The 144,179-nt window shown below is 33.9% G+C and overlaps 2 protein-coding genes and 5 long non-coding RNA genes across 7 annotated transcripts; 3 read left to right on the forward strand and 4 right to left on the reverse strand.

Annotated features, from left to right (window-relative positions):
* The first annotated feature begins 14,095 nt into the window (after positions 1-14,095).
* On the forward strand, positions 14,096-15,191 carry LOC123257644. The gene is made up of 2 exons (XR_006507769.1): positions 14,096-14,290; positions 14,671-15,191. It is a non-coding gene; the product is annotated as an uncharacterized LOC123257644 (long non-coding RNA).
* A 1,824-nt stretch (positions 15,192-17,015) lies between these two features.
* On the forward strand, positions 17,016-19,671 carry LOC123257623 (piggyBac transposable element-derived protein 1-like). The gene is made up of 3 exons (XM_044717374.1): positions 17,016-17,210; positions 17,591-18,604; positions 18,842-19,671. Exons 2-3 carry the CDS (start codon positions 18,081-18,083, stop codon positions 19,386-19,388), a joined length of 1,071 nt encoding a protein of 356 aa, XP_044573309.1. The 5' UTR covers positions 17,016-17,210; positions 17,591-18,080; the 3' UTR covers positions 19,389-19,671.
* Positions 19,672-21,848: 2,177 nt separating this feature from the next.
* Positions 21,849-24,708, reverse strand: LOC116655302. The gene is made up of 3 exons (XR_004310433.1): positions 24,658-24,708; positions 22,035-22,110; positions 21,849-21,981 (listed from the first exon to the last, which is right to left on the reverse strand). It is a non-coding gene; the product is annotated as an uncharacterized LOC116655302 (long non-coding RNA).
* An 8,594-nt stretch (positions 24,709-33,302) lies between these two features.
* On the reverse strand, positions 33,303-36,162 carry LOC123257575. The gene is made up of 3 exons (XR_006507695.1): positions 36,112-36,162; positions 33,489-33,564; positions 33,303-33,435 (listed from the first exon to the last, which is right to left on the reverse strand). It is a non-coding gene; the product is annotated as an uncharacterized LOC123257575 (long non-coding RNA).
* An 8,592-nt stretch (positions 36,163-44,754) lies between these two features.
* On the reverse strand, positions 44,755-47,597 carry LOC116655301. Its single transcript, XR_004310432.1, has 3 exons — positions 47,547-47,597; positions 44,941-45,016; positions 44,755-44,887 (listed from the first exon to the last, which is right to left on the reverse strand). It is a non-coding gene; the product is annotated as an uncharacterized LOC116655301 (long non-coding RNA).
* Positions 47,598-58,432: 10,835 nt separating this feature from the next.
* On the forward strand, positions 58,433-59,487 carry LOC123257583. Its single transcript, XM_044717320.1, has 4 exons — positions 58,433-58,756; positions 58,817-58,858; positions 58,926-59,074; positions 59,130-59,487. The coding sequence occupies exons 1-4, from the start codon at positions 58,675-58,677 to the stop codon at positions 59,334-59,336; spliced, it is 480 nt and encodes a 159-aa protein (XP_044573255.1). The 5' UTR covers positions 58,433-58,674; the 3' UTR covers positions 59,337-59,487.
* A 553-nt stretch (positions 59,488-60,040) lies between these two features.
* LOC123257632 lies at positions 60,041-65,502 on the reverse strand. The gene is made up of 3 exons (XR_006507748.1): positions 65,429-65,502; positions 62,795-62,847; positions 60,041-60,374 (listed from the first exon to the last, which is right to left on the reverse strand). It is a non-coding gene; the product is annotated as an uncharacterized LOC123257632 (long non-coding RNA).
* Positions 65,503-144,179: the final 78,677 nt, after the last annotated feature.

Here is a 144,179-nt window from a genome sequence, read left to right on the forward strand (position 1 = left end):
AAAATCTTCTCGGATTTTGTGCTCTTTCTTCGGAAATTTTCCGACACTGAACATATCGAACACCCAACGTTAATTGTTCGATCCCACTGACATCGGTGGTTTCATCAGCAGTTATTGTGAAACATTTTGATTCATTGACGCGCTTTACTATATCCTGGGTGATGATTTCTCCTGCAGCTTCGATAACCTCATTTTGAATGCGGTCGCTCAGATAAGTTGCATTGGCACCTGCTGTTTTCAAATGTTCCTGCAAAACCATGTCTCCACTTTCTATAGCAAAACGAAGAAGAGCTCTCAAATTTCCATCATTCTCTACTGGCATATCCTTCGATAATCGGCCCCGATCCCGATGTCCTCGAAGTGCTAGTCCTTGTCTTCCACATAGTAAAATGGTGCGATGATGGGTTTCAATTTCTGTCTGTTTTCTTGTTGGACAAGTTTTTTGCCCAGGTCAATTGCGTTCTTTATGTCTGTTTTCTTATTTTCATGTATCATTTTAAAATTCTGCGCATCTTCATGCGCATCTTTGTGATACTCTCTGGATTGATGGTCTCTGAATTTTGCTAAAGCTTTTTTCCAATCTCGGAAAGCGCTTCGAACCAACATATCAACGTTTTCATGGTTTCCTTTACCGATGTTTTTTTGCACAAATAATAAGCAGAGTCGACAATAAGCTCCATCTTCAACAGTTGAATAAGCCAACCAGGGGAATGCTCGCAGTCAAGAAAGTTGAAACTTAAGATTTCTGATACCCGATGATGGGAATTTGAAAGAAACATCTGGTGTCCACACATTCACGAGGAGCTCGTACTTTTCATTATCGTCTAATTGTCTTCTACAAAACTTTTCAACGTCGTTAGGTGGACCCTACAAATAATAAAAATCAATTGAAAAATTGCTTCGCAATTTCTCCCGAAAGTTCTTTTGCGAAGCAGGAGAACTTTTAGATGATTATTTTTGCACATTCTATGATTTTTATTCATATTCTTCTTGTTACAACATCATTCCATATTCATTTTATTTTGTTAAATATCAATTTAAATGTTTTCTTTATTTTTATCCCCGTTGTTTTTTTATTCGGTATTGATTTTAGATTTATCAATTTCATTTATTACGTTCATTTAACTGCAACCCTCAAAAGTGAATAATTAACGCTGGGGTGTTTCGAATGTACAAATTATTAATATGCTTTATTCTCACTCTTTCTGCTACTCCATCGCTCTGTGCGTGACGTGCTGGATCTAAAGAATCTGAATCCTCTAATCTTGGTCATTTCGCAGTGTTTTTCATGGCCTTTTCATTTTCATTTTGAACTTGTTATTTGCAATATTAGGGTCCAAAATTGGCGCATTTTTTGGTTTGAAAAATGTTGTCTTTGCATTAGACATTTTTGTTGGGCAGGTCGTAAATAAACGTCACACTATTTTATCGGTTATCAATATGTCAATATATGTCAAAACACTTGCCCAAATATTTAAAAATGTGTTGGATGCCCTAATTAAGGACATAAAAAATAAGGGATATGAGCCGGATTTGGAAGAATTCCAAAAACAAGTTATCTATGTTTGTAAGAAGCTTGCATAATTTTGGCAAATCGTCCAGCGGAAACAAGGAATATTTTTGAAAAAATATTCTGATTGGCTTGAGTGCAAAGAAATTATTATTTTAAAATGCAGTTCGCCACCAAAAGTTTCTAATTTATATCGTGGACGTCCAAAGAAGGATTTCACTGAGATTTCAAATAGGTCGAAACGCCGACGCATAGCAGAGGTTGCGGTTCGAGATGAGTCTGCTGCATCTCTTTTACGGATGTCTGATTTCCAAGGGAATAAATCAATTTCCGAAATAAGTATTGAAGAAGTTTTAGCTGTTTTCATGGAATGCCAACTTACGAAACACCAATATTTAGTGCTATGTATATTCATTAACTCAAAATTATCATTTTCATTGTTGCCCAGCTATGACCAAGTTTAGTGTGCTAAAAGAAAAAGCTATCCGGATAATATTACAGTCAGCGATTCTCAAGCAGAAGTTGAGCTTCAAAGCTTATTAAATCACACTGCTGAACGCATATTGGAACTTCAAAAAGAGGTTATCTACGATATAAATGATGACCATTTGATTTTATTTGGAAAATGGGGATTCGATGGAAGCACTGGTCATGCTGAATATAAACAGACAAGGATGGATAGCGACTTAGAAGACAGCAATATTTTTGTTACATCATATGTGCCCCTTAGAATGGTTACAAAATCGGACCATTCCAAGATTATTTGGAAGAATCCAAGGCCATCTTCGACTCGATATTGCAGACCAATCCGGTTCCAATTTAAAAAGGAGACGACTCAGCTTTGCCTAGATGAAGAAGCGTATTTTGAACACAAGATTGTAACCTTAAAACTAGCAAAGTTGAAATACAAAATCGAAAAAGAAATATCGATCATTCCTTGCAACTTACCATGGTTGATGGTAAAGTTTGTAATGCATTAAGTGAAACAACATCTACAAACTGCTACATATGTAATGCCAAGCTAACAGAAATGAACAACCTAGAAGTTTGTTAAACAAAAGAAGTTAATGAGGAGCGATTTGAGTTTGGACTGTCACCGCTTCATGCGTATATTCGATTTTTTGAATATTTTCTTCATGTATCGTACAGATTGGACGAAAAAGTGTGGCAAATTCGATCCCAAGAGGCTAAAGATAAGATTTCATTGAGAAAAAAATGTATTCAAGATGAGTTCAGGGCTAAAATGGGTCTATTAGTAGATCAACGTAGAACTGGAGGAAGCGGTACATCTAATGATGGCAACACAGCCAGAAAATTCTTCAGTAATCCTGAAATATCTGCCGAGATAACTGGAATTGATAAGAATTTAATAATTCGAGTCGCAACTTTGTTGCAAGCGCTATCTTCGGGCTACAAAATAAATTCAGCAAAATTTGGCGACTATGCTCTAGAAACCGCAAAGCAGCTGATTGATAACTCCCCCATTGGTTCATAAAGTTTTACTTCATGCTCCAAACCATTCTTTATTATCGATTGGAGAGCTTTCTGAGGAAGCCGCTGAGGCAAGAATTAAAGATATTAAAAAATTTCGATTGCAGCATACGCGCAAAATTTCACGAGTCGCTTCAAATACAGATTTATTTAACAGATTGCTTTTAAGCTCTGACCCATTTATTAGTGGGAAAGAAAAATTTTTTATATCCAAAAATCACCGTTACTAGAGACAACCATTTCCTTACTAAATGAAACAATTTAACAATTTGTACGAGTTTATGATTTCGTAATATTGTTAGTTTTCTACTTAAATATATTATTATTGTTTTGTTATCATAACTTTTTTTATGAGGTTGGCGTGGGAGTGGAGTTGAGAAATCACTCCAATATTTTTCCAACTTATCACTCCAACTTATAGTAAAAATATAAGCCTAATCTGACAAGTGCTTTTATGACTGCTCTCTCATGAAAGCGTTACCACTGATGCAATCGTTCCTATGGAAGCTATAGGATATAGTGGTACGATCTGGTAAATATTTTTATAGTATATTCATAATATCTCTAGATTTTTGGTGAAAGTTTCAAAGCTATAGCACACCTAGAAGTATTTATGGCCGCGGCTCCACACAAGCCCGACCACTGTGCATTACCAGCGGCCAAACTCATGGAAATGCGAGAGAAACTGGGACTACACAAACATACAGATATCTAAATGAACGTCGATTCTGTAAATTGATTTTATTTTAACTTTAAGTTAACTTTAACTTAACATCAATAAGTCCTTGAATATTACTTTAAATATTAGACACTGAAGTCGTCATGTAAATTATAAATTTAACGGTTAGGAATATGAATATTACTTTGTAAACTAATTAGTTAATAATTGATCTGTTCGGGTTTTTTCTGGGTTTTTCCCGGTACCTTTGCTGCAAATGCTGGATCAGATTGCACCCCAGAATCCACACCAACCACATTAGAATAAGTATTATATTAATGAATTATTATTTGAAAACTTATGGATGTTATTTTTGAAAGGGGCGTGTTGGAATACCCCTAATCAACTATCAAAAATACCATTTATCGATATATATAGATTTAAGCTTTTTCTAATACTGAACGTCTGGTCACTCTGAAGTGCCATCGCTCTCTTCCTCTTGTTGCTTGATTAAATGTACTTGTGGTGTGGTGTTGAGCCGAAAAGAATAAAGTGAGCAAATTAATATATAAAAGATCTTGTGTCTTTCATATTTAATATAAAACGGTTAATATTCATCTAAATATTTCAATAAATATTATAAGTATTTATTTTTATAATAAAAAAAATATATACATATATATATTAGAATTAGAATTAATATGCATAAGTTAAATTTTTTGTATACGGTGTATTGCTGGTGGTAATGATTATTTCTTGTAATTATTTATAAAATTTAAAAAAAAATTTAATTTAATTATGTTCAAATTTTTTTTCAGTGTAATGTTTTTTTCGGGTCTTTCTTGCATCTCTCCATTAAATTTTTTTTGTCGATGCGCGCAATTTTCTCATTACCTCCTCACACCGCACATATTTATATTTTCAATAAGTTATAATATCCCAGAAGTACCAATCCCCCACGATTCACCCTGGATCCCCCCGGATCACCCCGGAACCCAACCGGAAAGCTAGAACAAGCGGCTCGGAATTTTGTACTGAAATTTTTGAAAATGTCCTCTCGGCCCGGAATTCGATTTCAGGCATGAATCAGGTCAGAAACCGCCCGGATTTCGAATCCGGATTCCGGCGTGAAAATTGTCTCGAAATCGCCCCTGATTCAGACCTGAATTTCAGAGCGGAATCAGCCCCGAAAAGAAAGCATGAATCAGCCATGAAAAAGAAGAAAAAAAAGAAAGAAAAAAAAAAATAAATTTAATATTATTCAATAAATTATTTTTAATACATACTGATTACTGTGTTAAAAATATTTGGAAACGCCCTTAATGATTCATTCACTCCGTCAATATTAAAGTCCACCAAAATCTGTTCGGAAAAAATTAGTTTTAAGCTTTGGGACAATTTGTTCCTGCCCAATAATGACTTTATTGCTTGAATCTACAAGATTCGAAAACAATAAATCTTAAAAAACAGGAAAGTAACGCTAACTTCGGATGGAGCCGAATTTGATTTTCCTTGCAGATAGGTAGCAGCTTATTTAATTATATATATATCGGATCGTATATACTTGGCCGATCTTTATTTATTCTTTATAGGGTCGGAGATGTCTCCATCACTGCGTTGCACACTTTTGACCAGAATTATAATACCCTCTGCATGGGTATAAAAACAAAAATGATGAGTTTCCATTAAAAGGAAACTTTCTTTCTTACATAGGCATGTACAGTCAGCGCCACAAAAAAAGCCGCACTTTGAAGGCTTACGAATTTTTACCTTTCAGGTCCTGTGGTTTCATTATATGATTGTGGATTCGCCCGATTTTTTTTTTAACAAGTTAACTGATGGTATGTTAATAAAAGTGTATACCAATTTTTATTTTAATTTTGTTTTTAATATTAAAAAAATGTTGTTTTTTGGGTTGACCCTAGTTTTAACGACTTATCACTATTATGGCAAACTTAAGGAAAAAATTCATAAAAGTTATAATAATGAAAAAATTCAACGAAAACTATTTTTTTTCAATTGAACACCTTGTTAACTATAAAAAAAAATTTAAATCTAGGCAATTTAACAATAGACATATTTTTTAATTTAGCTTAATACTTAGTAATTCCACCTTTGGCCCTAATTACAGCTTTTACCCTCTCGATCATAAAATCGTAAATGGAACACAAATATTCCTTCGTTATATCGTGTATTCCAACTTTTTCTATAATTTGATTTAGCTCTTCCATAGTTTTGGGCTTTTGCTTTCTTATTTTGGCACCCATATAGACCCAAAAATTCTGGATTGGATTAAGGTCTGGGCTGTTTCCTGGCCAATCTAAGGACTTCATGCCCAATTTCTCCATCAAATTTGTTATCTTTAGATAGAAAAATGTTAAATTTAACTAAATAAGTTGTTTTGATAACAATCGGACACTGAATAACTCAGAGATCGCGCTCGATAGCATGGTGCAGAATCATCCTGAAAAATGGGTTTTTCATCTTCTTCACTTATGGACTCAATGCTAGGCACAACTCCACTTAAAATTATTTCTTTGTATTTTTCTGCATTGACCATACCCTGAACCATTAAAATTGATTCAGATTTATATTTGGATATGCATCCCCCTACCATAACATACGGTGAATGCTTTACTGTAGCTATGCAGCAATTTGCAGAATAACGTTCCCCACGTTTACGGCGCACCTTGAGGATTCCATCAGATCCAATGAGATTAAATTTGGACTCATCTGAAAATAGTACTCTTGACCAATCAGAAGCAGTCCAATTTTCCTTGTCCTTGGCCCAGTTTAGACCATTTTTTTTCATTCGCGGATTCAAAAGTGGCTGTTTTGCAGGTGATCCTGCAAGCATTCCCGTAGAGTTAAGTCGACGTTGAACAGTTCGCTCCGAAATATCTTTTGAAAACTGTTCATGTACCTCAGATCTTATCTGCACTGCAGTTTTAAAACGATCCTGCAGGCTCGTTCTCATAATAAAGCGATCTTCACGTGGCGTGGTGCATTTTTTTTCACCTGTTCCTTTTTTCCTTTTTACTTCAGCTATCTAACGATATTTTTTTAAAAAACGACGCACTGAGCTTTCATTGAAATGTGTTTCAGCCGCTATTTGCCGATTTGACACATTTTGTTCAGCCAATAAAATAATTTTTTCTTTATCGCGATCAGTGAACAGCTTTTGCTTCGGCATGATTTTATAGGTGTCTTTACAAAAAAAATTCTACCAAAAGCAACTTAAGCAACAGCGCTCTTCAAATGACAAAATTATGTCGAAAATAGTCAAGGGAAACCCCCCTAAAAAAATAAGGCCCAGAGAATAAAATTTAGGAGAGGAGATAAAATTTAAGTGCGGCTTTTTTTGTGGCGCTGACTGTATGTTTCCTTCCTTAATCGCCCGTTCCAAATTAAAGAGTTCCAGGTCCCCTGGAACTGGAAAAGTTTGGCCTATGTTGATGCCTTTAGTTTCCCCTTTGAGGAAAACCCCAAGGAGAGCTGTCAATTTCGCCACTTGCTCTGTATTGGCCTTTAATTGTTCGGTAAGCTTTTTATTGCTCTCCTCCAACGAGGAGCGCAAAAGGCTCACCTCTGCCTTGAGGTTTGCTACTTCATCGCCCTTATCCTCTTTTGGTGCCGCTACTTTCCAATAATTCTATTGCGTGGGGTAAAATAAATTTAAAAAAAAAGAAAGGAAAGCTAACTTTGGGCGGATCCGAAGTTTATATACCCTTGCAGTTATTAACTATATATATATCAGATCGTATATAGTTGGCCGATCTTTACTGCGATCTTTCACTGCGTTGCACATTTTTGACCAAAATTATAATACCCTCTTCAAGGGTATAAATAAACATAAATATTCTTAATTATTATTATTTTATATTTGTTTACCGTCCATGTTGAAAACAACTTTCCTCAATTTTTTTGGGGGTTGGTCCGACATTCTAAAAAAAAGGTTTTTTTTATAGGTTTTGGCAATTAAATTAATCTGTATTGATATTTTGCTGCCTGTGGTCTTTCATGTGTTGGTGTCGATTGTGTGAGGTGATTCCTTATGGTAACCTGCTAATTATTTCTTAATCTATTTATTTGATGAGTTTTGATTTATTTATTTTGTTTTGAATACGCAAATGTTTTTTTTTTTTGGCCTTCGAACCATGGTAGGTGAATCTTCCTAGATACCCAAAGCGCCATCGGTAAGGGCATGCCCGATTCGTATTAGAAAATACGCCTAAATACGACTAAACACCTCCGTATTCAAAAAAAAATATGTATATAAAAAAAAAACCGAATGCTAAGTAAAACCTATGAATAATGCAAATATGGTGCTAGAACCAATTCGCCCTTATATGGCATCGCTACAGCTTTTCTTTGAAAATTTGAAACATTAAATCTTTCCTCTTTTGATGCCATATCAAAACTTCCTAAGCAAATACCTAAAGCTAAAGAAGTTACAGGGCTATCATAAAAGCTCCTAATATTTATCATCCTTCTACCTAAAATGAAAATTCCTTCTGTATCTGCTTCAAATCCATCTACCTCAATCGGGATGTTATCTAAAACAAAACAAAAACAATCTGGTCTTTTATTCCTAAGTGTGCATCCCTTTAATTTCAATAAATGACCAATAAGCTTTATATCCTCATCTTCCACACAGATTTTTCTATCCTTAACTACCTTCCTATAAATTTGCGGTAAAATATCTGTTGGCTTTCGGACAAATTTTTTTAAAGTGTGCAAATAATTTTCAAAAGAATAAGACGATCCTAAAACCGGATCTCCGATTTGTTTTATGGTGTCTTTTACATGAAGCAAGCCGTGAACATTGTGGGAGACACTGCTTTCTCCAAAAATTATAGGAAAATTAGCAACAAACAGATCCAGCATCCGTTGAGCCGTTTCCAAGTTGGAATCTCGCTGGACGTGAGATGAAAGCATCCTGTATGAAAAGTGCAACAAAAGGAATAAATAATACTGGTCACCATTAACTGTATCTTTAAGAGATACAATGCCAGTGTACTAAAGAAATTTCCGAAATTCTGTGGCTTTCCAATGTGGAAATTCATTCAATGTTCTCGGCTTGGGTGCAAACTCTCCTGGAACATGACTGTGCATTGATTCTTGAACTTCTGATATTATTTTTTATTCAATTTTGAAACTATATATTATTTTTCTAATTTATTATTATTAATTCTATTCAAAAATTTTCGCATGACGCCTAATTCAATAAGGTGCATGCAATCCAAAGGGACTTTTGTTACCATCAAGACCCCCAGTTTTTCAAAAACGGACTGAAAAGCTAAATATTCTACTTTATGATGGTGACGGTATGTCCTGTCACGAAAATTTTCATCTGTAATCAATTCACCACGTTCAGTGCTGAATGTCAATACAGAATCTATTTTTTGGATGCATTTGCTACAGCTGTGACTGGACGTATGTCCAGGAGTACCAGTAAGAAATGCCCTAGCAGGTGCATCCCAAACGATTGCTCTAATATTTATAAAAATTTGTTTATTTGAAATGGTTAAACCATTTTTAATAATCTCGGACAACTCAGACACAAAATTAGACAAAAATTCTTCGCAATTAAGGGGCTTATTATGACCATTAAAAACTCCAATTGGCAATACGGGACGGGTGGAAATATTATTAATTCTAATTAAAACAGGCCATAGTTGCGCCCTAGGACTTTTAAAAAGAGGAAGTCCGTCAATATTTAAATCAATGCTCAGACAATCAGGTAATCGGGGATAAACTGATAATTTACTTAATTGTTTGGATAATCCGATATGCAAGTAGGAGCCGCCCGCTACTTTACTAATATCGGGTTTTCCGAACAATTAAATTTATAAAAGGGCTTAACATTCATCTTATGAGAATTCAGAATCTCAATAAGATCTATATCACATTATCTTGTTGGCTTATGCTTTAAATACCAATCTTTTAATTGATTATTTAAATCACAACCACCATGATCGTGTCCACCTAAGCTACCAATGTCTACTACATTATCTCCTATTTCTTGTTGACCTATTATTGGCTCCAAAGGAACCCTATTGCCTCTTGCACTTGGTTCTAAATCTGCGCCCTCATTTCCTATTATACTGTGACTTAGAGCCTCCCTCTCTTTTTCCTAACAGACGACGCATTTGTTTGGAGCCAACTTTTTTATTATTATTACTCATATTTTTAAAACAAAAAGTTTACAAAAATCCCTAAACATTTGCGTATTTTATTTTTTTTATTTATTTTTGTATATTTTATTTTTTTTTTATATATTGTTATTAATATTGTTGGAATACCCCTATTCAATTATCAAAAATACCATTTATCGATATATGTATATAGATTTAAGCTAATTCTAATACTGAACGTCTGCTCACTCTGAAGTGCCATCGCTATCTTCCTCTTGTTGCTTGATCAAATGTTCATGTGGTGCGGTGTTGAGCCGAAAATAATGATGTGAATATAAAAGATCTTGTGTTTTTCATATTTAACATAAAACGGTCTATTGATCTCAATATTTCAATAGGTTATGGGCCCAGACCATGCCTAATAGAATTTAAATTAATACGCGGTTTTTTTTGTATATATGTACATACATATATGCCGTTGCAGATTCTTGTGAAATTCATTTTTCTGCAAAGTCTCTATACCATTACAACGTGTGGTGAAATTAGTTTTGATTTTATATTTTGAAATTCTTGTGTGCGTACATATGTATAGGTGATACAAGTAATGGAGAAATTGAAACAAAACATAAAAGCGTTTAACGGAGATCAGAACTCCGTATGGAAGTTTCGAGTTCGCTCATTGCGTGCAAAAATAGATATTCTTAGAGTTGTAGATGAGGAAAAGCCTGATAGTGAGGATGCCAATTGGGTCAATGATAATAGAAGTGCAAAAAGTGTGCTCATTGAGCACTTAAGTGATTCATTCTTTCGCATCTAGGGACGTCACAGCTCGTCACAGCATGCCACGAAGCGTGGTGTCGTATGATTGCAGAATGATTATGAAATACACTGGAGGATGTGCTGTATTCCGAGGAGGCTGCTGGAAATCTCATATCGGTCAAACGGCTATAAGAGGCTGGTTTGACAACCCAGTTTGACAGTGATGGTATCACCATATCGAAGAATGGAATGACAATCATAAAGAATTCAGGTATGTTAAAAAACGTACCAATTATTAAATTGCAAGCGTTCATTGTTTGTAAAGAATCCAACAATTATAGATTATGAAATGAGAGGTTTGGGCAGATTAGCAATGATAAACTATTAGAAATAAAGAAGAACAATTTATTCAATGATACAAGCCTTATTAATAGTTTAAGTTATCAGAGGAAATTTGTGAACCTTGTTTGAGCGGAAAACAAGCTAGGCTTTCGTTTAACCAATTTAAGGATAAAAGACATATTACGCGACCCCTGTTTATAATACATTCTGACGTGTGTGGACCTATCACCAGTTTCTTTAGATGAGAAGAACTATGAATCCAATATGATTAATTCTAGAGCCTTCAAATAGGAAATTTTCCCGAATGATAGTAAGGAAAATAATAGCTTCCCGAATGATAGTACGGAAAATGAGAATATCCTGAATGAGAGTAAGGAAAGTGAAAATATCCTGAATGATAGTACGGAAAATGAGAATATCCTGAATGATAGTACGGAAAGTGAAAATATCCTGAATGAAAGTAAGGGATGTGAATAAGAGAAATTTCCTAATGAAAGTAGGAAAAGAAAGCAAGTTGATCCTCTAAATGAAAATAAAAGACATATTGATGGCATTGACAACAATAGGAATGGTGCTGTAACAAATAAAAGAAGTGAAAGGTTATAGAAAAACTGCCTTTCACTTCATCAACTTATATGTTGATGATGTGGTCATAGCTACACACAATACAAATAGGATGAATAACTTTAAAAAATATTTAATGGAAAAGTTTAGAATGACTGACTTGAAAGAAGTACGACATTTCATAGGCATAAGAGTAGAAATATGCGAAGATAAAATTTTGTTGAGTCAATCTGTCTACATTAAGGGATTTATAGATAAACTTAATATGAGTAATTGTAATCCGGTAAATACCCCTCTATTATCTAAACTAAATTATGATGCGCTTAACTCAGATGAAAGCTGTAGCGCACCATGTCGAAAATTTTATTGAATGCCTAATGTACGTAATGCTATGTACACGACCCGACTTGACTACTGCAGTAAATATCTTGATAAATTGTTCTTCTTTATTTCTAATAGTTTATCATTGCTAATGTGCCTCTCATTTCATAATCTATAATTGTTGGATTCCTTACAAACAATGTATGCTTGCAATTTAATAATAGCAGTAAAAATAATTCAGAGCTATGGCTCTGAATGGTTAAAAAGGGTCCTCAGATATTTGAAGGGTACCATTGATTTGGGGGAAGGTTACTGGGGCACAACAGGTTATCTATTTAATATGTTCGAACCAAATTTAATTTGTTGGAATACAAAAAGGCAAAACTCAGTAGCAGCCTCATCAACTGAAGCTGAGTATATGGCTCTGTATGAAGCCGTAAGAGAGGCTGAAGTCCCCTTTAAATAGTGTCCATATTAGAATTGTAATACCAATTTAAATTTATGAGGACAACCAAGGTTGTATAAGCATAGCAAATAACCCATCATGTCACAAGGGAACAAAACATATTGATATTAAATATCATTTTGTAAGAGAGCGAGTTGAATCTAATGAAATTTGTCTTGAGTATATTTCGACAGATAATCAAATAGCAGATGTCTTCACCAAGCCATTACACAGTGGTCGCTGCCATAGGCCAAAAATAAGAAAATTGATTTTGAGTTATTCTAGCGAAAACCGGTTTTACTATTAGCTAATTGTCCAAAGTTTATGATGCAAAATAGTCTGCTTGGATTTTCTAACGGGACTTTCTAAAAATAGAATGACAAAAGCGAACTTATATTAATGCACTTTCAATTTGTCCGCAGTGGAGTACACACGCCAAATTAACTTGCCCAAAGATCTAGAAATGTGTTGGATGCCCTAATTAAGGACATAAAAAATAAGGGATATGAGCCGGATTTGGAAGAATCCCAAAAACAAGTTATCTATGTTTGTAAGAAGCTTGCATAATTTTGGCAAATCGTCCAGCGGAAACAAGGAATATTTTTGAAAAAATATTCTGAATGGCTTGAGTGCAAAGAAATTATTATTTTAAAATGCAGTTCGCCACCAAAAGTTTCTAATTTATATCGTGGACGTCCAAAGAAGGATTTCACTGAGATTTTAAATAGGACGAAACGCCGACGCATAGCAGAGGTTGCGGTTCGAGATGAGTCTGCTGCATCTCTTTTACGGATGTCTGATTTCCAAGGGAATAAATCAATTTCCGAAATAAGTATTGAAGAAGTTTTAGCTGTTTTCATGGAATGCCAACTTACGAAACACCAATATTTAGTGCTACGTATATTCATTAACTCAAAATTATCATTTTCATTGTTGCCCAGCTATGACCAAGTTTTGTGTGCTAAAAGAAAAGCTATCCGGATAATATTACAGTCAGCGATTCTCAAGCAGAAGTTGAGCTTCAAAGCTTATTAAATCACACTGCTGAACGCATATTGGAACTTCAAAAAGAGGTTATCTACGATATAAATGATGACCATTTGATTTTATTTGGAAAATGGGGATTCGATGGAAGCACTGGTCATGCTGAATATAAACAGACGATGATGGATAGCGACTTAGCAGACAGCAATATGTTTGTTACATCATATGTGCCCCTTAGAATGGTTACAAAATCGGACCATTCCAAGATTATTTGGAAGAATCCAAGGCCATCTTCGACTCGATATTGCAGACCAATCCGGTTCCAATTTAAAAAGGAGACGACTCAGCTTTGCCTAGATGAAGAAGCGTATTTTGAACACAAGATTGTAACCTTAAAACTAGCAAAGTTGAAATACAAAATCGAAAAAGAAATATCGATCATTCCTTGCAACTTACCATGGTTGATGGTAAAGTTTGTAATGCATTAAGTGAAACAACATCTACAAACTGCTACATATGTAATGCCAAGCTAACAGAAATGAACAACCTAGAAGTTTGTTAAACAAAAGAAGTTAATGAGGAGCGATTTGAGTTTGGACTGTCACCGCTTCATGCGTATATTCGATTTTTTGAATATTTTCTTCATGTATCGTACAGATTGGACGAAAAAGTGTGGCAAATTCGATCCCAAGAGGCTAAAGATAAGATTTCATTGAGAAAAAAATGTATTCAAGATGAGTTCAGGGCTAAAATGGGTCTATTAGTAGATCAACGTAGAACTGGAGGAAGCGGTACATCTAATGATGGCAACACAGCCAGAAAATTCTTCAGTAATCCTGAAATATCTGCCGAGATAACTGGAATTGATAAGAATTTAACCCTTTATATGGCCGTGATGCATATCTGCAACATACCGTTTGAATTCAACTATTTCATAGTGTTTATAAAGAAAGTGACATGTGTTAGTGTGATGTCATAATGCAACAAGGCTTTTTTTTATTAGTATGACCTGATCCCACTCTACCATGAGTTTTGACAACATAAGTTTACTTTTCCCGCCAATTTTGTGAAACAAGCACGTGAGCTCCGTTCCAAACTTTCAATTACAAATATTTCTTAAAATACAACTTATTTGTTTAAACAAAACTGCACAATTGAAAAGGTATTTATGTTTATAATGCATGTGCAGCCGAGTTTTTATGTTATGGTTTATGTGTTACGTGAAAATAGTGAGTATCGTTGTGTTGCAGATATACATCAAACTGCTTTTCAGAGATAATTTGTGCAGTCTCAGTTTTGATGTATATATGCAACATTTATTTGTTTGTGATGTTATGTTTTATGTGTTTTTATATACAATTATTTGGTATTTATTGTCTTTGTCGTCTGTGTTATATGTTCATCTATGGAACCAAAGTTATGTTATGTTTCAAATGGTATATACTATTGTATTACATAGGAATAATGTCAGAAAAAGGATTAACGCCTTCGCAAATAGAAAGTTTTTTTAATAGCGTGGATAGCGAGGATGATCTCGACTTTTCTGCTGATGACGAAAGCGATTACTATCCCAATAAAGAAGATTTTGAGACCTCAGATGACGAAGTTTTGGAAAATCAAGTTGAACTCCCTACCGACTTGAATGTTCCAAGCAAGGATGTCAACGATGTTGCGACTTCTAGCAAAAAGGACCTAAGAAGGAATTTGCTATGGAGACAACGCAGTTTGATTTTGAATGAGAACCAACTTCAGCTGCTCACGAGCACTGCGTTACCTCCGGAACTAATGGAGCTGTCCCAGCCTATTCAATTTTTTTCGTATCTATTTCCTAAAAAAGTTTTTGAGAATATTTCGAATGAAACTAACCTTTACATTCATCAAAAGAGCCAAACGCAAATATTACTTTTACTCCTTTGGATATTCAACAGTTTGTTGGAATTGTGTTGTATATGTCCATTTCACGACTTCCAAAATGTGCCCTTTACTGGTCTGCAAGTATTGGAATACCGACAATTCAAAACATTATGTCACAAAAAACATTTGAAACAATCAGACGTCACATTCATTTCAACAACAATGATAATAATCTGCCTTTGACTGATTCCCGTCATGATCGGCTTTTCAAAATACGACCACTTATTCAGGAAATTAATAACAATTTTGGAAAAGTACCTAAGGAACAGTTTTTGTGTGTCGACGAACAGATTTGTTCAACAAAAGCAAGATCACATATGAAACGGTACAATCCTAACAAGCCTCATAAATGGGGATATAAAATATATATAAAAACAACGGGACTTTCTAAAAATAGAATGACAAAAGCGAACTTATATTAATGCACTTTCAATTTGTCCGCAGTGGAGTACACACGCCAAATTAACTTGCCCAAAGATCTAGAAATGTGTTGGATGCCCTAATTAAGGACATAAAAAATAAGGGATATGAGCCGGATTTGGAAGAATCCCAAAAACAAGTTATCTATGTTTGTAAGAAGCTTGCATAATTTTGGCAAATCGTCCAGCGGAAACAAGGAATATTTTTGAAAAAATATTCTGAATGGCTTGAGTGCAAAGAAATTATTATTTTAAAATGCAGTTCGCCACCAAAAGTTTCTAATTTATATCGTGGACGTCCAAAGAAGGATTTCACTGAGATTTTAAATAGGACGAAACGCCGACGCATAGCAGAGGTTGCGGTTCGAGATGAGTCTGCTGCATCTCTTTTACGGATGTCTGATTTCCAAGGGAATAAATCAATTTCCGAAATAAGTATTGAAGAAGTTTTAGCTGTTTTCATGGAATGCCAACTTACGAAACACCAATATTTAGTGCTACGTATATTCATTAACTCAAAATTATCATTTTCATTGTTGCCCAGCTATGACCAAGTTTTGTGTGCTAAAAGAAAAGCTATCCGGATAATATTACAGTCAGCGATTCTCAAGCAGAAGTTGAGCTTCAAAGCTTATTAAATCACACTGCTGAACGCATATTGGAACTTCAAAAAGAGGTTATCTACGATATAAATGATGACCATTTGATTTTATTTGGAAAATGGGGATTCGATGGAAGCACTGGTCATGCTGAATATAAACAGACGATGATGGATAGCGACTTAGCAGACAGCAATATGTTTGTTACATCATATGTGCCCCTTAGAATGGTTACAAAATCGGACCATTCCAAGATTATTTGGAAGAATCCAAGGCCATCTTCGACTCGATATTGCAGACCAATCCGGTTCCAATTTAAAAAGGAGACGACTCAGCTTTGCCTAGATGAAGAAGCGTATTTTGAACACAAGATTGTAACCTTAAAACTAGCAAAGTTGAAATACAAAATCGAAAAAGAAATATCGATCATTCCTTGCAACTTACCATGGTTGATGGTAAAGTTTGTAATGCATTAAGTGAAACAACATCTACAAACTGCTACATATGTAATGCCAAGCTAACAGAAATGAACAACCTAGAAGTTTGTTAAACAAAAGAAGTTAATGAGGAGCGATTTGAGTTTGGACTGTCACCGCTTCATGCGTATATTCGATTTTTTGAATATTTTCTTCATGTATGGTACAGATTGGACGAAAAAGTGTGGCAAATTCGATCCCAAGAGGCTAAAGATAAGATTTCATTGAGAAAAAAATGTATTCAAGATGAGTTCAGGGCTAAAATGGGTCTATTAGTAGATCAACGTAGAACTGGAGGAAGCGGTACATCTAATGATGGCAACACAGCCAGAAAATTCTTCAGTAATCCTGAAATATCTGCCGAGATAACTGGAATTGATAAGAATTTAACCCTTTATATGGCCGTGATGCATATCTGCAACATACCGTTTGAATTCAACTATTTCATAGTGTTTATAAAGAAAGTGACATGTGTTAGTGTGATGTCATAATGCAACAAGGCTTTTTTTTATTAGTATGACCTGATCCCACTCTACCATGAGTTTTGACAACATAAGTTTACTTTTCCCGCCAATTTTGTGAAACAAGCACGTGAGCTCCGTTCCAAACTTTCAATTACAAATATTTCTTAAAATACAACTTATTTGTTTAAACAAAACTGCACAATTGAAAAGGTATTTATGTTTATAATGCATGTGCAGCCGAGTTTTTATGTTATGGTTTATGTGTTACGTGAAAATAGTGAGTATCGTTGTGTTGCAGATATACATCAAACTGCTTTTCAGAGATAATTTGTGCAGTCTCAGTTTTGATGTATATATGCAACATTTATTTGTTTGTGATGTTATGTTTTATGTGTTTTTATATACAATTATTTGGTATTTATTGTCTTTGTCGTCTGTGTTATATGTTCATCTATGGAACCAAAGTTATGTTATGTTTCAAATGGTATATACTATTGTATTACATAGGAATAATGTCAGAAAAAGGATTAACGCCTTCGCAAATAGAAAGTTTTTTTAATAGCGTGGATAGCGAGGATGATCTCGACTTTTCTGCTGATGACGAAAGCGATTACTATCCCAATAAAGAAGATTTTGAGACCTCAGATGACGAAGTTTTGGAAAATCAAGTTGAACTCCCTACCGACTTGAATGTTCCAAGCAAGGATGTCAACGATGTTGCGACTTCTAGCAAAAAGGACCTAAGAAGGAATTTGCTATGGAGACAACGCAGTTTGATTTTGAATGAGAACCAACTTCAGCTGCTCACGAGCACTGCGTTACCTCCGGAACTAATGGAGCTGTCCCAGCCTATTCAATTTTTTTCGTATCTATTTCCTAAAAAAGTTTTTGAGAATATTTCGAATGAAACTAACCTTTACATTCATCAAAAGAGCCAAACGCAAATATTACTTTTACTCCTTTGGATATTCAACAGTTTGTTGGAATTGTGTTGTATATGTCCATTTCACGACTTCCAAAATGTGCCCTTTACTGGTCTGCAAGTATTGGAATACCGACAATTCAAAACATTATGTCACAAAAAACATTTGAAACAATCAGACGTCACATTCATTTCAACAACAATGATAATAATCTGCCTTTGACTGATTCCCGTCATGATCGGCTTTTCAAAATACGACCACTTATTCAGGAAATTAATAACAATTTTGGAAAAGTACCTAAGGAACAGTTTTTGTGTGTCGACGAACAGATTTGTTCAACAAAAGCAAGATCACATATGAAACGGTACAATCCTAACAAGCCTCATAAATGGGGATATAAAATATATGTTTTAAGCGGTAATTCGGGCTTCTGCTATAAATTCGAGATTGATTCTGGCAATGAAAACGTAGTACTACTTAACGAGCCAGATCTAGGAGCAGCATCAAATTGTGTTGTAAGATTGGCCAGAGAAGTCCCCAGGCATCAGAATTTTCGCCTATATTTTGACAATTATTTTAATTCATTACCTCTTTTAAAGTATTTGGCGGAAAGCGGGATCTTAGCGTTGGGTACAATTCGAAAGAACAGAATCCCTAATTTCGAATCCATGGAGAATATTCACCTAAAGAAAAATCCTCGCGGCACGTCTGTGGAGTATGTCGCTGATTTTGGTGGAGTAGACATATCTTGCACCTCATGGGTGGATAATAAAATAGTTTCATTGGCATCGAACTACGCTGGAATAGTTCCCACAGACACTGCCCGCCGATTCAACAAGGCCAAAAAGGAATATATACAAATTGACCGTCCTTTCGCTGTAGCACAATACAACAGTTATATGGGAGGCGTTGATCTGATCGACAGTATAATCGGAAGATATAAAATTTTATTGAGAAGCAAACGTTGGCAAGTCAGAATCTTTTATCATTTACTGGACCTTACAATCAGCAACGCTTGGTTGTTGTATAAACGTGTTATGAAGGCAAATGGATATCCTGGAAAAGTTTTAAGTTCATCAGACTTTCGGCTTGATATCGCAGAAGTGCTAACAAAAGTTAACACTAAATCAAAATTGGGTAAACGAAGTTCCGTCATTGAAAATGAATTGCAGCTAAAGAAGCAGAGAGGTCCAACTCAGCATGTACCAAACCAAATGGTACGACAGGATCAGGTTGGACATTGGCCAATTTGGGCAGACAAAAGAATAAGATGCAAGTTTCCAAACTGTGCAGGATATTCTCAAGTCATGTGCAACAAATGTGGAGTAGCTTTATGCTTCAATAAAAGAAATAATTGTTTCACCAATTTTCACTTAAATTAAACAGTAATTTAAGCGCCTTATAGCAAATATTATAATAAAATTTACGTTTTATCTATGTAAACTGAGCACTGAAACTATTAAATATATTATGAATTCAAATATTTTGTTTAATGCACTAAAAACATTACAAATATATTCATTTATGTTAAATAAATTTTTGGATTATATTAAGTTTAATTTTGAACCCAAGCATATTTGATGTATTTATGCAACATATCCTTTATCCTTAATAAAAGTGTAAAAAATCAAAAATCGGGAAAACGAAAAAAAAGTGTATTTTTTATTTTTAATTATATATCTAAAAACAAAAACCGCATCAAAATCGGAGTTTATGCCATATGAAGGGTTAATAATTCGAGTCGCAACTTTGTTGCAAGCGCTATCTTCGGGCTACAAAATAAATTCAGCAAAATTTGGCGACTATGCTCTAGAAACCGCAAAGCAGCTGATTGATAACTCCCCCATTGGTTCATAAAGTTTTACTTCATGCTCCAAACCATTCTTTATTATCGATTGGAGAGCTTTCTGAGGAAGCCGCTGAGGCAAGAATTAAAGATATTAAAAAATTTCGATTGCAGCATACGCTCAAAATTTCACGAGTCGCTTCAAATACAGATTTATTTAACAGATTGCTTTTAAGCTCTGACCCATTTATTAGTGGGAAAGAAAAATTTCTTATATCCAAAAATCACCGTTACTAGAGACAACCATTTCCTTACTAAATGAAACAATTTAACAATTTGTACGAGTTTATGATTTCGTAATATTGTTCGTTTTCTACTTAAATATATTATTATTGTTTTGTTATCATAACTTTTTTTATGAGGTTGGCGTGGGAGTGGAGTTGAGAAATCACTCCAATATTTTTGTATTCTAGTTCTAAGTTTGTAAATAACTTACAGTAAAAATATAAGCCTAATCTGACAAGTGCTTTTATGACTGCTCTCTCATGAAAGCGTTACCACTGATGCAATCGTTCCTATGGAAGCTATAGGATATAGTGGTACGATCTGGTAAATATTTTTATAGTATATTCATAATATCTCTAGATTTTTGGTGAAAGTTTCAAAGCTATAGCACACCTAGAAGTATTTATGGCCGCGGCTCCACACAAGCCCGACCACTGTGCATTACCAGCGGCCAAACTCATGGAAATGCGAGAGAAACTGGGACTACACAAACATACAGATATCTAAATGAACGTCGATTCTGTAAATTGATTTTATTTTAACTTTAAGTTAACTTTAACTTAACATCAATAAGTCCTTGAATATTACTTTAAATATTAGACACTGAAGTCGTCATGTAAATTATAAATTTAACGGTTAGGAATATGAATATTACTTTGTAAACTAATTAGTTAATAATTGATCTGTTCGGGTTTTTTCTGGGTTTTTCCCGGTACCTTTGCTGCAAATGCTGGATCAGATTGCACCCCAGAATCCACACCAACCACATTAGAATAAGTATTATATTAATGAATTATTATTTGAAAACTTATGGATGTTATTTTTGAAAGGGGCGTGTTGGAATACCCCTAATCAACTATCAAAAATACCATTTATCAATATATATAGATTTAAGCTTTTTCTAATACTGAACGTCTGGTCACTCTGAAGTGCCATCGCTCTCTTCCTCTTGTTGCTTGATTAAATGTACTTGTGGTGTGGTGTTGAGCCGAAAAGAATAAAGTGAGCAAATTAATATATAAAAGATCTTGTGTCTTTCATATTTAATATAAAACGGTTAATATTCATCTAAATATTTCAATAAATATTATAAGTATTTATTTTTATAATAAAAAAAAATATATACATATATATATTAGAATTAGAATTAATATGCATAAGTTAAATTTTTTGTATACGGTGTATTGCTGGTGGTAATGATTATATCTTGTAATTATTTATAAAATTTAAAAAAAAATTTAATTTAATTATGTTCAAATTTTTTTTCAGTGTAATGTTTTTTTCGGGTCTTTCTTGCATCTCTCCATTAAATTTTTTTTGTCGATGCGCGCAATTTTCTCATTACCTCCTCACACCGCACATATTTATATTTTCAATAAGTTATAATATCCCAGAAGTACCAATCCCCCACGATTCACCCTGGATCCCCCCGGATCACCCCGGAACCCAACCGGAAAGCTAGAACAAGCGGCTCGGAATTTTGTACTGAAATTTTTGAAAATGTCCTCTCGGCCCGGAATTCGATTTCAGGCATGAATCAGGTCAGAAACCGCCCGGATTTCGAATCCGGATTCCGGCGTGAAAATTGTCTCGAAATCGCCCCTGATTCAGACCTGAATTTCAGAGCGGAATCAGCCCCGAAAAGAAAGCATGAATCAGCCATGAAAAAGAAGCCTGAATCGGGCATGAAAAATATCGATGAATCACCCATGAAAAACATGGATGAATCCGACCTGATTCCCATTCCCAATTAAAATAACAATGTTATATACCCTTTATCATATAATTTTAGTATTTATTCTTTGTTTTTATATTTTTTTTACTATATATATTTTTAATGCATGATAACGCTAGCCCAAGTGCTTTTTCAGGCGGTTGTGTATCTTCCAGCAACTCGATAGCCTCTATAAAAAAAAATAAATTTAATATTATTCAATAAATTATTTTTAATACATACTGATTACTGTGTTAAAAATATTTGGAAACGCCCTTAATGATTCATTCACTCCGTCAATATTAAAGTCCACCAAAATCTGTTCGGAAAAAATTAGTTTTAAGCTTTGGGACAATTTGTTCCTGCCCAATAATGACTTTATTGCTTGAATCTACAAGATTCGAAAACAATAAATCTTAAAAAACAGGAAAGTAACGCTAACTTCGGATGGAGCCGAATTTGATTTTCCTTGCAGATAGGTAGCAGCTTATTTAATTATATATATATCGGATCGTATATACTTGGCCGATCTTTATTTATTCTTTATAGGGTCGGAGATGTCTCCATCACTGCGTTGCACACTTTTGACCAGAATTATAATACCCTCTGCATGGGTATAAAAACAAAAATGATGAGTTTCCATTAAAAGGAAACTTTCTTTCTTACATAGGCATGTACAGTCAGCGCCACAAAAAAAGCCGCACTTTGAAGGCTTACGAATTTTTACCTTTCAGGTCCTGTGGTTTCATTATATGATTGTGGATTCGCCCGATTTTTTTTTTAACAAGTTAACTGATGGTATGTTAATAAAAGTGTATACCAATTTTTATTTTAATTTTGTTTTTAATATTAAAAAAATGTTGTTTTTTGGGTTGACCCTAGTTTTAACGACTTATCACTATTATGGCAAACTTAAGGAAAAAATTCATAAAAGTTATAATAATGAAAAAATTCAACGAAAACTATTTTTTTTCAATTGAACACCTTGTTAACTATAAAAAAAAATTTAAATCTAGGCAATTTAACAATAGACATATTTTTTAATTTAGCTTAATACTTAGTAATTCCACCTTTGGCCCTAATTACAGCTTTTACCCTCTCGATCATAAAATCGTAAATGGAACACAAATATTCCTTCGTTATATCGTGTATTCCAACTTTTTCTATAATTTATTTAAATTTTATTTAAATATTTAGCTCTTTCATAGTTTTGGGCTTTTGCTTTCTTATTTTGGCACCCATATAGACCCAAAAATTCTGGATTGGATTAAGGTCTGGGCTGTTTCCTGGCCAATCTAAGGACTTCATGCCCAATTTCTCCATCAAATTTGTTATCTTTAGATAGAAAAATGTTAAATTTAACTAAATAAGTTGTTTTGATAACAATCGGACACTGAATAACTCAGAGATCGCGCTCGATAGCATGGTGCAGAATCATCCTGAAAAATGGGTTTTTCATCTTCTTCACTTATGGACTCAATGCTAGGCACAACTCCACTTAAAATTATTTCTTTGTATTTTTCTGCATTGACCATACCCTGAACCATTAAAATTGATTCAGATTTATATTTGGATATGCATCCCCCTACCATAACATACGGTGAATGCTTTACTGTAGCTATGCAGCAATTTGCAGAATAACGTTCCCCACGTTTACGGCGCACCTTGAGGATTCCATCAGATCCAATGAGATTAAATTTGGACTCATCTGAAAATAGTACTCTTGACCAATCAGAAGCAGTCCAATTTTCCTTGTCCTTGGCCCAGTTTAGACCATTTTTTTTCATTCGCGGATTCAAAAGTGGCTGTTTTGCAGGTGATCCTGCAAGCATTCCCGTAGAGTTAAGTCGACGCTGAACAGTTCGCTCCGAAATATCTTTTGAAAACTGTTCATGTACCTCAGATCTTATCTGCACTGCAGTTTTAAAACGATCCTGCAGGCTCGTTCTCATAATAAAGCGATCTTCACGTGGCGTGGTGCATTTTTTTTCACCTGTTCCTTTTTTCCTTTTTACTTCAGCTATCTAACGATATTTTTTTAAAAAACGACGCACTGAGCTTTCATTGAAATGTGTTTCAGCCGCTATTTGCCGATTTGACACATTTTGTTCAGCCAATAAAATAATTTTTTCTTTATCGCGATCAGTGAACAGCTTTTGCTTCGGCATGATTTTATAGGTGTCTTTACAAAAAAAATTCTACCAAAAGCAACTTAAGCAACAGCGCTCTTCAAATGACAAAATTATGTCGAAAATAGTCAAGGGAAACCCCCCTAAAAAAATAAGGCCCAGAGAATAAAATTTAGGAGAGGAGATAAAATTTAAGTGCGGCTTTTTTTGTGGCGCTGACTGTATGTTTCCTTCCTTAATCGCCCGTTCCAAATTAAAGAGTTCCAGGTCCCCTGGAACTGGAAAAGTTTGGCCTATGTTGATGCCTTTAGTTTCCTTTTTGAGGAAAACCCCAAGGAGAGCTGTCAATTTCGCCACTTGCTCTGTATTGGCCTTTAATTGTTCGGTAAGCTTTTTATTGCTCTCCTCCAACGAGGAGCGCAAAAGGCTCACCTCTGCCTTGAGGTTTGCTACTTCATCGCCCTTATCCTCTTTTGGTGCCGCTACTTTCCAATAATTCTATTGCGTGGGGTAAAATAAATTTAAAAAAAAAGAAAGGAAAGCTAACTTTGGGCGGATCCGAAGTTTATATACCCTTGCAGTTATTAACTATATATATATCAGATCGTATATAGTTGGCCGATCTTTACTGCGATCTTTCACTGCGTTGCACATTTTTGACCAAAATTATAATACCCTCTTCAAGGGTATAAATAAACATAAATATTCTTAATTATTATTATTTTATATTTGTTTACCGTCCATGTTGAAAACAACTTTCCTCAATTTTTTTGGGGGTTGGTCCGACATTCTAAAAAAAAGGTTTTTTTTATAGGTTTTGGCAATTAAATTAATCTGTATTGATATTTTGCTGCCTGTGGTCTTTCATGTGTTGGTGTCGATTGTGTGAGGTGATTCCTTATGGTAACCTGCTAATTATTTCTTAATCTATTTATTTGATGAGTTTTGATTTATTTATTTTGTTTTGAATACGCAAATGTTTTTTTTTTTTGGCCTTCGAACCATGGTAGGTGAATCTTCCTAGATACCCAAAGCGCCATCGGTAAGGGCATGCCCGATTCGTATTAGAAAATACGCCTAAATACGACTAAACACCTCCGTATTCAAAAAAAAATATGTATATAAAAAAAAAACCGAATGCTAAGTAAAACCTATGAATAATGCAAATATGGTGCTAGAACCAATTCGCCCTTATATGGCATCGCTACAGCTTTTCTTTGAAAATTTGAAACATTAAATCTTTCCTCTTTTGATGCCATATCAAAACTTCCTAAGCAAATACCTAAAGCTAAAGAAGTTACAGGGCTATCATAAAAGCTCCTAATATTTATCATCCTTCTACCTAAAATGAAAATTCCTTCTGTATCTGCTTCAAATCCATCTACCTCAATCGGGATGTTATCTAAAACAAAACAAAAACAATCTGGTCTTTTATTCCTAAGTGTGCATCCCTTTAATTTCAATAAATGACCAATAAGCTTTATATCCTCATCTTCCACACAGATTTTTCTATCCTTAACTACCTTCCTATAAATTTGCGGTAAAATATCTGTTGGCTTTCGGACAAATTTTTTTAAAGTGTGCAAATAATTTTCAAAAGAATAAGACGATCCTAAAACCGGATCTCCGATTTGTTTTATGGTGTCTTTTACATGAAGCAAGCCGTGAACATTGTGGGAGACACTGCTTTCTCCAAAAATTATAGGAAAATTAGCAACAAACAGATCCAGCATCCGTTGAGCCGTTTCCAAGTTGGAATCTCGCTGGACGTGAGATGAAAGCATCCTGTATGAAAAGTGCAACAAAAGGAATAAATAATACTGGTCACCATTAACTGTATCTTTAAGAGATACAATGCCAGTGTACTAAAGAAATTTCCGAAATTCTGTGGCTTTCCAATGTGGAAATTCATTCAATGTTCTCGGCTTGGGTGCAAACTCTCCTGGAACATGACTGTGCATTGATTCTTGAACTTCTGATATTATTTTTTATTCAATTTTGAAACTATATATTATTTTTCTAATTTATTATTATTAATTCTATTCAAAAATTTTCGCATGACGCCTAATTCAATAAGGTGCATGCAATCCAAAGGGACTTTTGTTACCATCAAGACCCCCAGTTTTTCAAAAACGGACTGAAAAGCTAAATATTCTACTTTATGATGGTGACGGTATGTCCTGTCACGAAAATTTTCATCTGTAATCAATTCACCACGTTCAGTGCTGAATGTCAATACAGAATCTATTTTTTGGATGCATTTGCTACAGCTGTGACTGGACGTATGTCCAGGAGTACCAGTAAGAAATGCCCTAGCAGGTGCATCCCAAACGATTGCTCTAATATTTATAAAAATTTGTTTATTTGAAATGGTTAAACCATTTTTAATAATCTCGGACAACTCAGACACAAAATTAGACAAAAATTCTTCGCAATTAAGGGGCTTATTATGACCATTAAAAACTCCAATTGGCAATACGGGACGGGTGGAAATATTATTAATTCTAATTAAAATAGGCCATAGTTGCGCCCTAGGACTTTTAAAAAGAGGAAGTCCGTCAATATTTAAATCAATGCTCAGACAATCAGGTAATCGGGGATAAACTGATAATTTACTTAATTGTTTGGATAATCCGATATGCAAGTAGGAACCGCCCGCTACTTTACTAATATCGGGTTTTTCCGAACAATTAAATTTATAAAAGGGCTTAACATTCATCTTATGAGAATTCAGAATCTCAATAAGATCTATAGCACATGATCCTGTTGGCTTATGTTTTAAATACCAATCTTTTAATTGATTATTTAAATCACAACCACCATGATCGTGTCCACCTAAGCTACCAATGTCTACTACATTATCTCCTATTTCTTGTTGACCTATTATTGGCTCCAAAGGAACCCTATTGCCTCTTGCACTTGGTTCTAAATCTGCGCCCTCATTTCCTATTATACTGTGACTTAGAGCCTCCCTCTCTTTTTCCTAACAGACAACGCATTTGTTTGGAGCCAACTTTTTTATTATTATTACTCATATTTTTAAAACAAAAAGTTTACAAAAATCCCTAAACATTTGCGTATTTTATTTTTTTTATTTATTTTTGTATATTTTATTTTTTTTTATATATTGTTATTAATATTGTTGGAATACCCTATTCAATTATCAAAAATACCATTTATCGATATATGTATATAGATTTAAGCTAATTCTAATACTGAACGTCTGCTCACTCTGAAGTGCCATCGCTATCTTCCTCTTGTTGCTTGATCAAATGTTCATGTGGTGCGGTGTTGAGCCGAAAATAATGATGTGAATATAAAAGATCTTGTGTTTTTCATATTTAACATAAAACGGTCTATTGATCTCAATATTTCAATAGGTTATGGGCCCAGACCATGCCTAATAGAATTTAAATTAATACGCGGTTTTTTTTGTATATATGTACATACATATATGCCGTTGCAGATTCTTGTGAAATTCATTTTTCTGCAAAGTCTCTATACCATTACAACGTGTGGTGAAATTAGTTTTGATTTTATATTTTGGAATTCTTGTGTGCGTATGTATAGGTGATACAAGTAATGGAGAAATTGAAACAAAACATAAAAGCGTTTAACGGAGATCAGAACTCCGTATGGAAGTTTCGAGTTCGCTCATTGCGTGCAAAAATAGATATTCTTAGAGTTGTAGATGAGGAAAAGCCTGATAGTGAGGATGCCAATTGGGTCAATGATAATAGAAGTGCAAAAAGTGTGCTCATTGAGCACTTAAGTGATTCATTCTTTCGCATCTAGGGACGTCACAGCTCGTCACAGCATGCCACGAAGCGTGGTGTCGTATGATTGCAGAATGATTATGAAATACACTGGAGGATGTGCTGTATTCCGAGGAGGCTGCTGGAAATCTCATATCGGTCAAACGGCTATAAGAGGCTGGTTTGACAACCCAGTTTGACAGTGATGGTATCACCATATCGAAGAATGGAATGACAATCATAAAGAATTCAGGTATGTTAAAAAACGTACCAATTATTAAATTGCAAGCGTTCATGGTATGTAAAGAATCCAACAATTATAGATTATGAAATGAGAGGTTTGGGCAGATTAGCAATGATAAACTATTAGAAATAAAGAAGAACAATTTATTCAATGATACAAGCCTTATTAATAGTTTGAAGTTATCAGAGGAAATTTGTGAACCTTGTTTGAGCGGAAAACAAGCTAGGCTTTCGTTTAACCAATTTAAGGATAAAAGACATATTACGCGACCCCTGTTTATAATACATTCTGACGTGTGTGGACCTATCACCAGTTTCTTTAGATGAGAAGAACTATGAATCCAATATGATTAATTCTAGAGCCTTCAAATAGGAAATTTTTCCGAATGATAGTAAGGAAAATAATAGCTTCCAGAATGATAGTACGGAAAATGAGAATATCCTGAATGAGAGTAAGGAAAGTGAAAATATCCTGAATGATAGTACGGAAAATGAGAATATCCTGAATGATAGTACGGAAAGTGAAAATATCCTGAATGAAAGTAAGGGATGTGAATAAGAGAAATTTCCTAATGAAAGTAGGAAAAGAAAGCAAGTTGATCCTCTAAATGAAAATAAAAGACATATTGATGGCATTGACAACAATAGGAATGGTGCTGTAACAAATAAAAGAAGTGAAAGGTTATAGAAAAACTGCCTTTCACTTCATCAACTTATATGTTGATGATGTGGTCATAGCTACACACAATACAAATAGGATGAATAACTTTAAAAAATATTTAATGGAAAAGTTTAGAATGACTGACTTGAAAGAAGTACGACATTTCATAGGCATAAGAGTAGAAATATGCGAAGATAAAATTTTGTTGAGTCAATCTGTCTACATTAAGGGATTTATAGATAAACTTAATATGAGTAATTGTAATCCGGTAAATACCCCTCTATTATCTAAACTAAATTATGATGCGCTTAACTCAGATGAAAGCTGTAGCGCACCATGTCGAAAATTTTATTGAATGCCTAATGTACGTAATGCTATGTACACGACCCGACTTGACTACTGCAGTAAATATCTTGATAAATTGTTCTTCTTTATTTCTAATAGTTTATCATTGCTAATGTGCCTCTCATTTCATAATCTATAATTGTTGGATTCCTTACAAACAATGTATGCTTGCAATTTAATAATAGCAGTAAAAATAATTCAGAGCTATGGCTCTGAATGGTTAAAAAGGGTCCTCAGATATTTGAAGGGTACCATTGATTTGGGGGAAGGTTACTGGGGCACAACAGGTTATCTATTTAATATGTTCGAACCAAATTTAATTTGTTGGAATACAAAAAGGCAAAACTCAGTAGCAGCCTCATCAACTGAAGCTGAGTATATGGCTCTGTATGAAGCCGTAAGAGAGGCTGAAGTCCCCTTTAAATAGTGTCCATATTAGAATTGTAATACCAATTTAAATTTATGAGGACAACCAAGGTTGTATAAGCATAGCAAATAACCCATCATGTCACAAGGGAACAAAACATATTGATATTAAATATCATTTTGTAAGAGAGCGAGTTGAATCTAATGAAATTTGTCTTGAGTATATTTCGACAGATAATCAAATAGCAGATGTCTTCACCAAGCCATTACACAGTGGTCGCTGCCATAGGCCAAAAATAAGAAAATTGATTTTGAGTTATTCTAGCGAAAACCGGTTTTACTATTAGCTAATTGTCCAAAGTTTATGATGCAAAATAGTCTGCTTGGATTTTCTAACGGGACTTTCTAAAAATAGAATGACAAAAGCGAACTTATATTAATGCACTTTCAATTTGTCCGCAGTGGAGTACACACGCCAAATTAACTTGCCCAAAGATCTAGAAATGTGTTGGATGCCCTAATTAAGGACATAAAAAATAAGGGATATGAGCCGGATTTGGAAGAATCCCAAAAACAAGTTATCTATGTTTGTAAGAAGCTTGCATAATTTTGGCAAATCGTCCAGCGGAAACAAGGAATATTTTTGAAAAAATATTCTGAATGGCTTGAGTGCAAAGAAATTATTATTTTAAAATGCAGTTCGCCACCAAAAGTTTCTAATTTATATCGTGGACGTCCAAAGAAGGATTTCACTGAGATTTTAAATAGGACGAAACGCCGACGCATAGCAGAGGTTGCGGTTCGAGATGAGTCTGCTGCATCTCTTTTACGGATGTCTGATTTCCAAGGGAATAAATCAATTTCCGAAATAAGTATTGAAGAAGTTTTAGCTGTTTTCATGGAATGCCAACTTACGAAACACCAATATTTAGTGCTACGTATATTCATTAACTCAAAATTATCATTTTCATTGTTGCCCAGCTATGACCAAGTTTTGTGTGCTAAAAGAAAAGCTATCCGGATAATATTACAGTCAGCGATTCTCAAGCAGAAGTTGAGCTTCAAAGCTTATTAAATCACACTGCTGAACGCATATTGGAACTTCAAAAAGAGGTTATCTACGATATAAATGATGACCATTTGATTTTATTTGGAAAATGGGGATTCGATGGAAGCACTGGTCATGCTGAATATAAACAGACGATGATGGATAGCGACTTAGCAGACAGCAATATGTTTGTTACATCATATGTGCCCCTTAGAATGGTTACAAAATCGGACCATTCCAAGATTATTTGGAAGAATCCAAGGCCATCTTCGACTCGATATTGCAGACCAATCCGGTTCCAATTTAAAAAGGAGACGACTCAGCTTTGCCTAGATGAAGAAGCGTATTTTGAACACAAGATTGTAACCTTAAAACTAGCAAAGTTGAAATACAAAATCGAAAAAGAAATATCGATCATTCCTTGCAACTTACCATGGTTGATGGTAAAGTTTGTAATGCATTAAGTGAAACAACATCTACAAACTGCTACATATGTAATGCCAAGCTAACAGAAATGAACAACCTAGAAGTTTGTTAAACAAAAGAAGTTAATGAGGAGCGATTTGAGTTTGGACTGTCACCGCTTCATGCGTATATTCGATTTTTTGAATATTTTCTTCATGTATCGTACAGATTGGACGAAAAAGTGTGGCAAATTCGATCCCAAGAGGCTAAAGATAAGATTTCATTGAGAAAAAAATGTATTCAAGATGAGTTCAGGGCTAAAATGGGTCTATTAGTAGATCAACGTAGAACTGGAGGAAGCGGTACATCTAATGATGGCAACACAGCCAGAAAATTCTTCAGTAATCCTGAAATATCTGCCGAGATAACTGGAATTGATAAGAATTTAATAATTCGAGTCGCAACTTTGTTGCAAGCGCTATCTTCGGGCTACAAAATAAATTCAGCAAAATTTGGCGACTATGCTCTAGAAACCGCAAAGCAGCTGATTGATAACTCCCCCATTGGTTCATAAAGTTTTACTTCATGCTCCAAACCATTCTTTATTATCGATTGGAGAGCTTTCTGAGGAAGCCGCTGAGGCAAGAATTAAAGATATTAAAAAATTTCGATTGCAGCATACGCTCAAAATTTCACGAGTCGCTTCAAATACAGATTTATTTAACAGATTGCTTTTAAGCTCTGACCCATTTATTAGTGGGAAAGAAAAATTTCTTATATCCAAAAATCACCGTTACTAGAGACAACCATTTCCTTACTAAATGAAACAATTTAACAATTTGTACGAGTTTATGATTTCGTAATATTGTTCGTTTTCTACTTAAATATATTATTATTGTTTTGTTATCATAACTTTTTTTATGAGGTTGGCGTGGGAGTGGAGTTGAGAAATCACTCCAATATTTTTGTATTCTAGTTCTAAGTTTGTAAATAACTTACAGTAAAAATATAAGCCTAATCTGACAAGTGCTTTTATGACTGCTCTCTCATGAAAGCGTTACCACTGATGCAATCGTTCCTATGGAAGCTATAGGATATAGTGGTACGATCTGGTAAATATTTTTATAGTATATTCATAATATCTCTAGATTTTTGGTGAAAGTTTCAAAGCTATAGCACACCTAGAAGTATTTATGGCCGCGGCTCCACACAAGCCCGACCACTGTGCATTACCAGCGGCCAAACTCATGGAAATGCGAGAGAAACTGGGACTACACAAACATACAGATATCTAAATGAACGTCGATTCTGTAAATTGATTTTATTTTAACTTTAAGTTAACTTTAACTTAACATCAATAAGTCCTTGAATATTACTTTAAATATTAGACACTGAAGTCGTCATGTAAATTATAAATTTAACGGTTAGGAATATGAATATTACTTTGTAAACTAATTAGTTAATAATTGATCTGTTCGGGTTTTTTCTGGGTTTTTCCCGGTACCTTTGCTGCAAATGCTGGATCAGATTGCACCCCAGAATCCACACCAACCACATTAGAATAAGTATTATATTAATGAATTATTATTTGAAAACTTATGGATGTTATTTTTGAAAGGGGCGTGTTGGAATACCCCTAATCAACTATCAAAAATACCATTTATCAATATATATAGATTTAAGCTTTTTCTAATACTGAACGTCTGGTCACTCTGAAGTGCCATCGCTCTCTTCCTCTTGTTGCTTGATTAAATGTACTTGTGGTGTGGTGTTGAGCCGAAAAGAATAAAGTGAGCAAATTAATATATAAAAGATCTTGTGTCTTTCATATTTAATATAAAACGGTTAATATTCATCTAAATATTTCAATAAATATTATAAGTATTTATTTTTATAATAAAAAAAAATATATACATATATATATTAGAATTAGAATTAATATGCATAAGTTAAATTTTTTGTATACGGTGTATTGCTGGTGGTAATGATTATATCTTGTAATTATTTATAAAATTTAAAAAAAAATTTAATTTAATTATGTTCAAATTTTTTTTCAGTGTAATGTTTTTTTCGGGTCTTTCTTGCATCTCTCCATTAAATTTTTTTTGTCGATGCGCGCAATTTTCTCATTACCTCCTCACACCGCACATATTTATATTTTCAATAAGTTATAATATCCCAGAAGTACCAATCCCCCACGATTCACCCTGGATCCCCCCGGATCACCCCGGAACCCAACCGGAAAGCTAGAACAAGCGGCTCGGAATTTTGTACTGAAATTTTTGAAAATGTCCTCTCGGCCCGGAATTCGATTTCAGGCATGAATCAGGTCAGAAACCGCCCGGATTTCGAATCCGGATTCCGGCGTGAAAATTGTCTCGAAATCGCCCCTGATTCAGACCTGAATTTCAGAGCGGAATCAGCCCCGAAAAGAAAGCATGAATCAGCCATGAAAAAGAAGCCTGAATCGGGCATGAAAAATATCGATGAATCACCCATGAAAAACATGGATGAATCCGACCTGATTCCCATTCCCAATTAAAATAACAATGTTATATACCCTTTATCATATAATTTTAGTATTTATTCTTTGTTTTTATATTTTTTTTACTATATATATTTTTAATGCATGATAACGCTAGCCCAAGTGCTTTTTCAGGCGGTTGTGTATCTTCCAGCAACTCGATAGCCTCTATAAAAAAAAATAAATTTAATATTATTCAATAAATTATTTTTAATACATACTGATTACTGTGTTAAAAATATTTGGAAACGCCCTTAATGATTCATTCACTCCGTCAATATTAAAGTCCACCAAAATCTGTTCGGAAAAAATTAGTTTTAAGCTTTGGGACAATTTGTTCCTGCCCAATAATGACTTTATTGCTTGAATCTACAAGATTCGAAAACAATAAATCTTAAAAAACAGGAAAGTAACGCTAACTTCGGATGGAGCCGAATTTGATTTTCCTTGCAGATAGGTAGCAGCTTATTTAATTATATATATATCGGATCGTATATACTTGGCCGATCTTTATTTATTCTTTATAGGGTCGGAGATGTCTCCATCACTGCGTTGCACACTTTTGACCAGAATTATAATACCCTCTGCATGGGTATAAAAACAAAAATGATGAGTTTCCATTAAAAGGAAACTTTCTTTCTTACATAGGCATGTACAGTCAGCGCCACAAAAAAAGCCGCACTTTGAAGGCTTACGAATTTTTACCTTTCAGGTCCTGTGGTTTCATTATATGATTGTGGATTCGCCCGATTTTTTTTTTAACAAGTTAACTGATGGTATGTTAATAAAAGTGTATACCAATTTTTATTTTAATTTTGTTTTTAATATTAAAAAAATGTTGTTTTTTGGGTTGACCCTAGTTTTAACGACTTATCACTATTATGGCAAACTTAAGGAAAAAATTCATAAAAGTTATAATAATGAAAAAATTCAACGAAAACTATTTTTTTTCAATTGAACACCTTGTTAACTATAAAAAAAAATTTAAATCTAGGCAATTTAACAATAGACATATTTTTTAATTTAGCTTAATACTTAGTAATTCCACCTTTGGCCCTAATTACAGCTTTTACCCTCTCGATCATAAAATCGTAAATGGAACACAAATATTCCTTCGTTATATCGTGTATTCCAACTTTTTCTATAATTTATTTAAATTTTATTTAAATATTTAGCTCTTTCATAGTTTTGGGCTTTTGCTTTTTTATTTTGGCACCCATATAGACCCAAAAATTCTGGATTGGATTAAGGTCTGGGCTGTTTCCTGGCCAATCTAAGGACTTCATGCCCAATTTCTCCATCAAATTTGTTATCTTTAGATAGAAAAATGTTAAATTTAACTAAATAAGTTGTTTTGATAACAATCGGACACTGAATAACTCAGAGATCGCGCTCGATAGCATGGTGCAGAATCATCCTGAAAAATGGGTTTTTCATCTTCTTCACTTATGGACTCAATGCTAGGCACAACTCCACTTAAAATTATTTCTTTGTATTTTTCTGCATTGACCATACCCTGAACCATTAAAATTGATTCAGATTTATATTTGGATATGCATCCCCCTACCATAACATACGGTGAATGCTTTACTGTAGCTATGCAGCAATTTGCAGAATAACGTTCCCCACGTTTACGGCGCACCTTGAGGATTCCATCAGATCCAATGAGATTAAATTTGGACTCATCTGAAAATAGTACTCTTGACCAATCAGAAGCAGTCCAATTTTCCTTGTCCTTGGCCCAGTTTAGACCATTTTTTTTCATTCGCGGATTCAAAAGTGGCTGTTTTGCAGGTGATCCTGCAAGCATTCCCGTAGAGTTAAGTCGACGCTGAACAGTTCGCTCCGAAATATCTTTTGAAAACTGTTCATGTACCTCAGATCTTATCTGCACTGCAGTTTTAAAACGATCCTGCAGGCTCGTTCTCATAATAAAGCGATCTTCACGTGGCGTGGTGCATTTTTTTTCACCTGTTCCTTTTTTCCTTTTTACTTCAGCTATCTAACGATATTTTTTTAAAAAACGACGCACTGAGCTTTCATTGAAATGTGTTTCAGCCGCTATTTGCCGATTTGACACATTTTGTTCAGCCAATAAAATAATTTTTTCTTTATCGCGATCAGTGAACAGCTTTTGCTTCGGCATGATTTTATAGGTGTCTTTACAAAAAAAATTCTACCAAAAGCAACTTAAGCAACAGCGCTCTTCAAATGACAAAATTATGTCGAAAATAGTCAAGGGAAACCCCCCTAAAAAAATAAGGCCCAGAGAATAAAATTTAGGAGAGGAGATAAAATTTAAGTGCGGCTTTTTTTGTGGCGCTGACTGTATGTTTCCTTCCTTAATCGCCCGTTCCAAATTAAAGAGTTCCAGGTCCCCTGGAACTGGAAAAGTTTGGCCTATGTTGATGCCTTTAGTTTCCTTTTTGAGGAAAACCCCAAGGAGAGCTGTCAATTTCGCCACTTGCTCTGTATTGGCCTTTAATTGTTCGGTAAGCTTTTTATTGCTCTCCTCCAACGAGGAGCGCAAAAGGCTCACCTCTGCCTTGAGGTTTGCTACTTCATCGCCCTTATCCTCTTTTGGTGCCGCTACTTTCCAATAATTCTATTGCGTGGGGTAAAATAAATTTAAAAAAAAAGAAAGGAAAGCTAACTTTGGGCGGATCCGAAGTTTATATACCCTTGCAGTTATTAACTATATATATATCAGATCGTATATAGTTGGCCGATCTTTACTGCGATCTTTCACTGCGTTGCACATTTTTGACCAAAATTATAATACCCTCTTCAAGGGTATAAATAAACATAAATATTCTTAATTATTATTATTTTATATTTGTTTACCGTCCATGTTGAAAACAACTTTCCTCAATTTTTTTGGGGGTTGGTCCGACATTCTAAAAAAAAGGTTTTTTTTATAGGTTTTGGCAATTAAATTAATCTGTATTGATATTTTGCTGCCTGTGGTCTTTCATGTGTTGGTGTCGATTGTGTGAGGTGATTCCTTATGGTAACCTGCTAATTATTTCTTAATCTATTTATTTGATGAGTTTTGATTTATTTATTTTGTTTTGAATACGCAAATGTTTTTTTTTTTTGGCCTTCGAACCATGGTAGGTGAATCTTCCTAGATACCCAAAGCGCCATCGGTAAGGGCATGCCCGATTCGTATTAGAAAATACGCCTAAATACGACTAAACACCTCCGTATTCAAAAAAAAATATGTATATAAAAAAAAAACCGAATGCTAAGTAAAACCTATGAATAATGCAAATATGGTGCTAGAACCAATTCGCCCTTATATGGCATCGCTACAGCTTTTCTTTGAAAATTTGAAACATTAAATCTTTCCTCTTTTGATGCCATATCAAAACTTCCTAAGCAAATACCTAAAGCTAAAGAAGTTACAGGGCTATCATAAAAGCTCCTAATATTTATCATCCTTCTACCTAAAATGAAAATTCCTTCTGTATCTGCTTCAAATCCATCTACCTCAATCGGGATGTTATCTAAAACAAAACAAAAACAATCTGGTCTTTTATTCCTAAGTGTGCATCCCTTTAATTTCAATAAATGACCAATAAGCTTTATATCCTCATCTTCCACACAGATTTTTCTATCCTTAACTACCTTCCTATAAATTTGCGGTAAAATATCTGTTGGCTTTCGGACAAATTTTTTTAAAGTGTGCAAATAATTTTCAAAAGAATAAGACGATCCTAAAACCGGATCTCCGATTTGTTTTATGGTGTCTTTTACATGAAGCAAGCCGTGAACATTGTGGGAGACACTGCTTTCTCCAAAAATTATAGGAAAATTAGCAACAAACAGATCCAGCATCCGTTGAGCCGTTTCCAAGTTGGAATCTCGCTGGACGTGAGATGAAAGCATCCTGTATGAAAAGTGCAACAAAAGGAATAAATAATACTGGTCACCATTAACTGTATCTTTAAGAGATACAATGCCAGTGTACTAAAGAAATTTCCGAAATTCTGTGGCTTTCCAATGTGGAAATTCATTCAATGTTCTCGGCTTGGGTGCAAACTCTCCTGGAACATGACTGTGCATTGATTCTTGAACTTCTGATATTATTTTTTATTCAATTTTGAAACTATATATTATTTTTCTAATTTATTATTATTAATTCTATTCAAAAATTTTCGCATGACGCCTAATTCAATAAGGTGCATGCAATCCAAAGGGACTTTTGTTACCATCAAGACCCCCAGTTTTTCAAAAACGGACTGAAAAGCTAAATATTCTACTTTATGATGGTGACGGTATGTCCTGTCACGAAAATTTTCATCTGTAATCAATTCACCACGTTCAGTGCTGAATGTCAATACAGAATCTATTTTTTGGATGCATTTGCTACAGCTGTGACTGGACGTATGTCCAGGAGTACCAGTAAGAAATGCCCTAGCAGGTGCATCCCAAACGATTGCTCTAATATTTATAAAAATTTGTTTATTTGAAATGGTTAAACCATTTTTAATAATCTCGGACAACTCAGACACAAAATTAGACAAAAATTCTTCGCAATTAAGGGGCTTATTATGACCATTAAAAACTCCAATTGGCAATACGGGACGGGTGGAAATATTATTAATTCTAATTAAAATAGGCCATAGTTGCGCCCTAGGACTTTTAAAAAGAGGAAGTCCGTCAATATTTAAATCAATGCTCAGACAATCAGGTAATCGGGGATAAACTGATAATTTACTTAATTGTTTGGATAATCCGATATGCAAGTAGGAACCGCCCGCTACTTTACTAATATCGGGTTTTTCCGAACAATTAAATTTATAAAAGGGCTTAACATTCATCTTATGAGAATTCAGAATCTCAATAAGATCTATAGCACATGATCCTGTTGGCTTATGTTTTAAATACCAATCTTTTAATTGATTATTTAAATCACAACCACCATGATCGTGTCCACCTAAGCTACCAATGTCTACTACATTATCTCCTATTTCTTGTTGACCTATTATTGGCTCCAAAGGAACCCTATTGCCTCTTGCACTTGGTTCTAAATCTGCGCCCTCATTTCCTATTATACTGTGACTTAGAGCCTCCCTCTCTTTTTCCTAACAGACAACGCATTTGTTTGGAGCCAACTTTTTTATTATTATTACTCATATTTTTAAAACAAAAAGTTTACAAAAATCCCTAAACATTTGCGTATTTTATTTTTTTTATTTATTTTTGTATATTTTATTTTTTTTTATATATTGTTATTAATATTGTTGGAATACCCTATTCAATTATCAAAAATACCATTTATCGATATATGTATATAGATTTAAGCTAATTCTAATACTGAACGTCTGCTCACTCTGAAGTGCCATCGCTATCTTCCTCTTGTTGCTTGATCAAATGTTCATGTGGTGCGGTGTTGAGCCGAAAATAATGATGTGAATATAAAAGATCTTGTGTTTTTCATATTTAACATAAAACGGTCTATTGATCTCAATATTTCAATAGGTTATGGGCCCAGACCATGCCTAATAGAATTTAAATTAATACGCGGTTTTTTTTGTATATATGTACATACATATATGCCGTTGCAGATTCTTGTGAAATTCATTTTTCTGCAAAGTCTCTATACCATTACAACGTGTGGTGAAATTAGTTTTGATTTTATATTTTGGAATTCTTGTGTGCGTATGTATAGGTGATACAAGTAATGGAGAAATTGAAACAAAACATAAAAGCGTTTAACGGAGATCAGAACTCCGTATGGAAGTTTCGAGTTCGCTCATTGCGTGCAAAAATAGATATTCTTAGAGTTGTAGATGAGGAAAAGCCTGATAGTGAGGATGCCAATTGGGTCAATGATAATAGAAGTGCAAAAAGTGTGCTCATTGAGCACTTAAGTGATTCATTCTTTCGCATCTAGGGACGTCACAGCTCGTCACAGCATGCCACGAAGCGTGGTGTCGTATGATTGCAGAATGATTATGAAATACACTGGAGGATGTGCTGTATTCCGAGGAGGCTGCTGGAAATCTCATATCGGTCAAACGGCTATAAGAGGCTGGTTTGACAACCCAGTTTGACAGTGATGGTATCACCATATCGAAGAATGGAATGACAATCATAAAGAATTCAGGTATGTTAAAAAACGTACCAATTATTAAATTGCAAGCGTTCATGGTATGTAAAGAATCCAACAATTATAGATTATGAAATGAGAGGTTTGGGCAGATTAGCAATGATAAACTATTAGAAATAAAGAAGAACAATTTATTCAATGATACAAGCCTTATTAATAGTTTGAAGTTATCAGAGGAAATTTGTGAACCTTGTTTGAGCGGAAAACAAGCTAGGCTTTCGTTTAACCAATTTAAGGATAAAAGACATATTACGCGACCCCTGTTTATAATACATTCTGACGTGTGTGGACCTATCACCAGTTTCTTTAGATGAGAAGAACTATGAATCCAATATGATTAATTCTAGAGCCTTCAAATAGGAAATTTTTCCGAATGATAGTAAGGAAAATAATAGCTTCCAGAATGATAGTACGGAAAATGAGAATATCCTGAATGAGAGTAAGGAAAGTGAAAATATCCTGAATGATAGTACGGAAAATGAGAATATCCTGAATGATAGTACGGAAAGTGAAAATATCCTGAATGAAAGTAAGGGATGTGAATAAGAGAAATTTCCTAATGAAAGTAGGAAAAGAAAGCAAGTTGATCCTCTAAATGAAAATAAAAGACATATTGATGGCATTGACAACAATAGGAATGGTGCTGTAACAAATAAAAGAAGTGAAAGGTTATAGAAAAACTGCCTTTCACTTCATCAACTTATATGTTGATGATGTGGTCATAGCTACACACAATACAAATAGGATGAATAACTTTAAAAAATATTTAATGGAAAAGTTTAGAATGACTGACTTGAAAGAAGTACGACATTTCATAGGCATAAGAGTAGAAATATGCGAAGATAAAATTTTGTTGAGTCAATCTGTCTACATTAAGGGATTTATAGATAAACTTAATATGAGTAATTGTAATCCGGTAAATACCCCTCTATTATCTAAACTAAATTATGATGCGCTTAACTCAGATGAAAGCTGTAGCGCACCATGTCGAAAATTTTATTGAATGCCTAATGTACGTAATGCTATGTACACGACCCGACTTGACTACTGCAGTAAATATCTTGATAAATTGTTCTTCTTTATTTCTAATAGTTTATCATTGCTAATGTGCCTCTCATTTCATAATCTATAATTGTTGGATTCCTTACAAACAATGTATGCTTGCAATTTAATAATAGCAGTAAAAATAATTCAGAGCTATGGCTCTGAATGGTTAAAAAGGGTCCTCAGATATTTGAAGGGTACCATTGATTTGGGGGAAGGTTACTGGGGCACAACAGGTTATCTATTTAATATGTTCGAACCAAATTTAATTTGTTGGAATACAAAAAGGCAAAACTCAGTAGCAGCCTCATCAACTGAAGCTGAGTATATGGCTCTGTATGAAGCCGTAAGAGAGGCTGAAGTCCCCTTTAAATAGTGTCCATATTAGAATTGTAATACCAATTTAAATTTATGAGGACAACCAAGGTTGTATAAGCATAGCAAATAACCCATCATGTCACAAGGGAACAAAACATATTGATATTAAATATCATTTTGTAAGAGAGCGAGTTGAATCTAATGAAATTTGTCTTGAGTATATTTCGACAGATAATCAAATAGCAGATGTCTTCACCAAGCCATTACACAGTGGTCGCTGCCATAGGCCAAAAATAAGAAAATTGATTTTGAGTTATTCTAGCGAAAACCGGTTTTACTATTAGCTAATTGTCCAAAGTTTATGATGCAAAATAGTCTGCTTGGATTTTCTAACGGGACTTTCTAAAAATAGAATGACAAAAGCGAACTTATATTAATGCACTTTCAATTTGTCCGCAGTGGAGTACACACGCCAAATTAACTTGCCCAAAGATCTAGAAATGTGTTGGATGCCCTAATTAAGGACATAAAAAATAAGGGATATGAGCCGGATTTGGAAGAATCCCAAAAACAAGTTATCTATGTTTGTAAGAAGCTTGCATAATTTTGGCAAATCGTCCAGCGGAAACAAGGAATATTTTTGAAAAAATATTCTGAATGGCTTGAGTGCAAAGAAATTATTATTTTAAAATGCAGTTCGCCACCAAAAGTTTCTAATTTATATCGTGGACGTCCAAAGAAGGATTTCACTGAGATTTTAAATAGGACGAAACGCCGACGCATAGCAGAGGTTGCGGTTCGAGATGAGTCTGCTGCATCTCTTTTACGGATGTCTGATTTCCAAGGGAATAAATCAATTTCCGAAATAAGTATTGAAGAAGTTTTAGCTGTTTTCATGGAATGCCAACTTACGAAACACCAATATTTAGTGCTACGTATATTCATTAACTCAAAATTATCATTTTCATTGTTGCCCAGCTATGACCAAGTTTTGTGTGCTAAAAGAAAAGCTATCCGGATAATATTACAGTCAGCGATTCTCAAGCAGAAGTTGAGCTTCAAAGCTTATTAAATCACACTGCTGAACGCATATTGGAACTTCAAAAAGAGGTTATCTACGATATAAATGATGACCATTTGATTTTATTTGGAAAATGGGGATTCGATGGAAGCACTGGTCATGCTGAATATAAACAGACGATGATGGATAGCGACTTAGCAGACAGCAATATGTTTGTTACATCATATGTGCCCCTTAGAATGGTTACAAAATCGGACCATTCCAAGATTATTTGGAAGAATCCAAGGCCATCTTCGACTCGATATTGCAGACCAATCCGGTTCCAATTTAAAAAGGAGACGACTCAGCTTTGCCTAGATGAAGAAGCGTATTTTGAACACAAGATTGTAACCTTAAAACTAGCAAAGTTGAAATACAAAATCGAAAAAGAAATATCGATCATTCCTTGCAACTTACCATGGTTGATGGTAAAGTTTGTAATGCATTAAGTGAAACAACATCTACAAACTGCTACATATGTAATGCCAAGCTAACAGAAATGAACAACCTAGAAGTTTGTTAAACAAAAGAAGTTAATGAGGAGCGATTTGAGTTTGGACTGTCACCGCTTCATGCGTATATTCGATTTTTTGAATATTTTCTTCATGTATCGTACAGATTGGACGAAAAAGTGTGGCAAATTCGATCCCAAGAGGCTAAAGATAAGATTTCATTGAGAAAAAAATGTATTCAAGATGAGTTCAGGGCTAAAATGGGTCTATTAGTAGATCAACGTAGAACTGGAGGAAGCGGTACATCTAATGATGGCAACACAGCCAGAAAATTCTTCAGTAATCCTGAAATATCTGCCGAGATAACTGGAATTGATAAGAATTTAATAATTCGAGTCGCAACTTTGTTGCAAGCGCTATCTTCGGGCTACAAAATAAATTCAGCAAAATTTGGCGACTATGCTCTAGAAACCGCAAAGCAGCTGATTGATAACTCCCCCATTGGTTCATAAAGTTTTACTTCATGCTCCAAACCATTCTTTATTATCGATTGGAGAGCTTTCTGAGGAAGCCGCTGAGGCAAGAATTAAAGATATTAAAAAATTTCGATTGCAGCATACGCGCAAAATTTCACGAGTCGCTTCAAATACAGATTTATTTAACAGATTGCTTTTAAGCTCTGACCCATTTATTAGTGGGAAAGAAAAATTTCTTATATCCAAAAATCACCGTTACTAGAGACAACCATTTCCTTACTAAATGAAACAATTTAACAATTTGTACGAGTTTATGATTTCGTAATATTGTTCGTTTTCTACTTAAATATATTATTATTGTTTTGTTATCATAACTTTTTTTATGAGGTTGGCGTGGGAGTGGAGTTGAGAAATCACTCCAATATTTTTGTATTCTAGTTCTAAGTTTGTAAATAACTTACAGTAAAAATATAAGCCTAATCTGACAAGTGCTTTTATGACTGCTCTCTCATGAAAGCGTTACCACTGATGCAATCGTTCCTATGGAAGCTATAGGATATAGTGGTACGATCTGGTAAATATTTTTATAGTATATTCATAATATCTCTAGATTTTTGGTGAAAGTTTCAAAGCTATAGCACACCTAGAAGTATTTATGGCCGCGGCTCCACACAAGCCCGACCACTGTGCATTACCAGCGGCCAAATTCATGGAAATGCGAGAGAAACTGGGACTACACAAACATACAGATATCTAAATGAACGTCGATTCTGTAAATTGATTTTATTTTAACTTTAAGTTAACTTTAACTTAACATCAATAAGTCCTTGAATATTACTTTAAATATTAGACACTGAAGTCGTCATGTAAATTATAAATTTAACGGTTAGGAATATGAATATTACTTTGTAAACTAATTAGTTAATAATTGATCTGTTCGGGTTTTTTCTGGGTTTTCCCGGTACCTTTGCTGCAAATGCTGGATCAGATTGCACCCCAGAATCCACACCAACCACATTAGAATAAGTATTATATTAATGAATTATTATTTGAAAACTTATGGATGTTATTTTTGAAAGGGGCGTGTTGGAATACCCCTAATCAACTATCAAAAATACCATTTATCGATATATATAGATTTAAGCTTTTTCTAATACTGAACGTCTGGTCACTCTGAAGTGCCATCGCTCTCTTCCTCTTGTTGCTTGATTAAATGTACTTGTGGTGTGGTGTTGAGCCGAAAAGAATAAAGTGAGCAAATTAATATATAAAAGATCTTGTGTCTTTCATATTTAATATAAAACGGTTAATATTCATCTAAATATTTCAATAAATATTATAAGTATTTATTTTTATAATAAAAAAAAATATATACATATATATATTAGAATTAGAATTAATATGCATAAGTTAAATTTTTTGTATACGGTGTATTGCTGGTGGTAATGATTATTTCTTGTAATTATTTATAAAATTTAAAAAAAAATTTAATTTAATTATGTTCAAATTTTTTTTCAGTGTAATGTTTTTTTCGGGTCTTTCTTGCATCTCTCCATTAAATTTTTTTTGTCGATGCGCGCAATTTTCTCATTACCTCCTCACACCGCACATATTTATATTTTCAATAAGTTATAATATCCCAGAAGTACCAATCCCCCACGATTCACCCTGGATCCCCCGGATCACCCCGGAACCCAACCGGAAAGCTAGAACAAGCGGCTCGGAATTTTGTACTGAAATTTTTGAAAATGTCCTCTCGGCCCGGAATTCGATTTCAGGCATGAATCAGGTCAGAAACCGCCCGGATTTCGAATCCGGATTCCGGCGTGAAAATTGTCTCGAAATCGCCCCTGATTCAGACCTGAATTTCAGAGCGGAATCAGCCCCGAAAAGAAAGCATGAATCAGCCATGAAAAAGAAGCCTGAATCGGGCATGAAAAATATCGATGAATCACCCATGAAAAACATGGATGAATCCGACCTGATTCCCATTCCCAATTAAAATAACAATGTTATATACCCTTTATCATATAATTTTAGTATTTATTCTTTGTTTTTATATTTTTTTTACTATATATATTTTTAATGCATGATAACGCTAGCCCAAGTGCTTTTTCAGGCGGTTGTGTATCTTCCAGCAACTCGATAGCCTCTATAAAAAAAAATAAATTTAATATTATTCAATAAATTATTTTTAATACATACTGATTACTGTGTTAAAAATATTTGGAAACGCCCTTAATGATTCATTCACTCCGTCAATATTAAAGTCCACCAAAATCTGTTCGGAAAAAATTAGTTTTAAGCTTTGGGACAATTTGTTCCTGCCCAATAATGACTTTATTGCTTGAATCTACAAGATTCGAAAACAATAAATCTTAAAAAACAGGAAAGTAACGCTAACTTCGGATGGAGCCGAATTTGATTTTCCTTGCAGATAGGTAGCAGCTTATTTAATTATATATATATCGGATCGTATATACTTGGCCGATCTTTATTTATTCTTTATAGGGTCGGAGATGTCTCCATCACTGCGTTGCACACTTTTGACCAGAATTATAATACCCTCTGCATGGGTATAAAAACAAAAATGATGAGTTTCCATTAAAAGGAAACTTTCTTTCTTACATAGGCATGTACAGTCAGCGCCACAAAAAAAGCCGCACTTTGAAGGCTTACGAATTTTTACCTTTCAGGTCCTGTGGTTTCATTATATGATTGTGGATTCGCCCGATTTTTTTTTTAACAAGTTAACTGATGGTATGTTAATAAAAGTGTATACCAATTTTTATTTTAATTTTGTTTTTAATATTAAAAAAATGTTGTTTTTTGGGTTGACCCTAGTTTTAACGACTTATCACTATTATGGCAAACTTAAGGAAAAAATTCATAAAAGTTATAATAATGAAAAAATTCAACGAAAACTATTTTTTTTCAATTGAACACCTTGTTAACTATAAAAAAAAATTTAAATCTAGGCAATTTAACAATAGACATATTTTTTAATTTAGCTTAATACTTAGTAATTCCACCTTTGGCCCTAATTACAGCTTTTACCCTCTCGATCATAAAATCGTAAATGGAACACAAATATTCCTTCGTTATATCGTGTATTCCAACTTTTTCTATAATTTGATTTAGCTCTTCCATAGTTTTGGGCTTTTGCTTTCTTATTTTGGCACCCATATAGACCCAAAAATTCTGGATTGGATTAAGGTCTGGGCTGTTTCCTGGCCAATCTAAGGACTTCATGCCCAATTTCTCCATCAAATTTGTTATCTTTAGATAGAAAAATGTTAAATTTAACTAAATAAGTTGTTTTGATAACAATCGGACACTGAATAACTCAGAGATCGCGCTCGATAGCATGGTGCAGAATCATCCTGAAAAATGGGTTTTTCATCTTCTTCACTTATGGACTCAATGCTAGGCACAACTCCACTTAAAATTATTTCTTTGTATTTTTCTGCATTGACCATACCCTGAACCATTAAAATTGATTCAGATTTATATTTGGATATGCATCCCCCTACCATAACATACGGTGAATGCTTTACTGTAGCTATGCAGCAATTTGCAGAATAACGTTCCCCACGTTTACGGCGCACCTTGAGGATTCCATCAGATCCAATGAGATTAAATTTGGACTCATCTGAAAATAGTACTCTTGACCAATCAGAAGCAGTCCAATTTTCCTTGTCCTTGGCCCAGTTTAGACCATTTTTTTTCATTCGCGGATTCAAAAGTGGCTGTTTTGCAGGTGATCCTGCAAGCATTCCCGTAGAGTTAAGTCGACGTTGAACAGTTCGCTCCGAAATATCTTTTGAAAACTGTTCATGTACCTCAGATCTTATCTGCACTGCAGTTTTAAAACGATCCTGCAGGCTCGTTCTCATAATAAAGCGATCTTCACGTGGCGTGGTGCATTTTTTTTCACCTGTTCCTTTTTTCCTTTTTACTTCAGCTATCTAACGATATTTTTTTAAAAAACGACGCACTGAGCTTTCATTGAAATGTGTTTCAGCCGCTATTTGCCGATTTGACACATTTTGTTCAGCCAATAAAATAATTTTTTCTTTATCGCGATCAGTGAACAGCTTTTGCTTCGGCATGATTTTATAGGTGTCTTTACAAAAAAAATTCTACCAAAAGCAACTTAAGCAACAGCGCTCTTCAAATGACAAAATTATGTCGAAAATAGTCAAGGGAAACCCCCCTAAAAAAATAAGGCCCAGAGAATAAAATTTAGGAGAGGAGATAAAATTTAAGTGCGGCGTTTTTTGTGGCGCTGACTGTATGTTTCCTTCCTTAATCGCCCGTTCCAAATTAAAGAGTTCCAGGTCCCCTGGAACTGGAAAAGTTTGGCCTATGTTGATGCCTTTAGTTTCCTTTTTGAGGAAAACCCCAAGGAGAGCTGTCAATTTCGCCACTTGCTCTGTATTGGCCTTTAATTGTTCGGTAAGCTTTTTATTGCTCTCCTCCAACGAGGAGCGCAAAAGGCTCACCTCTGCCTTGAGGTTTGCTACTTCATCGCCCTTATCCTCTTTTGGTGCCGCTACTTTCCAATAATTCTATTGCGTGGGGTAAAATAAATTTAAAAAAAAAGAAAGGAAAGCTAACTTTGGGCGGATCCGACTTTACCCTTGCCCTTGCAGTTATTAACTATATATATATCAGATCGTATATAGTTGGCCGATCTTTACTGCGATCTTTCACTGCGTTGCACATTTTTGACCAAAATTATAATACCCTCTTCAAGGGTATAAATAAACATAAATATTCTTAATTATTATTATTTTATATTTGTTTACCGTCCATGTTGAAAACAACTTTCCTCAATTTTTTTGGGGGTTGGTCCGACATTCTAAAAAAAAGGTTTTTTTTATAGGTTTTGGCAATTAAATTAATCTGTATTGATATTTTGCTGCCTGTGGTCTTTCATGTGTTGGTGTCGATTGTGTGAGGTGATTCCTTATGGTAACCTGCTAATTATTTCTTAATCTATTTATTTGATGAGTTTTGATTTATTTATTTTGTTTTGAATACGCAAATGTTTTTTTTTTTTGGCCTTCGAACCATGGTAGGTGAATCTTCCTAGATACCCAAAGCGCCATCGGTAAGGGCATGCCCGATTCGTATTAGAAAATACGCCTAAATACGACTAAACACCTCCGTATTCAAAAAAAAATATGTATATAAAAAAAAAACCGAATGCTAAGTAAAACCTATGAATAATGCAAATATGGTGCTAGAACCAATTCGCCCTTATATGGCATCGCTACAGCTTTTCTTTGAAAATTTGAAACATTAAATCTTTCCTCTTTTGATGCCATATCAAAACTTCCTAAGCAAATACCTAAAGCTAAAGAAGTTACAGGGCTATCATAAAAGCTCCTAATATTTATCATCCTTCTACCTAAAATGAAAATTCCTTCTGTATCTGCTTCAAATCCATCTACCTCAATCGGGATGTTATCTAAAACAAAACAAAAACAATCTGGTCTTTTATTCCTAAGTGTGCATCCCTTTGATTTCAATAAATGACCAATAAGCTTTATATCCTCATCTTCCACACAGATTTTTCTATCCTTAACTACCTTCCTATAAATTTGCGGTAAAATATCTGTTGGCTTTCGGACAAATTTTTTTAAAGTGTGCAAATAATTTTCAAAAGAATAAGACGATCCTAAAACCGGATCTCCGATTTGTTTTATGGTGTCTTTTACATGAAGCAAGCCGTGAACATTGTGGGAGACACTGCTTTCTCCAAAAATTATAGGAAAATTAGCAACAAACAGATCCAGCATCCGTTGAGCCGTTTCCAAGTTGGAATCTCGCTGGACGTGAGATGAAAGCATCCTGTATGAAAAGTGCAACAAAAGGAATAAATAATACTGGTCACCATTAACTGTATCTTTAAGAGATACAATGCCAGTGTACTAAAGAAATTTCCGAAATTCTGTGGCTTTCCAATGTGGAAATTCATTCAATGTTCTCGGCTTGGGTGCAAACTCTCCTGGAACATGACTGTGCATTGATTCTTGAACTTCTGATATTATTTTTTATTCAATTTTGAAACTATATATTATTTTTCTAATTTATTATTATTAATTCTATTCAAAAATTTTCGCATGACGCCTAATTCAATAAGGTGCATGCAATCCAAAGGGACTTTTGTTACCATCAAGACCCCCAGTTTTTCAAAAACGGACTGAAAAGCTAAATATTCTACTTTATGATGGTGACGGTATGTCCTGTCACGAAAATTTTCATCTGTAATCAATTCACCACGTTCAGTGCTGAATGTCAATACAGAATCTATTTTTTGGATGCATTTGCTACAGCTGTGACTGGACGTATGTCCAGGAGTACCAGTAAGAAATGCCCTAGCAGGTGCATCCCAAACGATTGCTCTAATATTTATAAAAATTTGTTTATTTGAAATGGTTAAACCATTTTTAATAATCTCGGACAACTCAGACACAAAATTAGACAAAAATTCTTCGCAATTAAGGGGCTTATTATGACCATTAAAAACTCCAATTGGCAATACGGGACGGGTGGAAATATTATTAATTCTAATTAAAATAGGCCATAGTTGCGCCCTAGGACTTTTAAAAAGAGGAAGTCCGTCAATATTTAAATCAATGCTCAGACAATCAGGTAATCGGGGATAAACTGATAATTTACTTAATTGTTTGGATAATCCGATATGCAAGTAGGAACCGCCCGCTACTTTACTAATATCGGGTTTTTCCGAACAATTAAATTTATAAAAGGGCTTAACATTCATCTTATGAGAATTCAGAATCTCAATAAGATCTATAGCACATGATCCTGTTGGCTTATGTTTTAAATACCAATCTTTTAATTGATTATTTAAATCACAACCACCATGATCGTGTCCACCTAAGCTACCAATGTCTACTACATTATCTCCTATTTCTTGTTGACCTATTATTGGCTCCAAAGGAACCCTATTGCCTCTTGCACTTGGTTCTAAATCTGCGCCCTCATTTCCTATTATACTGTGACTTAGAGCCTCCCTCTCTTTTTCCTAACAGACGACGCATTTGTTTGGAGCCAACTTTTTTATTATTATTACTCATATTTTTAAAACAAAAAGTTTACAAAAATCCCTAAACATTTGCGTATTTTATTTTTTTTATTTATTTTGTTTATTTTATTTTTTTTTTATATATTGTTATTAATATTGTTGGAATACCCCTATTCAACTATCAAAAATACCATTTATCGATATATGTACATAGATTTAAGCTAATTCTAATACTGAACGTCTGCTCACTCTGAAGTGCCATCGCTATCTTCCTCTTGTTGCTTGATCAAATGTTCATGTGGTGCGGTGTTGAGCCGAAAATAATGATGTGAATATAAAAGATCTTGTGTTTTTCATATTTAACATAAAACGGTCTATTGATCTCAATATTTCAATAGGTTATGGGCCCAGACCATGCCTAATAGAATTTAAATTAATACGCGGTTTTTTTTGTATATATGTACATACATATATGCCGTTGCAGATTCTTGTGAAATTCATTTTTCTGCAAAGTCTCTATACCATTACAACGTGTGGTGAAATTAGTTTTGATTTTATATTTTGAAATTCTTGTGTGCGTGTGTATAGGTGATACAAGTAATGGAGAAATTGAAACAAAACATAAAAGCGTTTAACGGAGATCAGAACTCCGTATGGAAGTTTCGAGTTCGCTCATTGCGTGCAAAAATAGATATTCTTAGAGTTGTAGATGAGGAAAAACCTGATAGTGAGGATGCCAATTGGGTCAATGATAATAGAAGTGCAAAAAGTGTGCTCATTGAGCACTTAAGTGATTCATTCTTTCGCATCTAGGGACGTCACAGCTCGTCACAGCATGCCACGAAGCGTGGTGTCGTATGATTGCAGAATGATTATGAAATACACTGGAGGATGTGCTGTATTCCGAGGAGGCTGCTGGAAATCTCATATCGGTCAAACGGCTATAAGAGGCTGGTTTGACAACCCAGTTTGACAGTGATGGTATCACCATATCGAAGAATGGAATGACAATCATAAAGAATTCAGGTATGTTAAAAAACGTACCAATTATTAAATTGCAAGCGTTCATTGTTTGTAAAGAATCCAACAATTATAGATTATGAAATGAGAGGTTTGGGCAGATTAGCAATGATAAACTATTAGAAATAAAGAAGAACAATTTATTCAATGATACAAGCCTTATTAATAGTTTGAAGTTATCAGAGGAAATTTGTGAACCTTGTTTGAGCGGAAAACAAGCTAGGCTTTCGTTTAACCAATTTAAGGATAAAAGACATATTACGCGACCCCTGTTTATAATACATTCTGACGTGTGTGGACCTATCACCAGTTTCTTTAGATGAGAAGAACTATGAATCCAATATGATTAATTCTAGAGCCTTCAAATAGGAAATTTTCCCGAATGATACTAAGGAAAATAATAGCTTCCCGAATGATAGTACGGAAAATGAGAATATTCTGAATGAGAGTAAGGAAAGTGAAAATATCCTGAATGATAGTACGGAAAATGAGAATATCCTGAATGATAGTACGGAAAGTGAAAATATCCTGAATGAAAGTAAGGGATGTGAATAAGAGAAATTTCCTAATGAAAGTAGGAAAAGAAAGCAAGTTGATCCTCTAAATGAAAATAAAAGACATATTGATGGCATTGACAACAATAGGAATGGTGCTGTAACAAATAAAAGAAGTGAAAGGTTATAGAAAAACTGCCTTTCACTTCATCAACTTATATGTTGATGATGTGGTCATAGCTACACACAATACAAATAGGATGAATAACTTTAAAAAATATTTAATGGAAAAGTTTAGAATGACTGACTTGAAAGAAGTACGACATTTCATAGGCATAAGAGTAGAAATATGCGAAGATAAAATTTTGTTGAGTCAATCTGTCTACATTAAGGGATTTATAGATAAACTTAATATGAGTAATTGTAATCCGGTAAATACCCCTCTATTATCTAAACTAAATTATGATGCGCTTAACTCAGATGAAAGCTGTAGCGCACCATGTCGAAAATTTTATTGAATGCCTAATGTACGTAATGCTATGTACACGACCCGACTTGACTACTGCAGTAAATATCTTGATAAATTGTTCTTCTTTATTTCTAATAGTTTATCATTGCTAATGTGCCCAAACCTCTCATTTCATAATCTATAATTGTTGGATTCCTTACAAACAATGTATGCTTGCAATTTAATAATAGCAGTAAAAATAATTCAGAGCTATGGCTCTGAATGGTTAAAAAGGGTCCTCAGATATTTGAAGGGTACCATTGATTTGGGGGAAGGTTACTGGGGCACAACAGGTTATCTATTTAATATGTTCGAACCAAATTTAATGTGTTGGAATACAAAAAGGCAAAACTCAGTAGCAGCCTCATCAACTGAAGCTGAGTATATGGCTCTGTATGAAGCCGTAAGAGAGGCTGAAGTCCCCTTTAAATAGTGTCCATATTAGAATTGTAATACCAATTTAAATTTATGAGGACAACCAAGGTTGTATAAGCATAGCAAATAACCCATCATGTCACAAGGGAACAAAACATATTGATATTAAATATCATTTTGTAAGAGAGCGAGTTGAATCTAATGAAATTTGTCTTGAGTATATTTCGACAGATAATCAAATAGCAGATGTCTTCACCAAGCCATTACACAGTGGTCGCTGCCATAGGCCAAAAATAAGAAAATTGATTTTGAGTTATTCTAGCGAAAACCGGTTTTACTATTAGCTAATTGTCCAAAGTTTATGATGCAAAATAGTCTGCTTGGATTTTCTAACGGGACTTTCTAAAAATAGAATGACAAAAGCGAACTTATATTAATGCACTTTCAATTTGTCCGCAGTGGAGTACACACGCCAAATTAACTTGCCCAAAGATCTAGAAATGTGTTGGATGCCCTAATTAAGGACATAAAAAATAAGGGATATGAGCCGGATTTGGAAGAATCCCAAAAACAAGTTATCTATGTTTGTAAGAAGCTTGCATAATTTTGGCAAATCGTCCAGCGGAAACAAGGAATATTTTTGAAAAAATATTCTGAATGGCTTGAGTGCAAAGAAATTATTATTTTAAAATGCAGTTCGCCACCAAAAGTTTCTAATTTATATCGTGGACGTCCAAAGAAGGATTTCACTGAGATTTTAAATAGGACGAAACGCCGACGCATAGCAGAGGTTGCGGTTCGAGATGAGTCTGCTGCATCTCTTTTACGGATGTCTGATTTCCAAGGGAATAAATCAATTTCCGAAATAAGTATTGAAGAAGTTTTAGCTGTTTTCATGGAATGCCAACTTACGAAACACCAATATTTAGTGCTACGTATATTCATTAACTCAAAATTATCATTTTCATTGTTGCCCAGCTATGACCAAGTTTTGTGTGCTAAAAGAAAAGCTATCCGGATAATATTACAGTCAGCGATTCTCAAGCAGAAGTTGAGCTTCAAAGCTTATTAAATCACACTGCTGAACGCATATTGGAACTTCAAAAAGAGGTTATCTACGATATAAATGATGACCATTTGATTTTATTTGGAAAATGGGGATTCGATGGAAGCACTGGTCATGCTGAATATAAACAGACGATGATGGATAGCGACTTAGCAGACAGCAATATGTTTGTTACATCATATGTGCCCCTTAGAATGGTTACAAAATCGGACCATTCCAAGATTATTTGGAAGAATCCAAGGCCATCTTCGACTCGATATTGCAGACCAATCCGGTTCCAATTTAAAAAGGAGACGACTCAGCTTTGCCTAGATGAAGAAGCGTATTTTGAACACAAGATTGTAACCTTAAAACTAGCAAAGTTGAAATACAAAATCGAAAAAGAAATATCGATCATTCCTTGCAACTTACCATGGTTGATGGTAAAGTTTGTAATGCATTAAGTGAAACAACATCTACAAACTGCTACATATGTAATGCCAAGCTAACAGAAATGAACAACCTAGAAGTTTGTTAAACAAAAGAAGTTAATGAGGAGCGATTTGAGTTTGGACTGTCACCGCTTCATGCGTATATTCGATTTTTTGAATATTTTCTTCATGTATCGTACAGATTGGACGAAAAAGTGTGGCAAATTCGATCCCAAGAGGCTAAAGATAAGATTTCATTGAGAAAAAAATGTATTCAAGATGAGTTCAGGGCTAAAATGGGTCTATTAGTAGATCAACGTAGAACTGGAGGAAGCGGTACATCTAATGATGGCAACACAGCCAGAAAATTCTTCAGTAATCCTGAAATATCTGCCGAGATAACTGGAATTGATAAGAATTTAATAATTCGAGTCGCAACTTTGTTGCAAGCGCTATCTTCGGGCTACAAAATAAATTCAGCAAAATTTGGCGACTATGCTCTAGAAACCGCAAAGCAGCTGATTGATAACTCCCCCATTGGTTCATAAAGTTTTACTTCATGCTCCAAACCATTCTTTATTATCGATTGGAGAGCTTTCTGAGGAAGCCGCTGAGGCAAGAATTAAAGATATTAAAAAATTTCGATTGCAGCATACGCTCAAAATTTCACGAGTCGCTTCAAATACAGATTTATTTAACAGATTGCTTTTAAGCTCTGACCCATTTATTAGTGGGAAAGAAAAATTTCTTATATCCAAAAATCACCGTTACTAGAGACAACCATTTCCTTACTAAATGAAACAATTTAACAATTTGTACGAGTTTATGATTTCGTAATATTGTTCGTTTTCTACTTAAATATATTATTATTGTTTTGTTATCATAACTTTTTTTATGAGGTTGGCGTGGGAGTGGAGTTGAGAAATCACTCCAATATTTTTGTATTCTAGTTCTAAGTTTGTAAATAACTTACAGTAAAAATATAAGCCTAATCTGACAAGTGCTTTTATGACTGCTCTCTCATGAAAGCGTTACCACTGATGCAATCGTTCCTATGGAAGCTATAGGATATAGTGGTACGATCTGGTAAATATTTTTATAGTATATTCATAATATCTCTAGATTTTTGGTGAAAGTTTCAAAGCTATAGCACACCTAGAAGTATTTATGGCCGCGGCTCCACACAAGCCCGACCACTGTGCATTACCAGCGGCCAAACTCATGGAAATGCGAGAGAAACTGGGACTACACAAACATACAGATATCTAAATGAACGTCGATTCTGTAAATTGATTTTATTTTAACTTTAAGTTAACTTTAACTTAACATCAATAAGTCCTTGAATATTACTTTAAATATTAGACACTGAAGTCGTCATGTAAATTATAAATTTAACGGTTAGGAATATGAATATTACTTTGTAAACTAATTAGTTAATAATTGATCTGTTCGGGTTTTTTCTGGGTTTTTCCCGGTACCTTTGCTGCAAATGCTGGATCAGATTGCACCCCAGAATCCACACCAACCACATTAGAATAAGTATTATATTAATGAATTATTATTTGAAAACTTATGGATGTTATTTTTGAAAGGGGCGTGTTGGAATACCCCTAATCAACTATCAAAAATACCATTTATCGATATATATAGATTTAAGCTTTTTCTAATACTGAACGTCTGGTCACTCTGAAGTGCCATCGCTCTCTTCCTCTTGTTGCTTGATTAAATGTACTTGTGGTGTGGTGTTGAGCCGAAAAGAATAAAGTGAGCAAATTAATATATAAAAGATCTTGTGTCTTTCATATTTAATATAAAACGGTTAATATTCATCTAAATATTTCAATAAATATTATAAGTATTTATTTTTATAATAAAAAAAAATATATACATATATATATTAGAATTAGAATTAATATGCATAAGTTAAATTTTTTGTATACGGTGTATTGCTGGTGGTAATGATTATTTCTTGTAATTATTTATAAAATTTAAAAAAAAATTTAATTTAATTATGTTCAAATTTTTTTTCAGTGTAATGTTTTTTTCGGGTCTTTCTTGCATCTCTCCATTAAATTTTTTTTGTCGATGCGCGCAATTTTCTCATTACCTCCTCACACCGCACATATTTATATTTTCAATAAGTTATAATATCCCAGAAGTACCACCCAGTCGGATTTTATGGAACTACCTGGGACAAGGGTACATCCCTATGTTGCGGACATGTCTGCTAACGTGTCCGACACCTGGACAGAAAAACAGACATGTCTGCTTACGTGTCTGACACCTTGACAGAGTACTGGACGTGTCTGCTTACGTGTCCGATACCCCAAGCTGGAATCTAAGGAAATAATTTCCCTGTTCAAACAAAATTCTTTATTTGCTGTTACATTTGCCTAAGTCCTAGGGAAATTAGAAAATTTTATCTAAGTCCTATGAAAAATACATGAAAATTTTATAAGTCCAAATAAAAATACTTAGAAAATTTTCGGATAAAAAGACTTAGAAAAGTTTTTGCATTATTTGTATGGAAACACTCGAAAACTACTGTTTAAAGATTAATTTTTATTAACATAATGTAGTTTATGTAATTAAAAACTTCTTATAATAATAAAATAACAAAAAAATAAAAATAAAAACAATTCGAAAAACAAAAACATAAAAACGAAATTAAAAAAAAATTAAATAGTTCAAATTAAATACATTTCAACCTTTTTTTGGCGGGATCATAGAAATGTATAATACATTATAATAATTAAATTAAAAAAAAGTGTATTATTGTGTAAAATTGTGTAAGAACAGAAAAAAACGAGAAAAAAAAAATGTGAAAAGCGACAAAATGGTAAGTATATAATAAATAAAAATATTCTTAGTCTAAACATCAGATTAATCCGATATTGTGTGAATAAGTGGTACCAAAACAATTTCATTTTCATTGTTGGTAAGGTGTAGATATTTGAAAGAGATATCACAAACTGAATATGTTTCGACAGTGTTACAAACATCTGCGTCAACTAAAATAATTCCAATAGCAGAACTATCCATTGGCACAGTAAAATAATTTCTTTTGTTCATAAATTGTTGAGACTTTATAAAGCAATTGCCGTCTATAAATTGAAAATCAATGATTTTTAATGGTCGTCCATTTTTCAGGCAGCACACGTTGTCTGGCTTTTTTTTGGGGGGTGTAAAATCTTCAAAATTAAATTTTATTACATTCCCATCCTTATTAAATACAGCTCCTGTTTCTTTAATTCCTACTGCTGGAATTGGCGAGGAGAATTTTTTGGACAGCTGCTCTAATATTTTATTTGGTTTCTTAACGGAGCGTTTGATCTTTTGCAGAAAATTTTCAAATTTATATGCGGTAAAATCTGTTAGATGGCCGATTTCTTTAACACAATCAACTAAATGTAGAACGTTATGAACGTTATATGTTAACGATTCCACAGGATACACATTTGTAAAATATTTGACAAAGTGCTCCAACATTTGTCCTGCAACACGTGTTTGGATTGCGTGTTTTTTGTCTAGCAGTAATCTGTATGCACAAGAAAATGTTAAAAAGTGGTTATAACACTCCTTTGAAATAACATTTTTTAAAAGTACAGGCCCTGTATATACTGCAAATTGTCGAAACTCTATGGCTTTCCATCGTGGAAATTCGTCTAATGATCTAGGTTTGCGACCAAACTCCTTTGGAATGCAATCTTTGAGACTAACTAATTTATCTGATATTACCGATAAATCTTCCTTCGCTATTTTGAATCCACGAGTTCTTCTTTCTATGATATATTTAAGCATTTTTTTGCAGACTCCTAAGTCAAGGAGGTGCATAGGATCAATGGGAAAAGCCGTGATCATGTCTATGTTTAATCTCTCAATTTCTAAATAGGTGTTCTTAAATAAAGGAGAGTGATGTTCAGGGTAAACTCTGTTTCTGAAGTCTTCGTTCGTCATTAATGTACCCACTGTAATGTTAATCCTTCTTCCAACTTGAGTGCATTTCATGCAGCCATGTAAGGCGTTCGTCCCAAGGGTTCCACACATAAAGGCGCGCGCCGGGGCATCGCAGATAAACGAACTAATTTTCAGCTTTATCTGTTTATTTCCAATTAGGATGTGATTTTCCTCTAAATTTTTATATTCGGCTACGAAGTCATGAAGATACTGATTTACATTTGCAGGCTTTGAATTACCTGAATACGATCCTATCATAAATACTTGTGAATTTGGGAGATTTTTTATATATCCCAATATAGGCCAAACACACATTTTTGAACTTTTAAAGAGAGGCAACCCATCAACATTTATATCTAATAGCAATTCATTTTCGTCTCTCAAAATATGTTTCACAGATTCAAGATAGGGCCTAATACCAATGTGGGTGTAAAGTCCTGGAGTAACTGTTCGAATTACAGCCTTCTTATTTTTTGCAGATAACAATCCCTTTTCTGAAGTTGGTACTTGAATATTTTCTGATTTTAATATTTTTAATAACTCTTCCAACTGATACCTTGTTATGTTACAAGTTCTGTACCACTTAGCTAATTTTTTTTTTAATTGCGATGTACTGTTTGTAACAATACATTCGCTTCTATTTATATTCGGAGTACCTATATTTTCTTCAAAAAATTCTTCGTGCGGTTCCTCGTTGGTGTTACTCGATAATTCACTTTCCAATTGCTCTTCCGGTACTGGCCTTGTGAATCGCTGAGCTACACGTCTTAAAGTACGCTTAGAAAATCCGCTCATATTTGTAAAATAAATACAGAATAAATTATATTTTAATAAATTAAGATGCACACTCTTTGCCAGAAATATGAAGACTCAATAAAGTAGCAAAAAAGTTCGCCCTTTTATACTCTTGACGAAGCAGTAAAATGCATTCAACTTTTTTTAGGACGTTTTTTAAAAAATCTTTTTAGCAAACAATCAATCTAGTAGGCTATAATTAGTATATCTATTGACTTTTAAATGAGTTTTAATTGTTCAAAGCATCAGAACATATTATGGAGCGAAAATTTGAAATGGTTTCAAACGAACCCAACCCATGTTGCATGGCATTACAGGCAAGGATTGATGCACTGGAAAGTATGTAAATGGGATACAATTTTCAAACTAATCCTACTAAGTGACTCAATATATTTAGAGATGGAATGGAAAAAGTTTGCAAGAAGCTGGACGAAATGCAAAGTGTGCATAAAAAATGCTATTTAGATACATATACATACATAAATTAAACATTTTTAAACTTTTATAGAAACAAATGCAAATATGAATGCTAAAGTATTAGGCTTCATGAACCAATTATCAAAAAATATGGTGGAGCCTAAGGTGGAGCTACCCATAATGGACGAATTGAACCTTCAATCATTGGACAATAAAATTGGGGAGTCTCCCAATAATTACGTAAGAATTATACATATATGTATATATAAATAATATATATTTTTTTTATTTTCAGCTCCAACTATTTAAGAGGATGCTTATTCCTGGAGGAATTTCAAAAAATCTCGAAAGAATCTTTCATAGATCGCTTATTTTAAAAATGAATTTTAATGGCGAACTTGAAAAAATTTCATTTAGAAGATATAAAAATATATACAACACGTTATATGGAAAGTTCTTTTTGCAGAAATTCTTGCTTTTAGTTGCATCTAATTTATTTTAATCTATAGAAGTAACAAAGTCAGATGGAAGAACGGATGAGGAATTTGAAAAGGAAATTCGGGAAGCATTCCAACGTACCAAAAGGAAGGAGTACAAAGCTACCTATCGCTCCAAAAAAAGGAAATTGGAGGAAGATTAAATTTAATTCTAATTTACATATAATAAACATTTAAATAATCTTTAATTTAATAATTAAATATACTACTTAAATATGGTACATACAAAATATTCAATAAAAAATTTTAAGAAAAAAACATAAACAAAGTCAGAGTTTCATTTATTTTGAATCAAAGACAACAAACCCAAATCCAAAAGCAAAAAGAAATTCAAAAGCAAAAGCAAAATAAAGCAAAAATAAAAGCAAAAGCTAAAAAGCCTATATTTTCCCTAAAATATCCCTAGTTGACAACTCGATACCCATGTCTGCTTTCGTGTCTACTACTCGATACGGACAACCTTGTTCTCTTGGTCCAGTACCTGTCAACTACTAGTAGTGGAATTACCCCGGCCACGTATATATAAATTTCTTACACAGCTGTCTCGTAGTTGGGCACAAGGGTTTGTGTAGGGTAGTTGACATGTCAAATACCTATCCACGTGCCTGTCCGGTACCCTGGCCCGACTGGGCAATCCCCCACGATTCACCCTGGATCCCCCGGATCACCCCGGAACCCAACCGGAAAGCTAGAACAAGCGGCTCGGAATTTTGTACTGAAATTTTTGAAAATGTCCTCTCGGCCCGGAATTCGATTTCAGGCATGAATCAGGTCAGAAACCGCCCGGATTTCGAATCCGGATTCCGGCGTGAAAATTGTCTCGAAATCGCCCCTGATTCAGACCTGAATTTCAGAGCGGAATCAGCCCCGAAAAGAAAGCATGAATCAGCCATGAAAAAGAAGAAAAAAAAGAAAGAAAAAAAAAAATAAATTTAATATTATTCAATAAATTATTTTTAATACATACTGATTACTGTGTTAAAAATATTTGGAAACGCCCTTAATGATTCATTCACTCCGTCAATATTAAAGTCCACCAAAATCTGTTCGGAAAAAATTAGTTTTAAGCTTTGGGACAATTTGTTCCTGCCCAATAATGACTTTATTGCTTGAATCTACAAGATTCGAAAACAATAAATCTTAAAAAACAGGAAAGTAACGCTAACTTCGGATGGAGCCGAATTTGATTTTCCTTGCAGATAGGTAGCAGCTTATTTAATTATATATATATCGGATCGTATATACTTGGCCGATCTTTATTTATTCTTTATAGGGTCGGAGATGTCTCCATCACTGCGTTGCACACTTTTGACCAGAATTATAATACCCTCTGCATGGGTATAAAAACAAAAATGATGAGTTTCCATTAAAAGGAAACTTTCTTTCTTACATAGGCATGTACAGTCAGCGCCACAAAAAAAGCCGCACTTTGAAGGCTTACGAATTTTTACCTTTCAGGTCCTGTGGTTTCATTATATGATTGTGGATTCGCCCGATTTTTTTTTTAACAAGTTAACTGATGGTATGTTAATAAAAGTGTATACCAGTGTTATAATAATGAAAAAATTCAACGAAAACTATTTTTTTTCAATTGAACACCTTGTTAACTATAAAAAAAAATTTAAATCTAGGCAATTTAACAATAGACATATTTTTTAATTTAGCTTAATACTTAGTAATTTCACCTTTGGCCCTAATTACAGCTTTTACCCTCTCGATCATAAAATCGTAAATGGAACACAAATATTCCTTCGTTATATCGTGTATTCCAACTTTTTCTATAATTTGATTTAGCTCTTCCATAGTTTTGGGCTTTTGCTTTCTTATTTTGGCACCCATATAGACCCAAAAATTCTGGATTGGATTAAGGTCTGGGCTGTTTCCTGGCCAATCTAAGGACTTCATGCCCAATTTCTCCATCAAATTTGTTATCTTTAGATAGAAAAATGTTAAATTTAACTAAATAAGTTGTTTTGATAACAATCGGACACTGAATAACTCAGAGATCGCGCTCGATAGCATGGTGCAGAATCATCCTGAAAAATGGGTTTTTCATCTTCTTCACTTATGGACTCAATGCTAGGCACAACTCCACTTAAAATTATTTCTTTGTATTTTTCTGCATTGACCATACCCTGAACCATTAAAATTGATTCAGATTTATATTTGGATATGCATCCCCCTACCATAACATACGGTGAATGCTTTACTGTAGCTATGCAGCAATTTGCAGAATAACGTTCCCCACGTTTACGGCGCACCTTGAGGATTCCATCAGATCCAATGAGATTAAATTTGGACTCATCTGAAAATAGTACTCTTGACCAATCAGAAGCAGTCCAATTTTCCTTGTCCTTGGCCCAGTTTAGACCATTTTTTTTCATTCGCGGATTCAAAAGTGGCTGTTTTGCAGGTGATCCTGCAAGCATTCCCGTAGAGTTAAGTCGACGTTGAACAGTTCGCTCCGAAATATCTTTTGAAAACTGTTCATGTACCTCAGATCTTATCTGCACTGCAGTTTTAAAACGATCCTGCAGGCTCGTTCTCATAATAAAGCGATCTTCACGTGGCGTGGTGCATTTTTTTTCACCTGTTCCTTTTTTCCTTTTTACTTCAGCTATCTAACGATATTTTTTTAAAAAACGACGCACTGAGCTTTCATTGAAATGTGTTTCAGCCGCTATTTGCCGATTTGACACATTTTGTTCAGCCAATAAAATAATTTTTTCTTTATCGCGATCAGTGAACAGCTTTTGCTTCGGCATGATTTTATAGGTGTCTTTACAAAAAAAATTCTACCAAAAGCAACTTAAGCAACAGCGCTCTTCAAATGACAAAATTATGTCGAAAATAGTCAAGGGAAACCCCCCTAAAAAAATAAGGCCCAGAGAATAAAATTTAGGAGAGGAGATAAAATTTAAGTGCGGCTTTTTTTGTGGCGCTGACTGTATGTTTCCTTCCTTAATCGCCCGTTCCAAATTAAAGAGTTCCAGGTCCCCTGGAACTGGAAAAGTTTGGCCTATGTTGATGCCTTTAGTTTCCTTTTTGAGGAAAACCCCAAGGAGAGCTGTCAATTTCGCCACTTGCTCTGTATTGGCCTTTAATTGTTCGGTAAGCTTTTTATTGCTCTCCTCCAACGAGGAGCGCAAAAGGCTCACCTCTGCCTTGAGGTTTGCTACTTCATCGCCCTTATCCTCTTTTGGTGCCGCTACTTTCCAATAATTCTATTGCGTGGGGTAAAATAAATTTAAAAAAAAAGAAAGGAAAGCTAACTTTGAGCGGATCCGAAGTTTATATACCCTTGCAGCTATTAACTATATATATATCAGATCGTATATAGTTGGCCGATCTTTACTGCGATCTTTCACTGCGTTGCACATTTTTGACCAAAATTATAATACCCTCTTCAAGGGTATAAATAAACATAAATATTCTTAATTATTATTATTTTATATTTGTTTACCGTCCATGTTGAAAACAACTTTCCTCAATTTTTTTGGGGGTTGGTCCGACATTCTAAAAAAAAGGTTTTTTTTAATGTTTTGTAATTAAATTAATCTGTATTGATACATTGATACCTTCGAACCATGGTAGGTGAATCTTCCTAGATACCCAAAGCGCCGTCGCTAAGGGCATGCCCGATTCGTATTAGAAAATACGCCTACGGACTAAACACCTCCGTATTCAAAAAAAAAAATTTATATAAAAAAAAACCGAATGCTAAATAAAACCTATGAATAATGCAAATATGGTGCTAGAACCAATTCGCCCTTACATGGCATCGCTACAGCTTTTCTTTGAAAATTTGAAACATTAAATCTTTCCTCTTTCGATGCCATATCAAAACTTCCTAAGCAAATACCTAAAGCTAAAGAAGTTACAGGGCTATCATAAAAGCTCCTAATATTTATCATCCTTCTACCTAAAATGAAAATTCCTTCTGTATCTGCTTCAAATCCATCTACCTCAATCGGGATGTTATCTAAAACAAAACAAAAACAGTCTGGTCTTTTATTCCTAAGTGTGCATCCCTTTAATTTCAATAAATGACCTATAAGCTTTATATCCTCCTCCTGTTGGCTTTCGGACAAATTTTTTTAAAGTGTGCAAATAATTTTCAAAAGAATAAGACGATCCTAAAACCGGATCTCCGATTTGTTTTATGGTGTCTTTTACATGAAGCAAGCCGTGAACATTGTGGGAGACACTGCTTTCTCCAAAAATTATAGGAAAATTAGCAACAAACAGATCCAGCATCCGTTGAGCCGTTTCCAAGTTGGAATCTCGCTGGACGTGAGATGAAAGCATCCTGTATGAACTGTGCAACAAAAGAAATAAATAATACTGGTCATCATTAACTGTATCTTTAAGAGATACAATGCCAGTGTACAAAAGAAATTGCCGAAATTCTGTGGCTTTCCAATGTGGAAATTCATTCAATGTTCTCGGCTTGGGTGCAAACTCTCCTGGAACATGACTGTGCATTGATTCTTGAATTTCTGATATTATTTTTTATTCAATTTTGAAACTATATATTATTTTTCTAATTTATTATTATTAATTCTATTCAAAAATTTTCGCATGACGCCTAATTCAATAAGGTGCATGCAATCCAAAGGGACTTTTGTTACCATCAAGACCCCCAGTTTTTCAAAAACGGACTGAAAAGCTAAATATTCTACTTTATGATGGTGACGGTATGTCCTGTCACGAAAATTTTCATCTGTAATCAATTCACCACGTTCAGTGCTGAATGTCAATACAGAATCTATTTTTTGGGTGCATTTGCTACAGCTGTGACTGGACGTATGTCCAGGAGTACCAGTAAGAAATGCCCTAGCAGGTGCATCCCAAACGATTGCTCTAATATTTATAAAAATTTGTTTATTTGAAATGGTTAAACCATTTTTAATAATCTCGGACAACTCAGACACAAAATTAGACAAAAATTCTTCGCAATTAAGGGGCTTATTATGACCATTAAAAACTCCAATTGGCAATACGGGACGGGTGGAAATATTATTAATTCTAATTAAAATAGGCCATAGTTGCGCCCTAGGACTTTTAAAAAGAGGAAGTCCGTCAATATTTAAATCAATGCTCAGACAATCAGGTAATCGGGGATAAACTGATAATTTACTTAATTGTTTGGATAATCCGATATGCAAGTAGGAACCGCCCGCTACTTTACTAATATCGGGTTTTTCCGAACAATTAAATTTATAAAAGGGCTTAACATTCATCTTATGAGAATTCAGAATCTCAATAAGATCTATAGCACATGATCCTGTTGGCTTATGTTTTAAATACCAATCTTTTAATTGATTATTTAAATCACAACCACCATGATCGTGTCCACCTAAGCTACCAATGTCTACTACATTATCTCCTATTTCTTGTTGACCTATTATTGGCTCCAAAGGAACCCTATTGCCTCTTGCACTTGGCCCTGGTTCTAAATCTACGCCCTCATTTCCTATTATACTATGCCTTACTAACCCTATGCCGACTCAAAAGAGCCTTCCTCTCTTTTCCTAACAGACGACGCATTTGTCTGGAGCCAACTTTTTTATTATTATTACTCATTTTTTTAAAGAAAAGTTTACTAAAATCCCTAAACATTTGCGTATTTTATTTTTTTTTGTGTATTTTATTTTTTTTATTATTTTTATATATATTTTTATTAAAATTATATATATTTATAAATTAAGAAAAAAGAAAAATATTAGAATTATAATTAATATGCATAAGTTAAATTTTTTGTATACGGTAATATGTCTGGTGATAATGATTATTTCGTGTAATTATTTATAAAATTAAAAAAAAAAATTTTAATTAATTATGTTCAAATTTTTTTTCAGTGTAGAGTTTTTTTCGGTACTTGCACCTCTCCATTAAATTTTTTTGTCGATGCACGCAATTTTCTCATTACCTCCACCACACCGCTCATATTTCAATTTTCAATAACTTATAATATTTTATATTATCATTGCAAATAAGCATTGTTCCATTCGATGGGAAAATCGCCGGAATCGCAATCACTTATTTGCAAATGAATTATAACATATTATAATATTATAAAAGCACAAAAACTTACCTGAGATAAATATTAAAATCACTTCCGCACGCTGTCAAATCACAAAGCAAATGCGATGAGAACGGAGGCAAACGTAAAGAGCTCAAAATGAACTGTCGTATACCAGGGTATATCCGACTATAGAAATGCCTCTTATATTACAATAAACGGCACGTAATAAGAAATTAATATTTTGCCGATGCTTACACTAAAAAGATATTATTTATTTACTAAAAAATTAAACTCTTTAACTTACATATATATTTATTGAAATGATATAAAATACATATAAATATTCGCCCAACAGTGTGAAAGGGTATGCAAAAGTCAATACAAAAATACATTTTCCCTCTGATACAAATTTGTTGTCCCTTTTTTTTACATGGCACACTTATTAGTATCGATCTCTATAAAACTTGTCGAAACCAAAAACAAATATTAAGCTTCAAACATCGAACGTCAGCAGAGACCCGACAGAATTTGTTCCCCTCCTTTTTTTCGAAGTTTGAAGGGCAAAACCTTATTGAATTGTTTTTGTTTTTTTGAACGAAATTTACATTCGGGCCGGAAAAGTCGGTGCCTGGAATTTCAGTACTGCTGGGTTTTTCTGCAGGTCTGCTAGGTCTTTGTTCCACCAAGGAACTGTGTGTGTGTGTCTGTAGAGTAAGCTTTGTGGTATTGCAAGGTGTGCAGTTTTCATAATAATTTTGTTGATATGGGCAGTTTCTTTGTTCATGTTGGATGAGGGGGGACATAGGTTATTGTTGTGGGCGTGGGTTGCAAATTTGTCCCAGTTTGCTTGGTTTATTTTAAAATTTGTTGTATTTTTGTATGTTCTGGTGTCGATCGGGAAAAGGGTGATTAGAATTGGGAAGTGATCACTTCCATGGAGGTTGTCTGTTATAGTCCAGTTTGTGCATGGGGTGAGTGAGGGGAAACAGAAGCTAAGATCAATGTTGTGAATGTTTTGTTGGTGACTTGTCATTTAAAGGGGTTAGTCGGGATTGTTTTATGAATTTGGCTACTATGTTACCTCTTGAATTAGAGTTTGTCGATCCCCAATTTTGGTGCCAGCTATTGAAGTCCCCAGTTATCATGACCGTTTCGTTGTTGAAGCTAACTACGTTGTTCAGGTTGTGGCGTGAGAAGGATTTGCTGGGTGAAATGTAGATGGAACAAGTTAAAAGTTTTGTTTTGATTTAATATACACTGCTATTCGTCGTTGATTTTACTTTGCGAGTGTTATATAGATTTGTGGATTAGTAGGGCTACTCCTCCAAATTCTGTTAGATGGGGTGTTTGTTAGTATTACGTAGTTTATCGGTGTAGGTAAGTAGTGAAGATGTATGTGTGTTTCTTGTAGTGAGATGATGTGTGGCGAGTGTGATTTAATGAGTAGTTTTATCAATTGTAGTGTAACAATTGTAAATGTTCAAAACAATCGAAGAATTAGCGGGGCACGCTATAGGATCCGGCTGTGCTCGTCGGCTTTGGGGGTGGTGGTCTTTCTTTTGGCCAGACTCTATTATTGATACACATTTTTATTACTAAAGCTAGAATTGAGCGTGTTTGCGACAAACTAAGAAAACCGGAAGAAATCGGAAGAATAATTCGGAAGAGAAATGACAGACAGACACACAGAGAGACTACTACTAGTTTAGCGAGACACTGATGTTGCTGTGCTTGCGAATTGCCCACCCTACCTACGATCACGGCCGCTAGAGCATCGCTATGGTGATCCCTAATACGCCCTAATAATTTGGGCCAACACCAGCTGAGTTCAGTCAACAAAGAAATTTTTAGCTATTCATGATTTTAATCCTGTTCGTTGCTATGAGATGCATGAGTTTGATGCACAGTTATTTCTACTCATAATGTTAGGATTTTAGTTTAATTAATAATAGTTAACTTTTAGATATCGTATATAATTTAGATATCGACTTAAACTACGAGTAACTGTTTTACTTTCATAATATTCTCATTCGTTTTCGTTAAGTTTTGATTGGTTTAAATTTACTTAGCTATGATTAAAAAGGAAAAATTAATTGAGGTAGGTTTATTCATCCCCCACCAGGGCTTTTGAAATTATAGAATGTCTGACTTTTCCAAATCTGGTGTCAGAAACAGGAATATAAAAGAATAAGGAGTTGATGACTTACAGTTCTTACAATCCTGCGACAAAATATCGATCCTCGTGATGCATCTGTAACTTAGCGTTATGGCTCGTGGCATTGTTGCTATAAATTTTTCAGAATTTAAAAAAAATGTACATGAGCTGCAGTAAAAGATTAGCCTAAACCCATTTGCCTCACTTAAGTTCTTAAAAATTTTACTTCGCTTATAATCAATAACTTTCTTCACTATTTATACAAATTTCTTTGAACTTTACATATTATTTTTAATTTTGCAGAAGGCACTGTTTAAATTGTACAGATTTCAGAGAAATCGGAGTATAACATTTATTCCGATTGAGTTTTTACAATTTTTATATTCAATAATTAACTTTTAATTCAACTAGCCATTCTTTTTACAATATTGTTGGCTTTTTAAATTTTTCAATAAAAGAACTCTCTTCAGCTCAGAAAAAACGACAGCTGTGAGCTGAGAGAGACACACAAAAATAGGGTTAAATCCGTTCTCGGGTCACTGACCCACCCTAACACATGCTTAGCGGCTGATTTCACAGAACTTTCACTAATTTATTTCACTTGTGGCATAGGATGGAAGATTTATTTCCGCGAAGAAATAGGTGTGTGTGTGTGTATTGGTGTGGGGTTCTTGCCCCCTTAGGGCCTTCCTCTTGCTGCTCGCAACTTTTCCCTCACTTTCATTTTCCCCACTAGAATTCGCCACTGGAGATTTGTTGGTTTATGAACGAACAGTCTGAACCACTCGGCAGACTAGCCTTCCTCGATCTAAATAAAATCAAAATATTTCTCTACTAATTGCCACTGTGTAGAGATTTACTTAACTTACACGAAAACTGCCACAACACGGACTTGCCAAATTGGGCTCCCAAAATTTTCCGTCGTCCGTCCGTAAAATTGGCTCCCGTGGCTGCAGTTTATGTCCACCGACTATGACTCCGCTGAATATGCACGTCCTTTTGGTTCCTTGTTCCAAGTCGAAAAGAATTTGGAAATCCGGAACCAAAAAAAAATGTGTGCCGGCAAACGAGAAAAATTTGCAATTGATCAGCTGATCTTGCACCCACGCTTACCAACACACGTAAACGTTAGCAACCGATTAGCTACGTAAGCTTTGTAACTATCGACTACAAAACAATCAGCTTTTGTCAGGTCTCCACCCTTTTGCTCTAATTTGACAAATTTGAATATTTTGGCTAATATATATTACACCGTCTTCGGTCCCCGATACAAAGTATCAGCTGGTTGTAGTTGTTGGAGTATCCCTTTAAATTCCATTGTAGTATTTTTAATGACATATTTGATTGGTTTGTTTGTGTTTGTTTTAAAGTGTTGGTGCTAGTAGGGTTTGTTCTTTGGCTTTTAGGGTTTTAGAGAGATTGGGTTTTACTTTGGTTTGGCTTCTGAGTATGCGGGCGTTAGCTAATGTAGATGGTTTTTGAGAGTCGTAGCTTGTAATTAAGTCCATATCTTCGCCTTCGTCGTATAAATAGTAGGTTAAAGAGGTGCGTTTAGGTAGGTTTTTGGTTTATGTAATTTTGCCGTCTAATTCTTTGAGGAGATCGTCAATAGAATTTGTGCTTGCTTTGATTTCTTTTGCTGGGGTGCTTTGGGGTTGAACTTCAAGTATTTTGGTGGGGCTAGCTGTGTGTGTTGTATTCCTTAGGGTTTGAGAGTAAGAGGATTCCAGAATGGAATTGTGACGAGCGAGGTATATTGAGCGTGCCGTTTTGTGGTCCACCCTTTCAGTGCTTTTGATAGGTATAAGTTCCTGTTCTTTAAGAGCTAATATATACGCAGCACTTGTAGCGCACAGTGGATCCACAGGATGATTGCTACTCATTAGCAATGGCGGTCCACCCCAGGATAGTGGCAGCGTGCAGGCCGCACCGACGCCGCTATGTGGGACCGGCCCGACCCCGTATGTTGGGGCCTCACCGCTCGATGTGGCTAATGGCGGTCCGCTCCAAGATGGCGGCCCCACTGATGGCGCCATTTGCGCTTGGGCCAACTGCGATTGGCGCGCGATCGGCGGTACTCGCATGATTTAAGGCTTAAACCTTCCTCAGCTCGTTCTCCAACGCCGTGATCCTTTCCAGCAGTTGCAACGTGAGTGGCTGGCCCACCTCCGGCTCCGAACTCGCAGCTGTGACAGCAGTACTCCTTGGTTGGGACGCTACTGTAGTCACCGTTGTGGCTGGGCGAGAAATGGCCGCCGCCGTGGTTATATTCACCTGCGGCCGGTTTCCTGCTCCACCACTCGCTTGCTGCTGATCCGCACGCGTTGATATAGGGGTGGCTTCCCCTTTGTTCAGCCGGGAACTCCTCCTGGGTGAATGCTGCATCTCCAAATGGTCCAAATATGGCGCTGCCCCAGCGCTCCAAAATGGCGGACCTGTGCCTTCTGGCCGCTGGCTGCGGCCGCTGATGCTTGGCGCTCCTTGCGCCTCCTGACCGCTGGCTGCGGTCTCCTCAACTGACGCTGGCTGCGTCTCCCTGTCGCTGGCTACGTCTCCCTGTCGCTGGCTGCGTCTCCCTGTCGCTGGCTGCGACTACTCTACTCGTACGGGAATCGCCCTCCGCGCGCTCCTGGCAACTCTTTAGCTGGTCGTCAAGTCGTCCTCCAGCGCAAGTTGCCCTTACAGTCTCCCTAGGACTGCGAATAAAAGATGTTGTTTTGTCTAATGTGGAGTTGCCTTTAAACGGCTCCCCACAAACGTAGGTCCAATGAAAAAAGATGCTTTAAGGGCCTATGGCCGTGGCAGACGGGCGTTTTATTCTGAAATTTCTTAATTAGTTTCACAATACAGAATCTTAATCTAAATCTTATTCTTATTGCAGTGTGCCCTCCTACAATAAACCTTTTTTCAATGATTTAAAAAAAACTCTTTCAGTTATATGCTGGTCTGTCATACAACTACGGGAGTTACAGGCAACACATTGGCAGAAGCCAACCGTTCAGATGGAACCGAACTTCCAGGCGTGATAAGGTAACTTAATGCCACCTTCGTTGCCGCGTTGCAAATTTGTGGTGTTGCCGCTGGTTTTTATCACTTTTAGGCACAATGTGCATTTTGCAGATGTAGTTTTCCTTTCTGTATAAAACTCTTTTGCCGAACTCATTTTTCACCACTTTTGTTTTCACTTTCTGTCTTAAGAGTTACCAAACATAAAATATCGGAAATACCAACTCAACAATATTATTATCGACTATTTTTGCCCAAAAAATATCCCGATAATAATATTTTTCTTAAGAGAAAATATATCGATATATTGATATTTTGATATATTTCCGACATCCCTTCTAGCATCCAAAAGTTTTTTAGTTGCTAATGATGCTGTTTTCAAAGCATAGTCGTGGACAAAGCATAGTGGACAAAGTGAACTGTCACTTTTTAAACAGTGAATTGGAGCTTGATGTCCATAAGTCGCATGTAATTGCATCGTTTGAAGTGCCTTCTAACATAATTGCCAGCTTTCCGGAGGTTTCCTTATACAAGTTCATCATTAGTACATCCCTTACATGTGTTATCTCTTATTTTCCGGGGAACGGCTAACTTCCAATTGTCTATTCCAATCAGCAACATTGGTTCAGCATCCGTATATGATGCGATCGGTAATCTTTGCAGGTGAGTGTATTTTTTAGTTAACTCCTTGATGTCCAGCGTTTGCTTTGGTAATCCTAAATTTTGTACTGTATATATGTTGTTTAACCAATAGGTTCTGTTGGTGCCCATGCTAGAGACTTTTATGTTAAAGCGAACGGATTCGTTCTCCCTTCTTGTCGTTTGATTCGTCCACTGCATGCAGATGGGATCTATAGTACCTTGGATGTTTAACTTTTTGAAGAGTTTTTCGTCTATAAGTGTGACCGATGACCCTTCATCTAGAAATGCAAATGTGTCAATATAGGAGCTATGAGTGTACATTTTGATCGGAACGATACGAAAATATTGTTCCCCTCCGGGTGGATTAGTTCGGTGTGAAGAGACGATGTTAGGGTTCGCATGGCCTTTGTGCTGCAGAGGGTGGTGTCTCGACTCGCATCCTCCGATCCCACACAACTGAGTTGAAAAGCACCTGCGACCATGGATCTTCAAGCATTTGAAGCAAAGCTTGTATTCCCTAACCATTTCCTGCTTCTTTTCGTAAGGGAGCTTTTGGAATGCCTCGCATTCAGTGATAGGATGGAGTGTACTGTTGCAGGCGTTGCAGTGGATGGCTTCCCTTTGCGAAGCGTTGTACTCCGAGTTATCTTTTGCATCCATGCTGTACTGGACGTGGGTGTGTACGTTGCTGGCCCTGGAGTAAATTGACGGCGTCACTGTGGATGCTGCTTCGGCGATTGTATAGAGCCAGTCGCTGAACGACTTAATCAATGCAGCGCTTGAGTCTTTTGGGAGCATAGCCCAGGTCAGTTTGTAATGGCTGGGAAGTTTGTCTACCAACTCTCTCAACAGCAAGGTGTTGTTTAGGTGGTGATTAAGCTGACAAGCCTCCATTTTAGCACAAATATTTCGTACTTCTAAGGCATAATCTATGAGAGTGTCAAGTCGTTCCTTATTGATAAAGATTTTTCACGCCTTTTCAATTAATCTCTCTAGTATCTGATCGGGACGTCCGAAGAACGTCTTGAGCGTGTTTATCACGTCAGGGACCATAACGGGAAGCAGAAGCTTATCTCTTACAAGTTCGAGTGCCTTTCCCTTGAGGCATTTTTGGAGTCGTAGCATATTTTCGACATTTGAAAACCCAGCTACACTGAGGAACGCAGGCCAGTCATCCGGATTGCCGTTGAATGTCGGTAGATCGGGTGACAGTATTTGACGTGCTGACAGCTGGGTACTTGTAGGCCCGAATGGTGTGGTCAGAGCGGCTCCACTTTGCTGAGCTAGTATATTGTACTTTTGTTCGATGTAGCTTTGATCGGCCTGCCGATTTTCCTCTAGCATTTGTAGCATTAAAGTATTGTTTTGTATCAAAATATGTTCATTGGCACGTTCAGCTTGTAAAGAAGTCGGCAGTTCCTTGTGCTGTTTTTTCACAGCCCCGGTCGAGTGTCCCGATGTCGGGGCGATGTTGGAACGGTCTAGCGAAACGGTTCTTTGCGAAGCGGCACTTTGGACAGCGGCTGTGTCGGCGTCAGTCAGCGCGGTTGGGTCAGGTGGCGGTTTACTGCAGGAGACGCACTTCCATCCTTTTGTATTCTGGGTGTTCTCGTCTCGAACGCAGCCAAAGTGGTACCACGTCGTGCAAATATCGCAATGCACCCATATAATGTCTTTGCCGGAACCACTCTTTTTGCATGCACTGCATTCCGTTTGGTTGTATTCACGGGATATCATGGTTATTACTTCTGTTCTTCTTGCTTCTTGTCTTTGTTGTATCTATGCCTGTTTTCAGCCTTATTAGACAAGAAAGAATTCGTTTTTCGCGGTGACTACTCGCTAATATTCAACTTCGACGCCTGTGTGTATGTGGTCCGATGATGCAGCGGAACTTCTTCGTTCATGTATGAATAAATACGTATGCGGCAATAAACCAAAGATCACACACGGGGAGTTTGAGTAAGATTTTTTAAAGGTTGTTGCAGCCCAGGATGTGTTGAAATCAAAACAAATATTAATAGCACGCTTTTAGGACTAATTTAAATGTTTATTTAATCAAAAGTTTACGAGCTTTAAAAAATCTTGTTCGTCTTTCGGCTTCTTCTGTGGCTAACGATTTGAGATGACATTTTCCAATTCGCTTGTTCTGCTACTCACAACTCGTTCGTTATTTTACCATATGTTGTCGTGTGGCGCTAACAAAGATATTTCTCAATAAGTGGAGCTACCACCAAATTATTATTTTTTTTCAAAATTGGCTCAAACGATTTATCATATTCAATCATTGTGGATTGCTCTTGATATGGCGGAACTTTTGATTTACCTCCTGGATTTGGGATAATCCGCGTTTTTAAGATATTTCTCAATAAGTGGAGCTACCACCAAATTATTTTTTTTTCATAATTGGCTCAGACGATTTAACATATTCAATCATTGTTGATTGCTCTTAAGATGGCGCAACTATTAATATACATCCTGGATCTGAGATAATCCGCGTATTTAAGATATTTCTCAATAAGTGGAGCTACTACCAAATTATTTTTTTTTCAAAATTAACTCAAACGATTTAATATATTCAATCATTGTTGAGTGCTCATGAGATGGCGCAACTATTGATATTCCTCCTGGATCTGAAATAATCCGCGTATTTAAGATATTTCTCAATAAGTGGAGCTGCCACCAAATTATTTTTTTTTCAAAATTGGCTCAAACGATTTAACATATTCAATTATTGTGGATTGCTCTTGATATGGCGCAACTATTGATATACCTCCTGGAGCTAGAATAACCCGCTTATTTAAGATATTTCTCAATAAGTGGAGCTACCACCAAATAATTTTTTTTTCTATATTGGCTCAATCGATTTTATTTATTTAATAATTGTAGATTGCTCATGAGATGGCGCAACTATTGATATTTATTTATTTATTTATTATTAAAGATAGAGAAGTTTACAAAACTAGACTAACTTAGTTGGTAAAGCGCTGGCGGCAAGGCCTTCGGCTTTTAAGGTTAATGATATTTAAGTCTATTACATAGTATGATTACATATTGTTTGTTGTATTTAGGCTACTTAGTTGTTAGATTTTATTTATGTACATTTTGAGTATTTTTAAATTTTGTGGTATATGTAGGTTTGAAGTTTTTAAGAAGATTAAGATTTTTTCTAAATTATCAGGGTTGAGTTCGTTAAGGAGATTTAATGGGTTTGTATTTTTGAAGATGGATAGTTTTATAGGGAGGAGTGATGGGCATGAATTAAATAAGTGTAGTATGGTATTGTCGCCTTGGCAGAAGGGGCAAGGTGTGGTTTGGTTTTGGTTAAAGTAGTGCTCGTGTGTCAGTTTAGTGTGTCCTAGTCTGAGGCGTGTTATTTTAATTTGGTCTAGTCTGCTTGATTTGGGATGGAAGGATCTGCCATAACTGTCGATGTTTGATTTGTCTTTGTTGATGTTTTTGTACCATTGATTGCATTGTTCTATGTTTAGTTTATTTCTTGTTAGGAATTCTAGTTTTAAGTGTCTGTTTATGTCTGTTAAATTAATGTTTGGGGTGTAAATAAGGGGCATATTGCATGTCGATTTTGCTGTTTGGTCGGCTAGTTCGTTGCCTGCTATGCCTACATGACCAGGGATCCACAATAGTTTAATTTTTGGGGCTAGTTTTGTAAGGAGTGATCTGATTTTGTTGGAGTAAAAATTGTTGTTGTTTGTGTTTTTTATGGCGTCTATTGCTGAGAGAGAGTCAGAGCAGATCATAAACTTTCCCCTTGTGTTTTTGACTTTGTCGATCGCTACTAATATGGCTATTATTTCTGCGGATAGTACTGATGAGTGTGGGGGTAGGATACCATATTTAATAATATATGTATCTGTTGTGATAGCATATGATATAGTGGAGTTCATTTTTGATCCGTCCGTAAATATGAATTTGTGTTTTTTATGGCTGTCTTTGGTATGTTCGTATAGTTTCCTGTATGTGTCTGGTGGAGTGGTTTGTTTTTTGTGCACTCTAAATGTTGTGTCTATGAGGTTTGGGAGATCCCAAGGTGGCTGGTATTTCTGTAGTTTAACTGGTTCGTAGGGTAGGTTTAGTGCTTGGCAAAGGTTTATTGTGCGGTCTATGATTGATGGGATCTTTTTTGGTTTATTTTGTTTGACAAGTTTGTGTATTGGTGTGTCTTTGGAAAATATAAGGTTTTTTATGAGTTTGGCTGTTTGAAGATCCCGTTTTTGCTCTAATGGGAGGATGTTGGCTTCATATAGCAAGTTATTTATGGGTGTGGTTCGGTAGGCACCAAGTGCTAGACGGATTGCAGTGTTAAATGGTGTTTTTATTTTGTTTAGCACGCTTTTTGGAGCTTGTCCGTATAGAAACAGTCCATATTCCATTTTTGCTATGACTGTTGCTTTCGCGACATGGAGTAGTGTTTGTGTGTTGCAATTGAATTTGAGGTTGGAGAGGCATTTTATAATATTCATTTTTTGGTGTAGTGATGGAAGGAGTGATTTTATGTGTGTGTCCCATTTATATTTACTGTTTATGGTTATCCCTAAGATTTTAAGTGCTGTTACTTGTTGTATTGGTGTATTGCTACAGCTTATGGTGCTAAAGCAGTTGTGCTTTTGGCAAATATGGAGGTGTTGGCATTTAGCTAAGGATAAAGATGCCCCTGAGTATGAGCACCAGCTGTTTATATCATGTAATAAGTTGTCTAGGTTGAAATTAAGGTTTTTATTGTTTTTGAAATTTATAATGAGGAAAAAATCATCGGCATATGCGTTAAATTTAATTTCTCTGTGTAAAGATATTATGTTTGATAGTTTATTGTATGCGATGAGAAATAGGATTACCGATATAGGTGATCCTTGTGGGATACCGTTGGATAATGGGAGTGAGTTTGACATGTGCGCACCGACTTTGACAATTATTTTACGTTTGAGCATGAAATTCTTGACATAATTGATTATTTTAGGGCCTGTTTTCCATTCCTGGAGTTGGTCAATTATAGTGTGCACACCTACTCGATCAAAGGCTCTTGAAAAGTCAAGAGTGACGAGGGAGGTGTGTCTCTTTGACTTCGTTATGAGATGGTCTACGTATAGGAGACTATCCGAAGTCGATTTGCCTTTTTTAAAGCCGAATTGGTTAGTATTTAGGAGATTGTTGTGGGTCACATACCACCATAGTCTTTTCGCTATGATTTTGTCAAGTGTTTTTGCTAGGCAGCAGTTGAGGGAAATGGGTCTGTATGAAGAGATGTTTGTTTTGTCAGTTTTAGGTTTAAGTATGGGTATGACTAAGCTTATTTTGTAGGCTTGAGGTATGTGGCTGTCGAAGATTTGGTTATAGAGGTTTGTTATTCTGTTTTTTGTGGTTAGGGAGCTATTGCGTATCATTTCGTAAGAGATTCTGTTTAATCCTGGAGTGGATCCTTTAAGTGTTTGTAGTGCTGCTATTAATTCAAGATGAGTTATGTTTCCCTCGATATTTTTGGCTGTTGAGGTCGGTGTATAATTGGTTGAGTTGATTTTATATTTGTTATTTCGGAATTCATCAGAGAAGTTTAGGTCGCTTGAGAGATCTGAGAAGTGTTGAGAGAGGGAGTTGGCTATTTTGAGAGTATCTGTTGTTGTTGTGTTGTTATTGGGATTATGTATGGCATGAATTTGTTTGCTTGGGTTAAGCCCGCAGAAACGCCTTATGTTGCTCCATATTTTGGATGAAGGAGTTTCTGGTTGAATGGTGGATGTAAAGGAGTTGGAAGCTTCGCTTTTACTTTTTTTAATTTCGAATTTGTATTTGGCATTTAAGCGTCTGTAATTTATAATACTTGTAAGGTTGATGTTGCGATTAAGTGCTTTCCAAGCTAATTTTTTTTCTTTTTTTAACTGTGCTAGTTTTTTGTTCCACCAAGGAACCGTGTAGGGCTTTGTATTTGTTGAGGTTTGTGGGATGGAAATGTTTGCGCTGTGTAATATAATTTTGTTAAGTTGTGCGGCTTCTTTGTTGACGTTTAATGAAGTGGGGAATAGTTCGTTATTTATGTGTGTGGTATTGCTCCCAGTTGGCTTTTTTTGATATAAAAAATGGTTTTGAAAATTTGTTTATCGTGTTTGGAGGGAATAGGGAGATAACTATCGGGAAATGGTCGCTGCCGTCGAGATCATTAAGTATTTCCCACTTGGCGTGTGGGGCAAGTGTTGCTGAGCAGAGTGAAAGGTCAATATGTGTTGTGTGTTGAGAAATGTGTGGGGGATTTGTCATTTCCCAGCAGTACCAATCGCCCCGGAATCACCCTGGATTCACCCTGGATCCGCCCGGATCACCCCGGAATCCAACCGGAAAGCTAGAACAAGCGGCCCGGAATTTTGTACTGAAATTTTTGAAAATGTCCTCACGGCCCGGAATTCGATTTCAGGCATGAATCAGCCCTGAATCCGCCCGGATTTCGAATCCGGATTCCGGCGTGAAAATTGTCTCGAAATCGCCCCTGATTCAGACCTGAATTTCAGAGCGGAATCAGGCCGGAAAAGAAAGCATGATTCCGCGGTGAAAAAGGTGGCTAAATCAGGTCGCATTCATAACCCAAAATTAAAGAAAAAAATTTCCTCTTACATTCTTCTAATCTGATAATCAATATTTTTTATGTATTCCTTAAAAATTGCTGTTAATTTATGTTTTAAACTAAATTAATATGTTAAATAACATAACATTATTAATATTGAAAACTATATTTAATAATTACTCACCCTGGGATTCGAACCTTAGTGCTTTTGTATACTGGACCGACATGCACGCCTCTAAGCTATCAAGGAATCGCGCGTACTTTGTGACTGACTATAATATACCTCTACAAATTTGCATGTTTAAAACAATCTCAATTATTAAGAGTCCCCGTTTAAAAAAAAGTATTGAATATAAAAGTTTATTTTGAGACTGCGATATTAAAATAAAATGAAAGTAAACAAAAATCAACTCATAATAAAGACTTTTCCGCTTGGAATCGAACCCACGACCTTACGATTAACAGGCAGATACCTTAATCATTGAACCATGGGGTGAGAGTTTTTCGGGCAAAATATTTAGAATGACTAGAAAATATTAGTGATTAATAACTAATATCGAATATGCATAATTTCGAACTCTAGCAGCAGCAGAGGGCCGGCAGAATTAGTTCGCCTACTTTGTTTTGACGTTCGAAGAGCAAACCTTATTGAATTGTTTTTGTTTTTCGATCGAAATTTGACATTCGGGCCGGAAAAGTCGGGGCCAGGAATTTCAGTACTGCTGGGTTAGTAAGATAAGTTGTGTGTTGTCAATGGATTGTTGTATTGTTTTTCCTCGGGAATTAGCTTTTGGGGAACCCCAGGCAGGGTGCCATCCGTTAAAGTCTCCTAGTATCAGTGATGGTGTTTGGTTATTGAACAAAGTGTCTTCAAGGATTTGGTTTGTGAAGGTTCTGTTTGGTGCAATGTATGTTGTCTTTATGAGCATGTTTTTTTTGGATTTTATGTGTATTGCTAGAGCTTCAAGGTCGTTTGGAATGTTTACTATAGAATATTGAATTGACTTGTGTACTAATATCGCTACGCCGCCAAATCTATTGGTGGCTATGTTTGTTAGTAGTGTGTAATTTATTGGAGTTGGTATATTGTTAGTGTATTGTATGTGTGTTTCTTGAAGTGTAATGATGTGCGGAGAGAATTTTTTTATCAGGATAAGGAGATTATTATAGTTATTAGTGTATCCTTGAATGTTCCATAGAATTGTAATTAGTGACATTCTGGAAGAGTTAGAAGTTCTAAGGTTAGACCTTAAAGAATGGGAGATCTGAGGCTTTTAAACCGATTCGCTGTCGCTGTTAGTGGTTTGTTTGTTTTTGTTGGAGGATTTGGCTTTTGATTTAGTTGGTTTGAAGTTAGTACAAAGAGGGTTAGACTTATCTTTAGGGAAAATTTTTAGTTTAAGATCCTTTGTGAGTTGAGATCCGTATGAGGTTGATATTCTGGTGGGGTTCGTGTTGTCCGTTTCCATGGCTTCGGTGTCGTCCTGGTCGTGGTTTTGGAGAATTTTTTCCGGTGCAGGTGTAGTTTTGGTTGGTGCAGATGAGGTTGATGGTGTGTTAGTTTGGTTGTGATCGCAGGATATGGATGTAGTTTGTGCATTAGAAGATGTTGATGCGAGTGTATTTAAAGGTTTTTGGAGCGTATTTGTGGTTGTGGTTTTTGTGAGTGTATTTGCATAAGAGTTTCTTGTTTTGTATCCGTGTCGCTCAAAGTATATACCCAGAGCAGTTCTATGGTCGACTTTTTCGGTGGTTTTTATGGCAGTGAGTTCTTTTTGTTTAAGGAATGTGGGGCAATTGCGGTCCAAAGGGCTGTGTTGGGAGTTTATTTCCGGATTGTTTACGCAATTTATGCATTTTTTTTCGTTTTTGCAGAGTTCTCCTTCGCTGGTGTGTTTTTCGTCTGAGCAGTTTAAACATTTTTCGGTGCTCTTGCATATGGATGCAGGGTGTCCGAAGCGGAGGCACTTCCTGCAACGCAGTGGGAGAGGTATGTAGTTGCGTACGCGAACCGTTTCATAGCCGACACGCAGTATTTCAGGGAGTTGATGGGTTTCGAATGTAATTATTATGAGTCCGGTTTCTATTAGGTTGTTGTTGTTGGGGTTGTTGTTGTGGTTGGTGTTGTTGTTGTTGATGGTGTTGCTGTAGTTGTTGGTGTTGTTGTAGTGGTTGGTGTTGGTGGTATTGATGGTGTTTTGTCTCTTCATTATTTTTTTTACTTCCATTACTTTCTGTGGTTTTAGCTCTCGAAGGATTGTTTCTTCGTCTATATATCTAAGGTCATTACAGTAGATAACTCCTTTTGAAAAATTAAGTGTCTTGTGTTCGGTAGCTGTTATTTCCATATCTGCGATTTTGGTAAGTTTTAGAAGTTTGGTGGCTTGTGTGTTGTTTTTTGTTTTTATCAAAAGACCGCCGTCTCTGGTTTTTTTGACAGATTCAACTCTTCCTCCGCAGGCAAAGTCCACAGATTTCTCGATGATGAAAGGTGAAACGGTTTTAAATGAGGATTCATTTTTACTTTTGATGACAATGAATTTGGGTTCTCCTAGTTGATACGATCTCGTAGTGTACTTAGCTATGTCTGGTGGCTCGTGCATGGTTGTTTTTAAAGGGCTTGCGCCCGAGTGGTAAGAAATGGTGTGTTTTTTGTTGTTGTTTTTTAGGTTTTGTTTTGTGCTTAATATTTGTTTTTCAACTTTTACTGATAAGTTCAATAGGTTTTACGAACGCGCGATCGATGCTGTTCTAATACGACTTGTCTCTTCGGAGGTTGAAGTGGTACTGCAACTATTGATATATAAGTGATATATAGCTCAATAAGTGGAGCTACCACCAAATTATTCTTTTTCAAAATTGGCTCAAACGATTTATCATATTCAATCATTGTGGATTGCTCTTGATATGGCGGAACTTTTGATATACCTCCTGGATTTGGGATAATCCGCGTATTTAAGATATTTCTCAATAAGTGGAGCTGCCACCAAATTATTTTTTTTTCAAAATTGGCTCAAACGATTTAAAATATTCAATCATTGTGGATTGCTCTTGATATGGCGCAACTATTGATATACCTCTTGGATCTAGAATAATCCGCTTATTTAAGATATTTCTCAATAAGTGGAGCTACCACTAAATTAATTTTTTTTCTAAATTGGCTCAATCGATTTTATTTATTTAATAATTGTAGATTGCTCATGAGATGGCGCAACTATTGATATACCTCTTGGATCTGGAATAATCCGCGTATTTAAGATAATTCTCAATAAGTGGAGCTCCCACCAAATAATTTTTTTTTCTATATTGGCCTAATCGATTTTATTTATTTAATAATTGTAGATTGCTCATGAGATGGCGCAACTATTGATATACCTCCTGGATCTAGAATAATTCGCTTATTTAAGATATTTCTCAATAAGTGGAGCTACCACCAAATATTTTTTTTTTCAAAATTGGCTCAAAGGATTTAATATATTTAATTATTGTTGATTGCGCTTGAGATGTCGCAACTATTGATATACCTCCTGGATCTGGGATAATCCACGTATCTAAGATATTGCTTAATAGGTGGAGCCACCACAAAATTATTTTTTTTTCAAAATTGACTCAAACGATTTAATATAGTCAATCATTGTTGATTGCTCATGAGATGGCGCAACTACTGATATACCTCTTGGAACTGGGATAATCCGAATATTTAAGATATTCCTCAATAAGTGGAGCTACCACCAAATTAATTTTTTTTCAAAATTGGCTCAAACGATTTAATATTTTCAATCCTTGTTGATTGCTCTTGAGATGTCGCAACTATGGATATAACTCCTGGATCTGGGATAATCCGTGTATTTAAGATATTTCTTAATAAATGGAGCTGCCACCAAATTATTTTTCTTTCAAAATTGGCTCAAACGATTTAAAATATTCAATCATTGTTGATTGCTCTTGAGATGGCGCAACTATTGATATACCTCCTGGATCTAGAATAATTCGCTTATTTAAGATATTTTTCAATAAGTGGAGCTACCACCAAATATTTTTTTTTTCAAAATTGGCTCAAACGATTTAATATATTCAATTATTGTTGATTGCGCTTGAGATGTCGCATCTATTGATATACCTCCTGGATCTGGGATAATCTACGTATCTAAGATATTGCTTAATAGGTGGAGCCACCACAAAATTATTTTTTTTTCAAAATTGACTCAAACGATTTAATATATTCAATCATTGTTGATTGCTCATGAGATGGCGCAACTATTGATATACCTCTTGGATCTGGGATAATCCGAATATTTAAGATATTTCTCAATAAGTGGAGCTACCACCAAAATAATTTTTTTTCAAAATTGGCTCAAACGATTTAATATTTTCAATCCTTGTTGATTGCTCTTGAGATGTCGCAACTATGGATATAACTCCTGGATCTGGGATAATCCGTGTATTTAAGATATTTCTCAATAAATGGAGCTGCCACCAAATTATTTTTCTTTCAAAATTGGCTCAAACGATTTAAAATATTCAATCATTGTTGATTGCTCTTGAGATGGCGCAACTATTAATATACCTCCTCGATCTGGAATAATCCGCGTATTTAAGATATTTCTCAATAAGTGGAGCTACCTCCAAATTATTATTTTTTTTAAATTGGCTCAATCGATTTTATTTATTTAATAATTGCACGTGATATGGCAAAACTATTGATATACCACCAGGATCTTGGATAATCCACGTATCTAAGACATTGCTTAATAGGTGGAGCCACCACCAAATTAATTTTTTTTCAAAATTGGCTCAAACGATTTAATATATTCAATCCTTGTTGATTGCTCTTGAGATGTCGCAACTATGGATATAACTCCTGGATCTGGGATAATCCGTGTATTTAAGATATTTCTCAATAAATGGAGCTGCCACCAAATTATTTTTCTTTCAAAATTGGCTCAAACGATTTAAAATATTCTATCATTGTTGGTTGCTCTTGAGATGGCGCAACTATTGATATACCTCCTGGATCTAGAATAATTCGCTTATTTAAGATATTTTTCAATAAGTGGAGCTACCACCAAATATTTTTTTTTTCAAAATTGGCTCAAACGATTTAATATATTCAATTATTGTTGATTGCGCTTGAGATGTCGCAACTATTGATATACCTCCTGGATCTGGGATAATCCACGTATCTAAGATATTGCTTAATAGGTGGAGCCACCACAAAATTATTTTTTTTTCAAAATTGACTCAAACGATTTAATATATTCAATCATTGTTGATTGCTCATGAGATGGCGCAACTATTGATATACCTTCTGGATCTGGAATAATCCGCGTATTTAAGATATTTCTCAATAAATGGAGCTGCCACCAAATTATTTTTTTTTCAAAATTGGCTCAAACCATTTAAAATATTCAATCATTGTTGATTGCTCTTGAGATGGCCCAACTATTGATATTCCTCCTGGATCTGGGATAATCCGCGTATTTAAGATATTTCTCAATAAATGGAGCTGCCACCAAATTATTTTTTTTTCAAAATTGACTCAAACAATTTAATATATTCAATCATTGTTGATTGCTCTTGATATGGCGCAAGTATTGAAATACCTCCCGGATCTGGGATAATCCGCGTATTTAAGATATTTCTCAATAAGTGGAGCAACCACCAAATTATTTTTTTTTCAAAATTGGCTCAATCGATGTAACATATTCAATCATTGTGGATTGCTCTTGATATGGCGCTACTATGGATATACCTCCTGGATTTGGGATAATCCGCATACTTGAAATATTTCTCAATAAGTGGAGCTACCACCAAATTAATTTTTTTTTCAAAATTGGCTCAAACGATTTAATATATTCAATCATTGTTGATTGCTCTTGAGATGGCGCAACTATAGATATTCCTCCTGGATCTGGAATAATCCGCGAATTTTAGATATTTCTCAATAAGTGGAGCTACCACTAAATTAATTTTTTTTCTAAATTGGCTCAATCGATTTTATTTATTTAATAATTGTAGATTGCTCATGAGATGGCGCAACTATTGATATACCTCCTGGATCTGGGATAATCCGCGTATTTCTCAATAAGTGGAGCTACCACCAAATTAATTTTTTTTCAAAATTGGCTCAATCGATGTAACATATTCAATCATTGTGGATTGCTCTTGATATGGCGCTACTATGGATATACCTCCTGGATTTTGGATATTCCGCATACTTGAAATATTTCTCAATAAGTGGAGCTACCACTAAATTAATTTTTTTTCTAAATTGGCTCAATCGACTTTATTTATTTAATAATTGTAGATTGCTCATGAGATGGCGCAACTATTGATATACCTACTGGATCTGGGATAATCCACGTATCTAAGACATTGCTTAATAGGTGGAGCCACCACAAAATTATTTTTTTTTCAAAATTGACTCAAACGATTTAATATATTCAATCATTGTTGATTGCTCATGAGACGGCGCAACTATTCATATACCTCCTGGATCTGGAATAATCCGCGTATTTAAAATATATTTTTCAATAAATGGAGCTGCCACCAAATTATTTTTTTTTCAAAATTGACTCAAACGATTTAATTTATTCAATCATTATTGATTGCTCATGAGATGGCGCAACTATTGATATACCTCCTGGATCTGGGATAATCCGCGTATTTAAGATATTGCTTAATAGGTGGAGCCACCACATAATTATTTGATTTTCAAAATTGACTCAAACGATTTAATATATTCAATCATTGTTGATTGCTCACGAGATGGCGCAACTATTGATATACCTCTTGGATTTGGGATAATCCGAATATTTAAGACATTTCTCAATAAGTAGAGCTACCACCAAATTAATTTTTTTTCAAAATTGGCTCAAACGATTTAATATATTCAATCATTGTTGATTGCTCTTGATATGGCGCAAGTATTGAAATACCTCCCGGATCTGGGATAATCCGCGTATTTAAAATATTTCTCAATAAGTGGAGCAACCACCAAATTATTTTTTTTTCAAAATTGGCTCAATCGATGTAACATATTCAATCATTGTGGATTGCTCTTGATATGGCGCTACTATGGATATACCTCCTGGATTTGGGATAATCCGCATACTTGAAATATTTCTCAGTAAGTGGAGCTACCACCAAATTAATTTTTTTTCAAAATTGGCTCAAACGATTTAATAAATACAATCATTGTTGATTGCTCTTGAGATGGCGCAACTATAGATATTCCTCCTGGATCTGGAATAATCCGCGTATCTAAGACATTGCTTAATAGGTGGAGCCACCACAAAATTATTTTTTTTTCAAAATTGACTCAAACGATTAAATATATTCAATCATTGTTGATTGAAGATGCGCTCATAAGATGGCGCAACTATTGATATACCTCCTGGATCTGGAATAATCCGCGTATTTAAGATAATTCTCAATAAGTGGAGCTACCACCAAATAATTTTTTTTTCTATATTGGCTTAATCGATTTTATTTATTTAATAATTGTAGATTGCTCATGAGATGGCGCAACTATTGATATACCTCCTGGATCTGGGATAATCCGCGTATTTCTCAGTAAGTGGAGCTACCACCAAATTAATTTTTTTTCAAAATTGGCTCAATCGATTTTATTTATGTAATAATTGTAGATTGCTCATTAGATGGCGCAACTATTGATATACCTACTGGATCTGGGATAATCCACGTATCTAAGACATTGCTTAATAGGTGGAGCCACCACAAAATTATTTTTTTTTCAAAATTGACTCAAACGATTTAATATATTCAATCATTGTTGATTGCTCATGAGATGGCGCAAGTATTGAAATACCTCCCGGATCTGGGATAATCCGCGTATTTAAGATATTGCTTAATAGGTGGAGCCACCACATAATTATTTGTTTTTCAAAATTGACTCAAACGATTTAATATATTCAATCATTGTTGATTGCTCATAAGATGGCGCAACTATTGATATACCTCCTGGATCTGGAATAATCCGCGTATTTAAGATAATTCTCAATAAGTGGAGCTACCACCAAATAATTTTTTTTTCTATATTGGCTTAATCGATTTTATTTATTTAATAATTGTAGATTGCTGATGAGATGGCGCAAGTATTGAAATACCTCCCGGATCTGGGATAATCCGCGTATTTAAGATATTGCTTAATAGGTGGAGCCACCACATAATTATTTGTTTTTCAAAATTGACTCAAACGATTTAATATATTCAATCATTGTTGATTGCTCACGAGATGGCGCAACTATTGATATACCTCTTGGATTTGGGATAATCCGAATATTTAAGACATTTCTCAATAAGTGGAGCTACCACCAAATTAATTTTTTTTCAAAATTGGCTCAAACGATTTAATAAATACAATCATTGTTGATTGCTCTTGAGATGGCGCAACTATAGATATTCCTCCTGGATCTGGAATAATCCGCGTATCTAAGACATTGCTTAATAGGTGGAGTCACCACAAAATTATTTTTTTTTCAAAATTGACTCAAACGATTAAATATATTCAATCATTGTTGATTGCTCATAAGATGGCCCAATTGATATACCTCCTGGATCTGGAATAATCCGCGTATTTAAGATAATTCTCAATAAGTGGAGCTACCACCAAATAATTTTTTTTTCTATATTGGCTTAATCGATTTTATTTATTTAATAATTGTAGATTGCTGATGAGATGGCGCAACTATTGATATACCTCCTGGATCTGGGATAATCCGCGTATTTCTCAATAAGTGGAGCTACCACCAAATTAATTTTTTTTCAAAATTGGCTCAATCGATGTAACATATTCAATCATTGTGGATTGCTCTTGATATGGCGCTACTATGGATATACCTCCTGGATTTTGGATATTCCGCATACTTGAAATATTTCTCAATAAGTGGAGCTACCACTAAATTAATTTTTTTTCCAAATTGGCTCAATCGATTTTATTTATGTAATAATTGTAGATTGCTCATTAGATGGCGCAACTATTGATATACCTACTGGATTTGGGATAATCCACGTATCTAAGACATTGCTTAATAGGTGGAGCCACCACAAAATTATTTTTTTTTTCAAAATTGACTCAAACGATTTAATATATTCAATCATTGTTGATTGCTCATGAGATGGCGCAAGTATTGAAATACCTCCCGGATCTGCGATAATCCGCGTATTTAAGATATTTCTCAATAAGTGGAGCAACCATCAAATTATTTTTTTTTCAAAATTGGCTCAATCGATGTAACATATTCAATCATTGTGGATTGCTCTTGATATGGCGCTACTATGGATATACCTCCTGGATTTGGGATATTCCGCATACTTGAAATATTTCTCAATAAGTGGAGCTACCACTAAATTAATTTTTTTTCTAAATTGGCTCAATCGATTTTATTTATTTAATAATTGTAGATTGCTCATGAGATGGCGCAACTATTGATATACCTCCTGGATTTTGGATATTCCGCATACTTGAAATATTTCTCAATAAGTGGAGCCACCACAAAATTATTTTTTTTTCAAAATTGACTCAAACGATTTAATATGTTCAATCATTGTTGATTGCTCATGAGATGGCACAAGTATTGAAATACCTCCCGGATCTGGGATAATCCGCGTATTTAAGATATTTCTCAATAAGTGGAGCAACCACCAAATTATTTTTTTTTCAAAATTGGCTCAATCGATGTAACATATTCAATCATTGTGGATTGCTCTTGATATGGCGCTACTATGGATATACCTCATGGATTTGGGATAATCCGCATACTTGAAATATTTCTCAATAAGTGGAGCTACCACTAAATTAATTTTTTTTCTAAATTGGCTCAATCGATTTTATTTATTTAATAATTGTAGATTGTTCATGAGATGATGCAACTATTGATATACCTCCTGGATCTGGGATAATCCACGTATCTAAGACATTGCTTAATAGGTGGAGCCACCACATAATTATTTTTTTTTTCAAAATTGAAATATTCAATTATTGTTGATTGCTCATGACATGGCGCAACTATTGATATACCTCCTGGATCTGGAATAATCCGCGTATTTAAGATAATTCTCAATAAGTGGAGCTACCACCAAATAATTTTTTTTTCTATATTGGCTTAATCGATTTTATTTATTTAATAATTGTAGATTGCTCATGAGATGGCGCAACTATTGATATACCTCCTGGATCTGGAAAAATCCGCGTATTTCTCAATAAGTGGAGCTACCACCAAATTAATTTTTGAAGTGAAACTTTTTATACGACGCCGGAAAATTTTGCGTTAAACGTTTAACGCTCCAGTGGAGGGGGAATAGCGTTGAACGCTTAACGCAACTCGGAAGGAGAAGAGGAAAAGAGAAAGATAGAGTGCGAGAGAGAGAGAGAGTGAATGAGAGTAAGGTATCGCCAGGCGCATGCGCTGCTATGGCTGCTATAATATTAGTGCCTATGCGTGAGTGCATCAAGCGTCCTATGTGTCGAAAATTCTTTTTCTTATTCTTATCTCGTATTTTGTTATTAAAGTGTTTCCCATAATTAATTCGTGTTCTATATAATATTGACGCACTACTTGTAGTATTAGTACAGTGAATAGTGATTCAAACAAACAATAAAATGAGTGACAGTGAAAATACGCATAAAACAGCGGATTCCAGGTTATGTGGTGGTACGTTTCTCTTGAATATTTCAATTTTCCATAACAGATGCACCTTGTGGATCATATCATCTTGAAATTAATATCAATTGGATTGGCAAAAATTTTAATGGTTTGATTTTGAATTGATTTTACAGCGGAAAAAGACAGTGCAGCCGGTGTTTTAAGAGGAGGGAACAGAGCACAATATTATCGTGAATACCGAGCACGAAAGAAAGCAGAACTTGGACTTTGCTTTATAATAAATTTATAAAATGTGAATTGAAGAAAGTGTTGGTCACTCCACCTTATTTTTATCCTTTCCCTCCCGCTATTTTTCTTTTATACGAAATAATATGCATTTTTTGGAATATCGCTAAGAAGTTTCACTTCTTTCGCGCGTAGGGACTCCACGCACACAATTTTTTTTTTCAAAATTGGCTCAAACGATTTAATATATACAATCATTGTTGATTGCTCTTGAGATGGCGCAACTATAGATATTCCTCCTGGATCTGGAATAATCCGCGTATTTAAGATAATTCTCGATAAGTGGAGCTACCACCAAATAATTTTTTTTTCTAAATTGGCTTAATCGATTTTATTTATTTAATAATTGTAGATTGCTCATGAGATGGCGCAACTATTGATATACCTCCTTGATCTGGGATAATCCACGTATCTAAGACATTGCTTAATAGGTGGAGCCACCACATAATTATTTTTTTTTCAAAATTGACTCAAACGATTTAATATATTCAATTATTGTTGATTGCTCATGACATGGCGCAACTATTGATATACCTCCTGGATCTGGAATAATCCGCGTATTTAAGATAATTCTCAATAAGTGGAGCTACCACCAAATAATTTTTTTTTCTATATTGGCTTAATCGATTTTATTTATTTAATAATTGTAGATTGCTCATGAGATGGCGCAACTATTGATATACCTCCTGGATCTGGGATAATCCGCGTATCTAAGACATTGCTTAATAGGTGGAGCCACCACATAATTATTTTTTTTTTCAAAATTGACTCAAACGATTTAATATATTCAATTATTGTTGATTGCTCATGACATGGCGCAACTATTGATATACCTCCTGGATCTGGAATAATCCGCGTATTTAAGATAATTCTCAATAAGTGGAGCTACCACCAAATTATTTTTTTTTTAAATTGGCTCAAACGATTTAATATATTCAATCATTGTTGATTGCTCTTGATATGGCGCAAGTATTGAAATACCTCACGGATCTGGAATAATCCGCGTATTTAAGATATTTCCCAATAAGTGGAGCTACTACCAAATTAATTTATTTTCGAAATCGGCTCAAACGAATTAATATATTCAATCAATGTTGATTGCTCTTGATATGGCTCAACTGTGGATATACCTCCTGGATCTGGGATAATCCACGTATCTAAGACATTGCTTAATAGGTGGAGCCACCACATAATTATTTTTTTTTCAAAATTGACTCAAACGATTTAATATATTCAATTATTGTTGATTGCTCATGACATGGCGCAACTATTGATATACCTCCTGGATCTGGAATAATCCGCGTATTTAAGATAATTCTCAATAAGTGGAGCTACCACCAAATAATTTTTTTTTTTAAATTGGCTTAATCGATTTTATTTATTTAATAATTGTAGATTGCTCATGAGATGGCGCAACTATTGGTATACCTCCTGGATCTGGGATAATCCACGTATCTAAGACATTGCTTAATAGGTGGAGCCACCACATAATTATTTTTTTTTTCAAAATTGACTCAAACGATTTAATGTATTCAATTATTGTTGATTGCTCATGACATGGCGCAACTATTGATATACCTCCTGGATCTGGAATAATCCGCGTATTTAAGATAATTCTCAATAAGTGGAGCTACCACCAAATAATTTTTTTTTCTATATTGGATTAATCGATTTTTATTATTTAATAATTGTAGATTGCTCATGAGATGGCGCAACTATTGATATACCTCCTGGATCTGGGATAATCCGCGTATTTCTCAATAAGTGGAGCTACCACCAAATTAATTTTTTTTCAAAATTGGCTCAAACGATTTAATATATACAATCATTGTTGATTGCTCTTGAGATGGCGCAACTATAGATATTCCTCCTGGATCTGGAATAATCCGCGTATTTAAGATATTTCCCAATAAGTGGAGCTACTACCAAATTAATTTATTTTCGAAATCGGCTCAAACGAATTAATATATTCAATCAATGTTGATTGCTCTTGATATGGCTCAACTGTGGATATAACTCCTGGATCTAGGATAATCCGCGGATTTAAGATATTGCTCAATAGGTGGAGCCACCACATAATTATTTTCTTTTCAAAATTGACTCAAACGATTAAATATATTCAATCATTGTTGATTGCTCATGAGATGGCGTAACTATTGATATACCTCCTGGATCTGGGATAATCCGAATATTTAAGATATTTCTCAATAAGTGGAGCTACCACCAAATTAATTTTTTTTTTCAAAATTGGCTCAAACGATTTAATATATTCAATCATTGTTGATTGCTCTTGATATGGCGCAACTGTGGATATAACTCCTGGATCTGGGATAATCCGCGTATTTAAGATATTTCCCAATAAGTGGAGCTACTACCAAATTAATTTATTTTCGAAATTGGCTCAAACGAATTAATATATTCAATTATTGTTGATTGCGCTTGAGATGGCGCAATTATTGATATACCTCCTGGATCTGGGATAATCCGCGTATTTAAGATATTGCTTAATAGGTGGAGCCACCACATAATTATTTTTTTTTCAAAATTGACTCTAACGATTTAATATATTCAATCATTGTTGATTGCTCATGAGATGGCGCAACTTTTGATATACCTCTTGGATCTGGGATAATCCGAATATTTAAGATATTTCTCATTAAGTGGAGCTACCACCAAATTAATTTTTTTTCAAAATTGGCTCAAACGATTTAATATATTCAATCATTGTAGATTGCTCTTGATATGGCGCAACTATGGATATACCTCCTGGATCTGGGATAATCCGCGTATTTCTCACTTAGTGGAGCTACCACAAAATTATTTTTTTTTCAAAATTGGCTCAAACTATTTAATATATTCAATTATTGTTGACTGCGCTTGAGATGGCGCAATTATTGATATACCTCCTGGATCTGGGATAATCCGCGTATTTAAGATATTGCTTAATAGGTGGAGCCACCACATAATTATTTTTTTTTCAAAATTGACTCTAACGATTTAATATATTCAATCATTGTTGATTGCTCCTGAGATGGCGCAACTTTTGATATACCTCTTGGATCTGGGATAATCCGAATATTTAAGATATTTCTCAATAAGTGGAGCTACCACCAAATTAATTTATTTTCGAAATCGGCTCAAACGAATTAATATATTCAATCAATGTTGATTGCTCTTGATATGGCTCAACTGTGGATATAACTCCTGGATCTAGGATAATCCGAATATTTAAGATATTTCTCAATAAGTGGAGCTACCACCAAATTAATTTTTTTTCAAAATTGGCTCAAACGATTTAATATATTCAATCATTGTTGATTGCTCATGACATGGCGCAACTATTGATATACCTCCTGGATCTGGAATAATCCGCGTATTTAAGATAATTCTCAATAAGTGGAGCTACCACCAAATAATTTTTTTTTCTATATTGGCTTAATCGATTTTATTTATTTAATAATTGTAGATTGCTCACGAGATGGCGCAACTATTGATATACCTCCTGGATCTGGGATAATCCGAATATTTAAGATATTTCTCAATAAGTGGAGCTGCCACCAAATTAATTTTTTTTTCAAAATTGGCTCAAACGATTTAATATATTCAATCATTGTTGATTGCTCATGACATGGCGCAACTATTGATATACCTCCTGGATCTGGAATAATCCGCGTATTTAAGATAATTCTCAATAAGTGGAGCTACCACCAAATAATTTTTTTTTCTACATTGGCTTAATCGATTTTATTTATTTAATAATTGTAGATTGCTCATGAGATGGCGCAACTATTGATATACCTCCTGGATCTGGAATAATCCGCGTATTTCTCAATAAGTGGAGCTACCACCAAATTAATTTTTTTTCAAAATTGGCTCAAACGATTTAATATATACAATCATTGTTGATTGCTCTTGAGATGGCGCAACTATAGATATTCCTCCTGGATCTGGAATAATCCGCGTATTTAAGATAATTCTCGATAAGTGGAGCTACCACCAAATAATTTTTTTTTCTAAATTGGCTTAATCGATTTTATTTATTTTATAATTGTAGATTGCTCATGAGATGGCGCAACTATTGATATACCTCCTGGATCTGGGATAATCCACGTATCTAAGACATTGCTTAATAGGTGGAGCCACCACATAATTATTTTTTTTTCAAAATTGACTCAAACGATTTAATATATTCAATTATTGTTGATTGCTCATGACATGGCGCAACTATTGATATACCTCCGGATCTGGAATAATCCGCGTATTTAAGATAATTCTCAATAAGTGGAGCTACCACCAAATAATTTTTTTTTCTATATTGGCTTAATCGATTTTATTTATTTAATAATTGTAGATTGCTCATGAGATGGCGCAACTATTGATATACCTCCTGGATCTGGGATAATCCGCGTATTTCTCAATAAGTGGAGCTACCACCAAATTATTTTTTTTTTAAATTGGCTCAAACGATTTAATATATTCAATCATTGTTGATTGCGCTTGATATGGCGCAAGTATTGAAATACCTCACGGATCTGGAATAATCCGCGTATTTAAGATATTTCCCAATAAGTGGAGCTACTACCAAATTAATTTATTTTCGAAATCGGCTCAAACGAATTAATATATTCAATCAATGTTGATTGCTCTTGATATGGCTCAACTGTGGATATACCTCCTGGATCTGGGATAATCCACGTATCTAAGACATTGCTTAATAGGTGGAGCCACCACATAATTATTTTTTTTTCAAAATTGACTCAAACGATTTAATATATTCAATTATTGTTGATTGCTCATGACATGGCGCAACTATTGATATACCTCCTGGATCTGGAATAATCCGCGTATTTAAGATAATTCTCAATAAGTGGAGCTACCACCAAATAATTTTTTTTTTATACCCTTGCAGAGGGTATTATAATTTTGGTCAAAAGTGTGCAACGCAGTGAAGGAGACATCTCCGACCCTATAAAGTATATATATTCTTGATCAGGATCACCTCCAGAGTCGATATGAGCATGTCCGTCTGTCCGTCTGTCCGTCTGTCTGTCTGTCTGTTTCTACGCAAACTAGTCTCTCAGTTTTAAAGCTATCGAGTTGAAACTTTGCACACACCCTTCTTTCCTTTGCAGGCAGTATATAAGTCGGAACGGCCGGGATCGGTCGACTATATCCTATAGCTGCCATATAACTGATTGATCGGAAATGCCATAACTTCGTTGTTTTTTAAGATAGAGGGTTGGGACTTTCCACACATGTTATATTTGACCAAAATATCTTATGTACAAAATTTCATAAGGATCGGCCGACTATATCCTATAGCTGTCATAGAACGATCGAAATTGGCATAACTTTGGTGTTTTTTAAGTTAGAAAGATGGGATTTGGTACAGATTCTATTTTGGGAAAAATAATTCAATATGCCAAATTTCATAAGGATCGGCCGACTATATACGATCCGCTACATATCTAATAATATAAGATGCGTGGCGCCACCTAGCGGACTGCGACTGAACTGCAAGGGTATATCAACTTCGGCTCCGCCCGAAGTTAGCTTTCCTTTCTTGTTTAAATTGGCTTAATCGATTTTATTTATTTAATAATTGTAGATTGCTCATGAAATGGCGCAACTATTGATATACCTCCTGGATCTGGGATAATCCGCGTATTTCTCAATAAGTGGAGCTACCACCAAATTAATTTTTTTTTCAAAATTGGCTCAAACGATTTAATATATTCAATCATTGTTGATTGCTCTTGATATGACGCAACTGTGGATATAACTCCTGGATCTGGGATAATCCGCGTATTTAAGATATTTCCCAATAAGTGGAGCTACTACCAAATTAATTTATTTTAGGTGGAGCCACCACATAATTATTTTTTTTTCAAAATTGACTCTAACGATTTAATATATTCAATCATTGTTGATTGCTCTTGATATGGCTCAACTGTGGATATAACTCCTGGATCTAGGATAATCCGAATATTTAAGATATTTCTCAATAAGTGGAGCTACCACCAAATTAATTTTTTTTCAAAATTGGCTCAAACGATTTAATATATTCAATCATTGTTGATTGCTCATGAGATGGCGCAACTATTGATATACCTCCTGGATCTGGGATAATCCGAATATTTAAGATATTTCTCAATAAGTGGAGCTACCACCAAATTAATTTTTTTTTCAAAATTGGCTCAAACGATTTAATATATTCAATCATTGTTGATTGCTCTTGATATGGCGCAACTGTGGATATAACTCCTGGATCTGGGATAATCCGCGTATTTAAGATATTTCCCAATAAGTGGAGCTACTACCAAATTAATTTATTTTCGAAATTGGCTCAAACGAATTAATATATTCAATTATTGTTGATTGCTCATGAGATGGCGTAACTATTGATATACCTCCTGGATCTGGGATAATCCGCGTATTTAAGATATTGCTTAATAGGTGGAGCCACCACAAAATTATTTTTTTTTTTTTCAAAATTGATTCAAACGATTTAATATATTCAATCATTGTTGATTAATCATGAGATGGCGTAACTATTCATATACCTCCCGAATCTGGGATAATCCGCGTATTTAAGATATTTCGCAATAAGTGGAGCAACCACCAAATTATTTTTTTTTTCAAAATTGGCTCAAACGATTTAATATATTCAATCATTGTTGATTGGTCTTGATATGGCGCAACTATGGATATACCTCCATGATCTGGGATAATCCGCATACTCGAGATATTTCTCAGTAAGTGGAGCTACCACCAAATTAACTTTTTTCAAAATTGGCTCAAACGATTTAATATATTCAAATATTGTTGATTGCTCTATATATGGCGTAACTATTTATATACTACCAAGATCTTGGATAATCCGCATAGTCAAGATATTTCTCAATAAGTGGAGCTACCACCAAATTAATATTTTTTCAAAATTGGCTCAAATGATTTAACATATTCAACCATTGTAGATTGCTCTTGATATGGCGCAACTATGGATATACCTCCTGGATCTGGGATAATCCGCGTATTTCTCACTTAGTGGAGCTACCACAAAATTATTTTTTTTTCAAAATTGGCTCAAACGATTTAATATATTCAATTATTGTTTACTGCGCTTGAGATGGCGCAATTATTGATATACCTCCTGGATCTGGGATAATCCGCGTATTTAAGATATTTCTTAATAAGTGGAGCCACCACATAATTATTTTTTTTTCAAATTTGACTCAAACGATTTAATATATTCAATCATTGTTGATTGCTCATGAGATGGTGCAACTATTGATATACCTCTTGGAACTGGGATAATCCGAATATTTAAGATATTCTCAATAAGTGTAGCTACCACCAAATTATTATTTTTTTTTAATTGGCTCAAACGATTTAATATATTCAATCATTGTTGATTGCTCTTGATATGGCGCAAGTATAGAAATACCTCACGGATCTGGAATAATCCGCGTATTTCTCAATAAGTGGAGCTACCACAAAATTAATTTTTTTTCAGAATTTGCTCAAACGATTTAATATATTCAATCATTGTTGATTGGTCATGAGATGGTGCAACTATTGATATACCTCTTGGATCTGGGATAATCCGAGTATTTAAGATATTTCTCAATAAATGGAGCTACCACCAAATTAATTTTTTTTCAAAATTGGCTCAAACGATTTAATATATTCAATCATTGTAGATTGCTCTTGATATGGCGCAACTATGGATATACCTCCTGGATCTGGGATAATCCGCGTTTTTCTCAATAAGTGGAGGTACCACATAATTATTTTTTTTTCAAAATTGACTCAAACGATTTAATATATTCAATTATTGTTGATTGCTCATGATATGGTGCAACTCTTGATATACCTCTTAGATCTGGGATAATCCGAATATTTAAGATATTCTCAATAAGTGGAGCTACCACCAAATTATTTTTGTTTTTAAATTGGCTCAAACGATTTAATATATTCAATCATTGTTGATTGCTCTTGATATGGCGCAAGTATTGAAATACCTCACGGATCTGCAATAATCTGCGTATTTCTCAATAAGTGGAGCTACCACAAAATTATTTTTTTTTCAGAATTGGCTCAAACGATTTAATATATTCAATCATTGTTGATTGCTCATGAGATGGTGCAACTATTGATATACCTCTTGGATCTGGGATAATCCGAGTATTTAAGATATTTCTCAATAAATGGAGTTACCACCAAATAAATTTTTTTTCAAAATTGGCTCAAACGATTTAATATATTCAATCATTGTTGATTGCTCTTGATATGGCGCAACTGTGGATATAACTCCTGGATCTGGGATAATCCGCGTATTTAAGATATTTCCCAATAAGTGGAGCTACTACCAAAATAATTTATTTTCGAAATTGGCTCAAACGATTTAATATATTCAAATATTGTTGATTGCTCTTTATATGTCGTAACTATTGATATACCACCAAGATCTTGGATAATCCGCAAAGACAAGATATTTCTCAATAAGTGGAGCTACCACCAAATTATTTTTTTTTTTCAAAATTGGCTCAAACGATTTAATATATTCAAATATTGTTGATTGCTCTTTATATGTCGTAACTATTGATATACCCCCAAGATCTTGGATAATCCGCAAAGACAAGATATTTCTCAATAAGTGGAGCTACCACCAAATTATTCTTTTTCAAAACTGGCTCAAAGGATTTAATATATTCAATCATTGTTGATTGCTCTTGAGATGGCGCAACTATTGATATAACTCCTGGATCTGGGATAATACGAGTATTTAAGATATTTCTCAATAAGTGGAGCTACCACCAAATTAATTTTTCAAAATTGGCTCAAAAGATTTAATATATTCAATCATTGTTGATTGCTCATGAGATGGCGCAACTATTGATATACCTCTTGGATCTGGGATAATCCGAATATTTAAGATATTTCTCAATAAGTGGAGCTACCACCAAATTAATTTTTTTTCAAAATTGGCTCAAAGGATTTAATATATTCAATCATTGTTGATTGCTCTTGATATGGCGCAAGTATTGAAATACCTCCTGGATCTGGGATAATCCGCGTATTTAAGATATTTCTTAATAAGTGGAGCTACCACAAAATTATTTTTTTTTCAGAATTGGCTCAAACGATTTAATATATTCAATCATTGTTGATTGCTCATGAGATGGTGCATCTATTGATATACCTCTTGGATCTGGGATAATCCGAGTATTTAAGATATTTCTCAATAAATGGAGCTACCACCATTTAATTTTTTTTCAAAATTGGCTCAAACGATTTAATATGTTCAATCATTGTTGATTGCTCATGAGATGGCGCAACTATTGATATACCTCTGGGATCTGGGATAATCCGAGTATTTAAGATATTTCTCAATAAGTGGAGCTACCACCAAATTAATTTTTCAAAATTGGCTCAAACGATTTAATATATTCAATCATTGTTGATTGCTCATGAGATGGCGTAACTATTGATATACCTCCTGGATCTGGGATAATCCGCGTATTTAAGATATTGCTTAATAGGTGGAGCCACCACATAATTATTTTTTTTTCAAAATTGGCTCAAAGGATTTAATATATTCAATCATTGTTGATTGCTCTGGATATGGCGCAAGTATTGAAATACCTCCCGAATCTGGGATAATCCGCGTATTTAAGATATTTCTCAATAAGTGGAGCAACCTCCAAATTATTTTTTTTTCAAAATTGGCTCAAATGATTTAACATATTCAATCATTGTAGATTGCTCTTGATATGGCGCAACTATGGATATACCTCCTGGATCTGGGATAATCCGCGTATTTCTCAATAAGTGGAGCTACCACAAAATTATTTTTTTTTCAAAATTGGCTCAAACGATTTAATATATTCAATTATTGTTGACAGCGCTTGAGATGGCGCAATTATTGATATACCTCCTGGATCTGGGATAATCCGCGTATTTAAGATTTTTCTTAATAAGTGGAGCCACCACATAATTATTTTTTTTTCAAAATTGACTCAAACAATTTAATATATTCAATCATTGTTGATTGCTCATGAGATGGTGCAACTATTGATATACCTCTTGGATCTGGGATAATCCGAATATTTAAGATATTCTCAATAAGTGTAGCTACCACCAAATTATTTTTTTTTTTAATTGGCTCAAACGATTTAATATATTCAATCATTGTTGATTGCTCTTGATATGGCGCAAGTATTGAAATACCTCACGGATCTGGAATAATCCGCGTATTTCTCAATAAGTGGAGCTACCACAAAATTATTTTTTTTTCAGAATTGGCTCAAACGATTTAATATATTCAATCATTGTTGATTGATCATTAGATGGTGCAACTATTGATATACCTCTTGGATCTGGGATAATCCGAGTATTTAAGATATTTCTCAATAAATGGAGCTACCACCAAATTAATTTTTTTTCAAAATTGGCTCAAACGATTTAATATATTTAATCATTGTAGATTGCTCTTGATATGGCGGAACTATGGATATACCTCCTGGATCTAGGATAATCCGCGTATTTCTCAATAAGTGGAGCTACCACATAATTATTTTTTTTTCAAAATTGACTCAAACGATTTAATATATTCAATTATTGTTGATTGCTCATGATATGGTGCAACTCTTGATATACCTCTTAGATCTGGGATAATCCGAATATTTAAGATATTCTCAATAAGTGGAGCTACCACCAAATTATTTTTGTTTTTAAATTGGCTCAAACGATTTAATATATTCAATCATTGTTGATTGCTCTTGATATGGCGCAAGTATTGAAATACCTCACGGATCTGGAATAATCCGCGTATTTCTCAATAAGTGGAGCTACCACAAAATTATTTTTTTTTCAGAATTGGCTCAAACGATTTAATATATTCAATCATTGTTGATTGCTCATGAGATGGTGCATCTATTGATATACCTCTTGGATCTGGGATAATCCGAGTATTTAAGATATTTCTCAATAAGTGGAGCTACCACCAAATTAATTTTTCAAAATTGGCTCAAACGATTTAATATATTCAATCATTGTTGATTGCTCATGAGATGGCGTAACTATTGATATACCTCCTGGATCTGGGATAATCCGCGTATTTAAGATATTGCTTAATAGGTGGAGCCACCACATAATTATTTTTTTTTCAAAATTGGCTCAAAGGATTTAATATATTCAATCATTGTTGATTGCTCTTGATATGGCGCAAGTATTGAAATACCTCACGGATCTGGAATAATCCGCGTATTTCTCAATAAGTGGAGCTACCACAAAATTATTTTTTTTTCAGAATTGGCTCAAACGATTTAATATATTCAATCATTGTTGATTGCTCATGAGATGGTGCAACTATTGATATACCTCTTGGATCTGGGATGATCCGAGTATTTAAGATATTTCTCAATAAGTGGAGCTACCACCAAATTAATTTTTTTTCAAAATTGGCTCAAACGATTTAATATATTCAAATATTGTTGATTGCTCTTTATATGTCGTAACTATTGATATACCCCCAAGATCTTGGATAATCCGCATAGACAAGATATTTCTCAATAAGTGGAGCTACCACCAAATTATTCTTTTTCAAAATTGGCTCAATGGATTTAATATATTCAAATATTGTTGATTGCTCTTTATATGTCGTAACTATTGATATACCCCCAAGATCTTGTATAATCCGCATAGTCAAGATATTTCTCAATAAGTGGAGCTACCACAAAATTATTTTTTTTTCAAAATTGGCCCGATCGATTTTATTTATTTAAAAATTGTGGATTGCTCGTGATATGGCGAAACTATTGACATACCACCAGGATCTTGGATAATCCGCATACTCGAGATATTTCTAAATAAGTGGAGCTACCACCAAATTAATTTTTTTTCAAAATTGGCTCAAACGATTTAATATATTCAATCATTGTTGATTGCTCTTGAGATGGCGCAACTATTGATATTCCTCCTGGGTTTGGGATAATCCGCGTAATTAAGATATTTCTTAATAAGTGGAGCTACCACCAAATTATTTTTTTTTCTAAATTGGCTCACACGATTTTATTTATTTAATAATTGTAGAATGCTCATGAGATGGCGCAACTATTTATATACCTCCTGGATCTAGGATAATCCGCGTATTTAAGATATTGCTTAATAGGTGGAGCCACCACATAATTATTTTTTTTTCAAAATTGACTCAAACGATTTAATATGTTCAATCCTTGTTGATTGCTCTTGATATGGCGCAACTATTAATATACCTCCTGGATCTGGGATAATCCGCGTATTTAAGATGTTTCTCAATAAGTGGAGCTACCGTAAAATTATTTTTTTTTCAAAATTAGCTCAAACGATTTACTATATTCAAATATTGTTGATTGCTCTTTATATGGCGTAACTATTGTTATACCACCAAGATCTTGGATAATCCGCATAGTCAAGATATTTCTCAATAAGTGGAGCTACCACCAAATTAATTTTTTTTCAAAATTGGCTCAAAGGATTTAATATATTCAATCATTGTTGATTGCTCTTGATATGGCGCAAGTATTGAAATACCTCCTAGATCTGGGATAATCCGCGTATTTAAGATATTTCTCAATAAGTGGAGCAACCACCAAATTATTCTTATTCAAAATTGGCTCAAACGATTTAATATATTCAAATATTGTTGATTGCTCTTGAGATGGCGCAACTATTGATATTCCTCCTGGATTTGGGATAATCCGCGTATTTAAGATATTTCCCAATAAGTGGAGCTACCACCAAATTAACTTTTTTTCAAAATTGGCTCAAACGATTTAATATATTCAATCATTGTTGATTGCTCTTTATATGGCGTAACTATTGTTATACCACCAAGATCTTGGATAATCCGCATAGTCAAGATATTTCTCAATAAGTGGAGCTACCACCAAATTAATTTTTTTTCAAAATTGGCTCAAAGGATTTAATATATTCAATCATTGTTGATTGCTCTTGATATGGCGCAACTATGGATATAACGCCTGGATCTGGGATAATCCGCGTATTTATGATATTTCCCAATAAGTGGAGCTACCACCAAATTAACTTTTTTTCAAAATTGGCTCAAACGATTTAATATGTTCAAATATTGCTGATAGCTCTATATATGGCGTAACTATTGATATACCACCAAGATCTTGGATAATCCGCATAGTCAAGATATTTCTCAATAAGTGGAGCTACCACCAAATTAACTTTTTTTCAAAATCGGCTTAAACGATTTAATATATTCAAACATTGTTGATTGCTCTTGATATGGCGCAACTATGGATATAACGCCTGGATCTGGGATAATCCGCGTATTTAAGATATTTCCCAATAAGTGGAGCTACTACCAAATTAATTTTTTTTTCAAAATTGGCTCAATCGATTTAATATATTCAATCATTGTTGATTGCTCTTGATATGGCGCAACTATGGATATACCTCTATGATCGGCGATAATCCGCATAGTCAAGATATTTCTCAATAAGTGGAGCTACCACCAAATTAATTTTTTTTCAAAATTGGCTCAAACGATTTAATATATTCAATCATTGTTGATTGCTCTTGATATGGCGCAAGTATTGAAATACCTCCTAGATCTGGGATAATCCGCGTATTTAAGATATTTCTCAATAAGTGGAGCAACCACCAAATTATTCTTATTCAAAATTGGCTCAAACGATTTAATATATTCAAATATTGTTGATTGCTCTTTATATGGCGTAACTATTAATATACCTCCTGGATCTGGGATAATCCGCATACTCGAGATGTTTCTCAATAAGTGGAGCTACCACCAAAGTATTCTTATTCAAAATTGGCTCAAACGATTTAATATATTCAATCATTGTTGATTGCTCTTTATATGGCGTAACTATTAATATACCTCCTGGATCTGGGATAATCCGCATACTCGAGACATTTCGCAATAAGTGGAGCTACCACCATATTATTCTTATTCATTGTTGATTGCTCTTGATATGGCGCAATTATGGATATAACTCCTGGACCTGGGATAATCCGCGTATTCAAGAGATTTCCCAATAAAAGGAGCTACTACCAAATTAATTTTTTTTTTAAATTGGCTTAAACGATTTAACATATTCAATCATTGTGGATTGCACTTGATATGGCGCAACTATGGATATACCTCCATGATCTGGGATAATCCGCATACTCCAGATATTTCTCAATAAGTGGAGCTACCACCAAATTACCTTTTTTTCAAACTTGGCTCAAACGATTTAATATATTCAATCATTGTTGATTGGTCTTGATATGGCGCAACTATGGATATACCTCCATGATCTGGGATAATCCGCATACTCGAGATATTTCTCAGTAAGTGGAGCTACCACCAAATTAACTTTTTTCAAAATTGGCTCAAACGATTTAATATATTCAAATATTGTTGATTGCTCTATATATGGCGTAACTATTTATATACTACCAAGATCTTGGATAATCCGCATAGTCAAGATATTTCTCAATAAGTGGAGCTACCACCAAATTAATATTTTTTCAAAATTGGCTCAAATGATTTAATATTTTCAATCATTGTTGATTGCTCTTGATATGGCGCAACTATGGATATATATCCTGGATCTGGGATAATCCGCGTATTTAAGATATTTCTCAATAAGTGGAGCTACCACCAAATTAACTTTTTTTCAAAATTGTCTCAAACGATTTAATATATTCAAATATTGTGGATTGCTCTTTATATGTCGAAACTATTGATATACCACCAAGATCTTGGATAATCCGCATAGTCAAGATATTTCTCAATAAGTGGAGCTACGACCAAATTAACTTTTTTTCAAAATTGGCTCAAACGATTTAATATATTTAATCATTGTTGATTGCTCTTTATATGTCGAAACTATTGATATAACACCAAGATCTTGGATAATCCGCATAGAAAAGATATTTCTCAATAAGTGGAGCTACCACCAAATTAATTTTTTTTCAAAATTGGCTCAAACGATTTAATATATTCAATCATTGTTGATTGCTCTTGATATGGCGCAACTATGGATATAACGCCTGGATCTGGGATAATCCGCGTATTTATGATATTTCCCAATAAGTGGAGCTACCACCAAATTAACTTTTTTTCAAAATTGGCTCAAACGATTTAATATGTTCAAATACTGCTGATAGCTCTATATATGGCGTAACTATTGATATACCACCAAGATCTTGGATAATCCGCATAGTCAAGATATTTCTCAATAAGTGGAGCTACCACCAAATTAACTTTTTTTCAAAATCGGCTTAAACGATTTAATATATTCAATCATTGTTGATTGCTCTTGATATGGCGCAATTATGGATATATATCCTGGATCTGGGATAATCCGCGTATTTAAGATATTTCTCAATAAGTGGAGCTACCACCAAATTAACTTTTTTTCAAAATTGTCTCAAACGATTTAATATATTCAAATATTGTGGATTGCTCTTTATATGTCGAAACTATTGATATACCACCAAGATCTTGGATAATCCGCATAGTCAAGATATTTCTCAATAAGTGGAGCTACGACCAAATTAACTTTTTTTCAAAATTGGCTCAAACGATTTAATATATTCAATCATTGTTGATTGCTCTTGATATGGCGCAAGTATTGAAATACCTCCTAGATCTGGGATAATCCGCGTATTTAAGATATTTCTCAATAAGTGGAGCAACCACCAAATTATTCTTATTCAAAATTGGCTCAAACGATTTAATATATTCAAATATTGTTGATTGCTCTTTATATGGCGTAACTATTAATATACCTCCTGGATCTGGGATAATCCGCATACTCGAGATGTTTCTCAATAAGTGGAGCTACCACCAAAGTATTCTTATTCAAAATTGGCTCAAACGATTTAATATATTCAATCATTGTTGATTGCTCTTTATATGGCGTAACTATTAATATACCTCCTGGATCTGGGATAATCCGCATACTCGAGACATTTCGCAATAAGTGGAGCTACCACCAAATTATTCTTATTCATTGTTGATTGCTCTTGATATGGCGCAATTATGGATATAACTCCTGGATCTGGGATAATCCGCGTATTCAAGAGATTTCCCAATAAAAGGAGCTACTACCAAATTAATTTTTTTTTTAAATTGGCTTAAACGATTTAACATATTCAATCATTGTGGATTGCACTTGATATGGCGCAACTATGGATATACCTCCATGATCTGGGATAATCCGCATACTCCAGATATTTCTCAATAAGTGGAGCTACCACCAAATTACCTTTTTTTCAAACTTGGCTCAAACGATTTAATATATTCAATCATTGTTGATTGGTCTTGATATGGCGCAACTATGGATATACCTCCATGATCTGGGATAATCCGCATACTCGAGATATTTCTCAGTAAGTGGAGCTACCACCAAATTAACTTTTTTCAAAATTGGCTCAAACGATTTAATATATTCAAATATTGTTGATTGCTCTATATATGGCGTAACTATTTATATACTACCAAGATCTTGGATAATCCGCATAGTCAAGATATTTCTCAATAAGTGGAGCTACCACCAAATTAATATTTTTTCAAAATTGGCTCAAATGATTTAATATTTTCAATCATTGTTGATTGCTCTTGATATGGCGCAACTATGGATATATATCCTGGATCTGGGATAATCCGCGTATTTAAGATATTTCTCAATAAGTGGAGCTACCACCAAATTAACTTTTTTTCAAAATTGTCTCAAACGATTTAATATATTCAAATATTGTGGATTGCACTTGATATGGCGCAACTATGGATATACCTCCATGATCTGGGATAATCCGCATACTCCAGATATTTCTCAATAAGTGGAGCTACCACCAAATTAACTTTTTTTCAATATTGGCTCAAACGATTTAATATATTCAAATATTGTTGATTGCTCTTTATATGTCGAAACTATTGATATAACACCAAGATCTTGGATAATCCGCATAGTCAAGATATTTCTCAATAAGTGGAGCTACCACCAAATTAACTTTTTTTCAAAATTTGCTCAAACGATTTAATATATTCAAATATTGTTGATTGCTCTTTATATGTCGAAACTATTGATATACCACCAAGATCTTGGATAATCCGCATAGTCAAGATATTTCTCAATAAGTGGAGCTACGACCAAATTAACTTTTTTTCAAAATTGGCTCAAACGATTTAATATATTTAATCATTGTTGATTGCTCTTTATATGTCGAAACTATTGATATAACACCAAGATCTTGGATAATCCGCATAGTCAAGATATTTCTCAATAAGTGGAGCTACCACCAAATTAACTTTTTTTCAAAATTGGCTCAAACGATTTAATATATTCAAATATTGTTGATTGCTCTTTATATGTCGAAACTATTGATATACCACCAAGATCTTGGATAATCCGCATAGTCAAGATATTTCTCAATAAGTGGAGCTACCACCAAATTAACTTTTTTTCAAAATTGGCTCAAACGATTTAATATATTCAAATATTGTTGATTGCTCTTTATATGTCGAAACTATTGATATAACACCAAGATCTTGGATAATCCGCATAGTCAAGATATTTCTCAATAAGTGGAGCTACCACCAAATTAATTTTTTTTCAAAATTGGCTCAAATGATTTAATATTTTCAATCATTGTTGATTGCTCTTGATATGGCGCAACTATGGATATATATCCTGGATCTGGGATAATCCGCGTATTTAAGATATTTCTCAATAAGTGGAGCTACCACCAAATTAACTTTTTTTCAAAATTGTCTCAAACGATTTAATATATTCAAATATTGTGGATTGCTCTTTATATGTCGAAACTATTGATATACCACCAAGATCTTGGATAATCCGCATAGTCAAGATATTTCTCAATAAGTGGAGCTACCACCAAATTAATTTTTTTTCAAAATTGGCTCAACCGATTTAATATATTCAATCACTGTTGATTGCTCTTGATATAATGCAACTATGGTATATATCCTGGATCTGGGATAATCCGCGTATTTAAGATATTTCTCAATAAGTAGAGCTACTACCAAATTAATTTTTTTTTTTAAATTGGCTCAAACGATTTAATATATTCAATCATTGTTGATTGCTCTTGATATGGCGCAACTATGGATATACCTCCATGATCGGAGATAATCCGCATACTCGAGATAGTTCTCAATAAGTGGAACTACCACCAAATTATTTTTTTTTCTAAATTAGCTCAAACGATTTAATATACTCAATTATTGTTGATTGCTCTTGATATGGCGCAAGTATTGAAATACCTCCCGGATCTGGGATAATCCGCGTATTTAAGATATTTCTCAAAAAGTGGAGCAACCACCAAATTTTTTTTTTTCAAAATTAGCTTAAACGATTTAACATATACAATCATTGTGGAGTGCAATTGATATTGCGCAACTATTGATATACCACCAGGATCATGGATAATCCGCATACTCGAGATATTTCTCAATAAGTGGAGCTACCACCAAATTACCTTTTTTTCAAAATTGGCTCAAACGATTTAATATATTCAAATATTGTTGATTGCTCTATATATGGCGTAACTATTGATATACCACCAAGATCTTGGATAACCCGCATAGTCAAGATATTTCTCAATAAGTGGAGCTACCACCAAATTAATTTTTTTTCAAAATTGGCTCAAACGATTTAATATATTCAATCACTGTTGATTGCTCTTGATATAATGCAACTATGGTATATATCCTGGATCTGGGATAATCCGCGTATTTAAGATATTTCTCAATAAGTGGAGCTACCACCAAATTATTCTCATTCAAAATTGGCTCAAACGATTTAATATATCCAAATATTGTTGATTGCTCTTTATATGGCGTAACTATTAATATACCTCCTGGATCTGGGATAATCCGCATACTCGAGACATTTCTCAATAAGTGGAGCTACCACCAAATTATTCTTATTCAAAATTGGCTCAAACGATTTAATATATTCAACCATTGTTGATAGCTCTTGATATGGCGCAATTATGGATATAACTCCATGATCTGGGATAATCCGCATACTCGAGATAGTTCTCAATAAGTGGAGCTACCACCAAATTACCTTTTTTTAAAAATTGGCTCAAACGATTTAATATATTCAATCATTGTTGATTGCTCTTGATATGGCGCAACTATGGATATAACGCCTGGATCTGGGATAATCCGCGTACCTCAGATATTTCCCAATAAGTGGAGCTACCACCAAATTAACTTTTTTTCAAAATTGGCTCAAACGATTTAATATATTCAAATATTGTTGATTGCTCTATATATGGCGTAACTATTGATATACCACCAAGATCTTGGATAATCCGCATACTCGAGATATTTCTCGATAAAATTGGCCCAAACGATGTAATATATTCAATCATTGTTGATTGCTCTTGATATGGTGCAACTATGGATATGTATCCTGGATCTGGGATAATTCGCATATTTAAGATATTTCTCAATAAGTGGAGCTACCACCAAATTAACTTTTTTTCAAAATTGGCTCGAACGATTTAATATATTCAAATATTGTTGATTGCTCTTGATATGGTGCAACTATGGATATATATCCTGGATCTGGGATAATCGGCGTATTTAAGATATTTCCCAATAAGTGGAGCTACCACCAAACTAACTTTTTTTCAAAATTGGCTCAAACGATTTAATATATTCAAATATTGTTGATTGCTCTATATATGGCGTAACTATTGATATACCACCAAGATCTTGGGTAATCCGCATAGTCAAGATATTTCTCAATAAGTGGAGCTACCACCAAATTAATTTTTTTTAAAAATTGGCTCAAACCATTTAATATATTCAATCATTGTTGATTGCTCTTGATATGGTGCAACTATGGATATATATCCTGGATCTGGGATAATCCGCGTATTTAAGATATTTCCCAATAAGTGGAGCTACCACCAAACTAACTTTTTTTCAAAATTGGCTCAAACGATTTAATATATTCAAATATTGTTGATTGCTCTATATATGGCGTAACTATTGATATACCACCAAGATCTTGGGTAATCCGCATAGTCAAGATATTTCTCAATAAGTGGAGCTACCACCAAATTAATTTTTTTTAAAAATTGGCTCAAACCATTTAATATATTCAATCATTGTTGATTGCTCTTGATATGGTGCAACTATGGATATATATCCTGGATCTGGGATAATCCGCGTATTTAAGATATTTCTCAATAAGTGGAGCTACCACCAAATTAACTTTTTTTCAAAATTGGCTCAAACGATTTAATATATTCAATCATTGTTGATTGCTCTTGATATGGTGCAACTATGGATATATATCCTGGATCTGGGATAATCCGCGTATTTAAGATATTTCTCAATAAGTGGAGCTACCACCAAATTAACTTTTTTTCAAAATTGGCTCAAACGATTTAATATATTCAAATACTGTTGATTGCTCTATATATGGCGTAAATATTGATATACCACCAAGATCTTGGATAATCCGCATAGTCAAGATATTTCTCAATAAGTGGAGCTACCACCAAATTAATTTTTTTTCAAAATTGGCTCAAACGATTTAATATATTCAATCATTGTTGATTGCTCTTGATATGGTGCAACTATGGATATATATCCTGGATCTGGGATAATCCGCGTATTTAAGATATTTCTCAATAAGTGGAGCTACCACCAAATTAACTTTTTTTCAAAATTGGCTCAAACGATTTAATATATTCAAATATTGTTGATTGCTCTATATATGGCGTAACTATTGATATACCACCAAGATCTTGGATAATCCGCATACTCGAGATATTTCTCAATAAGTGGAGCTACCACCAAATTAACTTTTTTTAAAAATTGGCTCAAACGATTTAATATATTCAAATATTGTTGATTGCTCTATATATGGCGTAACTATTGATATACCACCAAGATCTTGGATAATCCGCATACTCGAGATATTTCTCAATAAGTGGAGCTACCACCAAATTAACTTTTTTTCAAAATTGGCTCAAACGATTTAATATATTCAATCATTGTTGATTGCTCTTGATATGGTGCAACTATGGATATATCCTGGATCTGGGATAATCCGCGTATTTAAGATATTTCTCAATAAGTGGAGCTACCACCAAATTAACTTTTTTTCAAAATTGGCTCATACGATTTAATATATTCAAATATTGTTGATTGCTCTATATATGGCGTAACTATTGATATACCACCAAGATCTTGGATAATCCGCATACTCGAGATATTTATCAATAAGTGGAGCTACCACCAAATTAACTTTTTTTCAAAATTGGCTCGAACGATTTAATATATTCAAATATTGTTGATTGCTCTATATATGGCGTAACTATTGATATACCACCAAGATCTTGGACAATCCGCATAGTCAAAATATTTCTCAATAAGTGGAGCTACCACCAAATTAATTTTTTTTCAAAATTGGCTCAAACGATTTAATATATTTAATCATTGTTGATTGCTCTTGATATGGTGCAACTATGGATATATATCCTGGATCTGGGATAATCGGCGTATTTAAGATATTTCCCAATAAGTGGAGCTACCACCAAACTAACTTTTTTTCAAAATTGGCTCAAACGATTTAATATATTCAAATATTGTTGATTGCTCTATATATGGCGTAACTATTGATATACCACCAAGATCTTGGGTAATCCGCATAGTCAAGATATTTCTCAATAAGTGGAGCTACCACCAAATTAATTTTTTTTAAAAATTGGCTCAAACCATTTAATATATTCAATCATTGTTGATTGCTCTTGATATGGTGCAACTATGGATATATATCCTGGATCTGGGATAATCCGCGTATTTAAGATATTTCTCAATAAGTGGAGCTACCACCAAATTAACTTTTTTTCAAAATTGGCTCAAACGATTTAATATATTCAATCATTGTTGATTGCTCTTGATATGGTGCAACTATGGATATATATCCTGGATCTGGGATAATCCGCGTATTTAAGATATTTCTCAATAAGTGGAGCTACCACCAAATTAACTTTTTTTCAAAATTGGCTCGAACGATTTAATATATTCAAATATTGTTGATTGCTCTATATATGGCGTAACTATTGATATACCACCAAGATCTTGGATAATCCGCATACTCGAGATATTTCTAAATAAGTGGAGCTACCACCAAATTAACTTTTTTTCAAAATTGGCTCGAACGATTAAATATATTCATTCATTGTTGATTGCTCTTGATATGGTGCAACTCTGGATATATATCCTGGATCTGGGATAATTCGCGTATTTAAGATATTTCTCAATAAGTGGAGCTACCACCAAATTAACTTTTTTTAAAAATTGGCTCAAACGATTTAATATATTCAAATATTGTTGATTGCTCTATATATGGCGTAACTATTGATATACCACCAAGATCTTGGATAATCCGCATACTCGAGATATTTCTCAATAAGTGGAGCTACCACCAAATTAACTTTTTTTCAAAATTGGCTCAAACGATTTAATATATTCAATCATTGTTGATTGCTCTTGATATGGTGCAACTATGGATATATATCCTGGATCTGGGATAATCCGCGTATTTAAGATATTTCTCAATAAGTGGAGCTACCACCAAATTAACTTTTTTTCAAAATTGGCTCAAACCATTTAATATATTCAAACATTGTTGATTGCTCTATATATGGCGTAACTATTGATATACCACCAAGATCTTGGATAATCCGCATACTCGAGATATTTCTCAATAAGTGGAGCTACCACCAAATTAACTTTTTTTCAAAATTGGCTCGAACGATTAAATATATTCATTCATTGTTGATTGCTCTTGATATGGTGCAACTCTGGATATATATCCTGGATCTGGGATAATTCGCGTATTTAAGATATTTCTCAATAAGTGGAGCTACCACCAAATTAACTTTTATTCAAAATTGGCTCGAACGATTTAATATATTCAATCATTGTTGATTGCTCTTGATATGGTGCAACTCTGGATATATATCCTGGATCTGGGATAATTCGCGTATTTAAGATATTTCTCAATAAGTGGAGCTACCACCAAATTAACTTTTATTCAAAATTGGCTCGAACGATTTAATATATTCAATCATTGTTGATTGCTCTTGATATGGTGCAACTCTGGATATATATCCTGGATCTGGGATAATCCGCGTATTTAAGATATTTCTCAATAAGTGGAGCTACCACCAAATTAACTTTTTTTCAAAATTGGCTCAAACGATTTAATATATTCAAATATTGTTGATTGCTCTATATATGGCGTAACTATTGATATACCACCAAGATCTTCGGTAATCCGCATAGTCAAGATATTTCTCAATAAGTGGAGCTACCACCAAATTAATTTTTTTGCAAAATTGGCTCAAACGATTAAATATATTTAATCATTTTTGATTGCTCTTGATATGGCGCAACTATGGATATATATCCTGGATCTGGGATAATCGGCGTATTTAAGATATTTCCCAATAAGTGGAGCTACCACCAAATTAACTTTTATTCAAAATTGGCTCGAACGATTTAATATATTCAATCATTGTTGATTGCTCTTGATATGGTGCAACTCTGGATATATATCCTGGATCTGGGATAATCCGCGTATTTAAGATATTTCTCAATAAGTGGAGCTACCACCAAATTAACTTTTTTTCAAAATTGGCTCAAACGATTTAATATATTCAAATACTGTTGATTGCTCTATATATGGCGTAACTATTGATATACCACCAAGATCTTGGATAATCCGCATACTCGAGATATTTCTCAATAAGTGGAGCTACCGCCAAATTAACTTTTTTTCAAAATTGGCTCAAACGATTTAATATATTCAATCATTGTTGATTGCTCTTGATATGGTGCAACTCTGGATATATATCCTGGATCTGGGATAATCCGCGTATTTAAGATATTTCTCAATAAGTGGAGCTACCACCAAATTAACTTTTTTTAAAAATTGGCTCAAACGATTTAATATATTCAAATATTGTTGATTGCTCTATATATGGCGTAACTATTGATATACCACCAAGATCTTGGATAATCCGCATACTCGAGATATTTCTCAATAAGTGGAGCTACCACCAAATTAACTTTTTTTCAAAATTGGCTCAAACGATTTAATATATTCAATCATTGTTGATTGCTCTTGATATGGTGCAACTATGGATATATATCCTGGATCTGGGATAATCCGCGTATTTAAGATATTTCTCAATAAGTGGAGCTACCACCAAATTAACTTTTTTTCAAAATTGGCTCAAACCATTTAATATATTCAAACATTGTTGATTGCTCTATATATGGCGTAACTAGTGATATACCACCAAGATCTTGGATAATCCGCATACTCGAGATATTTCTCAATAAGTGGAGCTACCACCAAATTAACTTTTTTTCAAAATTGGCTCGAACGATTAAATATATTCATTCATTGTTGATTGCTCTTGATATGGTGCAACTCTGGATATATATCCTGGATCTGGGATAATTCGCGTATTTAAGATATTTCTCAATAAGTGGAGCTACCACCAAATTAACTTTTATTCAAAATTGGCTCGAACGATTTAATATATTCAATCATGGTTGATTGCTCTTGATATGGTGCAACTCTGGATATATATCCTGGATCTGGGATAATTCGCGTATTTAAGATATTTCTCAATAAGTGGAGCTACCACCAAATTAACTTTTATTCAAAATTGGCTCGAACGATTTAATATATTCAATCATTGTTGATTGCTCTTGATATGGTGCAACTCTGGATATATATCCTGGATCTGGGATAATCCGCGTATTTAAGATATTTCTCAATAAGTGGAGCTACCACCAAATTAACTTTTTTTCAAAATTGGCTCAAACGATTTAATATATTCAAATATTGTTGATTGCTCTATATATGGCGTAACTATTGATATACCACCAAGATCTTCGGTAATCCGCATAGTCAAGATATTTCTCAATAAGTGGAGCTACCACCAAATTAATTTTTTTGCAAAATTGGCTCAAACGATTAAATATATTTAATCATTTTTGATTGCTCTTGATATGGCGCAACTATGGATATATATCCTGGATCTGGGATAATCGGCGTATTTAAGATATTTCCCAATAAGTGGAGCTACCACCAAATTAACTTTTATTCAAAATTGGCTCGAACGATTTAATATATTCAATCATTGTTGATTGCTCTTGATATGGTGCAACTCTGGATATATATCCTGGATCTGGGATAATCCGCGTATTTAAGATATTTCTCAATAAGTGGAGCTACCACCAAATTAACTTTTTTTCAAAATTGGCTCAAACGATTTAATATATTCAAATACTGTTGATTGCTCTATATATGGCGTAACTATTGATATACCACCAAGATCTTGGGTAATCCGCATAGTCAAGATATTTCTCAATAAGTGGAGCTACCACCAAATGAATTTTTTTTCAAAATTGGCTCAAACGATTTAATATATTCAATCATTGTTGATTGCTCTTGATATGGTGCAACTATGGATATATATACTGGATCTGGGATAATCCGCGTATTTAAGATATTTCTCAATAAGTGGAGCTACCACCAAATTAACTTTTTTTAAAAATTGGCTCAAACGATTTAATATATTCAAATATTGTTGATTGCTCTATATATGGCGTAACTATTGATATACCACCAAGATCTTGGATAATCCGCATACTCGAGATATTTCTCAATAAGTGGAGCTACCACCAAATTAATTTTTTTTCAAAATTGGCTCAAACGATTTAATATATTCAATCATTGTTGATTGCTCTTGATATGGTGCAACTATGGATATATATACTGGATCTGGGATAATCCGCGTATTTAAGATATTTCTCAATAAGTGGAGCTACCACCAAATTAATTTTTTTTCAAAATTGGCTCAAACGATTTAATATATTCAATCATTGTTGATTGCTCTTGATATGGTGCAACTATGGATAAATATACTGGATCTGGGATAATCCGCGTATTTAAGATATTTCTCAATAAGTGGAGCTACCACCAAATTAACTTTTTTTAAAAATTGGCTCAAACGATTTAATATATTCAAATATTGTTGATTGCTCTATATATGGCGTAACTATTGATATACCACCAAGATCTTGGATAATCCGCATACTCGAGATATTTCTCAATAAGTGGAGCTACCACCAAATTAATTTTTTTTCAAAATTGGCTCAAACGATTTAATATATTCAATCATTGTTGATTGCTCTTGATATGGTGCAACTATGGATATATATACTGGATCTGGGATAATCCGCGTATTTAAGATATTTCTCAATAAGTGGAGCTACCACCAAATTAATTTTTTTTCAAAATTGGCTCAAACGATTTAATATATTCAATCATTGTTGATTGCTCTTGATATGGTGCAACTATGGATATATATACTGGATCTGGGATAATCCGCGTATTTAAGATATTTCTCAATAAGTGGAGCTACCACCAAATTAACTTTTTTTAAAAATTGGCTCAAACGATTTAATATATTCAAATATTGTTGATTGCTCTATATATGGCGTAACTATTGATATACCACCAAGACCTTGGATAATCCGCATACTCGAGATATTTCTCAATAAGTGGAGCTACCACCAAATTAACTTTTTTTCAAAATTGGCTCAAACGATTTAATATATTCAATCATTGTTGATTGCTCTTGATATGGTGCAACTATGGATATATATCCTGGATCTGGGATAATCCGCGTATTTAAGATATTTCTCAATAAGTGGAGCTACCACCAAATTAACTTTTTTTCAAAATTGGCTCAAACGATTTAATATATTCAAATATTGTTGATTGCTCTATATATGGCGTAACTATTGATATACCACCAAGATCTTGGATAATCCGCATACTCGAGATATTTCTCAATAAGTGGAGCTACCACCAAATTAACTTTTTTTCAAAATTGGCTCGAACGATTAAATATATTCATTCATTGTTGATTGCTCTTGATATGGTGCAACTCTGGATATATATCCTGGATCTGGGATAATTCGCGTATTTAAGATATTTCTCAATAAGTGGAGCTACCACCAAATTAACTTTTTTTCAAAATTGGCTCAAACGAATTAATATATTCAAATATTGTTGATTGCTCTATATATGGCGTAACTATTGATATACCACCAAGATCTTCGGTAATCCGCATAGTCAAGATATTTCTCAATAAGTGGAGCTACCACCAAATTAATTTTTTTTCAAAATTGGCTCAAACGATTAAATATATTTAATCATTGTTGATTGCTCTTGGTATGGCGCAACTATGGATATATGTCCTGGATCTGGGATAATCGGCGTATTTAAGATATTTCCCAATAAGTGGAGCTACCACCAAATTAACTTTTTTTCAAAATTGGCTCAAACGATTTAATATATTCAATCATTGTTGATTGCTCTTGATATGGTGCAACTCTGGATATATATCCTGGATCTGGGATAATTCGCGTATTTAAGATATTTCTCAAAAAGTGGAGCTACCACCAAATTAACTTTTTTTAAAAATTGGCTCAAACGATTTAATATATTCAAATATTGTTGATTGCTCTATATATGGCGTAACTATTGATACACCACCAAGATCTTGGATAATCCGCATACTCGAGATATTTCTCAATAAGTGGAGCTACCACCAAATTAACTTTTTTTAAAAATTGGCTCAAACGATTTAATATATTCAAATATTGTTGATTGCTCTATATATGGCGTAACTATTGATATACCACCAAGACCTTGGATAATCCGCATACTCGAGATATTTCTCAATAAGTGGAGCTACCACCAAATTAACTTTTTTTCAAAATTGGCTCAAACGATTTAATATATTCAATCATTTTTGATTGCTCTTGATATGGTGCAACTATGGATATATATCCTGGATCTGGGATAATCCGCGTATTTAAGATATTTCTCAATAAGTGGAGCTACCACCAAATTAACTTTTTTTTAAAAATTGGCTCAAACGATTTAATATATTCAAATATTGTTGATTGCTCTATATATGGCGTAACTATTGATATACCACCAAGATCTTGGATAATCCGCATACTCGAGATGTTTCTCAATAAGTGGAGCTACCACCAAATTAACTTTTTTTCAAAATTGGCTCAAACGATTTAATATATTCAATCATTGTTGATTGCTCTTGATATGGTGCAACTCTGGATATATATCCTGGATCTGGGATAATTCGCGTATTTAAGATATTTCTCAATAAGTGGAGCTACCACCAAATTAACTTTTATTCAAAATTGGCTCGAACGATTTAATATATTCAATCATTGTTGATTGCTCTTGATATGGTGCAACTCTGGATATATATCCTGGATCTGGGATAATCCGCGTATTTAAGATATTTCTCAATAAGTGGAGCTACCACCAAATTAACTTTTTTTCAAAATTGGCTCAAACGATTTAATATATTCAAATATTGTTGATTGCTCTATATATGGCGTAACTATTGATATACCACCAAGATCTTCGGTAATCCGCATAGTCAAGATATTTCTCAATAAGTGGAGCTACCACCAAATTAATTTTTTTTCAAAATTGGCTCAAACGATTAAATATATTTAATCATTGTTGATTGCTCTTGATATGGCGCAACTATGGATATATATCCTGGATCTGAGATAATCGGCGTATTTAAGATATTTCCCAATAAGTGGAGCTACCACCAAATTAACTATTATTCAAAATTGGCTCGAACGATTTAATATATTCAATCATTGTTGATTGCTCTTGATATGGTGCAACTCTGGATATATATCCTGGATCTGGGATAATCCGCGTATTTAAGATATTTCTCAATAAGTGGAGCTACCACCAAATTAACTTTTTTCAAAATTGGCTCAAACGATTTAATATATTCAAATACTGTTGATTGCTCTATATATGGCGTAAATATTGATATACCACCAAGATCTTGGGTAATCCGCATAGTCAAGATATTTCTCAATAAGTGGAGCTACCACCAAATTAATTTTTTTTCAAAATTGGCTCAAACGATTTAATATATTCAATCATTGTTGATTGCTCTTGATATGGTGCAACTATGGATATATATACTGGATCTGGGATAATCCGCGTATTTAAGATATTTCTCAATAAGTGGAGCTACCACCAAATTAACTTTTTTTCAAAATTGGCTCAAACGATTTAATATATTCAAATATTGTTGATTGCTCTATATATGGCGTAACTATTGATATACCACCAAGATCTTGGATAATCCGCATACTCGAGATATTTCTCAATAAGTGGAGCTACCACCAAATTAATTTTTTTTCAAAATTGGCTCAAACGATTTAATATATTCAATCATTGTTGATTGCTCTTGATATGGTGCAACTATGGATATATATACTGGATCTGGGATAATCCGCGTATTTAAGATATTTCTCAATAAGTGGAGCTACCACCAAATTAATTTTTTTTTCAAAATTGGCTCAAACGATTAAATATATTTAATCATTGTTGATTGCTCTTGATATGGCGCAACTATGGATATATATCCTGGATCTGGGATAATCGGCGTATTTAAGATATTTCCCAATAAGTGGAGCTACCACCAAATTAACTTTTTTTCAAAATTGGCTCAAACGATTTAATATATTCAAATATTGTTGATTGCTCTTGATATGGTGCAACTCTGGATATATATCCTGGATCTGGGATAATTCGCGTATTTAAGATATTTCTCAAAAAGTGGAGCTACCACCAAATTAACTTTTTTTAAAAATTGGCTCAAACGATTTAATATATTCAAATATTGTTGATTGCTCTATATATGGCGTAACTATTGATATACCACCAAGATCTTGGATAATCCGCATACTCGAGATATTTCTCAATAAGTGGAGCTACCACCAAATTAACTTTTTTTAAAAATTGGCTCAAACGATTTAATATATTCAAATATTGTTGATTGCTCTATATATGGCGTAACTATTGATATACCACCAAGACCTTGGATAATCCGCATACTCGAGATATTTCTCAATAAGTGGAGCTACCACCAAATTAACTTTTTTTCAAAATTGGCTCAAACGATTTAATATATTCAATCATTTTTGATTGCTCTTGATATGGTGCAACTATGGATATATATCCTGGATCTGGGATAATCCGCGTATTTAAGATATTTCTCAATAAGTGGAGCTACCACCAAATTAACTTTTTTTAAAAATTGGCTCAAACGATTTAATGTATTCAAATATTGTTGATTGCTCTATATATGGCGTAACTATTGATATACCACCAAGATCTTGGATAATCCGCATACTCGAGATATTTCTCAATAAGTGGAGCTACCACCAAATTAACTTTTTTTCAAAATTGGCTCAAACGATTTAATATATTCAATCATTGTTGATTGCTCTTGATATGGTGCAACTCTGGATATATATCCTGGATCTGGGATAATCCGCGTATTTAAGATATTTCTCAATAAGTGGAGCTACCACCAAATTAACTTTTTTTCAAAATTGGCTCAAACGATTTAATATATTCAAATATTGTTGATTGCTCTATATATGGCGTAACTATTGATATACCACCAAGATCTTCGGTAATCCGCATAGTCAAGATATTTCTCAATAAGTGGAGCTACCACCAAATTAATTTTTGAAGTGAAACTTCTTATACGACGCCGGAAAATGTTGCGTTAAACGTTTAACGCTCCAGTGGAGGGGGAATAGCGTTGAACGCTTAACGCAACTCGGAAGGAGAAGAGGAAAAGAGAAAGATAGAGTGCGAGAGAGAGAGAGAGAGTGAATGAGAGTAAGGTATCGCCAGGCGCATGCGCTGCTATGGCGATACACGTAGCGCGTAACAGCTGCCTAGACTAATATTAGTGCCTATGCGTGAGTGCATCAAGCGTCCTATGTGTCGAAAATTCTTTTTCTTATTCTTATCTCGTATTTTGTTATTAAAGTGTTTCCCATAATTAATTCGTGTTCTATATAATATTGACGCACTACTTGTAGTATTAGTACAGTGAATAGTGATTCAAACAAACAATAAAATGAGTGACAGTGAAAATACGCAAAACACAGCGGATTCCAGGTTATGTGGTGGTACGTTTCTCTTGAATATTTCAATTGTCCATAACAGATGCACCTTGTGGATCATATCATCTTGAAATTAATATCAATTGGATTGGCAAAAATTTTAATGGTTTGATTTTGAATTGATTTTACAGCGGAAAAAGACAGTGCAGCCGGTGTTTTAAGAGGAGGGAACAGAGCCCAATATTATCGTGAATACCGAGCACGAAAGAAAGCAGAACGGGAAAAGGAGGAATTGGAGATGATAGCTGGCAGTCAATCGAGGAAGAGGAAAACAGCTGCGGAATATCAGAGAGAGTACCGAGAGCGTAAAAAAACAAAACGTGAAGGTACATTCAGTGATTCAACGTCTGCTGTTCCATCAATCTCTGCGGGAGCATTTATAACTACTGATACATCAACGATCGTCAATTCTCCAATAACTGCTGGGCCTTCAACGCGTGTGGATAGATCAACGATGACTGGACCTCCGATCAATGTTGATCCATCAATGATTTTCATTAGAAATGATCAATGGAAGAAATGATCCGACGACAAAAGGAGGTACGACTATTGATGCGGTATTTGCGAGAAATATAGATAAAATAGATGTAAGACATTTCATATCGTATTTTAGTTATCATAATCCAATTGTAAATATTATAGATATGAATCCGTCAGAACCCAGAGATGATCATTGATTTGGACTTTGCTTTATAATAAATTTATAAAATGTGAATTGAAGAAAGTGTTGGTCACTCCACCTTATTTTTATCCTTTCCCTCCCGCTATTTTTCTTTTATACGAAATAATATGCATTTTTTGGAATATCGCTAAGAAGTTTCACTTCTTTCGCGCGTAGGGACTCCACGCACACAATTTTTTTTTTCAAAATTGGCTCAAACGATTAAATATATTTAATCATTGTTGATTGCTCTTGATATGGTGCAACTATGGATATATATCCTGGATCTGGGATAATCGGCGTATTTAAGATATTTCCCAATAAGTGGAGCTACCACCAAATTAACTTTTATTCAAAATTGGCTCGAACGATTTAATATATTCAATCATTGTTGATTGCTCTTGATATGGTGCAACTCTGGATATATATCCTGGATCTGGGATAATCCGCGTATTTAAGATATTTCTCAATAAGTGGAGCTACCACCAAATTAACTTTTTTTCAAAATTGGCTCAAACGATTTAATATATTCAAATATTGTTGATTGCTCTATATATGGCGTAAATATTGATATACCACCAAGATCTTGGGTAATCCGCATAGTCAAGATATTTCTCAATAAGTGGAGCTACCACCAAATTAATTTTTTTTCAAAATTGGCTCAAACGATTTAATATATTCAATCATTGTTGATTGCTCTTGATATGGTGCAACTATGGATATATATACTGGATCTGGGATAATCCGCGTATTTAAGATATTTCTCAATAAGTGGAGCTACCACCAAATTAACTTTTTTTTCAAAATTGGCTCAAACAATTTAATATATTCAAATATTGTTGATTGCTCCATATATGGCGTAACTATTGATATACCACCAAGATCTTGGATAATCCGCATACTCGAGATATTTCTCAATAAGTGGAGCTACCACCAAATTAACTTTTTTTAATAATTGGCTCAAACGATTTAATATATTCAAATATTGTTGATTGCTCTATATATGGCGTAACTATTGATATACCACCAAGACCTTGGATAATCCGCATACTCGAGATATTTCTCAATAAGTGGAGCTACCACCAAATTAACTTTTTTTCAAAATTGGCTCAAACGATTTAATATATTCAATCATTGTTGATTGCTCTTGATATGGTGCAACTATGGATATATATCCTGGATCTGGGATAATCCGCGTATTTAAGATATTTCTCAATAAGTGGAGCTACCACCAAATTAACTTTTTTTCAAAATTGGCTCAAACGATTTAATATATTCAAATATTGTTGATTGCTCTATATATGGCGTAACTATTGATATACCACCAAGATCTTGGATAATCCGCATACTCGAGATATTTCTCAATAAGTGGAGCTACCACCAAATTAACTTTTTTTCAAAATTGGCTCGAACGATTAAATATATTCATTCATTGTTGATTGCTCTTGATATGGTGCAACTCTGGATATATATCCTGGATCTGGGATAATTCGCGTATTTAAGATATTTCTCAATAAGTGGAGCTACCACCAAATTAACTTTTTTTCAAAATTGGCTCAAACGATTTAATATATTCAAATATTGTTGATTGCTCTATATATGGCGTAACTATTGATATACCACCAAGATCTTCGGTAATCCGCATAGTCAAGATATTTCTCAATAAGTGGAGCTACCACCAAATTAACTTTTATTCAAAATTGGCTCGAACGATTTAATATATTCAATCATTGTTGATTGCTCTTGATATGGCGCAACTATGGATATATATCCTGGATCTGGGATAATCGGCGTATTTAAGATATTTCCCAATAAGTGGAGCTACCACCAAATTAACTTTTTTTCAAAATTGGCTCAAACGATTTAATATATTCAAATATTGTTGATTGCTCTTGATATGGTGCAACTCTGGATATATATCCTGGATCTGGGATAATTCGCGTATTTAAGATATTTTTCAAAAAGTGGAGCTACCACCAAATTAACTTTTTTTAAAAATTGGCTCAAACGATTTAATATATTCAAATATTGTTGATTGCTCTATATATGGCGTAACTATTGATATACCACCAAGATCTTGGATAATCCGCATACTCGAGATATTTCTCAATAAGTGGAGCTACCACCAAATTAACTTTTTTTCAAAATTGGCTCAAACGATTTAATATATTCAATCATTTTTGATTGCTCTTGATATGGTGCAACTATGGATATATATCCTGGATCTGGGATAATCCGCGTATTTAAGATATTTCTCAATAAGTGGAGCTACCACCAAATTAACTTTTTTTCAAAATTGGCTCAAACGATTTAATATATTCAAATATTGTTGATTGCTCTATATATGGCGTAACTATTGATATACCACCAAGATCTTGGATAATCCGCATACTCGAGATATTTCTCAATAAGTGGAGCTACCACCAAATTAACTTTTTTTCAAAATTGGCTCGAACGATTAAATATATTCATTCATTGTTGATTGCTCTTGATATGGCGCAACTATGGATATATATCCTGGATCTGGGATAATCGGCGTATTTAAGATATTTCCCAATAAGTGGAGCTACCACCAAATTAACTTTTTTTCAAAATTGGCTCAAACGATTTAATATATTCAAATATTGTTGATTGCTCTTGATATGGTGCAACTATGGATACATATCCTGAATCTGGGATAATTCGCGTATTTAAGATATTTCTCAATAAGTGGAGCTACCACCAAATTAACTTTTTTTCAAAATTGGCTCGAACGATTAAATATATTCATTCATTGTTGATTGCTCTTGATATGGTGCAACTCTGGATATATATCCTGGATCTGGGATAATTCGCGTATTTAAGATATTTCTCAATAAGTGGAGCTACCACCAAATTAACTTTTTTTCAAAATTGGCTCAAACGATTTAATATATTCAAATATTGTTGATTGCTCTATATATGGCGTAACTATTGATATACCACCAAGATCTTCGGTAATCCGCATAGTCAAGATATTTCTCAATAAGTGGAGCTACCACCAAATTAATTTTTTTTCAAAATTGGCTCAAACGATTAAATCATTGTTGATTGCTATTGATATGGTGCAACTCTGGATATATATCCTGGATCTGGGATAATTCGCGTATTTAAGATATTTCTCAATAAGTGGAGCTACCACCAAATTAACTTTTTTTCAAAATTGGCTCAAACGATTTAATATATTCAAATATTGTTGATTGCTCTATATATGGCGTAACTATTGATATACCACCAAGATCTTCGGTAATCCGCATAGTCAAGATATTTCTCAATAAGTGGAGCTACCACCAAATTAATTTTTTTTCAAAATTGGCTCAAACGATTAAATCATTGTTGATTGCTATTGATATGGCGCAACTATGGATATATATCCTGGATCTGGGATAATCGGCGTATTTAAGATATTTCCCAATAAGTGGAGCTACCACCAAATTAACTTTTTTTCAAAATTGGCTCAAACGATTTAATATATTCAAATATTGTTGATTGCTCTTGATATGGTGCAACTATGGATATATATCCTGGATCTGGGATAATTCGCGTATTTAAGATATTTCTCAATAAGTGGAGCTACCACCAAATTAACTTTTTTTCAAAATTGGCTCAAACGATTTTATATATTCAAATATTGTTGATTGCTCCATATATGGCGTAACTATTGATATACCACCAAGATCTTGGATAATCCGCATACTCGAGATATTTCTCAATAAGTGGAGCTACCACCAAATTAACTTTTTTTCAAAATTGGCTCAATCGATTTAATATATTCAATCATTGTTGATTGCTCTTGATATGGTGCAACTTTGGATATATACCCTGGATCTGGGATAATCCGCGTATTTAAGATATTTCTCAATAAGTGGAGCTACCACCAAATTAACTTTTTTTCAAAATTGGCTCGAACGATTTAATATATTCAAATATTGTTGATTGCTCTATATATGGCGTAACTTTGGATATACCACCAAGATCTCGGATAATCCGCATACTCGAGATATTTCTTAATATGTGGAGCTACCACCAAATTAACTTTTTTTCAAAATTGGCTCGAACGATTTAATATATTCAAATATTGTTGATTGCTCTATATATGGCGTAACTATTAATATACCACCAAGATCTTGGATAATCCGCATAGTCAAGATATTTCTCAATAAGTGGAGCTACCACCAAATTAATTTTTTTTCAAAATTGGCTCAAACGATTTAATATATTCAATCATTTTTGATTGCTCTTGATATGGTGCAACTATGGATATATATCCTGGATCTGGGATAATCCGCGTATTTAAGATATTTCACAATAAGTGGAGCTACCACCAAATTAACTTTTTTTCAAAATTGGCTCAAACGATTTAATATATTCAAATATTGTTGATTGCTCTATATATGGCGTAACTTTGGATATACCACCAAGATCTCGGATAATCCGCATACTCGAGATATTTCTTAATATGTGGAGCTACCACCAAATTAACTTTTTTCAAAATTGGCTCGAACGATTTAATATATTCAAATATTGTTGATTGCTCTATATATGGCGTAACTATTGATATACCACCAAGATCTTCGGTAATCCGCATAGTCAAGATATTTCTCAATAAGTGGAGCTACCACCAAATTAATTTTTTTTCAAAATTGGCTCAAACGATTAAATCATTGTTGATTGCTATTGATATGGCGCAACTATGGATATATATCCTGGATCTGGGATAATCGCCGTATTTAAGATATTTCCCAATAAGTGGAGCTACCACCAAATTAACTTTTTTTCAAAATTGGCTCAAACGATTTAATATATTCAAATATTGTTGATTGCTCTTGATATGGTGCAACTATGGATATATATCCTGGATCTGGGATAATTCGCGTATTTAAGATATTTCTCAATAAGTGGAGCTACCACCAAATTAACTTTTTTTCAAAATTGGCTCAAACGATTTTATATATTCAAATATTGTTGATTGCTCCATATATGGCGTAACTATTGATATACCACCAAGATCTTGGATAATCCGCATACTCGAGATATTTCTCAATAAGTGGAGCTACCACCAAATTAACTTTTTTTCAAAATTGGCTCAATCGATTTAATATATTCAATCATTGTTGATTGCTCTTGATATGGTGCAACTTTGGATATATACCCTGGATCTGGGATAATCCGCGTATTTAAGATATTTCTCAATAAGTGGAGCTACCACCAAATTAACTTTTTTTCAAAATTGGCTCGAACGATTTAATATATTCAAATATTGTTGATTGCTCTATATATGGCGTAACTTTGGATATACCACCAAGATCTCGGATAATCCGCATACTCGAGATATTTCTTAATATGTGGAGCTACCACCAAATTAACTTTTTTTCAAAATTGGCTCGAACGATTTAATATATTTAAATATTGTATTGCTCCTGTAGATTGCTCTATATATGGCGTAACTATTAATATACCACCAAGATCTTGGATAATCCGCATAGTCAAGATATTTCTCAATAAGTGGAGCTACCACCAAATTAATTTTTTTTCAAAATTGGCTCAAACGATTTAATATATTCAATCATTTTTGATTGCTCTTGATATGGTGCAACTATGGATATATATCCTGGATCTGGGATAATCCGCGTATTTAAGATATTTCACAATAAGTGGAGCTACCACCAAATTAACTTTTTTTCAAAATTGGCTCAAACGATTTAATATATTCAAATATTGTTGATTGCTCTATATATGGCGTAACTATTGATATACCACCAAGATCTTGGATAATCCGCATAATCGAGATATTTCTCAAGAAGTGGAGCTACCACCAAAATAATTTTTTTTCTAAATTGGCTCAAACGATTTAATATATTCAATCATTGTTGATTGCTCCATATATGGCGTAACTATGGATATATATCCTGGATCTGGGATAATCCGCGTATTTAAGATATTTCTCAATAAGTGGAGCTACCACCAAATTAACTTTTTTTCAAAATTGGCTCGAACGATTTAATATATTCAAATATTGTTGATTGCTCTATATATGGCGTAACTATTGATATACCACCAAGATCTTGGATAATCCGCATAGTCAAGATATTTCTCAATAAGTGGAGCTACCACCAAATTAATTTTTTTTCAAAATTGGCTCAAACGATTTAATATATTCAATCATTGTTGATTGCTCTTGATATGGTGCAACTATGGATATATATCCTGGATCTGGGATAATCCGCGTATTTAAGATATTTCTCAATAAGTGGAGCTACCACCAAATTAACTTTTTTTCAAAATTGGCTCGAACGATTTAATATATTCAAATATTGTTGATTGCTCTATATATGGCGTAACTTTGGATATACCACCAAGATCTTGGATAATCCGCATACTCGAGATATTTCTCAATAAGTGGAGCTACCACCAAATTAACTTTTTTTCAAAATTGGCTCGAACGATTAAATATATTCATTCATTGTTGATTGCTCTTGATATGGTGCAACCCTGGATATATATCCTGGATCTGGGATAATTCGCGTATTTAAGATATTTCTCAATAAGTGGAGCTACCACCAAATTAACTTTTTTTCAAAATTGGCTCAAACGAATTAATATATTCAAATATTGTTGATTGCTCTATATATGGCGTAACTGTTGATATACCACCAAGATCTTCGGTAATCCGCATAGTCAAGATATTTCTCAAGAAGTGGAGCTACCACCAAATTAATTTTTTTTCAAAATTGGCTCAAACGATGAAATATATTTAATCATTGTTGATTGCTCTTGATATGGCGCAACTATGGATATATATCCTGGATCTGGGATAATCGGCGTATTTAAGATATTTCCCAATAAGTGGAGCTACCACCAAATTAACTTTTTTTCAAAATTGGCTCAAACGATTTAATATATTCAAATATTGTTGATTGCTCTTGATATGGTGCAACTCTGGATATATATCCTGGATCTGGGATAATTCGCGTATTTAAGATATTTCTCAAAAAGTGGAGCTACCACCAAATTAACTTTTTTTAAAAATTGGCTCAAACGATTTAATATACTCAAATATTGTTGATTGCTCTATATATGGCGTAACTATTGATATACCACCAAGATCTTGGATAATCCGCATACTCGAGATATTTCTCAATAAGTGGAGCTACCACCAAATTAACTTTTTTTAAAAATTGGCTCAAACGATTTAATATATTCAAATATTGTTGATTGCTCTATATATGGCGTAACTATTGATATACCACCAAGACCTTGGATAATCCGCATACTCGAGATATTTCTCAATAAGTGGAGCTACCACCAAATTAACTTTTTTTCAAAATTGGCTCAAACGATTTAATATATTCAATCATTTTTGATTGCTCTTGATATGGTGCAACTATGGATATATATCCTGGATCTGGGATAATCCGCGTATTTAAGATATTTCTCAATAAGTGGAGCTACCACCAAATTAACTTTTTTTCAAAATTGGCTCAAACGATTTAATATATTCAAATATTGTTGATTGCTCTATATATGGCGTAACTATTGATATACCACCAAGATCTTGGATAATCCGCATACTCGAGATATTTCTCAATAAGTGGAGCTACCACCAAATTAACTTTTTTCAAAATTGGCTCGAACGATTAAATATATTCATTCATTGTTGATTGCTCTTGATATGGCGCAACTATGGATATATATCCTGGATCTGGGATAATCGGCGTATTTAAGATATTTCCCAATAAGTGGAGCTACCACCAAATTAACTTTTTTTCAAAATTGGCTCAAACGATTTAATATATTCAAATATTGTTGATTGCTCTTGATATGGTGCAACTATGGATATATATCCTGAATCTGGGATAATTCGCGTATTTAAGATATTTCTCAATAAGTGGAGCTACCACCAAATTAACTTTTTTTCAAAATTGGCTCGAACGATTAAATATATTCATTCATTGTTGATTGCTCTTGATATGGTGCAACTCCGGATATATATCCTGGATCTGGGATAATTCGCGTATTTAAGATATTTCTCAATAAGTGGAGCTACCACCAAATTAACTTTTTTTCAAAATTGGCTCAAACGATTTAATATATTCAAATATTGTTGATTGCTCTATATATGGCTTAACTATTGATATACCACCAAGATCTTCGGTAATCCGCATAGTCAAGATATTTCTCAATAAGTGGAGCTACCACCAAATTAATTTTTTTTCAAAATTGGCTCAAACGATTAAATCATTGTTGATTGCTCTTGATATGGCGCAACTATGGATATATATCCTGGATCTGGGATAATCGGCGTATTTAAGATATTTCCCAATAAGTGGAGCTACCACCAAATTAACTTTTTTTCAAAATTGGCTCAAACGATTTAATATATTCAAATATTGTTGATTGCTCTTGATATGGTGCAACTATGGATATATATCCTGGATCTGGGATAATTCGCGTATTTAAGATATTTCTCAATAAGTGGAGCTACCACCAAATTAACTTTTTTTCAAAATTGGCTCAAACGATTTTATATATTCAAATATTGTTGATTGCTCCATATATGGCGTAACTATTGATATACCACCAATATCTTGGATAATCCGCATACTCGAGATATTTCTCAATAAGTGGAGCTACCACCAAATTAACTTTTTTTCAAAATTGGCTCAATCGATTTAATATATTCAATCATTGTTGATTGCTCTTGATATGGTGCAACTTTGGATATATACCCTGGATCTGGGATAATCCGCGTATTTAAGATATTTCTCAATAAGTGGAGCTACCACCAAATTAACTTTTTTTCAAAATTGGCTCGAACGATTTAATATATTCAAATATTGTTGATTGCTCTATATATGGCGTAACTTTGGATATACCACCAAGATCTCGGATAATCCGCATACTCGAGATATTTCTTAATATGTGGAGCTACCACCAAATTAACTTTTTTTCAAAATTGGCTCAATCGATTTAATATATTCAATCATTGTTGATTGCTCTTGATATGGTGCAACTTTGGATATATACCCTGGATCTGGGATAATCCGCGTATTTAAGATATTTCTCAATAAGTGGAGCTACCACCAAATTAACTTTTTTTCAAAATTGGCTCGAACGATTTAATATATTCAAATATTGTTGATTGCTCTATATATGGCGTAACTTTGGATATACCACCAAGATCTTGGATAATCCGCATAGTCAAGATATTTCTCAATAAGTGGAGCTACCACCAAATTAATTTTTTTTCAAAATTGGCTCAAACGATTTAATATATTCAATCATTTTTGATTGCTCTTGATATGGTGCAACTATGGATATATATCCTGGATCTGGGATAATCCGCGTATTTAAGATATTTCACAATAAGTGGAGCTACCACCAAATTAACTTTTTTTCAAAATTGGCTCAAACGATTTAATATATTCAAATATTGTTGATTGCTCTATATATGGCGTAACTATTGATATACCACCAAGATCTTGGATAATCCGCATACTCGAGATATTTCTCAATAAGTGGAGCTACCACCAAAATAATTTTTTTTCTAAATAGGCTCAAACGATTTAATATATTCAATCATTGTTGATTGCTCCATATATGGCGTAACTTTTCATATACCACCAAGATCTTGGATAATCCGCATAGTCAAGATATTTCTCAATAAGTTGAGCTACCACCAAATTCATTTTTTTTCAAAATTGGCTCAAACGATTTAATATATTCAATCATTGTTGATTGCTCTTGATATGGCGCAACTATGGATATATATCCTGGATCTGGGATAATCCGCGTATTTAAGATATTTTCCAATAAGTGGAGCTACCACCAAATGAATTTTTTTTTTTAAATTGGCTCAAACGATTTAATATATTCAATCATTGTTGATTGCTCTTGATATGGTGCAACTATGGATATATATCCTGGATCTGGGATAATCCGCGTATTTAAGATATTTCTCAATAAGTGGAGCTACCACCAAATTAACTTTTTTTCAAAATTGGCTCGAACGATTTAATATATTCAAATATTGTTGATTGCTCTATATATGGCGTAACTTTGGATATACCACCAAGATCTTGGATAATCCGCATACTCGAGATATTTCTCAATAAGTGGAGCTACCACCAAATTAACTTTTTTTCAAAATTGGCTCAAACGATTTAATATATTCAAATATTGTTGATTGGTCTATATATGGCGTAACTATTAATATACCACCAAGATCTAGGATAATCCGCATAGTCAAGATATTTCTCAATAAGTGGAGCTACCACTAAATTAATTTTTTTTCAAAATTGGCTCAAACGATTTAATATATTCAATCATTGTTGATTGCTCTTGATATGGCGCAACTATGGATATATATCCTGGATCTAGGATAATCCGCGTATTTAAGATATTTCTCAATAAGTGGAGCTACCACCAAATTAATTTTTTTTCAAAATTGGCTCAAACGATTTAATATATTCAAATATTGTTGATTGCTCTATATATGTCGAAAATATTGATATACCACCAAGATCTTGGATAATCCGCATACTCGAGATACTTCTCAATAAGTGGAGCTACCACCAAATTAACTTTTTTTCAAAATTGGCTCGAACGATTTAATATATTCAAATATTGTTGATTGCTCTATATATGGCGTAACTATTGATATACCACCAAGATCTTGGGTAATCCGCATAGTCAAGATATTTCTCAATAAGTGGAGCTACCACCAAATTAATTTTTTTTTTCAAAATTGGCTCAAACGATTTAATATATTCAATCATTGTTGATTGCTCTTGATATGGTGCATTTATGGATATATATCCTGGATCTGGGATAATTCGCGTATTTAAGATATTTCTCAATAAGTGGAGCTACCACCAAATTAACTTTTTTTCAAAATTGGCTCAAACGATTTAATATATTCAAATATTGTTGATTGCTCTATATATGGCGTAACTTTGGATATACCACCAAGATCTTGGATAATCCGCATACTCGAGATATTTCTCAATAAGTGGAGCTACCACCAAATTAACTTTTTTTCAAAATTGGCTCCAACGATTTAATATATTCAAATATTGTTGATTGCTCTTTATATGTCGAAAATATTGATATACCACCAAGATCTTGGATAATCCGCATAGTCAAGATATTTCTCAATAAGTGGAGCTACCACCAAATTAATTTTTTTTCAAAATTGGCTCAAACGATTTAATATATTCAATCATTGTTGATTGCTCTTGATATGGCGCAACTATGGATATATATCCTGGATCTGGGATAATCCGCGTATTTAAGATATTTCCCAATAAGTGGAGTTACCACCAAATTAATTTTTTTTCTAAATTGGCTTAAACGATTTAATATATTCAATCATTGTTGATTGCTCTTTATATGTCGCAACTATTGATATACCACCAAGATCTTGGATAATCCGCATAGTCAAGATATTTCTCAATAAGTGGAGCTACCACCAAATTAATTTTTTTTCAAAATTGGCTCAAACGATTTAATATATTCAAATATTGTTGATTGCTCTATATATGTCGAAAATATTGATATACCACCAAGATCTTGGATAATCCGCATACTCGAGATACTTCTCAATAAGTGGAGCTACCACCAAATTAACTTTTTTTCAAAATTGGCTCGAACGATTTAATATATTCAAATATTGTTGATTGCTCTTGATATGGTGCAACTATGGATATATATCCTGGATCTGGGATAATTCGCGTATTTAAGATATTTCTCAATAAGTGGAGCTACCACCAAATTAATTTTTTTTTTCAAAATTGGCTCAAACGATTTAATATATTCAATCATTGTTGATTGCTCTTGATATGGTGCATTTATGGATATATATCCTGGATCTGGGATAATTCGCGTATTTAAGATATTTCTCAATAAGTGGAGCTACCACCAAATTAACTTTTTTTCAAAATTGGCTCAAACGATTTAATATATTCAAATATTGTTGATTGCTCTATATATGGCGTAACTTTGGATATACCACCAAGATCTTGGATAATCCGCATACTCGAGATATTTCTCAATAAGTGGAGCTACCACCAAATTAACTTTTTTTCAAAATTGGCTCCAACGATTTAATATATTCAAATATTGTTGATTGCTCTTTATATGTCGAAAATATTGATATACCACCAAGATCTTGGATAATCCGCATAGTCAAGATATTTCTCAATAAGTGGAGCTACCACCAAATTAATTTTTTTTCAAAATTGGCTCAAACGATTTAATATATTCAATCATTGTTGATTGCTCTTGATATGGCGCAACTATGGATATATATCCTGGATCTGGGATAATCCGCGTATTTAAGATATTTCCCAATAAGTGGAGTTACCACCAAATTAATTTTTTTTCTAAATTGGCTTAAACGATTTAATATATTCAATCATTGTTGATTGCTCTTTATATGTCGCAACTATTGATATACCACCAAGATCTTGGATAATCCGCATAGTCAAGATATTTCTCAATAAGTGGAGCTACCACCAAATTAATTTTTTTTCAAAATTGGCTCAAACGATTTAATATATTCAATCATTGTTGATTGCTCTATATATGTCGAAAATATTGATATACCACCAAGATCTTGGATAATCCGCATACTCGAGATACTTCTCAATAAGTGGAGCTACCACCAAATTAACTTTTTTTCAAAATTGGCTCAAACGATTTAATATATTCAAATATTGTTGATTGCTCTATATATGGCGTAACTATTGATATACCACCAAGATCTTGGGTAATCCGCATAGTCAAGATATTTCTCAATAAGTGGAGCTACCACCAAATTAACTTTTTTTCAAAATTGGCTCGAACGATTTAATATATTCAAATATTGTTGATTGCTCTATATATGGCGTAACTATTAATATACCACCAAGATCTTGGATAATCCGCATAGTCAAGATATTTCTCAATAAGTGGAGCTACCACCAAATTAATTTTTTTTCAAAATTGGCTCAAACGATTTAATATATTCAATCATTGTTGATTGCTCTTGATATGGCGCAATTATGGATATATATCCTAGATCTGGGATAATCCGCGTATTTAAGATATTTCTCAATAAGTGGAGCTACCACCAAATTAACTTTTTTTCAAAATTGGCTCAAACGATTTAATATATTCAAATATTGTTGATTGCTCTATATATGGCGTAACTTTGGATATACCACCAATATCTTGGATAATCCGCATACTCGAGATATTTCTCAATAAGTGGAGCTACCACCAAATTAACTTTTTTTCAAAATTGGCTCCAACGATTTAATATATTCAAATATTGTTGATTGCTCTTTATATGTCGAAAATATTGATATACCACCAAGATCTTGGATAATCCGCATAGTCAAGATATTTCTCAATAAGTGGAGCTACCACCAAATTAATTTTTTTTCAAAATTGGCTCAAACGATTTAATATATTCAATCATTGTTGATTGCTCTTGATATGGCGCAACTATGGATATATATCCTGGATCTGGGATAATCCGCGTATTTAAGATATTTCCCAATAAGTGGAGTTACCACCAAATTAATTTTTTTTCTAAATTGGCTTAAACGATTTAATATATTCAATCATTGTTGATTGCTCTATATATGGCGTAACTATTGATATACCACCAAGATCTTGGATAATCCGCATACTCGAGATATTTCTCAATAAGTGGAGCTACCACCAAATTAATTTTTTTTCAAAATTGGCTCAAACGATTTAATATATTCAATCATTGTTGATTGCTCTTGATAAGGTGCAACTATGGATATATATCCTGGATCTAGGATAATCCGCGTATTTAAGAAATTTCTCAATAAGTGGAGCTACCACCAAATTAATTTTTTTTCAAAATTGGCTCAAACGATTTAATATATTCAAATATTGTTGATTGCTCTTTATATGTCGAAAATATTGATATACCACCAAGATCTTGGATAATCCGCATACTCGAGATACTTCTCAATAAGTGGAGCTACCACCAAATTAACTTTTTTTCAAAATTGGCTCGAACGATTTAATATATTCAAATATTGTTGATTGCTCTATATATGGCGTAACTATTGATATACCACCAAGATCTTGGGTAATCCGCATAGTCAAGATATTTCTCAATAAGTGGAGCTACCACCAAATTAATTTTTTTTTCAAAATTGGCTCAAACGATTTAATATATTCAATCATTGTTGATTGCTCTTGATATGGTGCAACTATGGATATATATCCTGGATCTGGGATAATTCGCGTATTTAAGATATTTCTCAATAAGTGGAGCTACCACCAAATTAACTTTTTTTCAAAATTGGCTCAAACGATTTAATATATTCAAATATTGTTGATTGCTCTATATATGGCGTAACTTGGGATATACCACCAAGATCTTGGATAATCCGCATACTCGAGATACTTCTCAATAAGTGGAGCTACCACCAAATTAACTTTTTTTCAAAATTGGCTCCAACGATTGAATATATTCAAATATTGTTGATTGCTCTTTATATGTCGAAAATATTGATATACCACCAAGATCTTGGATAATCCGCATAGTCAAGATATTTCTCAATAAGTGGAGCTACCACCAAATTATTTTTTTTTTCAAAATTGGCTCAAACGATTTAATATATTCAATCATTATTGATTGCTCTTGATATGGCGCAACTATGGATATATATCCTGGATCTGGGATAATCCGCGTATTTAAGATATTTCCCAATAAGTGGAGCTACCACCAAATTAACTTTTTTTCAAAATTGGCTCGAACGATTTAATATATTCAAATATTGTTGATTGCTCTATATATGGCGTAACTTTGGATATACCACCAATATCTTGGATAATCCGCATACTCGAGATATTTCTCAATAAGTGGAGCTACCACCAAATTAACTTTTTTTCAAAATTGGCTCGAACGATTTAATATATTCAAATATTGTTGATTGCTCTATATATGGCGTAACTATTAATATACCACCAAGATCTTGGATAATCCGCATAGTCAAGATATTTCTCAATAAGTGGAGCTACCACCAAATTAATTTTTTTTCAAAATTGGCTCAAACGATTTAATATATTCAATCACTGTTGATTGCTCTTGATATGGCGCAACTATGGATATATATCCTGGATCTGGGATAATCCGCGTATTTAAGATATTTCCCAATAAGTGGAGCTACCAAAAAAATTTATTTTTTTTCTAAATTGGCTCAAACGATTTAATATATTCAATCATTGTTGATTGCTCTTTATATGTCGCAACTATTGATATACCACCAAGATCTTGGATAATCCGCATAGTCAAGATATTTCTCAATAAGTGGAGCTACCACCAAATTAATTTTTTTTCAAAATTGGCTCAAACGATTTAATATATTCAATCATTGTTGATTGCTCTTGATATGGCGCAACTATGGATATATATCCTGGATCTGGGATAATCCGCGTATTTAAGATATTTCTCAATAAGTGGAGCTACCACCAAATTAACTTTTTTTCAAAATTGGCTCAAACGATTTAATATATTCAAATATTGTTGATTGCTCTATATATGGCGTAACTTTGGATATACCACCAAGATCTTGGATAATCCGCATACTCGAGATATTTCTCAATAAGTGGAGCTACCACCAAATTAACTTTTTTTCAAAATTGGCTCGAACGATTTAATATATTCAAATATTGTTGATTGCTCTATATATGGCGTAACTATTAATATACCACCAAGATCTTGGATAATCCGCATAGTCAAGATATTTCTCAATAAGTGGAGCTACCACCAAATTAACTTTTTTTCAAAATTGGCTCCAACGATTTAATATATTCAAATATTGTTGATTGCTCTTTATATGTCGAAAATATTGATATACCACCAAGATCTTGGATAATCCGCATAGTCAAGATATTTCTCAATAAGTGGAGCTACCACCAAATTATTTTTTTTTCAAAATTGGCTCAAACGATTTAATATATTCAATCATTATTGATTGCTCTTGATATGGCGCAACTATGGATATATATCCTGGATCTGGGATAATCCGCGTATTTAAGATATTTCCCAATAAGTGGAGCTACCACCAAATTAACTTTTTTTCAAAATTGGCTCAAACGATTTAATATATTCAAATATTGTTGATTGCTCTATATATGGCGTAACTTGGGATATACCACCAAGATCTTGGATAATCCGCATACTCGAGATACTTCTCAATAAGTGGAGCTACCACCAAATTAACTTTTTTTCAAAATTGGCTCCAACGATTGAATATATTCAAATATTGTTGATTGCTCTTTATATGTCGAAAATATTGATATACCACCAAGATCTTGGATAATCCGCATAGTCAAGATATTTCTCAATAAGTGGAGCTACCACCAAATTATTTTTTTTTCAAAATTGGCTCAAACGATTTAATATATTCAATCATTATTGATTGCTCTTGATATGGCGCAACTATGGATATATATCCTGGATCTGGGATAATCCGCGTATTTAAGATATTTCCCAATAAGTGGAGCTACCACCAAATTAACTTTTTTTCAAAATTGGCTCGAACGATTTAATATATTCAAATATTGTTGATTGCTCTTGATATGGTGCAACTATGGATATATATCCTGGATCTGGGATAATTCGCGTATTTAAGATATTTCTCAATAAGTGGAGCTACCACCAAATTAACTTTTTTTCAAAATTGGCTCGAACGATTTAATATATTCAAATATTGTTGATTGCTCTATATATGGCGTAACTATTAATATACCACCAAGATCTTGGATAATCCGCATAGTCAAGATATTTCTCAATAAGTGGAGCTACCACCAAATTAATTTTTTTTCAAAATTGGCTCAAACGATTTAATATATTCAATCATTGTTGATTGCTCTTGATATGGCGCAATTATGGATATATATCCTAGATCTGGGATAATCCGCGTATTTCCGCGTATTAATTTAATTTATTTCTCAATAAGTGGAGCTACCACCAAATTAACTTTTTTTCAAAATTGGCTCAAACGATTTAATATATTCAAATATTGTTGATTGCTCTATATATGGCGTAACTTTGGATATACCACCAATATCTTGGATAATCCGCATACTCGAGATATTTCTCAATAAGTGGAGCTACCACCAAATTAACTTTTTTTCAAAATTGGCTCCAACGATTTAATATATTCAAATATTGTTGATTGCTCCATATATGGCGTAACTTTTCATATACCACCAAGATCTTGGATAATCCGCATAGTCAAGATATTTCTCAATAAGTGGACCTACCACCAAATTAATTTTTTTTCAAAATTGGCTCAAACGATTTAATATATTCAATCATTGTTGATTGCTCTTGATATGGCGCAACTATGGATATATATCCTGGATCTGGGATAATCCGCGTATTTAAGATATTTCCCAATAAGTGGAGCTACCACCAAATTTATTTTTTTTCTAAATTGGCTCAAACGATTTAATATATTCAATCATTGTTGATTGCTCTTTATATGTCGCAACTATTGATATACCACCAAGATCTTGGATAATCCGCATAGTCAAGATATTTCTCAATAAGTGGAGCTACCACCAAATTAATTTTTTTTCAAAATTGGCTCAAACGATTTAATATATTCAATCATTGTTGATTGCTCTTGATATGGCGCAACTATGGATATATATCCTGGATCTGGGATAATCCGCGTATTTAAGATATTTCTCAATAAGTGGAGCTACCACCAAATTAACTTTTTTTCAAAATTGGCTCCAACGATTTAATATATTCAAATATTGTTGATTGCTCTTTATATGTCGAAAATATTGATATACCACCAAGATCTTGGATAATCCGCATAGTCAAGATATTTCTCAATAAGTGGAGCTACCACCAAATTATTTTTTTTTCAAAATTGGCTCAAACGATTTAATATATTCAATCATTGTTGATTGCTCTTGATATGGCGCAACTATGGATATATATCCTGGATCTGGGATAATCCGCGTATTTAAGATATTTCTCAATAAGTGGAGCTACCACCAAATTAACTTTTTTTCAAAATTGGCTCAAACGATTTAATATATTCAATCATTTTTGATTGCTCTTGATATGGCGCAACTATGGATATATATCCTGGATCTGGGATAATCCGCGTATTTAAGATATTTCTCAATAAGTGGAGCTACCACCAAATTAACTTTTTTTCAAAATTGGCTCCAACGATTTAATATATTCAAATATTGTTGATTGCTCTTTATATGTCGAAAATATTGATATACCACCAAGATCTTGGATAATCCGCATAGTCAAGATATTTCTCAATAAGTGGAGCTACCACCAAATTATTTTTTTTTCAAAATTGGCTCAAACGATTTAATATATTCAATCATTATTGATTGCTCTTGATATGGCGCAACTATGGATATATATCCTGGATCTGGGATAATCCGCGTATTTAAGATATTTCCCAATAAGTGGAGCTACCACCAAATTAACTTTTTTTCAAAATTGGCTCGAACGATTTAATATATTCAAATATTGTTGATTGCTCTATATATGGCGCAACTATGGATATATATCCTGGATCTGGGATAATCCGCGTATTTAAGATATTTCCCAATAAGTAGAGCTACCACCAAATTAATTTTTTTTCTAAATTGGCTCAAACGATTTAATATATTCAATCATTGTTGATTGCTCTTTATATGTCGCAACTATTGATATACCATCAAGATCTTGGATAATCCGCATAGTCAAGATATTTCTCAATAAGTGGAGCTACCACCAAATTAATTTTTTTTCAAAATTGGCTCAAACGATTTAATATATTCAATCATTGTTGATTGCTCTTGATAAGGTGCAACTATGGATATATATCCTGGATCTAGGATAATCCGCGTATTTAAGATATTTCTCAATAAGTGGAGCTACCACCAAATTAACTTTTTTTCAAAATTGGCTCAAACGATTTAATATATTCAAATATTGTTGATTGCTCTTTATATGTCGAAAATATTGATATACCACCAAGATCTTGGATAATCCGCATAGTCAAGATATTTCTCAATAAGTGGAGCTACCACCAAATTAATTTTTTTTCAAAATTGGCTCAAACGATTTAATATATTCAATCATTTTTGATTGCTCTTGATATGGTGCAACTATGGATATATATCCTGGATCTGGGATAATCCGCGTATTTAAGATATTTCACAATAAGTGGAGCTACCACCAAATTAACTTTTTTTCAAAATTGGCTCAAACGATTTAATATATTCAAATATTGTTGATTGCTCTATATATGGCGTAACTATTAATATACCACCAAGATCTTGGATAATCCGCATAGTCAAGATATTTCTCAATAAGTGGAGCTACCACCAAATTAATTTTTTTTCAAAATTGGCTCAAACGATTTAATATATTCAATCATTGTTGATTGCTCTTGATAAGGTGCAACTATGGATATATATCCTGGATCTAGGATAATCCGCGTATTTAAGATATTTCTCAATAAGTGGAGCTACCACCAAATTAACTTTTTTTCAAAATTGGCTCAAACGATTTAATATATTCAAATATTGTTGATTGCCCTTTATATGTCGAAAATATTGATATACCACCAAGATCTTGGGTAATCCGCATAGTCAAGATATTTCTCAATAAGTGGAGCTACCACCAAATTAATTTTTTTTCAAAATTGGCTCAAACGATTTAATATATTCAATCATTGTTGATTGCTCTTGATATGGTGCAACTATGGATATATATCCTGGATCTGGGATAATTCGCGTATTTAAGATATTTCTCAATAAGTGGAGCTACCACCAAATTAACTTTTTTTCAAAATTGGCTCAAACGATTTAATATATTCAAATATTGTTGATTGCTCTATATATGGCGTAACTTTGGATATACCACCAAGATCTTGGATAATCCGCATACTCGAGATATTTCTCAATAAGTGGAGCTACCACCAAATTAACTTTTTTTCAAAATTGGCTCCAACGATTTAATATATTCAAATATTGTTGATTGCTCCATATATGGCGTAACTTTTCATATACCACCAAGATCTTGGATAATCCGCATAGTCAAGATATTTCTCAATAAGCGGAGCTACCACCAAATTCATTTTTTTTCAAAATTGGCTCAAACGATTTAATATATTCAATCATTGTTGATTGCTCTTGATATGGCGCAACTATGGATATATATCCTGGATCTGGGATAATCCGCGTATTTAAGATATTTTCCAATAAGTGGAGCTACCACCAAATTAATTTTTTTTCAAAATTGGCTCAAACGATTTAATATATTCAATCATTGTTGATTGCTCTTGATATGGTGCAACTATGGATATATATCCTGGATCTGGGATAATCCGCGTATTTAAGATATTTCTCAATAAGTGGAGCTACCACCAAAATAATTTTTTTTCTAAATTGGCTCAAACGATTTAATATATTCAATCATTGTTGATTGCTCTTTATATGTCGCAACTATTGATATACCACCAAGATCTTGGATAATCCGCATAGTCAAGATATTTCTCAATAAGTGGAGCTACCACCAAATTAACTTTTTTTCAAAATTGGCTCCAACGATTTAATATATTCAAATATTGTTGATTGCTCCATATATGGCGTAACTTTTCATATACCACCAAGATCTTGGATAATCCGCATAGTCAAGATATTTCTCAATAAGTGGAGCTACCACCAAATTAATTTTTTTTCAAAATTGGCTCAAACGATTTAATATATTCAATCATAGTTGATTGCTCTTAATATGGTGCAACTATGGATATATATCTTGGATCTGGGATAATCCGCGTATTTAAGATATTTCTCAATAAGTGGAGCTACCACCAAAATAATTTTTTTTCTAAATTGGCTCAAACGATTTAATATATTCAATCATTGTTGATTGCTCTTTATATGTCGCAACTATTGATATACCACCAAGATCTTGGATAATCCGCATAGTCAAGATATTTCTCAATAAGTGGAGCTACCACCAAATTATATTTTTTTCAAAATTGGCTCAAACGATTTAATATATTCAATCATTGTTGATTGCTCTTGATATGGCGCAACTATGGATATATATCCTGGATCTGGGATAATCCGCGTATTTAAGATATTTCTCAATAAGTGGAGCTACCACCAAATTAACTTTTTTTCAAAATTGGCTCAAACGATTTAATATATTCAATCATTGTTGATTGCTCTTGATATGGCGCAACTTTGGATATATATCCTGGATCTGGGATAATCCGCGTATTTAAGATATTTCTCAATAAGTGGAGCTACCACCAAATTAACTTTTTTTCAAAATTGGCTCAAACGATTTAATATATTCAATCATTGTTGATTGCTCTTGATATGGCGCAACTATGGATATATATCCTGGATCTGGGATAATCCGCGTATTTAAGATATTTCTCAATAAGTGGAGCTACCACCAAAATAATTTTTTTTCTAAATTGGCTCAAACGATTTAATATATTCAAATATTGTTGATTGCTCTATATATGGCGTAACTTTGGATATACCACCAAGATCTTGGATAATCCGCATACTCGAGATATTTCTCAATAAGTGGAGCTACCACCAAATTAACTTTTTTTCAAAATTGGCTCCAACGATTTAATATATTCAAATATTGTTGATTGCTCCATATATGGCGTAACTTTTCATATACCACCAAGATCTTGGATAATCCGCATAGTCAAGATATTTCTCAATAAGTGGAGCTACCACCAAATTAATTTTTTTTCAAAATTGGCTCAAACGATTTAATATATTCAATCATAGTTGATTGCTCTTAATATGGTGCAACTATGGATATATATCTTGGATCTGGGATAATCCGCGTATTTAAGATATTTCTCAATAAGTGGAGCTACCACCAAAATAATTTTTTTTCTAAATTGGCTCAAACGATTTAATATATTCAATCATTGTTGATTGCTCTTTATATGTCGCAACTATTGATATACCACCAAGATCTTGGATAATCCGCATAGTCAAGATATTTCTCAATAAGTGGAGCTACCACCAAATTATATTTTTTTCAAAATTGGCTCAAACGATTTAATATATTCAATCATTGTTGATTGCTCTTGATATGGCGCAACTATGGATATATATCCTGGATCTGGGATAATCCGCGTATTTAAGATATTTCTCAATAAGTGGAGCTACCACCAAATTAACTTTTTTTCAAAATTGGCTCAAACTATTTAATATATTCAATCATTGTTGATTGCTCTTGATATGGCGCAACTTTGGATATATATCCTGGATCTGGGATAATCCGCGTATTTAAGATATTTCTCAATAAGTGGAGCTACCACCAAATTAACTTTTTTTCAAAATTGGCTCAAACGATTTAATATATTCAATCATTGTTGATTGCTCTTGATATGGCGCAACTATGGATATATATCCTGGATCTGGGATAATCCGCGTATTTAAGATATTTCTCAATAAGTGGAGCTACCACCAAATGATTTTTTTTTCAAAATTGGCTCAAACGATTTAACTTATTCAATCATTATTGATTGCTCTTGAGGTGACGCAACTATTGATATACCTCCTGGATTTGGGATAATCCGCGTATTTAAGATATTTCTCAATAAGTGGAGCTACCACCAAATTATTTTTTTTTTCAAAATTGGCTCAAACGATTTAACATATTTAATTATTGTTGATTGCGCTTGAGATGACGTTACTATTGACATACCTCCTGGATCTGGGATAATCCGCGTATTTTAGGTATTTCTCAATAAGTGGAGCTACCACCAAATTAATTTTTTTTCTAAATTGGCTCAAACGATTTAATATATTCAATCATTGTTGATTGCTCTTGATATAGCGCAACTATGGATATATATCCTGGATCTGGGATAATCCGCGTATTTAAGATATTTCTCAATAAGTGGAGCTACCACCAAATTAACTTTTTTTCAAAATCGGCTCAAACGATTTAATATATTCAAATATTGTTGATTGCTCTTGATATGGCGCAACTATGGATAAACCTCCATGATCTGGGATAATCCGCATAGTCAAGATATTTCTCAATAAGTGGAGCTACCACCAAATTAATTTTTTTTCTAAATTGGCTCAAACGATTTAATATTTTCAATCATTGTTGATTGCTCTTGAGATGGCGCAACTATTGATATACCTCCTGGATCTAGAATAATTCGCTTATTTAAGATATTTCTCAATAAGTGGAGCTACCAACAAATAATTTTTTTTTCAAAATTGTCTCAAACGATTTAATATATTCAATTATTGTTGATTGCTCTTGATATGGCGCAACTATGGATAAACCTCCATGATCTGGGATAATCCGCATAGTCAAGATATTTCTCAATAGGTGGAGCCACCACAAAATTATTTTTTTTTCAAAATTGACTCAAACGATTTAACATTTTCAATCATTGCTGATTGCTCTTGAGATGGCGCAACAATTGATATACCTCCTGGATCTAGAATAATTCGCTTATTTAAGATATTTCTCAATAAGTGGAGCTACCACCAAATAATTTTTTTTTCAAAATTGTCTCAAACGATTTAATATATTCAATTATTGTTGATTGCGCTTGAGATGTCGCAACTATGGATATACCTCCATGATCGGGGATAATCCGCATAGTCAAGATATTTCTCAATAAGT

This window comes from Drosophila ananassae, chromosome XR (assembly GCF_017639315.1).
Source record: "Drosophila ananassae strain 14024-0371.13 chromosome XR, ASM1763931v2, whole genome shotgun sequence".
Taxonomy (NCBI): Eukaryota; Metazoa; Arthropoda; class Insecta; order Diptera; family Drosophilidae; genus Drosophila; species Drosophila ananassae.

Bases quoted from the DNA above. Each gene is read 5' to 3' on its own strand.
- LOC123257623 (XM_044717374.1), top strand. From the start codon at position 18,081: ATGTCCATTTCACGACTTCCAAAATGTGCCCTTTACTGGTCTGCAAGT. The intron at 18,605-18,841 runs GTATTTGGCGGA...CCGCCGATTCAA, and splicing joins AATTCATTACCTCTTTTAAA to CAAGGCCAAAAAGGAATATA.
- LOC123257583 (XM_044717320.1), top strand. From the start codon at position 58,675: ATGGAGCGAAAATTTGAAATGGTTTCAAACGAACCCAACCCATGTTGC. The intron at 58,859-58,925 runs GTGTGCATAAAA...AAACTTTTATAG, and splicing joins GAAGCTGGACGAAATGCAAA to AAACAAATGCAAATATGAAT. The intron at 59,075-59,129 runs GTAAGAATTATA...TTTTATTTTCAG, and splicing joins GGGAGTCTCCCAATAATTAC to CTCCAACTATTTAAGAGGAT.